Here is a 144,179-nt window from a genome sequence, read left to right as displayed (position 1 = left end):
CATTTTCAACATTGTGACTATTTTTGCGTTTAAGCAAGTCAGCAATGGTTTCTTTATCATCTTCATTTTCTTCCTCAACTATCTTCTTTCCTTTATCCTTCACACCCGAACCCGAAGTTTGACCAGTCGGAGGTGGTTCGGTTGTGTGAGCAGCTTTTGAGGAAGGAGGTGGGTTCGATCCGGACTTCACTTCTCCCCCTTGTTTCGGAGTGGACATGAAACTAGGTAGCCCTTCTATTTTGCTGAGGAGGTCTAGGGCAGGAGCAACTTTTTTAGCAAGGGTTCGCCTCACCGAATGATTGAGAATCGGATCGTGTGCTTCCAGGATGTTGGATAGGGCAGAGTGTACATCCGAAACACATGTTTTGATAACCTCCCGTTCGGATCGAAGAGCGTCAATCTGTTGCTAAGAGTTTGAAAGCTAAGCGCTCTTGACCTTGAGGGTGGTGGTTTTATTAGCAAGAACGTCCATTAACGAGTTTTCGGCAGCGAGATCCTCTTGAAGTTTAGCGAGGCGCTCGTCAATGGAGGCACGAAGGGCCGAGTTGTCATCGCTGATGGATTGGCGAAGGGTAGCGAACGACTGCAACTCCGTTGAGACGAACTTGGCCAATTGTTGAACGATTGGTTCCAAAGTTGTCTTTGTAGCATCAGCGCTCTCCTGTAAGGACTTCAACAGGGAAGAGGCTTCAGAGAATAGTTTATCGACTTTTGCGGTCGCTGCCTCACATGCTTTTGTGGAGGTGTCTATTGCTGCAGTGGCAGAGGCGACGGAATCATGCTGAGCCCTGGAGAAGGCATCAACAATCTTCTGAAGAGCGGCTTCAGAGAGAGAGGAATGAGTGTTGGAGGATGAAGCAAGAAGCAAGTCAACCTTCTCGTTTAGCTCCTTAATATGCTTCTTTGTTACTGGAGCATCGTCCTCGTCGTCGCTTTGAACTTGAAACGGACTAAAGTAGACCGAATCGAAGGTCATATTTTCCCCTCCAAGAAAAGGGTTATCCCCATCAGAGGCATGACCAGGAGATGGGGGTGGTGGTGAAGCTGGTGGTGGTTCGGTTGTATGGGTGGGTTCTGGATGGGTTGTTTCGGGTGTAGGTGAAGGTTCGGTTGGTTGTTGAGTATGGGTAGTTTCGGTTTGAGGTGGTGGTTCGGTTGCATCGGTATGAACCCCCGTATCAGATACGTTGGTTGTAACCTTTGCGGTGGCTGTTGTAGTTGTATCAGTGAAAATGGGTGGTGGTATAGGGAAAGAGGTTGGAGGAATGGTGGTAGTGGGGGTTATGGTGGGAATGGAAGTAGGGATTGTTTGAGTGGGTGAAGGAATGGGTGAGATATGGATTTCCATGTCTGGGGTAGGAGATCGGGGTGGGGTGTTGCCTCTTGGAGGGGTTTCGCCTCGTTGAGAGCCGTCCGAATCCGAACTCTCGCCTTCTGAGTCACTCGAAGAAGAAGGGATGACAAGCTTTCGCTTCGGTTGAGTCTTCCGTCTCTTCGGCTGCGGGGATTGTGCAGCTTTGGTTGGTTTCCTCTTCCTGGGAGAAGGACCTTTAGCAGCTTTGGTCACTTGCTTCCCTTTATCTGCCTTTTTGCCCCTATTAACAGGCTTGTCAGCATCGTGTATAGACTTGAGCATTTCCTGTGTGAGCTCCCTTGGTCCAGACTGCTTGAACTCCTTGATAGTCCGGATGATCCTGCTGTCAGATGGAACATCGCCATACATGGTCTCCGGAATAGAGCCAATGAATGAGAACTTTGATGCATCGGAGACAATAATCTTCGTGGTATGAAAAGTACCGATCGAAGACATCGATGCACCGGCAACAGTGGGGACATCGAACTTATCCATCGCCCACTTTGTGATGAGAGTCCAGAACCGGGCATACGACACCTCAGAATGTTGTGAAGAAGAAGAGAGGCTCTGGATGAGTTGTTGCCAGAGAACAAACCCATAGTCAAGATTGACTCCGTTGTAGACGCCATTCATAATCGACAAGAACAGTCGACTGGAACCATCGGATCCTGAGCTCCGTTCAGATAAGCCTTTGAAGAGGACTGTGAACATGCCGTTCCACTGTGGCGGCAAGCAGGATTTTTTAAACTTCGCGATGGAGGTGAGCACCTCCATGTACCCCATATTGTAAAACATGTTGTAAAGATGCCCAATCGGAATCGTCTCCGGATTAATCCTTGAAGGGTCAGCAGCAAACCCTAGCAGTGTACCAAATCGTTGCTTTGAAATCGAGGTCTTGTGATCAGAAACCTCGAAGAACACCCTATCGACTGCTTTATCGTAATGTGCAGTCGTATACACCTGCGAGAGGAGCTCCATGGGCACAGACTCAACCCTAGAAAGTGCAGGAGCGATTTGTGAGTACTTCAGGCACTCAATGATCGGAAACATGTAAGAATCATACGCCTGAGGGGTTAGGTCAATCACCAAACACTGTTGAGGGCGAATGGGAAGGATGTGTGAGGTGGCATGGACTGAGGATGATTCTGCCATTGTTGAAGGTAGGAAGAAGAAGATGAACAGGAAAGCCTTAGGGAATTTTTTTGCTCTCTTGGGAATTCGGATGCAGTAAAGAGGTAGATGGGAGTGGAGACTGCCTTTTATAGTAGATGTAAGAAGAGAGAAAAATCTGTTCAAATCTTCTATGGAAATACGAAAAGGTTTCCCGGAATGACAGATGCGTGACAGTTAAGGCATGCGATGATCACGTAGGAGAGAGAGTGTCAGATTCCTAGGAACACGCCGCCCAACAAGCGCCGTTTCAGAAGAAACCGTTTCAAATCCTCACGCGCCTTTAAGTGCCAGAGAGGAACTGCTTGAGATTCGCACACGCGTCCATTATGTCAGTAAAAGAATGGGCGTTTCAAATTCGCTCGCGTCCCTTTTTAACCGTCGTTTGAAATTTAATCCTTTGATCTCCCGCCTGAGTCAGCAACCCTTAATCTTATCTTTTAAATGGCATCTTTTGAATTAATTTCCCACGTGGATGATTTTTGACCACGACTTGTAAATAACCTCCAATTCAGTAAAACAGTCTGTAATTATTAGTACCAGATTTTTGGAAAATCAAAGATTTTCGTGCTAAGAGTGTAAAAAGAAAAGAAATAAAGCAACTCTTTTTAGGAATAAATGTGATGTCAATAATGACACGAAACAAATGATCCCGGGCACGAATCTCTTCCTTCAAGGTCAAGAGAGACCTTAAAGTGTTAATTTGGTTTCCCGTTGAATGACGATCAAACACTTATTAAGAAATGTTGAAAGGCTTCTTTTAATTAGGCTACATAAGGTGGCTTTATCTTTGATTCAACTGTCCGAATCTTGAAATAAGATAGAAAGTGAACAAAGTACTTGTGAGACCGGTGTAGTCTGTTGAACAAGTAGGTAGGAATTAATTTTAAATTGGCTTGGAAAATATAAAATCTCAACAAAAAAATTAAAAACTGGATCCCAAGGGAAGAAATGTTATGGTGTTTAACAATTTCATAGGAATCACACAAAATAAAAATTTGAGATTTCATCAAGATACATCCGTCAATTCTTTGGTGAAAACTTGAGCAAATTAATTGTTCACCGTCAATTCAGATTTGGCGTTGAATTTTGGGTTTCACTCAGCTCGTAGTGGCATGAAACTAAGATCATAAACACAGTTGTTGTGTAACCATAAACCTCAGTGGTAATTTCTGAGAGTCTCAAGGGTTACGTTGATGAAACGAATGTAATGGAGAAATGTAATGGAGAGGGTGTAAGAAATTAAAGTACCTCTGCTGCGAAAATAAGGACCAAGCAGAAAACTCTTATCTCATTTGAGAAGAGAGTGAGGTAGTTCACGATTAGAATAAATGTGATAGCCTAATTGGGAAGACAATGTTTGTTTATACCAAGTCATTAAGGCTATTATTCAGAATCTTATGAGGCTTGGGACACATACAGCAGCATGCTTCTAGGGACACTTAACTAATCCAGCAATTTTTATCCCCATAGACGAACGAACACACAAATAAAATAAAAAAATATTTTTGCAGTTTTTGATATATATAAAAAAATTAAAAGAAAATAAAATAATAATAAAAAAATTAAGCATGAAAAAAAAAACTTAGAAAAAGTAAAAAAAAAACTTTGGAAAAAATTGGTAACCGAACCCGAACGTTCGGTTGGTTTCGGTTGAGAAAAGTTTTGAAAAACCGAACCCGAGCGTTCGGTTGGTTTCGGTTTTGGAAAATTTTGAAAAACCGAACCCGAGCGTTCGGTTGGTTTCGGTTTAAGAAAATTTTTAAAAACCGAACCCGAGCGTTCGGTTGGTTTCGGTTAAAGAAAATTTTGAAAAACCGAACCCGAACCTTCGGTAGGTTTCGGTTTTGGAAAATTTTGAGAAACCGAACCCGAACCTTCGGTAGGTTTCGGTTTTGGAAAATTTTAGAAAACCAAGGAATTTAGGCTTGCAATAAGAAAATACTTTTGACAATAAGATAAACAACTTTAAACATGAAATGTACAACAAAGAAAATTACCTTTGTGGTGATGAGCGAGTCAGATTATGTAACCGAACCTGAACGTTCGGTCAATTTCACTGCTTACGTTTGTGGTTGAGAGGTAGTTTGAGGTACTGACTCTGATTCCATCATACCTAGCCCTTGTAAAATTTTGTTGAAGGATGCTTCAGGAAGAGCTTTGGTAAAGACGTCAGCCAGTTGATCAGTGGTTCGAACAAAGTGTACTTCAACGTTTCCATCTTCCACATGATCTTTGATGAAGTGATACCTCAGTGCTATGTGTTTGGTTTTAGAGTGTTGCACTGGGTTATGACAGATCCTAATTGCACTTTCAGAGTCACAATATAGTGGGATCTTCTTCATATTGAGTCCATAGTCAAGAAGTTGACTCTGGATCCTAATCACTTGGGAGGTGCAGGATGCAGCGGCTATGTATTCAGCTTCGGCAGTAGACAACGACACACACGTTTGTTTCTTTGATTGCCAGCTAACCAACTTCCCATCAAGGAATTGACAGCTGCTAGTGGTGCTTTTTCTGTCGAGTCCACATCCTCCAAGGTCTACATCTGAGTAGGCTTGAACGAAAAAGCCTGAGTTGGAAGGATACCATAGACCTAAGGAGGCAGTTCGTTTGAGATATCGTAGAATGTTCTTCACTGCAAGCATGTGAGGTTCGCGTGGGTTTGCCTGAAATCTAGCACAGTAACACACAGAAAACATGATGTCAGGCCTGCTAGCAGTAAGATACATCAGTGAGCCTATCATTTGACGATAGAGCGTGATATCAACAGCCGGTTTGTCCAGGGATGGGGTTAGCTTGGTGCCGAATGCCATTGGGACTTTGACTTTGGAATCTCCCATCATACCAAACTTTGCTAGAAGAGTCTTCGTGTAAGCTTCCTGATTGATAAAGATGCCTTCGGGTCCCTTTCTAATATTTAAGCCAAGGAAAAAGTTAATAGGACCCATTGAGCTCATTTCAAATTTAGCCTCCATCAGCTTTCTGAATTCAGCTGTTAGGCTGGGATTCGTTGAGCCAAAGATAATATCATCGACGTAAATTTGAACGATCATAAGGTGGTTACCTTCCTTTTTGCGAAAGAAGGTTGGGTCAACCGAACCTTGTTTGAATTTGGACATCTTTAAGAATTTAGTTAGCGTTTCATACCAGGCTCTCGGAGCTTGTTTGAGTCCATACACAGCTTTATCCAGAATGTAGCAATGATTGGGATACTTTTCGTTCACGAATCCAGGAGGTTGCTCCACATACACTGTTTCTTCGAGTTCTCCATTAAGGAAGGCACACTTGATGTCCATTTGGAAAACATCAAATTTTTGTGGGCAGCATAAGCAAGAAATATTCTTACAGATTCCAGCCTAGCTACAGGAGCGAAAGTCTCTTCATAATCAATCCCTTCCTCCTGACAATATCCTTTTACGACCAGACGAGCTTTGTTCCTTATAACGTTTCCTTCCTTGTCCATTTTATTCCTAAAGACCCATTTGAGACCAACAACCGAGGTATCCGGAGGAGTTGGAATGAGGCGCCAGACTTTGTTCCTTTCAAATTCGTTCAGTTCGTCTTGCATCGCTTGAACCCAATCGGAGTGATCAAGAGCAGTGTTAACTGTCTTCGGTTCAACTTTTGATACGAATGAGTTATACAAGCAAAATTCAACTTTGGAAAATAAGGATGTCTGTTTTGCCTTGAGTTGTGATCGGGTTAGAACCTTTTCAGAGACATCACCAACAACTTGAGAGATAGGATGATCTGTGGTCCATTTGGTGAGAGGAGGGTAGTTTGGATCAAAGGTTGGGTCCAGTTCAGCATTGATCATTTCTTCTGGCTCGGATTGGCTTTCGTAGTCGAATGACATATCAGCTTGCTCCCCCTCGATGGATGAGCTTTCAGGAATACTTTGAGAATCTTGAGCTTCATAGGTTCCTTGTCGTGCTAGTCTTTCAGGCGTTGATGCACCTTCGGATGGTGAAGCACTCTCGGTTTGAGAAGTACTTTCGGTAGCAGTTGGAGAGCTTGGCTCCCCCTCAATATGTGAGGTCGGCTGAGTTGATGACGGTTGTTCCTCCCCCTCGACTGAAGCATCGTTTGATGGAGGTTCGTCAGAATTCGATCCTCCTTCGTTCATTCTCCTGGCAGCTTCTTCGACAATTTGCTTCATATGGTCTACCTTGTCGTCTGATGCGCCTGCTTCTGAGAGAGTTGCTTTCTCTGGTTCGTCAAATGGCTCCATAAACTTTTCGAATAGATTAGCGATCGAGACTGTGACTTGGCCAGTTTGAGGAAAGATTTCCTCAGCTGTGTCGTCTTTGGCCTGTAGCGTTTTGACATAGCTATCGTCGAAAGTCACGTAATAAGTCTCTTCGATTTTTCTCGAACGCTTGTTTAGAACTCTGTATGCTTTGGAAGTGAGAGAGTAGCCCAGAAAGATTCTGTCGTCGGCTTTGACATCAAACTTGTTGCGGTGTTCTTTAGAGTTAAAGATGAAACACCGTGAGCCGAATACGTGGAAAAATTTCACATTGGGCTTCCTGTTGTTGAGAATCTCATAAGGTGTGAGCGTGAATCGCTTGTTGAGATATGACCTGTTCTGTGTAAAACAAGCAGCAGAAATAGCATCAGCCCAAAAATAAAGAGGTAAGGAAGCGAAACTTGGCATGGTTCGTGCAGCTTCACACAAAGATCGGTTTCGTCTTTCGACAATCCCATTTTGTTGAGGTGTGTAGGGAGCTGAGAAGTTGTGACTTATTCCCTTTTCTGCCAGAAATTCTTCAAATTCTCTGTTTCTGAATTTCAGACCATTGTCGCTCCTGATGTTGCGAACGACCTTCTTGAGCTGTACTTCAATCTGCTTGATGAACACTCTCAGCTTATGAGTCGCTTCAGATTTGAGCTTTAGAAAGAACACCCATGTAAACCGCGAAAAGTCATCAACAATAACAAGAATATACTTGCTACCACCGATGCTTTCGATAGATGATGGACCACATAAATCAATATGAAGTAATTCGAGTGGTTCAACAACTTTCGTGTTAATTATAGATGGATGACTTTGACGACACTGCTTCCCCATTTCGCATGCAGCACACAAATGATCACTGTCGAACTTGAGCAATGGAAGACCTTGAACATGACCTCCAGTGACAAGTTTGTTGATATCTTTAAAGTTGAGATGAGAGAGTCTTCGGTGCCACAACCATCTTTCGTCAGATTGTGCTTTTGATAACAGGCATATAGCTGGGTTTCCTTTGATGGGTTTGAGGTTTAGAGGAAACATTTCACCCTTACGCTCTGATTTGAGAATTACTTTCTTCGTCTTCTTCTCAATAATTTCAGAACCTTCATCGTCGAATGAGACTTTGAGACCTGTACCTCCAACAAGCTGAGATACACTGATGAGGTTGTGTTGTAGTCCTTCCACGTATGCCACCTTCCTTATAGTGAAATCTCCATTGGTAATCATTCCGTATCCCTTTATGGTGCCGAAGGAGTTATTTCCAAACTTGACGTTGCCACCATTTGTAAGAGACCTATATTCTCTGAGCTCTTCTTTCCTCCCTGTCATGTGACGCGAGCAGCCACTATCAATGTAAAATTCTTCGTCAAACTGCTCGTCACTTATAACCTGCAAAAATTAAGCAGATTTAGGAACCCAAAGTTTCTTGGGTCCACGTGAGCCTTTTACAGGTACAGGAATAGTAAGAGAGATGTCAACAAGATATGTTCGTTTTATTAGTGTTGTTTCATCTTTCTTTTTGATGGTAAAAACTTTGATTTTATTAGGATTAGGTGCGTTCGGTTTAGATTCCGGTTTGGATGCAGAAACCTTCTGTTTGCCTTTTTGTTCAGCTGACGAATGAGATTTTTGAGAACGAACAGAATGAACTTTAGAGCGAGATGGAGATGAATTGGAAGAATTAGAAGAATTAGATGAGTGAGATTGAGATGACTTCTTGACTGGAGACTCTAGGTGACCCTTTTGCTTTTGATCATTGGTGGGATTGTCCTTAGAGTTTTGATCTCTTTTGATTTCTAAACCGAACCCTTGCTTTCGGTTGGAGTCATCCTCTGAACCGAGCCTTTGCTTTCGGTTGGTATTCTTTTCCGAACCGAACCTTGGCTTTCGGTTGTTGTGGCTCTCGTTCCTTTTAACAGGATTATTCTCAAACTTCAGATTCTTGTCTTGATGTGAGAAATATGCATTCTGGGATTGCCAGAATTGTTTCCTTTCAGAGAGATTCTTCCTGTATCTCTGGTTCCTTTGACGTTTCTGATTCCTCATCTGCTTCGGTTGATGATGGATATTGTCTTTCATTTTCGGTTTCTCTTTGGCGGGTTCACTTTGAACTGTGGAAGTTTCACTTTGAACTGAGGAACTAGAGGGAATGTCTTCTTTTTCCGAACTTCCATTTTCTTGAGGAATGTCTTTCGTACCATTGGTACTTGGCACATCGAAATTATCTAGCTTGTTCAAGGGTTCTGGTATGTATCTACCTTTACTTATCCATGAGGTCCTTTCTGATAAGCCTACCGTTTCATCTGCATTATCGATTGGAGCTGACCAGAAGAACTCATCACAGCCATCAGCATTGTCTTCGTTTACAATTGCTGTGAGTTCAGCAGTCTGATGTTCGGTTACTCCTGTGACCTTGTACACTTGATTTGGAGTGGTCCTGACCTTTTGATATACAACCGCTTTCTCTGCTAAGATCGGGGACTTTTGTTGGGATAATCGAGCGAACTCCACTGAATTTTCTGAAATTAGATTCTTGTGGTTTTCAGGTTCGCTTTTCACAAATTCTGAGCAGTCAACCGTGTCCTCTACAGAAATTTCACTCATATTGTCATCCTCATTAAGCTCAGATGCATTTTCAACATCAATTTTGTTTTCTAAGCTCAAGTTGGCGTTTAAAGAGTCAAATTTTTGTATGGTTTCGGTTCTCAGTTTAAGTTTATCATTTTCATCCAAAAGGTTTTTAAGCATGTCCTTATGGTCCTTGGATTTAATGAAAGATTCTATTTTGTCCAGTCCATACATATAGGTCGGATTGACGTCATCAGATGATATCACACTCTCACTATTATAAGCTTCAGCATCGATTTCATCCTCCTTAAACTCAAGGAAGGGCAAAATCATGCGATGAATCTTTTGTCCTATTTCACAGTCCAAGTGAAGTTGAGTAATATTAGTGTAAACACGTTTTGCAATCAAACAAAAAACATTTCGCTGTTTTAACAGCTTTAAATTGTCTCTTTGTAAATAAATGTTTTCATCTTTTATTTTAACTAATTCTGACTCCTTCAGCTCGATCCACATGCGTCGTTCCTCACTCTTCGAAGACACCCTGCTTAATTGATCAGTTAGGTTAGAATTGGTGACTCGAGTTTGAGTTAAACTAATATCTAGATGAGAGATTAGAGAATTAACACTTTTTAGTTCTTTTTCATATGAGCATTGTGGTACTTTAAATGTAACAAAAACCGATTGTACCTTCTTGATCAATTCATCGAGTTCGTTGAACTGCACGCTGAGCGGTTTGGCTGTAAAGCACATATCCTGCTGCTCCTTCGGTTCATTGCTTCCAACATCAGTGTTGTATCCCCTCATCTGAGATACTTCGGACAACATCAAGCACCTTCCTCCACTGCTCTCCTCTCTTGCCACACAAGCCTTTCCATGAGAAGGCTTCCTCACTTCATCGTCTTCAGAGTCGGTTGACCAAACTTCCACGCCACCGAACTCGTCATCAGCAACCGAACCCTGCACAATTAGAGCATTCATGGAAGGGTTAGCGGTAGATTTCTTCTTCCTCATCTCATCAAGCTTTTTCTGCAGCAAAGCTTCCTCATCCTTTTCAGCCATGTTTTTGAGGACACAATCCTTAGCATTGTGGTTTTTCCCTCCATAGTAGTAACAGCTTACTCCAGAATCACCCTCTGCCTTTGGTTCCTTCTTAGACTCATCAACCTTCGGTTCATCTTTAACCTTTTCTGAACTATAACTCCCCTGCCAGTTTCGGTTTTTGTTGCTGGGGAATCTCTTCTTAATGAACCTCTTGGGGTTAGACACCATCATAGCATAATCCTCAGCCGTGAGGTCATACTCCTCCAAGTTGAGGTCTTCGTCCTCCATCATAGCTTTACTTTTTGACAGGAGGGCCAACGAACCTAGGCTTGAGACAACATTCTTTTCCTGCAGCACAATTTTCTCCTGAGACTTGAGAATACCCACCAGTTTCGCCAAAGAATATGATTTAAACTGCTCATGGGCTTTAACTGTAGGCACCACTGCTCTCCACTCTGATCTTAGACCATTTAAAAACGTAACCTTCTGCTCGATAAGCTTCCTTTCGATGTCATGTTTGATCATCTTGCTGAGAAGATGATTGAAGCGATCGAACGTTTGGGTCACAGTTTCTTCGGCTCCTTGCCTGAATTCTCCAAACTCAGATAAGAGTAAGGTTTGGATAGAGTGTTCAAGATCCTCGTCTGTAGAGTACAGTTCACGAAGTCTATCCCAAACTTCCTTTGCCGTCGTGCATGAACTTACTAACCTGAAAGTGTCGGACTGAAGGGCGAATCTGATCAATCTTAATGCCTTGATATTGCACTGGAATTTATCCTTTTCATCTTGCGCAATATCTTTAACATCCTTCAGTAGATCATTATACTCCTTTTGAGTTTTAATAATCCTTGACGTTGCAGAATGAGAAAACGGTCCATTAATAATTGCTTCCCAGATGAGGTATCCATTATCCTCAGATCCTATAACATAGTCTTCAAAGTGATGCGCCCAGACTTCATAATCATGGGTGTACAGGATGGGAATCTTCGTGGTAGATCCAATGTTGTTCGAAATATTGATGGGATTCGATTGCGACACGTCCATAATGATCGAATAACCTGTTTAAAGATCAGACTTGTAATAAATCAGATTAGGGCAAAACAATAAATATCAAGATACGTCAATAATGAGATGACAGCTCAATAAATATCAGTAATTGCGGAAAAACCCTAATTGAAACCTTTTCACAGAAAAGAAGTGTATCGATTACACAGCCTCCTGCTCTGATACCAATTGATGAGATTAAAACTTAATCTTGAAGATCGATTAGATCTTAAACAGGTAAAATAAAGATTAAACAGCAAGAACACGAAAGCAATAAACAACTCAAGAATGAATCAAACGTGTCGAATGATTATAAAACAACCCTCAGAAGAGCTCGATCAAGAACATCAACTGTAGAGGGTTAGAAGGTTTACAGGAACGATGAAGAAAATTAAAGCTATCGTAATTCTCTATCTTGTATTCTAGATCGTTTTTCTAATATACATGCAAGCATATTGTTATATAATAAACCTAACAGGCTCACGGTTGGACAGGCCCAAACCGGAGTACAAAATAATTGGACAAATAGTCGAGCCCAATGACGCAATACTTAAACGAATCTGCAACCCAACAATATAGGTTGGAGAAATAGATCTGACCTCAGAAGGTCATTTGAGTGGTACCATGGAGGGAACTCGCCGAGTCCATAAGGGGACTCGATGAGTCGAGACGGGTTGCCGCGCGATTCGCGACCCGTGGTAAGCCGTCGAGTGAAGATTTAACTCAACGAGTCGATTGAGGCCATAGGAGGATTCATAGGACATGTATGGACTCGCCAAGTCACCCAGGTGCACTCGACGAGTCTGGTCAAAGTTGCACCATTGACTAGAGTTGACTTTTAGTTGACCTTGGGGTTTTAGTCAAGCTTATTCAAGAGAGGTCAGAGAGGGGTAGAATGGTCTTCTACCCATTATTAGAAATGAGGAGATGAGAGAGTATTGATTAGAGATGTTATCACTTTGATAGGAGGAGGCTAGGACAAGATATCAAGCACGAGAGTTTATCCGACTACATACGAGGTGAGTTTTCTCACTATACTTTACCTAGAGTGGTAATTAGAGTTATGTGACAGAGTAATTTATATGCTATTTATATGATGTGATTTATATGTGATTTGTGCCATGTATGATTCAGAGTTTACAGAGTTAGGACCGAAAGGTCCACAGAGTTAGGACCGGAAGGTGCACAGAGTTAGGACCAGAGGGTCCACAGAGTTAGGACCAGAGGGTCCGCAGAGTTAGGACCAGAGGGTCAACAGAGTTATGGGACTGGAGGGTCCCACTGAGACACATTGACCAGAGGGTCAAACAAAGTTATAGCCTCGAGTGGCTAATATGTGTTGTATGTGGTATTTTGGGGAAACTCACTAAGTATTTATGCTTACCGTGTTATGTGATATGTGTTTCAGGTATTTACGAGGATCACAGAAAGGCGTCGGCATGATTTGTACACACTGGTAGGAGATTATGTTTTTGAGATTCTGGGATATGTTTTATTATGATGACATCTGATAAACACGTGATTTTGAGAATGTAATATGAGTTTTATTGTGTTTGAAAATTGAAAAATTGTTTTTAAAATTTACGTCGTTACAAAAACGCTTTATTTTGAACAAAAAAAATTGTTTGACACTATAAACTTTTAGCATTTACTTTAAACAAAATGTTTAAAATCTGAAAGTTATCTCACGTAATGTTTAACAAACAACTATCTACTAGTTTTACCGAACACACCTTATAAAACGATTATAAGGCTTAAGGGAGTGGAGTGCGGTTTAGGCCACACTCAATGCCACATAGGCAGGGTCAGCATCCCCTTTGTGCAATTTGGTCACTCCTCTCCCAAAAACTGTCGCACCCTCTTTCTTCTCTCTCTTTATTTTTGTAACACTGTAATTTTTCAAAACTAAAATTTTCATTTAAAATCGCTAAATTCTTAAACACTTTCGTAAAAATCTCATTTCGTTTATGTAATAAAGCAAAACTCCATATTCAATTACATAACTCTTCCTCTGGTATGTACAATCGAGTCGGTGCCGTCCCATGATCCTGAGAGAAACCTGAAACATATAACACATAACACGGTAAGCACAAAGCTTAGTGTGTTTCCCCAAAATACCACACATATCACATACTAGCCACTCTAGGTGCGAACCTTCTGGTTCTAACTCTTATATACCCTAATATGCACAGAACATAAATCACATAGAAATAATTCAGTGCAACACATCACATAAATAGCATACAATAACTCTGTCACATAACTCTAATTACCACTCAAGGTAAAGTATAGTGAGAAGACTCACCTCGGATACTCGGTAAACCTCGTACTCTGAAATACTGCGCTAGCCTCCGCCTAACCACATAAATAATTTCTCTAATTAATACAACTTCTAAAGGCTAGGCTAATCCTCCTCTATAAGTCCTCTAAGAAGGGTAAAATACCATTCTACCCCTCTAATGGCTCATAAGACCAAATCATTGACCGAACCCTAAAAGTCAATGAAGTCAACTCTAGTCAACGGTCAAACTTTGACCAAACTCGTCGAGTGCACACTAGTTACTCGGCGAGTCCTCGATGGTTCTCTGAATCCCTTTTGAACTTCTCAGGCACGACGAGTTCCCTATCTACTCTTCGAGTTACTCAGCAACGAATCGCGGGGCAACCTCGACTCGACTCGTCTGACCTTCTGAGGTCATATCCGTTCCTCTAATCCATAGATCTGACTTCCTTATGACCAATAACCACGTAAAGGTCGAATCTTGGTAGACATGCAAGGCTCTCTATGCTTATTTTGGTGAAATCCTTCATATCATGACAACCCTAGCTCATAACTCCAAGGAAAAGGCATAAAGCAGAATGGAAGGGACTCTCTGGACTTCTTAAGGTCCAGATCTAGGAATCATTTCACCGTAGGACCTCTCATACTCTAGATTCAAGCTAAATAAAGCATGAAGAAACCCTAGATCATGAAATCTACTAAACAAACGAAAATCGACATGAATCCTTACCTCTCACAGCAGCTGTGAACAAAATAATGGAAGATTTGAGTCCCACAAGACAGCCCAACTCGAAATCCTTCCTTCCCTTTTCTAAGACAGTCCAAAGGATGATGAATTAGCCCTCCTCTTGCACTACAAGCTTCCTCTCTACTCTCTATGGGTTTTCTCAGGGTGTAGTGGCCGCAAATGAAGGCCATAAGGACCTTTAAATAGGTCCCAAACCCGAGAAATTAGGTTTTCTCTGCCCAGCACCAACTCGGCGAATCCCTCCTCTGACTCGTCGAGTCCACTCATTAAATCCGCGCGAGAAACCCAACTCGACTCGACAAGTTGGATCCTCAACTCGTCGAGTCTCTCCTTTAATCAGAAGATTAACCTACACAATAATAACCCTGAAAATCCGGATGTTACAATTCTCCCCCACTTGAATTAGATTTCTCCCTCGAAATCATTCCCGAACCACACATAGATTAAATCATTAAGCTGAAAGGCACTACCGAAATGATCTTCATACCACACTAATATCTTTCTCTATGGACACCCGAAACCACATAGGACCTCCAAAACCAGAGTTTAAACCAACTCTTTCGCCGCTAAAATACTCCTTCCCAATAACCGGAAAATCTAGTGGCCTGGCCCGCCGCCAGAACGCCTACTTGAGCGATCATCATGATATTTGCTCCTCGAATATCAACCCAGTTTACTCACTGGCCCTCTGATTCTCATAAGACCACGTCCAACAATCGGCTATCTTTCCTCCAAGCCGATCATGCTAAATCATACGAATCACGCCCCACGAATAAAAGGTTTCACACTCCACCGGGACACATCTACTAGACTGTTATCAGAAACCATCCGAAAAAAGAATCCCCAACACTCTGCCCTTAGACCCAAAAGCATTACCATGCTCACTCAGATGTGTCCTCAAACATCACATTCATAAGCCTCAACTCCAAATTCCATGTCTCTTTTAACACCACACGCGGTCTGACCTCAACCCTATAGTTGAACCTCCATGGTTACCCATAACATGATCCAAAATGTCTCACCGACTTCCTCTTTGAATCAACTATCTCGGGCCTGTGACACACAAGTCACAAAATTCTCAAATGAAAACTACAATCCAACCGAAGATCGACTTAGCCCCGACCTTTGATGTCTACTGCACATATCTCCGCGCATCTTGCAGTATCTCCCGCACCCGAGTACTGAACTATACAGGTTAGGACATCCAATGACAACGATACCCCTCATCCAAAAATTCACCTCAGAATTCCAGAATTTCATCTCGTTTACCCACGCACCATCAATGCCAAACTCAACTCGAGAGTTTGGTCCAACCCAAAGTTGGAACCTCGCTTCCCAATGAGACACTCATCTCATGACTCGACCTGCGCCCCGTGTGAATACCACTTTTCCAATTCCCTCATGTTGCGATAATCACAACTCAAAAAATATATAATGATTCCCGACAGAGTCAGAGATCCCAGTCTCGCCCCTGGTTCAATCACCAGGCTCCAAAAACTCAATACTAGGGCTACTCAAGCCTAAAACTATTATGCATCATACACTGATCGGAGAACACTCCATCATCACACTCTCTTGCCGTCTAGTGAGTACTATAACTCGCCGCAACATCACGATAACCTCTCGATGACTAGTGAATACTACGGCTCTCTGTAGTATCACAACACCCTCTGACTAGTGAATACTACAGCTCCTCGTAGTATCACAACACCCTCTGACTAATGAATACTACGGCTTCCCGTAGTATCACAACATCCTCTAACTAGTGAATACTACGGCTTCCGTAGTATCACAACACCCTTTCTCTTACTTGTGAGCACTACGACTCCCTGTAGCATCACAACACCACACTACGTCCACTAACTCATGTTCTGCAGACTATCATATATAACTACACATACTTGACCTAAATATGCATCACAGACTCTGGCGGCAACTGTCATAACAAAATACCTACCTCTGCGGAGATCCTCTTTCTTAAATAATCCTTCTTGATGTCAATACTAGAAGGGCTCCCACTGGAACCGTAGATACATGATACACCACTAGTCGTCTCAAACTCAAGATTCTAAATAACTCAGAAATCAGGACATTATACCCGGGTACCACGGAACACCATTACAGAACATCACAATGTCCTACCTCAACCACTGATCTCCTACTCCCAGCATCATACAGATACAACAATACATTCCCTTTGAACCCCATAATTAATTCTTCATTTTACCCAATGTGCAACTTCGGTATATCCAAACACTCAATTGGAATACAGAGAAAGCGGTAACGCTTCAAAATAAGCTGAAGATCCTCCAAAACCCTTTCCTCTACAGCTCAAGATCCAAGCAAGAATACACATACTGGCCCGGGAGTTGGCTGCTTGATCTTCTTCTATCTACCTCAAAAGGGGCATATACAATCCATACTTCGACTCAGAAGTTCTCAACTGCCCATACCATCCTTACAAGCCTTCCACTTGAAACGGTCCTGACCACCACCAGGTTCCTGACCATTGACCACCTGTCGTGGAGACACTCGTCCTTTCTCAGACACGTACCACATGCATTATCTTGCTCTGCACCTTTCCTCGATCACCAATAACTCTGGTCTCATGAACTCATACCGCAGGTATCTATATCCCACTTTATAACCACTCTTGAACAAATCTCTGCTTCCTTCAATACGATACCCGGTTCTCCCCTACTTAGGGTTCGAACCATCACCAATTGACGCACTAACAATCTATCCCACATACTGTTTCCACCAGTAACATCGCACCTACTCTTGGAAGGTGCTACACAACGCCCAATGATCTCCCCACATAGAGATCAAGCACCCCTAGTTACCCTGAATCTCCAATGAAATCCTCAGGAACTTCTCATCACGACTGCCTCTAGTCCTTCCAAAATCTCATACCGTCCCACTACCAGACATTTCCACTGTCCAGTAATAACCCTGACTATTAGAATGAAAATATTGAATCATCATGCTCCTCATCCTCGACTTCTCAACCAACGTTCCAACATGTGAATCATCAAAAGAACAGGGACCCCGTTCCCATACTAAAAACCCATCATAGACAGAAGAGCCACCGCCCCGAAATACTGTAACACCGAAATTTTCAAAACAAAATTTTCATTTAAAATTGCTTATCTCTTTAATACTAGAAATCCCATTTTGTTTAAATTACAATACATGACTCTTTTGTTCAATCAATTGATAAACTAGGATCCTCAAAACAAGCACTTCCTCTGGTGTGTACAATCGAGCCGGTGTCGTCCCGTGAACCTGAGAAACCTGAAACACATAACACAAAACACTGTAAGCACGAAGCTTAGTGAGTTCCCCAAAATACCACATACAACACATATGCCACTCGAGGCTATAATACGACCCCTGGTCGATGTGTCTCAGCGGGACCCTCCAGTCCCGTAGCTCGTTGGACCCTCCGGCCCGGTCATAGCTCGTTGGACCCTCCGGCCCGGTCTGTATCGTTGGACCTTCCGGTCCGGTCTATAACATCATACCACATACATATAACACATAGCACATGTCACACCCCCAAACCAAGGATGGCGGAAACGTCCGGGGGTGGAGGACTTCATGTAGAGTATCACAACAACGAGTATAATAGTGCTCAAAGTAAATACAACCATCATAAATATAATTGAAAAAGTTACACCAAAGTATATGTTTACATGATTCGAATCGATTACATTATGATACAAAATGAACTGTTTGACGAATTATCGTCCCATCCTCAAAACGTGGTTGATTTCCTGTTTCACTGAATTCCTGAGAATACAAGTAGTTTTGAAAAGTGTCAACACAAAGGTTGGTGAGTTCATAAGATTTTGACAGTAAGAGTTTGAAAATCAATCTTTGTAAAGAGGTGTATGTTACCAGGAAAATCCAATATTTTCCTTACAAAAGTTACGTAGTCCTAAATACCAGGACCGAAAATGAACAAACATTTTTCATACTTAAAAATATAAAAGTGGCTTTAAATTGGCATAAAACCCTTTCTGATGTGAGAAAAATTCCGTAACGAATGATGTGTAGTCTTAAATACCAAGACCAAAAGTATACATTAAAGTATGTAATTGTTGGTGTAAAAAGTGATTTTAAATCGACATAAAACCCTTTTTGTTTGATATGAAGGCGTACAAGTATTTTTCCATACTTCAAGTAATTTCAGTGAGCTAAATAGACCTAACTTGCTAATTTAAGGTTAGAACCCGTAAATCTTATGATTGTTAATACCACATGTGAGCTATCATAACCATACTATGACCTAGATGGCCTGAAAACGACGTTCTTCAGGCGTCGTAGAACTGAAATGACACTTGTCACCACAGACCTGCCGGTCTAGCTGTAGCGAGCAGCTCTGGTGTGGGTTTGTCAAACCCAATATAGATCTATATACAACTATCACGCTCTCCCTCCAGGAGACTCTGGTTACAATACAGGACTTATGAATTTGTTACTTTGGAAGTAACCCGAAGGGAATGACTCACAAATTTATTCATTAACAGATTTACGTGAACTAAACGGAAAACCTTTGGTAAATAAGTTTGAGAAGTAAATGATACATAAACTATACCTATTATAGTTTATCCAAAACGTTTGTAATGTATAAGAATTCTTTTATGAATGCTTTAATGCTATGAATCCATAAACTATGCTCATTATAGCTTAATATACGTGTTCTAAATAAATGAATAATCTTATTATGAATGACTATATTTCAGTTTATGATGATAAACTAACATGGAAACACAATCAATATTTGGAACTTATCGTTATACACTTTGCTCAACATAATACAAAGTGTTATGAAAGTTATAAGCTGTTAACAAATTTTCAACCTTTCTACACTGTTTTTGAAAATTCATAGAAAAATCATACGAAGCTGAAAACTAAATCCGTAAATTCTGAGAGTTCCCAAAATGTGTCTAGTTTACTCATAATTTTTATCATGATTTTTAATTACCTCCAACTTGTGTGAAAAAGTCCATAATCACAGACTGGTCCGGATTGGTGTTTGAATTGATAGGCAGTTTTGTAAAAATCACCATAAATTGTAGAAAAATCGTATGGAGATGTGCAAGTAGTCATTTTAAAGCTAAGAACTGGAACTACTTACACCTAAAACAGTTTTGAAAACTAAAATGTTTAAGTGGTCCAAAACAGTCCGTGAATGGAATTGAACTTTTCTGATGAAGGCTGTTAGAAAAGTGTAGTTATGTTCTTGGTGATTTGACTTGTATTCCCCCCCCCCCCCCCCCCTAAAAACTTGAGAAAACATGAAAATATGGGGGTATGAACTCACCTTGTGTGATTTCAGTAGATAAGTGTTGAAGAAGAGAAGTGTTCAACCCAAGAACACTTGAAGAATCCCTTGAAGATTCGAAGCTCTAACACAAATATAATGGAGTTTGTGTAAGATATCCATGATTTGAGTGGAAATAATTGATATAATCATAAAGGAAATGGATTATGCTTACCAAATGTGGAGGAAAAACTCAAGATCAGCCCTTGAATCTCGAATTTCTAGAGAGAGAAAGTGAGAGAGAAAAGAGTTTGATCTTCTTGTGAAATGAGAGCAAATTAGAGAAAATGAGGAGAGAGGATGAATATCCAGCTCTCAAAAACGTGGGAAGGAGTGATGATTGAGTGGAAAGGACATTGATGTGACCTAGGTAAGGTGGGGAGGTATGGCTGGTCATAGAGTGGGTGTGGGAGTGGTTGCTTGTGTCATAAAGTAAAGCAAAGTCAACACTCCTCCTATTTGTACTTTTACCCACTTGCTTTTATTATTTAAATAGAGATTTTTATGAATTTATGATTAAATTGTGAATATTTAGGGTTTATTATGTTAAAATATGATTTTGGGTGAAAACCCCGCGTTAAAATAATTAAAAACGGGCCTTAAACGCAAAACTACGCGAAAACCGGGAGAAAAATGAGCTTCCCAGCGAGACCTCTCGGTCCTAGGCCGAGGTTCGGTCCCTAGGCCGAGGTTCGGTCAGGAGGGTGCATGGTTCGGAAGCGAAGGCGCGAGCCAGAAGAAGGAGCGAAGGCGAGGGTTCGTCCGAAGGCTCGGTCCGAAGAGGAGTCAGAAGCGAAAGTCAGAAGGTTCGGTCCGAAGAGAAGCCAGAACCGAAGGCACTGTAGTGAACAGTAATGAACAGTACCTTTGGGTTCGGTTCTTCCTTCTATGCGAGGTTCGGCTAGGATGAACAGTACTCTCGGTTCGGTTCATAAGTCAGCACCTTCGGTTCCTAAGGTCCGTTTTTCGCGTGGACTTCCGTTTTTGGGCTGTTTTCGCCAAATTCGAGGGTCGGGATGCCCCGAGTGATTATAGAAAGTTGGGAGAGATTTCGAGAGAGATTTGAGAGAGATTCCACATACTCAGAGAGATTTGGGAGAGATTTGACATACTTGGAGAGATTTCACATACAAAGAGATATGTGGGAGAGATTTCACATACTTAGAGAGATTTGGGAGAGATTTGACATACTCAGAGAGATTTGGGAGAGATTTGACATTCTTGGAGAGATTTCACATACGAAGAGATATTTGGGAGAGATTTCACATACTTAGAGAGATTTGGGAGAGATTTGACATACTTGGAGAGATTTCACATACAAAGAGATATTTGGGAGAGATTTCACATACTTAGAGAGATTTGGGAGAGATTTGACATACTTGGAGAGATTTCACATACGAAGAGATATTTGGGAGAGATTTCACATACTCAGAGAGATTTGGGAGAGATTTGACATACTTGGAGAGATTTCACATACAAAGAGATATGTGGGAGAGATTTCACATACTTAGAGAGATTTGGGAGAGATTTGACATACTCAGAGAGATTTGGGAGAGATTTGACATTCTTGGAGAGATTTCACATACGAAAAGATATTTGGGAGAGATTTCACATACTTAGAGAGATTTGGGAGAGATTTGACATACTTGGAGAGATTTCACATACAAAGAGATATTTGGGAGAGATTTCACATACTTAGAGAGATTTGGGAGAGATTTGACATACTTGGAGAGATTTCACATACGAAGAGATATTTGGGAGAGATTTCACATACTTAGAGAGATTTGGGAGAGATTTGACATTCTTGGAGAGATTTCACATATGAAGAGATATTTGGGAGAGATTTTACATACTTAGAGAGATTTGGGAGAGATTTCTCGTAGAGAGAGATAAAGTGAAAACGATTGAGAGGGGTTTCATTGGTGACCTTTTTGAGTGTTCGGCTTCGCAATGCAGGGTCCGTAAACCCCGTTAAGCCTTGTTTAAGGATCTTGTGTACTCCCGATGAGTATGTAACATTGTTTTATCGGTTTGGCTCTCCACGTACCACCGTTTTAGGTTAAGGAGATCTAGATGTACGCACTTTTCTATTTATGATCTCTCATTAGAATAAAGAGTTGTTTAGAAGTTACATAACGTAAACTCCAGTACTCACGGCAAATTGAGTTGACCGGTTTGACTTGTTGACCTTAGTTGACTTTGACTTGACCGAAAATTGACGGTTGTCACAGCACATAATCTCATACATAACACATAAGACCCTCTGGTCATCGCATAATACCACTCTAGGTAACGTATAGTGAGAAGACTCACCTGCTACTGCCGACTAAAGAATCAAGATCACGCTGCTCCGACCAGCGTCATGAACTCCACCATTGAATCACCGAAACCAATAAATACCAACAACAACCAAAATACCCCTGGAAGTCTACTGGTCAACTCTTGGTCAAAGTCAAAGTTCTCAGTCCAAGTCAACTCTCCTGACTGACTCTACTCGCCGAGTCAACCCGCTGACTCGCCAAGTCCCCATGCTCTGAAACTCCTATAACACGACTCAACTCGCCGAGTTCCCCCAAGACTCGCCGAGTCCCACAACTCTGAGTCGAACCGTACTCAACTCACTGAGTCATCCCTTGATTCACCGATTCACAGCTTAACCAGAGAAGATTAGGACTTCACGACACGAATCGTCGAGTCCAAGAACAGACTCGCCGAGTCCAACACAACATTCAACATACTCGCCGAGTTGTTCTTCCAACTCGTCGAGTCCCTGCCTATCTTCATCCTACTCGCCGAGTATACCCATGTGACTTGCCGAGTACCTCTAGTTCTTAACCCATACAGTGGCCTTCTAAGCCATGCAGGGGCTCCAATCCATAGATCTACCCTTGTACAACCCACCCATCACGTAAAGTAGCAAACTTTATGTGAATCCAAAGAGATCTAAGCACAAAACACTCTTGGGCTAAGGTTTGGGACAAAAGAACTTTACCAACAACTCTTGGGCATAGACTTTAAGGCTTTCTGGATCATTAACAACCCAGATCTGAGGTAGCAACCTCAGATCTTACACCAAACTCGAGATGGTCCTCATTTATGCCCCAAAAACCCCACAATTGATAGATCTAGATGCACAAAAGCTCAAGAACAGATTATTACCTCAAATGCAAGCTCCCACGGAAGTAGACTTTGGATCTATACCACTCCCTTGCTAAAATCCCTTATCCTTCAAGTTCCCTATTCAAGGTTTCCTTTCCCAAAGCTCCAATTTCACTATCAATGGAGTTCCACTTGATTTCTAGGTTTTGAAAGCTCTCAAGGGTGGTAAGGAGGCTGAAGAAAGGTTGTTATGTTCTTTATATAGGGCACAACCCCTGGAATTAGGGTTTTTCTCCATACAGCACCAACTCGCCGAGTCCACTCATGCGACTCGCCGAGTTGGTCACTTAACACGTGACCCGAATGCGACTCGACTCGCCGAGTCCATCCATCGACTCGCCGAGTCGGCCTTCTTATTTACACTTTTAGCCCTTTCACCTATACTTCTGAATTTCCGGGATGTTACACATACTCTCCTTGTTCATTCGTCGCTTCAGCTAACACATGCCCTACTATACTCAAGTAGAATGTATCCTGGTCCTTGTCCATCCCAGTTCTCGGCAGACATACTACCAGATACTCCGGTGAAAGATCGTCATTAATGCTAACCCGTCGGGTTTACTCGTAAACCCAAAACCGAAGTCTCACACCTCTTATGTTCCCCACAGGAAACGGAAATAGCACCACTTAGGTCACAGAAGGTGACATCTCTTCCATCAGCTGATTGCTCATCTCAGGCCGTAATTCTCCATGAAATCCATCTCTACTCATCTTTGAGTCTTGCGACTCTATTAGACATCTCACCAAATATACCTTGGAATTTATCTTGACCTCCCTCTCATGGGATGCTTCTTTGAACTCATTCATCATGGCCTTCTGGCCTCATACTCTATCGTATCTAATCTCTACCAAATCAATCATGACTGGATAACCGAAGAAACCCCAACATCCGAGTCATAGTACTCGTTCCAATACATCACCTCTTAATCTGCTACAATGCATGGTACCCGAACCATGACATCGCTCCTCAATCTACTACACTGCATGATGCTCGAACCATGACATCACTCCTCAACTTGCTTCAATGCATGGTACTCGAACCATGACATCACTCCTCAATCTGCTACGATGCATGGTACCCGAACCATGGCATCACTCCTCAATCTGCTATGATGCATGGTACCCAAACCATGGCATCACTTACTCAATCTACTACGATGCATGGTACTCAAACCATGACATCACTTCTCAATTTTCTACGACGCATGGTACCTGAACCATGGCATCACTCCTCAATCTGCTACGATGCATGGTAATCGAACCATGACATCACTCCTCAATCCGCTATGATGCATGGTACCCGAACCATGGCATCACTACTCAATCTGCTACGATGCATGGTACTCGAACCATGACATCACTCCTCAATCTGCTACTTAGATCCCCCGGTCTACTCCCTGTTTCGAGTATGGATCCTCTGCTTTCAGTAGTACGGGCCCATACTACCTGCCACATCTACCCATACTTTCCACCCGGACCATCCCAGAGCTCCTAAGTAGCAGCTTAACCTTCTCACTCACCAATTCATGCCACACATGCTTACTCCTCAACGAAATACTCTACTCTGCCAGCGTACTCATCTGACTAGGGTCACTCCCTAGGCTCTTCCCAGGTTCCCACACTTCTCCGCCATCAACTGCTGAAGAACTCCTAACGATGACAGCCATCTACCTCCTGAATATCGTCATATTCACTTAGTAGCTGTCTCCCATCATCGAGAGTTCCACAAAGAACGAAGCAAGCAGCATTCAAGCATCAAAGTACCTCCTCCATCACGTAAAACCTCTTTAGGTTATTGTCCACTCGCTCTCCTCATACTCGGAGGATATCACTGAACTCAAACAATTTCACCCCACGTGGGCATCTGGCTACCCTCTCGACATGCTCCTCAAATGCTCATATAGATACTTCCTCTAGATTTCTCCTCTACTTGAATCCCCTAAAAGGATTCTTGTTGGACACTCTTACTCATCACATACTCAAAGCACATCACCAATAATAGCAACTCCTAGGCTAAAGCATCACAAATCAGGCTACTCTAGTCCTAAAATATGAATTACCTAGCCTGTCTCTAGCATGCATAATATCTCATAAAATGTCTTATAAATATCTCATAACACAAAAGTAAGGGTATTTTGGGAATCATCGTTCGGGCTCTGGCTGATTGTACACACTGCTCCTCATTTTCTCTTTGAACTCTTATTCGCTTTAGAAAAATTATTTCTTTGAAAATGTTCTCAATTCCTTAGTTTGAGTCCAGATTTACCCGAAGGTGCATCAAAATCCCTCAAACCAAGGCTCTGGTACCAACTCGTAACACCGTAATTTTTCAAAACTAAAATTTTCATTTAAAATCGCTAAATTCTTGAACACTTTTCGTAAAAATCTCATTTCGTTTATGTAATAAAGCAAAACTCCATATTCAATTAAATAATACCCCTGGATCCTCAACACATAACTCTTCCTCTAGTGTGTACAATCGAGTCGGTGCCGTCCCGTGATCCTGAGAGAAACCTGAAACATATAACACATAACACGGTAAGCACAAAGCTTAGTGAGTTTCCCCAAATTACCACACATAACACATACTAGCCATTCGAGGCTATAACTCTGTGGGCCCTTGGGCCCTAACTCTGTGGACCTTCTGGTCCTAACTCTGCGAACCTTCTGGTTCTAACTCTGATATACCCTGATATGCACACAACATAAATCACATAGAAATAATTTAGTGCAACACATCACATAAATAGCATACAATAACTCTGTCACATAACTCTAATTACCACTCAAGGTAAATTATAGTGAGAAGACTCACCTCGGATACTCGGTAAACCTCGTACTCTAAAATACCGCGCTAGCCTCCGCCTAATCACATAAATAATTTCTCTAATTAATACAACTACTAAAGGCTAGGCTAATCCTCCTCTATAAGTCCTCTAAGAAGGGTAAAAGACCATTCTACCCCTGTAATGGCTCATAAGACCAAATCATTGACAGAACCCTAAAAGTCAACGAAGTCAACTGTCAAACTTTGACCAAACTCGTCGAGTGCACACGGGTGACTCGGCGAGTCCATGCTGGTTCTCTGAATCCCTTTTGAACCTCTCAGGCACGACGAGTTCCCTATCTACTCGTCGAGTTACTCATCAAAGAATCACAGGGCAACCCCGACTCGACTTGTCGAGTCTGCCTATGGACTCAGCGAGTTGCTCCTATGACAAAACTCATCTTCTAAGGTCATATCCGTTCCTCTAATTCATATATCTGACTTCCCTATGATCAATAACCACGTAAAGGTCGAATCTTGGTACACATGCAAGGCTCTCTATGCTTATTTTGGTGAAATCCTTCATATAATGATAACCCTACCTCATAACTCCAAGGAAAAGGCATAAAGCAAAATGGAATGGGCTCTCTGGACCTCTTAAGGTCCAGATCTAGGAATCATTTCACCATGGGACCTCTCATACTCTAGATTCAAGCTAAATAAAGCATGAAGAAACCCTAGATCATGAAATCTACTAAACAAACAAAAATGGACATGAATCCTTACCTCTTACAGCAGCTTTGAACGAAATTATGGAAGATTTGAGTCCCACAAGACAGCCCAACTCAAAATCCTTCCTTCCCTTTACTAAGACACTCCAAAGGATGATGAATTAGCCCTCCCCTTGCACTACAAGCTTCCTCTCTACTCTCTATGGGTTTTCTCAGGGTGTAGTGGCCGCAAATGAAGGCCATAAGGAACTTTAAATAGGTCCCAAACCCGAGAAATTAGGGTTTCTCTGCCCAACACCTACTCGGCGAGTCCCTCTCTGACTCGTCGAGTCCACTCATTAAATCCGTGCGAGAAACCCAAATCAACTCGGCGAGTTGGATCCTCAACTCGTCGAGTCTCTCCTTTAATCAAAAGATTAACCTACACAATAATAACCCTGAAAATCCGGATGTTACAATTTTTGTGTCTTTGTCTCTCTTCTCCTTTCTCTCTCCTCTCTCTTTCTCTACCATGGTTTCCACTCCCTGTTTATGCTAAAGAACCACACTTTGTGTGGAAAAAATGATGTGGCTCTTATGTGTCAAAGGAGGGAGTGCAGTTCCTGTGGCACCACTCCCTCCAGCCTTACTGAATTATAACTGAAGTTGATATTATTGACTGACCTTTGATTGTAGCCAAATTCAAAGGGGCCTGATATTTCCACTGAAGTTTTCTTATACATCCACTGACAAAATAATGAATAGACAAATATAACTTCATTAATTCATTATTCCTGTCATTTTCCTCCGCTCTTCTTATTATTCCTCCCCCTCCTCGGCCTGTTTTCAGTTTTGGAGAACTGCATTACTTCCAATTTCAAATAAGAAATGTCTCACTTTGGTATTAGATCAAATCTATATAATCAATAATTTATATATAGCTCAAATTTTGCTTGTTACAACACTTATTGAAGTTTATCATAAAACACAATTGAGTTTATGGTTTCAAATCCGAGGAGAATCAAACATTAAGCTACATGTGATTTCAACCAATAGACAATAGATGTTGGATAGAATCACTTTCATTTAGAACATAGCTTGTTGTTTTTCCCTCAAGATGTTTACAATTGTATACAAATATGTAATTCCTGGAAATATGAACAATAACTTTTAGCATACAAAAAGGTGGAAGAGTTGAGGAACAGTGAGTTTAATTGTTTGTAATGAAATTGGTAGATTATTTTAAATCCAAAGAGTTTAGGAACAAAGGATTCCCACATAAAATCCACCATCTCCTTCCTCTATACACCACCATCTCCCTCTCCCCACCTGCCATCCGCTTCCTCATCTCCCTCTTCCCTGAAATCCTCATAGTCCCACTCCATCCATCATCTCCACCATAACCTTCCTCCTTCGGAAAGCCCACGTCCAGAGCCTCCACCTTCGACGAGGCATCTACTGTCGCCCAAGGCTCCTCGCCTCTGATGTCAAACTCACCTCAGCTCCACCCTCTACTTCCTTCAATGCACAATCTATATTTCAGATTTTAACAAACACACCCACCCGCCATAAATCGAATACTTCCATGAAAACATCGGTATTTCATGTTCTGACACAATGCAACGACAGCTGGATAACGTCGTTGAAGGCGGAAGAAGGGTTTGTTTTTTTCTGCGTCATATGTGAGTCTTGTGTCCTCTGTAAACTAAAAATAAGAATGGGGGTATATTCTTCATTCACTATTTTGTTCAGTGGATGGATAAAAAGATACCGTGGCAAAATCACTACCCAAATTCAAATGATTTGCAACCTTCTGCTACTCACTTTTAAATTCCACCACCCACTTCAATCAATGCATTTAATGTTAAAACCTTTATGTCCTCTCGTTTCATTTGAGTGTTTCTTATCATCCTCTTATTTAAACAGAAAATTTTGTAGCTACTTGTAACTTCCCACATTGTTCGTTTAATAAATATAAGCATTAAAAAGAGATGGCTCAATTTGCTCTGTCTTTTTATCATTTTCCCTTTCTTTTTGTACTGAATTAATTTTTTTTATTGAATTAATGAATATGCTTCACTTCAATTTCACTTACATTACTTATGTTGATGTATATTCATTTACTAGTTGTGAGACCCATATAGTACATGGGATAATCTAAAAAAACAGATTAAATATGAAAGTCCAAATATTTGAGAACTTTGAATTTATAAGAAAATAAGAAAAAAAAATGAATTATTATTATTGAAATTTTTTTATTTTTTAAATTTAAACAAATAAATTAAATAAATAAACAAAAGAAACTAATGACCTATAATTTGAGAATTTTGAAATTAAAAGGTAACTTGATTAATGAAATTGATATCCATTTATTACTATATTTATTGTAATTATTGAAATTAAATATTATATGAAATTTAATAAAATAAAAACTCATAAAATGACATGTGTAAAAAAATTAATTCAAAATAACACAAAATGATATTTGACAAATTGAATAAGAGTATGATATGTGGCAAAAAAATAAATAAATAAAAAATAAAATAAAAAACATTCATTTATTAGAGTTGATAAGCACTCTCATTTTCTTACATACTAAATTATTATTTTTGTGATCTATTAATCTAATAAGATACAATATTTATGTTAACAAATATTATTAATAATAATCTTCCAGTAGAAAGTTTAATAGTTGTAATTATATAAACATGAATCAATGAAAATTAGTTAAATTTTCTTATAATAAAGGTTATTCTAATAAATATGGTTTGGCATTCTAAAAAACATATAATTACAGTCTTTAGCTAGAGAATTGTAAAATCCTGTTTCAAGAAGTGTTTTATTTCAGGATTGTGGACAATAAATGGATCAAGCAAGACCCTTGGGCTTCAATGAAATGGGGTTAGACCTTATTGGATGATAATATTGTTAGATAAGTGATAAAAGCCTTCGATTTGTGCTTGGAAGAAAAATGGTAAATGGGAAAAGTCATCGTTGAGGTTCGAAATTTGTGAGTTGTCGAAATTATCTTTGTTTGTATGTAATGTCGAAAGTCTGCTTGTATTTTATTTTAAGGACTTCTTTAGTATCGAAGCTTAAATGTCGAATGTCCTTATACTTTTTGTGCTTTCAGTTTTCCCTACAAATATGGGAAGGATACTTTTAGAGGTTAAGAACGTTTTCACTGATTGTAATCACTCTCTTTTTCCTTCTTGTATTCAACCAATCAAGCAATACAACGTGTCAAATAGATTCTATTTAGATTATGTGTTCTAAATCATTTCATACTCTAATTTTGTTTCAATACTCGATTAAATTGACACTACACTTCCTTCTAGTGTTAGGTAGGTTCCCTAGGCTTTAGGGGGGTTTAGGGATGCTAAAGAAAGTAGAGAGAGAAAGAAATGACGAAAGGTGTGAGTTTGAAGGCTGCCCTCGCACCCTTTTAATAGGCCGAGGCTGCTGACTACATTGCACGTTCTTCGCTGGTACGTTGTGCGTACATTGGTACGCAGGGCGTACGAGGGTACACAGCACGTTCGTACAGATATGTGTCAAGATTCACATGGTGAAATTGTGGCTTCTTCAAGACCGAAGAATGAAAGACCGCAGGGCGTTCATTCTTTGTACGTAGCTGGTACTCGTCGAGTAGACTCGACTTTTGATCGGGGGGTTAAGTGACCTACTCAACGAGTCGGGATACCGACTCGACGAGTAGGATTGTCTGGATGAAACCCTAATATTTGGGTTTTCACCCTATTTAAACAACTTATAACACCACAAACCAGCCTCCATTGCCCCTCCCAACCCATAGAAAACCCTAACTCGAAACCCTAGTCATTACTGTGTGTTCTTGAGCTTGTTGGTACCTTTTGTGTGTTTTTGAAGGTGGAAAGGAGGAAGGAAGCTTGGGAGTTCAAGTAGAAGCAAGAAGATCTAGAAGTTTTACTCCATTCTCAACTCATTCAATGTAAAAAGTTGGAACCTTGATCATCTATCTCTAAGATTTTTATTTGGGGCTATTTCTACCCTTTCTATGGGCATAGTGAAGCCATAATCGGATTTTGTATGTGTGCTTGGTGTTGCACTTCAGATCTGGAACTATTAGGGGGGTCCATATAGCATAAAGGTGCCAACTTTGTTGTCATAAGCACCCCATGCATATTGTAGACTTCTTTTATGGTCTTTGAGTCAAAAACCCCCCATGCATGGACGTCAAGATTGGGACTTTACGTATGAAATGGACCTTAGGAGGTCAGATCTATGGTTTTGATGCATTAAGACCTGTTATAATTGACTGGATAGTTTTGATCATAGAGGTACTCTACGAGTCTCTTGGATGACTCGGCGAGTCGGGTCTCTTTTCCCCCCAAAGTCTTCTGGAAGTGGTTTTTGGTTGAGGGGAGGGGACACTCAACCTGTTAGGGGGGTTGTGTTGGACTTGAAGACCAAAGGACTCGACAAGTTCAAGAATGAACTCGGTGAGTTCAAGATAACGTCCGAACTACATGAAGATGGACTAGACGAGTTCAAGGAGAACTCGGTGAGTCATAGACTGAACAGCTTCATATGGATGAAGATGAACTCGATGAGTTCAAAGAAGAACACGGTGAGTCGGTTGAAGATAGTCCGATGTGTTGTTGAAGGCGAACTCGTCGAGCTCTTGCTAGGCTCGAAGAGTAGGGACGGGATTATGGCATATTGTGGATATGGAGACTCGGCGAGTTGGTGGACAAAATTGGCGAGTCGAGTTAACCAAATGTCGACTTTGACCAGATGATTGACCATTAACCAAGGTGTTGACCTTGACTTTGTCTTGGACTAGAGTTGACCCTTGTAAGGGTTACGAGTATGAATTGATAAGTTAGAGAAGTTGTTGTGCAGGGATTGAGGATTCGAGGAGAGTTGGTTTTCATACCGAGATCGGTGTAGGCACTACACAAATTTGAGGTGAGTTTTCTCCTAGTAGGAGTGGATCTACGGCCACAATGTCGGCCCACAAGTAAGAGTATTGGATATATGATTGTCTTTGTGATAATTATCTAGTGTTGATATGAGATATGATTATTGTGCTTGATATGTTTACTGTGCTTGATATGTGTTAGTAGTAGTAGGGGGTGGTCCCCGGTTACCGGTTGGAAGATACCAAAGGGGAGGGTAGCTCCCAGTTACCGATTGAAAGATACCGAAGGGGAGGTTAGTTCCCGGTTACCTTTTGAAAGATACCGAGGAGGAGCCCAACTCCTGGCTATGCCTGGCAGTTACCGGTTGAAAGATACCGAAGATTATGCATTACTTGGTATTGGTATGATGGAGGAACTCACTAAGCTTTGTGCTAATGGTTTTTAGTTTTGGTTTTAGGTACCTCTTCATCTAAGGAGAATGATCCGACGGGGTAGCGGCGCATCACACATTCACACATGATATTCCACATTTTAGAAACCTAGGATTGTACTATGATATTATACTATTTACTAATATGGTTTTGAGACTTGTAATTTATGAGTTTATGTTTGAAAGGATTTCAATGTTGTTTTTCCATTAACTATTTTTACAAGTAATATACTTTAAAACAAAAAAATTTGGGTCTCGATTTTGGGATGTTACAACCTTCTTACAGGTCAAGAACCTCTCGATATAACAGGCTACATCCCACTCCATGCAGGGCCACTAGTAATCAGGACGAAGATCTCTATACATCTTTGTCGCCCCGGGATGGATCGAAAATATGGATTTGTGCGCCTCCTCCATCAGAATTTGGTGCACACCGCCTGAGTATGGAACCCAAACACTACGATGGGGTGTCAATAGCCCGCGACTATCATAGTTGAAGGAGGAAATCTAACCCACTATACGCTCACTCTTCCAGTTCTCCTCCTTCATAGCATCCTGCTGAGCCTCCCGAATCCGCTCCAAAAGCGGAGTCACTACTGTCATCCTCAGGCAGATGTCTCTGATCTGGACCGCAAATGCCTTGCGGCTATGTGCATCGGCCACTACATTGGCCTTCCCTGGGTGGTAGAGGATCTCACAGTCGTAATCCTTTACCACATCAAACCAACGTCTATGCCTCATGTTCAGATTTGGCTGATCCATCAGGTACCTCAAGCTCTTGTGATCCGTGTAAATGGTGAAACGAACCCCATTTAGGTAGTGTCGCCAAATCTTGAGGGCAAAAAGAAATGCACCCAACTCTAGGTCATGTGTCGGCTAGTTCACCTCATAAGGCTTTTTCTGTCTTGAGGCGTAAGCGATAACGTGCCCTCTCTGCATCAACACTGCGCCCAAACTCGAGATAGACGTGTCACAGTACACTACAAAATCCTCAACACCCTGCTGCCTCAAAGTCTCGAAATCTACCTGCTGCTCAGGCCCCTAGTGGAATGTCACTGACTTCTTGGTCAGTCGGGTCACTAGAACAACAATCTCGAAAGTTGCCTTTAACCCGTTTGACAAAGAAGAATGTGACCTTTCGGTGGGGGTCTGATCACCAGTTGGCTTTTGAGAATCTGAGGCAGATATTGTGTTAGGCCCCGATTCTTGTGCTCCCCGAGGGTTTGGATGATTTCATGGTTTATTGCGACGCTTCTATTTCATGTTTGGGAGTGATTCTTGCTCAGGGGGGTCACATGATTGCTTACGCTTTGAGGCAGATGAAGCCTCATGAGGCGAACTACCTTATGTATGATAGTGGTTTTTCCCTCATGATTTAGAGAAACTATTTGTATGGGGTTCGATGTACTATCTACACTGGCCACAAAAGTTTGTGGTATTTGACGGACCAGTCAAATTTGAATATGAAACAGCGGAGATGGTTGGATATGGTACAGGATTATGATTGCGAGATCCTGTACCACTGTGGGAAGGCCAGTGTGGTGGCCGGTACTTTGAGCCACAAGACCGTGATTTCATCTATCTAGGATATCTGCTTGAGGATGATTTGTTGGATTAGTGTCTAAGTCCATAACTATTTTGATATGTACTTGACCCGATGATGCATGGTCCTTTTGGGTTGCCTTCACCAAAGCAACTTGATAGGATGAATTATGGAGAGAAAGGATTAAATATGATTTATTAATATATTATGAGAATAATATATTAAAGGAGAAATCATATTGTTTAATTAATATTAGTCAAGAATTAATAAGAATTAAGTTTCTGGCTAAAAGATATTAATTAAACTTAAGGGACTAAAACTGTCAATTGTATGATAGTTGAATATTGGGCTAATGGACTCCATATTAGAGGAGTGGACGAATTCTATGGGGGAAACCCATTAGAAATCATCCAAGGCTTTTAAGAAAGGAGTCCATGGGTTGCTTAAGGCCTAAGCATCCAAATTAGGGTTTCCTTGTTAGATAACCCTAATAGTCTCACTATTTAAGGACCCCTTGGGCACCAAAAACGTGGGCAACTGAATCCTTAGGGTTTCTACATGTTTTTAGGTGTCTCCTCTCTCCTTATTATCCATCCTCTTGCTCTTGGTGTTTGTGAACCATTAGAGGAGTGACATTTGTGACTCTAAGCTTTCTAAAGTCATTACAAGGAGGATTTGAGATTGTTATTGCTACATAACAATCAAGGTAATATCTTAAACTCATTATTATGTTAATATTGATTATCATATGCTAGATTTAGGGTTTAAAATCTTGGATAAATAGCATGTACAATAGAGAAACCTAGATCCAAGCATTAGGGTTTGTATGAGAACATAGGATGTTCTTATGGCTAAAACCCATCAGTGGTATCAGAGCCTTGATTGGTTTCTATTGTATTGATGCCTTGTATGTTTGTTCAAGTTGCAAAATCGATTTTTAGCCCATCTGCTTGATGAACTCGGCGAGTACCACAGTGTACTCGGCGAGTAGGCCTCAACTCGGCGAGTCCGAGCGTCAGAAAGAGGGGATTTCAGGATTTCTTGCTATTTTACTCATGGATACTTGCCTTATCTGTTTTAGATCATTAAAATCCGATTTTATACATATTTATGAGTATATCCTTGATTAAACAAAAGATAATTACCAATTGATTAGATAATAACTTCCTTATATGATAAAGTTTGATTATTTGTATTAATTGGGTAACTTACTTTGCAAGAAATTGAAATTAGGTCAAATATAGATAATGATGAAATTAATTATATTGTTTAATTTGTATTATTTGTTATTTGATCCTTGTGTTATGAAAAGTTTCAAATTTTCCCCTTTAGGTTTTATAGTTTAAATTTGAACTCAAAAGTTTTGTTTTCAAATTTAAATAGTTGAAACCCTAATATTTTGAAAAAGGTTTCAAAACTTGCCCTCAAGTATTGGAATTTAAATTTTGATTAAAAAGTTTGATTTTGAAATATTTAAATTCTAAACCCTAATGTTTTGAAATGTTTCAAAACTTGCCCTCAAGTTTTGGAATTTAAAAGTTGATTAAAAGTTTAATTTAGGAATGTTAAATTCTAAAACCCTAGTATTGTTTTGAAAAGTTCAAATCACACCCTTATGGTTTTATTAATTAATTAAAGTGTATAATTAAAAGAGATTTAGTAAATCCATAAAGTTTTGGTGTACAATTTAATTAAATTAAAAGTATAATTATTAAATTAGACCACCTAGTATTTTAAAAGTGTAAAATACATCCTATACTATATATAACATTAAAAGTCTAACATTATATATATATATATATATATATATATATATATATATATATATATAAGTAAAAGTCAGTCTTACCATTAGTAGGTCTCATTCACGAAGCTGGTCTATAAGGGGTGTTTAAGGAAATTGCCTATAAAATGGCGATTGAATGGGTATCCACTCTTACCCACCGCACTCTTGACTAGTGGAGGGTCGTTAGCCGAACGGGTAGGATAGGATAGAAACCTTCCATTATAAGTATAATGAAGTATAAAAGTAACTAAATGCTTTCATAAAATTCTCAATCTTAGTTACTTTAGGCAAAAGTTAATTGATGCAATTCCATGAAATTACACTTTGTGCCATTGCGAAGACGTTAGTGGAGCGTGTGTGGTTAACTGGCACACTAAATGGTTCTAAGCAAAGGTAGCAAAGGGTGACTCAATGTTTGTCATAGTTCGGTGGAGCGTGTGTGGTTAACCGACACATCGAATATGTGACTGTAACATGTGGGGGCACCATGTAAGTTTGCATGGTTATTCACACCTGCTTTGTGATCCTCAGTATCCCAGTCACAAACTAGAGGGGCATATCGAGATTTAAACGTGCCATTGAAAAGTTCAATGAATCTCAAAGGATCTAGGAGTTTTCAAAGCACTTAAAACTTAATCTGTTTTCGTTTTTTTTATGGTGGAAAATTAGTGAATCGTCATTCACTTACCTTCAAATGTTCTGCAATTTGGGTTACGACATCCCTTTCCCAGGCTGTGGAATATTGTGTTGGGTCCTAGCCTTAATATCTCAGTTGGGTGATTTATTAAGGACTCAATCAATCAACTAACTTGAATTTATTTTCTCCCGTTTTGTAGATGTCAAAGTACGACAACTATGGTCTTCCCAAATCCCATGGAACAAGCATTCCACATAAAGATGATATTCCACGATTCGATCGAGGAACAAGAAATCATGCTTCACTTCCTCCACCTCCTCAAATTATTCTCCCTAACCCACAAGATCGAAGAATTGAAAGGTTCAATGTCACTAAAGCCCTATTGGAAATGAAACATGAAGATGGTAAACCCGTGTGTGCCCACATTCTAGGAATGAAATCACACATCGATAGGTTGATAATGTTGGGTGCGTTATTCCCTGATAAGTTGGCTGTGAACTGGGTTCTGCATTCACTTCCTGAATCATATAATGAGTTCAAAAGAAAGTATTATATGATGGATCATGACAAAAGCCTCATTGACCTAACTTACATGCTCATTGCTGCTGAATCAGAAATGATTTTGCAAAGCAATGGAGCGTATTTGTTGGGAAAGTCAACCAACCATGCTTTCGAGGACGTTCTAGGAGAACCGACCTGCGTTTACTGCCAAGAGAAAGGGCGTTGGATACAAGTCTGCCCTAAGAGCCTGAAGAGTCCAGAAGATGGGAGAGTCAAAGAGTATGACTGTACTTCAGGTATAATCCACTATCTAACTTCATTAAGTTCCTATTCATTGATTTTTAATACATGATGTGATAAGATTGCATTTGAATGTTTTGCAGGATCAGTGAAAAGAGAGGAAGCTTGATGGAAAAGCAAGATAAGTCTAATCACAAAGAAATGGATCTCGATCGCATGGACTTAAAGATTAGATTTTGAGCTTAGAAAGTTATGATAGAGTTGTTAGGAATATTTGATTACATAGTTTTTCAGTTGATTTTGCATTGTAAGGACAAATGTTTTCCGCTGCTTTTATAAATAAAATAAATTTTGGTTTGACTCATTTATTTATTTATTTCCTTGCAATAAAATCGTTACAAAAAAAATATTGATGTTTACATATTTCTACAACGAATGGATGTGATTCTTATTATGATAATTGTGGAAATGTCGAGAATTTACCAAATAAGGAGAGTTTCTCATCGCCCAAGTTTCAGTTGGACAGAAATTTGGAATCACGCAACTTGGTTGCATGATGAATGAGAAATTTCATATTTGGAAATTAGACTAATTCGTTGACAAAGTGTCAAGTGAAGGACTAGGAGATCGAGTACACAAAGTTGTGTGTTGATCAAGTCCACCACAAGAGTAACAAAGATATTCGTCATGATTTACTAAAGGTTTAGTAAATATGATTATACTTATAAGATTAAGTGTGATTCTGAATTGATTGAAAGAGTTTAAATCAATAGGAGAACGAATAAGAAGAATCAAGTATGTAGAAAGATAAAAGTTTCTCTATTCTAAGAAGAAGGGAGAGTACCTTTTATTATGTTTTATGAGAAGTCTTAATGATTAAGATCCATATCTCAATTGATCCTCTAAGTAAATCTTAGTACAATTGTATGTCTAAGAAAAGGAATTAAGAATTGAAGAAATGGTTAAATCAAGAAGTCAATCATACTTCGTTCCAAAACAAGTCTTAGAGTTTAGATTCTGACATTAAGTGACAAGTCTTAAGAAGGTTTATAACATTCATCAAATGTAGAATTTGGAAAAAGGTTTTCTTATTCTTGCACATTTGAAATTGGAAAGTTGTGATGTCTTGGATAAGACAAAAACCAACTAGGGCCAATTTATGAAGTGTTTTGTCTTGATAAAAGCTACACCAACTCTTGAATATTTGTTTGTCAAGAAATGCTTATTAACAAGAGAACCTTATATGTCAAGGAGTCAGTGGGAGTCTTAATGGTCTTGAAAGGTTTCAAGAATAAATGAAAATAAACCTTATCGATCATCACTAGCACACGAGTAGAGGTTTATAACCTATCGTGTTGACATTATCTTGTTTCTGTGTCGTTCCAATCGAGTTAATTATGCATATGAGTCCTATGAGTTCTCATTGAATAAAAGGCAAGGACCTTGATCAATGAAAAGTACATTGATAGGAAAGGGTGATCTGCTTAACTACTTGGAAGACATGGTGGGCAGCCGTGTTACCATAAGGCAAGGAATCAAGATTGAGAAAGTTCGGTCCATATGAGATTGAATTTGTCGTAAACTTTGGTTTTGACAAATTCACATGAATAGGAACACATACACCATTAAAATCTAAGTGCCATAAGATTCCCTCCTTCATGAAAATGACTGTGAGGAAATGCTTTCACTAATAGAGATTTTAAAAGGATAGTGATTGTGAAATTGTATTCTCGAATTCAATTAGGGTTACGGTATCCCTTTCCATGATTCGAATTGTGAGATTTGGCAATTAGTTTTACTTGTTTAGACACACATAAGAGCTATCTAAAGGAAAGGTGTATAAGCTTAGATAAAGGATTATCAAAGTATTAGGTATTAGAGACATGAACTTAAGAAATTCAATAAGTATTGTTTTTCTGGAAGTTAAGCAGGTTTCTGAATACATGTCAAAGCTAGTGGGAGCATAAGTGTTATGTTTATAATAATCATCATGATAATGGGAGCATAAATGTTATGATTGTATGATTATTAAGGCAAGTATTGCAAGTTAGCAATATTAATTATAGAAAACAAGATTCATACTTTGCAAAGTTGTAAGGATGTAAAGTTGTTTTGCTATAATTAAGGGAGAGAATATTATGCTTCATTTCAAATCTAAAAGCTTAGGTTGTGGAATGTTAATAAATTTAGTCAAGGATACATAGTGTGTTCTTAAATTTCAATTATGATTACGGCATTCCTCTTCATATTTCGATTCATAAGAACGTGACACATAAAATATTATGGCAGAAGATTGATAAAGTATCAAATGTTTATGTAAGGCATTATGCATCGTGTCCCATACGCTTCGGGTATAGGATAGATTGCAAATGCTATGATATTTGACCATTCTAAAATTTTCCAAATGTCTAGCGCATTTAGAGGGAAAAAGGACTAGAATCGGTTTTGACTAAGATAATTAAACAACTATCAAAGGATGATCCAAAGCTTGCTAAGGATTGGTCGCTTGTAAGTAGTTGGAAGTATGATATTGGATGGAACATATCGACATTATTATGAATAGATAAGATTCTATTAAGAATGAATTGTCATATGGAATATATGGAAATGTTTCCATATTGGGAGTTGGATATTGAGAATCAATGTCTAGATTAGAAACTTTTATGCAAAAGGATGTTCAAAGGAATGTACTTTGAGTGAGAGAAATCACATCTATGGAATTGTCTTGTAACAATCTTCGATAGAGGATTTTGTAATTTCGTTGGCAATAGTCATTGTGACTTTTGTGCTATGACATTACGAAAGGATCATTGCATAAAATGTTAGAATCTAGCATATTCTATAAGTGGCAAGAATTTGATATTCTTTCACTTGTGGAAAGGATTAGGAGTTGTGAAATGAGTATGATTGGAAATGTGTTCATTTGATCTATTTCACAAAGCAAGCACTGTATGTAAACATTGTGTGCATGCTAAGAGCATGGGACAAGTGTGGTAAGTAATTCAAGTAAGAAGTTGATTGCCCGAAACGACAAATAATGAGTAATTGATATGGTGATAAATAAAAGGTGTTTTATTTATACTCAAAGGTTGAGGCCATATGGGATTAGTATTATTCTTGTGTTTCACTTTGCATGTTTTGACTTCCTGAATAATTTAATTGGTTAAGAACAGTCAAATTATTCGAACGGGCCACAGTCGTTTATATGTTGGAAGTAGGTGTGAATGAAGATTATCGTGAATTGGTGTGTAGATTGTCTAAAGAGCATTAGACATAATCAAATGTTTGCTGCAACGTTCATGAGTGCTTATGAATATGATTTGAGCATTGGATTAAACCCACGCTCACTTGGATCACTTCATGGATTTTATCACGAGTGATTGGTGAGACGATAATATCTTATATTCTTGAAACCGAGATGTGTGAGTTGTATCTTGTGAGTCAGTTGCACATTGATAATATGTAAAAGCACCAGTAACTTGGTGTTATAAAACATATTGTTGTGTGTGATTTGGTGAGTGAGTGCAAGCGAGCATTGAGTCAAAGTTTATCCGTTCCTTTTATCCAAAGTAGGATAAAAGCGATATCTATGGGCCCCTCGATGATTTAGTGATGGCACCTAAGCGCTTGGCCAAGCCGGGACTAAATTGATGTGTTCAATTGTAGTCTGTTGTCAGTCGTCATAAATCTGAATTCGGGAAACAGCACATAGACAGAGAGAATGATTTAGATCCATGTCTCAGTCTATACGATATCTAGAATGGAGGAATATATGATCCCTTATCTAAAGGACACGCATATGTGATAAGATCAGAGTTGACAGCGGCTTTGGAAAGCTACGATTGCAGATCAGGATCTGAAGTCATACGCATAATAGTTATTAGACTTATCCAAGTGGGAGATTGTTGGATTAGTGCCTAAGTCCATAACTATTTTGGTATGTACTTGACCCGATGGTGCATGGTCCTTTTGGGTTGCCTTCACCAAAGCAACTTGATAGGATGAATTATGGAGAGAAAGGATTAAATATGATTTATTAATATATTATGAGAATAATATATTAAAGGAGAAATCATATTGTTTAATTAATATTAGTCAAGAATTAATAAGAATTAAGTTTCTGGCTAAAAGACATTAATTAAACTTAAGGGACTAAAGCTGTCAATTGTATGATAGTTGAATATTGGGCTAATGGACTCCATATTAGAGGAGTGGACGAATTCTATGGGGGAAACCCATTAGAAATCGTCCAAGGCTTTTAAGAAAGGAGTCCATGGGTTGCTTAAGGCGTAAGCATCCAAATTAGGGTTTCCTTGTTAGATAACCCTAATAGTCTCACTATTTAAGGACCCCTTAGGCACCAAAAACGTGGGAAACTGAATCCTTAGGGTTTCTACACGTTTTTGGGTGTCTCCTCTCTCCTTATTCTTCATCCTCTTGCTCTTGGTGTTTGTGAACCATTAGAGGAGTGACATTTGTGACTCTAAGCTTTTTAAAGTCATTACAAGGAGGATTTGAGATTGTTATTGCTACATAACAATCAAGGTAATATCTTAAACTCATTATTATGTTAATATTGATTATCATATGCTAGATTTAGGGTTTAAAGTCTTGGATGAATAGCATGTACAATAGAGAAACCTAGATCCAAGCATTAGGGTTTGTATGAGCACATAGGATGTTCTTATGGCTAAAACCCATCATGATTGTCATGTCGCCTTTGATGGAATTGATCAAGAAGGCTTAGGAAGAAGGATTGAAAAAGGAAAACTGGAAGACTGAGCTGATTAGAGGACATGATCCCTTTTTTTTTCAGAGACAACCGGGTGTTGTTGACTCAGTATGGTAGAGTCTAAGTTTTGGAATCAGGTGAGTGAGACAGACGGTTTTAGAGGATGCGCATAAGTCAAACTTTTTTATACATCCATGGGCCACGAAGATGTACATGGATTTGAGGTTGACTTATTGGTGGCCCTGTATGAAAAGGGAAATATCTTGGTTTGTGGAGTGGTGCTTGACTTGAAGAAAAGTTAAGGCCAAGCATCAGAGGCCCCACGATAAGATGCAGCCCTTACCTATTCCTATGTGGAAGTAGGAACAGATTACCATGGATTTCATCACAAAATTGCCAAGGACGGCACATGGTGTTGACTTTATCTGGCTCATTGTTGATAGATTGACCAAGAGTGCGCATTTCATACCGATTACCAAGAGTATATCCGCAGAGAAGCTAACGGACATCTATGTCCAGGAGGTAGTAGTTTGGCATAGAGTGCCAGTTTTTGTGGTTTCGGACCGGGATGTTCATTTCACCTCCAGATTTTTGAGGACGTTTCATGAGGAGTTGGGTACTTAGTTTCAATTTCGTACAACATACCACCCTCAGATCGATGGCCAGAGCGAGCGGATGATTCAGATGCTCGAGGATATACTCCGAGCTTGTGTGTTATATTTTGGAGGGAGTTGGGATACTTACCTTCCACTTGTTGAGTTCTCCTACAACAATATTTACCATGCCAGTAATGACTGACCACCATTTGAGATGTTGTATGGAAGAAGATGCAGGACCCCGATTTGTTGGGGAGAGGTTGGACATCGAGTCATGGGTAGTATAGAGGTTGTACTCAAGACTACTAAGTTGATTCTACAAGTGCACAACAAGTTGCGGTTCATTCAAAGCCGGAAGAATATTTATGTAGATCGACGACATTCAAATCTCGAGTTTTAGGTGGGAGAGTTGGTGCTTTTGAAGGTGTAACCTTGGAAAGATGCCATCCGATTTCGGAAGTGGAGCAAGCTAGGTGCCAGATTCATCAGAAATTTCAGGATTTCGGTCCGAGTGGGCAAGGTTACATATCGGCTGGATTTTCCCGATGAGCTCAGCCAGATCCATAACACCATCCATGTGTCTCAGCTTCGGAAGTATGTGGCCGATGAGTCTACAGTTGTTCCTTTAGATCGATGATATTTAGGTTGACGATCGCCTGAATTATGTAGAAAGACCGATAGCGATCTCAGATCGGAAGATGAAGGCTCTACGCAGCAAAGAAGTGTCACTGGTCAAGTCTCGGAAGGGCTCCAAATGGATGTGGGAGAGTGAGGCGGATACGAGAGCACTACTTAGATTTATTCACGGCAGTAGACTTCTAGGATGAAGTCCGGTTCAAGTGGGGGAGAGTTATAACATCTATTATTCATGTATTTGTTTTAACCTGTGAGTTGTACTTTTTTGCAAGATTAGTTCCTGTAGCAATTTAGTAATTTCGGAGTCAGCTTACATGCACGGGACGTACACCTTCGTACGCAGGGCGTACCCAGGTTCACATTAGTACGATCCACGTATGCTGGTACGTAGGGCGTACACAGCCAGGGTGTAAACCCTAAATTTTAGCGTTTGGAGTCTATTTAAACACATTTATGGCCACATACACCTTTTTATCTTAAACATCCTTCCTCATTTTGAAACCCTAAAGATTGTAGGTGCATTGTGAAGTTTGTAGAGCCATTTTTGGTTCCATTTGGAGCTTTTGGAGTAGAAGGAAGAGCATTGGGGTTGTGGTGTTTCACTCAATGCTTTAGGTCTAACAGCTTGTTCCCCTTGTGCACCTTGTGGAATTAAAAAGCTTCAACCTTTTTGTACCTAGAAATCTTATGGATCTAGTTTTAGCTCAAAGTTGTTCCCTTTTTGTCCCAAACTTGGTCCTTTTGAGTAGAAGGTACTCCAAGGCATTTTAGTTGTCCTTCCAAAGGTTTTGAGAGGTGTTAAGTCATAAAATTGGGTTTTTTATCATTAGTTTCTCTCCATGCAAGTGCTAGAGTGTCTTAATGGGTTAAGAGACTAGGCTTTTGGATTTAAGGTCTTAATAGTCATGCTAAACCATAAAGTTGGAAACTTTAGGGTTAAGAACATCTTTTCTTGCCTAGATCCGAAATTTGGATGTAAGTGCTTAAGAGATCAAGCACTTATTGACGAAGTCAACCCGGTTGACTCGGTTGACTATGACCTAGATTTTGAATAGGGTTTGACCTAAAGGTATTTTAGGTATTTGAATGGTAGTCTGAGTTTTGGTTACTGTTATTCATAAAGGTGACCGGCAGTGTGGGTTTTAGAGCAGCGTTTCATTTACTTTTTTCGTCTGTCTATGAGGTGAGTCTTCTTACCACCTTAAGTGGGTCGAAGGCACCAAGGCCAACCCACTAGATTGTATGAGTAAAATTGTATGTTGTTGTATGATTTTGTATGATGTGATCGTATGATTTATCTATTGAGACAGTCTAGGCTCGGAGTCATTATTGATTTGGGGTTGATACGAACTTGGGGGTTGATTCGGACCGACACAGCTACTTGTTATTTTGGGTGGATACGGACCTGCGGGTTGATACAGACCTAACACAACCACGTGTTGTTATATTATATCTATGTTGTATGTAGTATTTTGGGAAGCTCACTAAGCTTTATGCTTAAAGTTTATGTTTATGGTTTCAGGTACTTCTACTTCAAAAAGGAAGGGTCTAATGTGATGCCACAGCATCCTCCCCATATGATTTCCACACTTGATATATTTGTACTATGATGTTTTGAAATATTGTAATGATTAATGGTTTTTGGTACAATCAATTAATGAAATTATTAGTTTTTAAATGAAATTTTTTACTACTGTTTTTGGGTTGTTACACTCGCATCCTCTATTTATCTATCTATCTATCTTTCTCTCTCTCTCTCTCTCTCTCTCTCTCTCTCTCTCTCTTTCTCTCCCTCGCGTCGACTCCACAACATCCCATCTTCTTGTTTCCTTTCGTGTCAAGCAAAGCAACCTAAAAACCTCTAAAGGGATTACCACTGTTCTCCTGTGTCTTCTACCCTAAACACATCGCCGAAGTGGGTGTTTTCCTGGAGCAAACTTAAGAGGCAACAACCTCTTCTTCCTCTTCTTGTTTCCCCATCAACACCACATCCAAACACCTCCACCCCCACCTTCTATATTGTTCATGTTCATCCTTCCCTTCGTGTTTAGCAGCCGGCGATTGTAGGACATCAGCCAAGGGAAGCCGCCATAACAGCCTCCTTTGCCACAACAGACGACAACAACATCCTTGTTACCTCCGTTCCCCTTTTCTTTCTCGAGCAAGTGGATACCAGAGACCCCTTTTCCTTCATTTCCTATACTGTTGGCGACGAGGTAGGAACCTAATTCTAATTAGGGTTTATGATATGTTATTCAGTACGGGGAGTTTCAGTCTGGTCAGCTCGGGTGTATGATTTGTTTGTCTGACATCATATTGAGGTGTGTCTTCTCACTGTACTCATGGGTCGAAGGAATTAATGTTGGCTTATTGGATTGTGCTAGTTGTCTTTGTGGCCCTTGCATATTTTTGTTGGGATGGGCCCATTTGTCATCTTCTCTAACCTAGTCAAATAAAGATCGAGATTCGATAATTTCCTTGGAATCGATGAAGTTATGCGGAGTTCATAATTACATAAAATGAGTCAAAGTAAAGTAGTGGCTGCGGCGCGTTGAGGCACTTCTTTGACGGTTCTCATGTGCATGGCTGAGGTCTTTAGTATTTTAACGCTCTGACACCAACTTATAACGTCCCAAAAATACCGAGTAAAATTTTCATTTTTAAATAAGTCAAACCATTCATTCGTTATTCCAAAAGACAATGAGAGTCAAAGTATATTCAAAACATCATAGTAAAATCATAAACAATCAATGCGGAAATAAATTGCTAGGGGATGCACTGCGTTAGATCGGACCCTTCCTTTTGAAACCAGAAGTACTTGAAAACAGTTTGAAGGTAACTATAAGCACAAAGCTTAGTGAGTTCCCCAAATACCACATACAACAAATATAACAACACGTAGTTATATTAGGTCTGTAACAACCCCGAGTCCGTATCAAACCCAAGTCCATAATGACTCCGAGCCCAGATTAGCTCCATGCATACAATATAATCATACCAACAATAGTCAAAGAGAAATTGGTGCCTTCGACCCACGAGTAAGATGAGAAGACTCACCTCAATCGATCAACGAATAGATCTCACACACGATTCGTTGGTGCTAAAGTCTCTCCCACTCAACATATCCAAAACCAAACCTTAATTAGCAATTAAGGTAAATACTTGAACTTAGCCATTCCAAATACCATGGTAAATCCTCATTTAGGAAAAAGAACATTTTTCCCTTCTAAGTCCTCAACCCCTCACAGTTGACCAAAAGTCAAACTAGTCAAAAAGTCAACGGTCAACCTTTCGTTCACTTATGTGTGGCGTACATCTTACTCTATGCAGGGTGTAGAATTTTATTAAGAAAACGGGCAAGAATCAGGCTACGCTGGGCGTAGCCTAGATTACGCCCCACGTACGGTGTCCCTTGCCAAATTTTACTTTAAGCACTTAATACATTAAGAACTTTCACTCAAAGCTCAAATCTAGTTCCTAATAGCTCCATAATGGATAAAGTTTCTAACTTTATCCATTAGAATAGTCCAAACAGCCAAGATCTAGCCTTTAAGTCTCAAAGGGACCAAAAATACATCTTTCTCAACTTAATCCGTTAAGTCCAAGTCTTCAACCTTCAAATATGAATCAATATGATGTTTAGATGGATAAAGTTTCCAACTTTATCCATAACAAGGTCACAAATATTTAAGATCTTAACTATATGCCCTAAAATGACCCAAAAATGCTATCACAACTTGTGTGACTTAATAAAGAAGTTCTAAAGCACAACTTTCCAAGTCCAATAAGTCCCAAGATTGATCCATATAGCTTAAAATGTGATTGAGTTGCCTCAACTCCAAAAACACAAGCTCAAAGAACCAAAAAGTAACAAATATGATGATTAACAAAATCTATGAAAAACCAATAAGCGCGTTTCAAGCTTTTTACTTACAATGGTCCAGGAATGAAGTAACCTTGTTGGATATATACTTAAACCCTTCTTCAATACACTTTGTCATAACCTTGTTCTTTAAGATTCCACATTCTAAAGAAGAAATAAGCTCATTGATGCAAGGCTCAAAACAAGTGAGAGGAGGCTAGGTTTTCTCAAGGAATGATCTTAGGTGATGGAGGCTGGTCATGAGAGGGTTTCCTATAAGTTAGAACCTTTAAATGGGGCTCAAAGCCGGAGAGTTAGGGTTTTGATCTGCCATGATTACGCCTTGCATAACCTAACATGCTTAGCCCATTAGAAACACGATCCACACTTAGCAAGTTATGCCCTGTATATGACAAAATCCCAAATTTTCTCTTCAACTTCAAACAGTAATAACTTCTTCATTTCAACTTCGTTTTCGGCATTTTTTATATACACGGAAAGGTATTGAAGAGCCCCACAATTGTATCTAATTACTTTCGACTTAAAACATACCGAACTAAAATCCTTAATTCAAAAAAGAAGTCTAAAACATCACTTTTCTCATTTTACCTTTGACTCCAAAACACAAACCAAGGGCTTGAATCACATAACGAATATTATCAACATCCAATAGGGTGTAAACCATATTTCCTTGAAGCACAAAGCATTTACTTGATCCATTTATTGTCCAAAATCCCGAAATAAGAACTTTTCGAAGCAGGATGTTAGAACTTTCCCCCACTTAAACTGGATTTTATCCTCAAAAATCTGTTTTGGTTAGAATCTCTAAAACAATACCAATATATTCCATAAGCCCCTCTAACCATTTCGAAATCAAGGCATCTTATAATGAAAACTTGAGAGGCCACTTGGAAACCCACAGTTGCTAACAAACAACCCAATAACTTGGAAATACTCAACCACAACAACTATCTTTCTCTCCCTAACTGCAACAACTTGGTATACTTCAACTACTTTTTAACAATGAAAATGGAACAAATGCCCTAAGGTATATTTGTCATTCAAAGAAACATACAACTTCATAAGACATGAAAACTACCGATAAAGTTACAACAAATCAGTGGCGTGATCACGTGCACGGCTTAGCCGCTTCTTTCTATATCTCCATGCCACCTGAATGGTTGATGCCGCCACACCTTGCCAGTATGGAGATTTGTTCCTGAAGTTTCCAAAATGTAATAATATTTAAAACCAATTTCACATTCATTCAACTTTCATTTTTTTTCCATTCCTATGAATTTCGCAATTGCGTTTTACAAATAATCTTTATTTAAGTGATGAATAGATAACTGTGCTTAAGATTTATTTTTGTCGTTTGTGAGAATATTATCACTTTTTTAAATGTAATATTATTATAAGCTATAAATTAACAATATTTTCTTACAAATTTTGAAAATAGAACTACATGACTCATTAAAATATTTAATATTATTTGCACTAAGTTTTTTCATCATTACCGATGCATTATTTGATTAAAAACCTAATTTATTTATCTCTTCAACATTTTCAGACAATAAAGAAAAATAAAGGAAATTAGATTTTTAGTCCATGAGTGTAACCGCTGATATTTGCAATTTTGGTTCCAATTTCCAAAAATTTCTCTTGTAATTTTAGTCCTTATTTGAGGTTCATGTGACAATTTTGGTTTGTGTTCCAAGTAAAAATGACAACTTTTGGTCCCCGATCAATTTTAATCCCATTAATAGAGTTTTTTTATTTGAAACATGAAAAAATATATAACTTTACAAAAACCACAAATTATGACACAATTTTCAAGAGAAATCTTTTTGGGAAAGAAATAAAAAAAAAAAAAAAAAAAAATACACAATAAAAGCATCTACAAAGCACGTACAAGCTAAAATCCAAAATTTATAAATAAAAAAATTGAAAACTATATATAATCATTATTTCTTATAAAATAGAATAACTGTTTGAGGTACGTGAGTGGAAGAACCGTTAAGCTTGGCTACTATTTAGTGAGATTATCCCAAAAGGTAAAAATTAATTACCCAATTTATTTTCATAAAAATAGTACAAAATTGTAATGATATGTGGTTAAATAATATGTAAAAGATGAATTATTACCCAATAGCAAACTGAACACGAACATTCTTCAAAAATCCATCAAAAAGTGTGATTACTTCTTCAAGATCTTCAGCCCGAAGAACAAATGCCTCCACATTTTTTAAGCATTTCACTGTCCTTTTGCTAAGCAATCTGTTTCCTTGTTTTCTTTGGTTTCTTTTATCTAGAAGAAACATTTTAAATTAAAAAAAAAAAAAAAAAAAAAAAAAAAAAAAAAAAAGAAAAAAGAAGAAGTGGGTTGCTATTTCTTGATATTTTGGCATCCATTCCTTAACTAGTTTATATTTATTTATACCTTCAAGGCACCATTTGAGAAGTTCTTCACCACATACATCACCTTCCAACAATGAAACTTTATTATTCCCATTTTTTTCAATGCTTTCCATTTTTCCTCTTACAATAAAAGTCATCTTTGTTACAAACCCTCCTTCATATAAAATTGTGCCTCCTTTGATGTAAGTCTTTTGCCTTAGCCTTTCACATATTGCATCTAAGATTGGTTCATCCAGAAGTGCGAAAATTTTCACCTACAAATATCCGTAAAGTTTAGATGTATTATTTTAGAGAATAATGAGATTTTTCTACATAAAACCCATTGTAATTTATAGCATCTTACTTATGTTTTTTCCTATTAAAGTATTTATCTACCCTAATATAGCAATGATTTGGTTGGGTTTTACAAAGTACAATATCTTAATATCAAAAAGTTTAAAAGTACAATTGCCATAAAACGGATAGAGATGTTTTAAATTAAAATACTATAATTGATTATCTTGCTATTTCAAAGTGGAGATATAGTTTTAAGGGTTAAATGCAAGAAATAGCAAAATACTTTCATTCATTTGTTTTTATCTATCCAATTATAGCAATGTCATCGAAAAGCTTACAAAGCAATTTTCACTTGCTATAAATGGGTAGATTTTTTCAAAGAGCAATATCTTAATATGAAAAATACAGAAAAGTAAAATGCTATAATCAAGTAATCATGATCAAAAGGAAAGTGGGATCTTACTTTCTTGACAAACTTAAAAAGGTGGCGACGTATATCTCTTTGCAAGTCTTCAGGCAGATTCTCCATCAGTGTTTCTTCATCAACCCCTCGGGTAGCTGCCCAATGGTAACGCTCCGACTCTCGAACTTTTCTACACATAAAAAAATGGTCAAAGTCAACCTTTGACCAAATAGACAACAAAACTACACTTAGACTATGTTCGGCGTACTAGCTAAAAAGCTAGCTGATAGGTGAAAAGCTAGTTATTATATGAAAAGCTAGCTGCTAGCTGATTAAAATTGATGTTTGGTAAAACTAGCCGATAAGCTAGCTGAAATATATAAAAGAGTAAATTACATAAATGATCCCTATGGTTTGGGGTAATTTGCATGTTTGGTCCCTAACTTATTTTATTAATTCAGAAGGTCCCTAATGGTTGTTTTTGTTGCGTGCTTGGTCCTTGGCTTACCTAAAAAGACTATTTTGCCCTTGATTTTTTAATTTATTTAAATAAACACACCCCCAACCCCACTTCCACCTCACCTTACCTTACCTACCCTACCTTATTTAAATAACCATTAGGGACCTTGCGAGTTAAAAAAATAAGTTAGGGACCAAACGTGCAAATTACCCCAAACCATAGGGACCATTCGTGTAATTCACTCTATATAAAAGAACATAAACAAACATTTAAAAGAATATGTTTTTATACTCGATTAAGGGTATATTTGGAAAATTTTTAAAAAGCTCCTGAAAAGCTAGTTTAAGTAGTTTTTTAAAAAGTTAGCTTATGAGCTACTTTTTGGCTTGTCAAACATGACAACTTAAAAAAGCTTGAAACATAAGCTAACTTATCAGCTAGCTGTGGCGTGCCAAACACAGCCTTAGTAAAACTAGTTGATAAGCTAGTAAAATAGAGTGTGTAAAATGACATAAAAGGTCATGGAGAATAAGAATGTTTTGATACCTTCGTATCATTTCTGGGAGACGTCGGTGACTCATCCACTCCTCAACATCACGTCTTCTAAGTGACTTTTCAAGTCGTCTAATAAAATAATATTAAAACAAAGCAAAGTAATGATATTTGATATGATGAAAGAATGAGGGGTTAAAAGTAGCATAAGTGTGATAATAAGAGGGGTACCTTCGTCCAAGACCTTGAAGAAAGTTTTGCATGTTTCCAATAAGAAGGGCAAAAAGTAGAAGGCCAAGTCCAATGATGCCCATCGTAAAAAGGACTTCCCCAACAAAGTAACTTGGAGTTTGATTCCCACCTAACGTGCTGATTTGCTTGTAACAATCATCAACAAATGAAAAAAAAAAAAGAATTAATATTATTTAACTTCATGTATATATGCAAGAAATAAAGACCCAATCATGGTATTTTGTCATTTTACTATTATGCAGACACCATTTCCATAATTTATACATTTTCTGCCATTACACAGGGACCATTTCTGTAACTCTACTATTACACAGGGGCCATTTCTGTAAATTTACTATTAAATAGGGACCATATCTGTAATTTTCATTCCCTGCTTATCACACAGGGACATTTTCTGTAATTTTATTATTTCACATGGACCGTTTCTGTAATTCTGAAAGTTTTTTAATAAGAAAACATTGTTGTTGTGATGTGACCTTAGGAATAAGTAGAAAACAATTTAGGTAAATGTTAATGTATATATAATATGGTATAAAAAACCCACAATCCCCTGATTTATATTGTCAATAACATTTCATATAGGAAACAAGTAAGGAGAAAGAATTTAATACCTGAAGCCCCCAAAAAGAGGAGTAGACATATCTTGTGATGAAACTACTTTCAGTAGTGAGATTGACAGCTGTCATGTAAATCCCATAGTTGAAACCATCTTCACTAAAACAAGCACTCGAATTTCCATCTTCTTTCCACTCATTCCATATTTCAAGATTACCTTCAAAACCCCTATAAACATAATCATTCCCACGCCCACAATCTATAAACCTCTTACAATCCATGATTCTAGAATCATGACAGCTGTCTCGAAGGCATCTGTTCACCCTCTTCAAAGGAATTATTTAAAAAAAAAACAATTAGAAAAAAAGTGTTACAAACTTTTAGAAAAGATTATATGATCTGAGTTAAAGGAATTCATCATAATGATGATGTCACCCACCAGTAACCCTAACATATACCAGCATGAACCAATGACATGACCAGCCAAGACAAAAGTCAAAAGATTGATGACAAAATTTGCCCATGTTGACTCAAATATGAATCTACTTGAAGAATGTCCACCAAGAAGAGGCAGAAATCGGTATAATCTTGGAATGTATTGAATAAGAATAACTGTTTGGAGAAGAAACTTTGCATAACTAGCTCCTGGTGATGAAACCCCATTTGGTTGCACAAATAATACAATCATCTGTTGCAATAGATAATTTATTATCTTATATGAGGAACAAATAATGCACAAAATGATTTTATGGTTGAAAAAGAGAATCTTGCCTGAGGAATTGGGAGTACAATAAGTAAGTCAAGGAAGAAAAATCCAGAAAGATAATGTAATGCGATTTTTGTATGATGTTTAACCAAGTCTCCAGCTCCTACAACTCTTGATTCAGGTGAAATGAATGCTAACTTGAACTGAAAAAGATGTATTCTCAAGTCTAAACAACCATTTGTATATTGAAGGAATGTAAAAAGAGGTGATTATATAAGCAGTGGTACGTTTACCTCCATAAGAATGCGCATCAAGTATATAAAGTCTGTTATGCTTCTGGAAACCACAAGGATTATTGCCATTGGCCAATTAATTACTACACACTTGTAGTCCTGCTTCCAAAAAAGATGATAATCAAAAGATATTATGCCAATTCACAAGCAAAGATACAAAAACATTCACCTTGACATCATACTCTGGGACATGTTAATGTTCAGTGGGAGATAATACGAATCAATTGGCAAACTTTAGATGAGATGGAACTAGTTCTCATGCTAATCAGTGTTTAAATGAGTGTTTTGAGGTAGAAATAAGAAAAATGGCTTTAAGTTGTGTTATTTAAGTGAAGAAAGAGTATTTTTCTTAACTCAGACAAGTAAAAGAGTTGGCTTTTACCAAGAAGTTGACCTTTTTTGTCTGTCAAATATGTCCATGTAATAGATATAAACAAGTAATATTTCCAAAATAACTTCAAATCAAGATTGAGTTTTACCTTCTTCACTGACAACAAGTAAAAGAATAAGGGGTCTATGAAAATGGCGAATAAGCAAGAAATGAGAAAGAATTTGTTCAGCTGCTCAACATATTTGTCATGTGGATTCATGACACCAAATGCAAATTTTTTTAGTAAAGATAACGTTTCTTGTGCCCACCCATGTACAAGTAGAACACCATCATTCTGCAAAAGAACACAACAAAATGATTGTTATGATGAACAAAATAGTTTTTCAATTCAATGCAAATGAACACTAGCTATAAGAACATGAGGTCAAGAGTTTTACTTCATTATTAGAATCTCCCGATTGGTTGCTATGATTTCTAGTATACAAGGGGCTTGTAGAGGAAACATGACTTATTTCACCAGAATTTACTTCATTGGAGCTCACTGGGATCGATATTGAAACACTTTTGCTCCTGTTTGAAAATTTTCCATTTCGACTGTAGTCTTCTACATCATCTTTTCCAACTGTGTCCATCAATCAAATCTCAAGTACAACAGCTTCCTGAAATAATATAGTATCAAGCAGATAGGATAGAAGCGAGAGAAATTGAACAACAAAACTAATAACACTCTCTCAAAAGTAATGTTAGGCAACACATTCAGTCTACTCGACCACATTTCAGAAGCACTCAATCACCATGTTCTTACATTCTTCAAGTGAAATTGAACTTAGTTCACGATCAAAAGTGAAGCATATTCAGCAATTTAATTACAGAAAAAGAGAAAATCGTCAGAAGCCAGAGGAAATTAAGGGCATACCTGTTTAATGCCTCTGATTAACCTCTATCAAACGAAGAATGGGGGAAGTTACAAGTAGCTATAAAAATGTGTGTTTAAATAAGAGGATGATAAGAAACAGCCAAATGAAAGGAGGAGACCAAGATTTGAGAAGGAAATGCATTGATTGCACGTAGATTTAGGGCATCTGTATGAGGCTCGCAAGTTGTAATTGATCAGATCAAGTGGACGATGGAGTTTTGGAAATGAGTAGGAGAATGCAATTGCGACGAAAGCATTCGAAGTTGACTATACGATCCACTAAGCATACTCTAATCAGCTAAAACCATCGTCCTGTAACCATATATACCCACCGTTTCTCTTTGAGAACGTGACCATGAAAGGTCAGTCAACGCTCAACACAATCTACTTCAAATTTTATTGATTTATAGTAAATTACACAAATGGTCCCTGTGTTAAAGGGTATTTGTCACACCCTGGCCGGGCGCCGAAATCGTCCATTTGCGTGACGTTTGATAGGTGCCAGAGACATTGAATACATCGAGCAACACAAGCATTATTTTTATGAATAGTATATATTACATTGTCTTATTGTAATACTAGCATAGCAAAAACAAACTACATTTTAAACATCGACAACCAAATAACACTGCAAATCAATCCTTTGTGTGAATCTCGGATGACTTTGCCACTTCGGACTCTCATTTCCCTGAGAATACATGCGATTTAAAATGTCAACTAAATGTTGGTGAGTTTATAGTTATCTATGATTTGAAAATACTTTTACACGTTGTGTATATTTTTCATAAGTATTTTGTTATTTGTTAAGATGCTTTTTTTCGGAATTTTGTTAAATTTATTGTTTCTTTACTTTCCTTTTATGTATATTCTTTACTATATGCGTACTATTACTACTTCAATGCTTCCCCTGCGTGGGGCGTTTGACGTGCACACATATGAGCCCCATTTTCGGCGTTCTATTGTAACATCCAAAAAATACAGATAATTTTTTTTAAATCATTCAAATCATATGGTACTAATATCAAGTCATTCAAAAGTGTATCATAGAACCATATTATCATAGTACAAATTCCCAAAATTTCAGAATGCGAAAATCACAGGGTGATGCGATGTGATCTGGTCGGGCCCTTCCCCTTCGAACTGGAAGTACCTGAAACATAAACTAAAAACCGTAAGCACAAAGCTTAATGAGTTCTCCTAAAATGCCTCATACCATACCTTGGTTTATCATCATTTGAAGGTATCAAGTCATCACCTTGAGCTTCTCCTAGCTAGGTCCCTTTTATATTGAGTTTTGGGACCATTTTGGGCATTTGGTGTTGCATTTCGAGTGAGGAACCAAGATATGAAGTTGCAACTTCAGATCTAGGCTCATATTGGCTCTCATCATCATAAAGTATTAGTCTTTAGCATGTTGGTGAAGCTGTTTTTCCTAGAACCACTTCTTTAGCTTGATTTAAGTCATTAGCACCTTGCATGCACGTAAAGTTCGCAACTTTACGTGATAAACATGCCCTAGGGGATTTGATCTGCAGTATGGAGCCTTAGCATGGCATAAATAGCATCTGTATGGATGATGGACTGAAGGGACTCGACGAGTGGCATAAACGACTCAGCGAGTCCGATGAAGATTTTCATAGACTCGGTGATTCGTATGAATGACTCGGCGAGTACGATGAAGATTGCCTTGGGCTCGGCGTGTCAAGCGAGTGACTCGGCGAGTGGGCAAGTTATGCAAGGAACTCGACGAGTAGTTGAGGGTACTCGACGAGTTGAGGTCAACATGGACTATTGACCTTGACAGTTGACTTTGACTTTGACCAGGGTTGACCAGTTGACTTCTGAGGGAATTTGGTAAATGGGATTTTGATAACAAAGGACATTGGTGAATATAGGTGTTGGATTTGGAGCAACACTTGGAGGGGTTTGACACTACCTTTCAAGCTACTTATGAGGTGAGTTATCCTCACTATATCAACAGGGTCTAAGGCACCAAGGCCGGCCCTTTATGGATTGTATTCAAATTATTACATGTTATGCTTATTGATTTACATCCTTGTAGTTAGGATAGTGATACACTATGATTTAGTGACCCAGTTGGGTCAGTGTCCTGATATATAGGATGATGCTATGCTAGTGACATGTTAGGAGGATATCCTGGTTATAAGATTGATTGATATACTGAAAGGTCTTATATTTATGGTTTCATATGTATAGGTCTTATTAGGTTATGATTATGTTTTGTTGATTAATTACAGTGTTTACGGTTAGGCTTGTGTGTACGGTCGTAAACGAGTTTATGGCCATAAACCCGTTTACGACCAAATATTCCCTATATATAGGGCTTGTCAGAGTTTGTCAGAGGTTGTTGACGAATCAGGAAGAGTCTCTTAGTGTTTACGGTCCAGTGTGTGTATCCAAGGTGTATTTGACGTTTTTATAATATAAACGTGTGCATGCCTAGTTAATCTTTCTACTACTCCATTCTTATCCTGTTTGATTGCTATTTGTTTGATCACTGGTTTGGATCCTAAGATTTTAGGACCTTACAATTGGTATCAGATACATCCGATGTCAAAACAGATTTCAGTCGTGTTCACGGTTGAAGGATATTCGGTTTCTTCATTGTTCGAGGCTTAATTCTGTCTTTTCATAGCTCAGCAGATCAAAACTGCTAGAAAAACTTGTGTTTTCATCACTTCTGGAAGTTTGCGGTTGAAATTGTTGAAGAGAGTATGACCGTAAAGTCCTTTCTCAGCCGTAATCTATTGATCTTCAGAGACCGTAAACTGCACATCTTCAAAAGTCGTAAACCTCGGATATTCAAGGACCAGAAACTCGTGTACGGCCGTAAACAAGCTTACGGCTGTAAACACCTCAAGCTGTAAACTGATTACGGCCGTAAACCTTGGCTGTAAACAATATCTTTGATTTAACCTTTGTGTTTACCTCCTAGTTCTTTCAATTTAAAAAAAAATAGAAAATTAAAAAAATGGACTCTCAAAATTCTCATCATGAACTCGATTCAGTTATGGGCACTACCACTCGCATACCCCGTTTGTTATTGGCTGAGGAGTTTCCAGAATGGAAGTATGGTATGGAGAAATACATCTAGATGAAAGATTTCAAAATTTGGAGATGTATTTTGAAGGGTCCTATCAGAATCACCACAACACTTCCAGAATTTGATAAGATTGAACAGCAAGAAAGAACACTTGCTACCCTTACTGTGGCTCTTTCTGCTGAAATTGCCCAAGGTTTTCGGGAATATAAATCTGCAAAAGCTCTATGGGAAGCTTTGATTGAAGTGTACGAAGGAAATGAGGACATGAAACAAAGCCGTCAAGACTCGCTGAGATAGAATTTCAATATGTTTAATCATGTTCTTGGAGAAACCTTGGAAGCTCAACTTCAACGCTTTATCACACTCACCACTGAGATGAGTTCAGTTGGTGTCTCAGTGCCAAGATTAGAAGTCAACAAGAAGTTGTTTAACTCTCTCCCAAAGACATGGGATATGAATGTTGCTATCATCAAGAAAACAAAAGATCTTAATCGACTTAGTTTGGCTGAAATCATGGCCATCATTAAAGCTTGTGATCTGGATGACAAACAATGAGAGATAAATCACATTAACGTATATTCTGAGATCGTCGAGATGATCAACATCCTAATATGAGCGTCGTTAGAAACCCATATAGGATAATTAGGGTTTGGTTGGGATGTGTGACAGGCTCTTTGTCTGATGAAGAGGTTTGTTCAACCAATGGTGATGGACATGGAATGGTACCATCAACATATCCAATCAGATTGTTTGTAACAAGGAATAGATGAATCATTGTTTTCCAAAACCATAGTTGGTTAGGGAGAGAGTAAATTCGAATTTGTGAGAGTTGTGAGAAGTTTTCTCAACAGTGGTGAATGCAGCAATCAAAGCCACTATTCAGCCGAATAGAATCAGGAAAAAAAACGAGGGTTGATGAAAAGAAAGAGTAACAGAACCTATGTGTTGGATTATTGATTGTTGTTGAAGGATCAGAAGACTTGTGATTGTCGTCGTTGAAGATTCAGAAGGCTTGAGATTGTTGATTATTGTTTGGTCGACAGTAAGAGATGTTAGGTGCCAATTAGGTTTAGGAATTGACAAGCTCTGATACCATAATAATCTTGGTAAAATATTGTATTGTCTATTATGACCGATAGATTACATAGGATATATATAAACTACATAATTTCACTTTGTATCCTTCTAATTCTAGTCTCTATCATAACTGTCTATTACTTATCGACTAGAAATACAACTTCCTCTCCATGATCTATAATAGAATAAGGTCATCGAGTTCTTGATGATATTTAATTAAACAACACAACAAAACCATGGTAAATGATCAATTAGGGTTCATAATAAGCAACCACAAAAAACTTGAACGCAAATTTGTTGAAAGAAGTAGATATTTTACTCTGAAAAACCACTTCTTTGGTTATAAAAAAAGGAAAGTGTGTGTGAAATATTACCTGAGTTAGAGCGGTAGTATCAAAGAGGATAATGAGGGGTCCCAATGTTGAGTAAGGAAATCAGTATGTGATGGTGGCTGCAGACAGATAACACACCATGAGAAGAGGGTCTTATGTCGATTGTAACAAATTTGATTATGAATAAAGAGGGTAATACGGAGGAGGGAACCACATGATTAGGATACAAAGTAGGTTTGAGTGGGAGGAGGAGTTTTGGAAAATAGAGGGAACTAGAAAAATTGGCCAATTAGGATTTAGGGGAATAGGGTTTCGATTTTGAAGAGGGAAAGCAAGTGAGAGGAGGAACTTTTCACAATGTGGAGGGAACGCTGAAATAATCTTTGCAAGTGAAAGAATTTGGGAAACGAAATAATTGGAGGGAATGAATATCAATAAGTTTGTAGGGAATGATGCCATGCTTGCTATAGTCCACTAGGCGCCACATAGGATTTGTCATGTTGCTACAAAACTGTCATGTAAAATTTACAGGAAATGAGTTGTCATCCTTTCCATGCTATTTGTAAAATTAATTTATAATAAAATAAATTAATTAAAAAATATTTTAAAACTAATAAATTTGAACGGAAAAACAACAAATAAAAAAGCATAAAATTAAAAAAAACAAAAACCTAGATATTAAAAAACGAAATATAGATAGATGTAAAGGCATCTTCATCGAAAAATCAGTCGTCTAAATCATCGACCGTTCTGCGTTATGATCGATGTGGTCAACGGTCTAAATATGTTATGTTAGATCTCTACGAAGAAGATGATGGGCCTCAATATCATTATTTATTGATCTTCTCATCAAGTATTTGTCGCTTCCAACCGCAAATGTTTGTGTTGGTGGAACGATCTCGTTTTCATTAAACTCACATATTGCACTTCCTTCATCTTTGAGAATCATATTACGCAATATGATACAAATATACATAACCTCATCCATTTTCTCCTCGTCAACAAAAATCTCAGGGTATTTAAGTATATGCCAACATTTTTTAAGAGCGTCAAACGCTCGTTCAACAGCCTTCCTTTCCTTCTCTTGAGCTTGAAACTTCAACATTTTTCGATCATTAGGACAAGACAATGACTTTACAAAACAAGAACACTCCGGATAAATCTCGTTCACAAGATAATACCTGTACCTATATGATATTCCATGTACATCAAACAAAGAATTTGGTGTAGTCTCGTTATACATGTCGTCGAATAATGAATACATATTAAGAACATTAACGTCATTGAAGGGACCGGCAGAACCAAAAAATGTGTGCCATAGCACAAATCCGATGAGGCCACCACTTCCAGTATGATAATTGGATAACCATGATCACCTCAGGTGTATTAACCTTGATGTGCATTTGGGAAACTGCCCCATTCCTAGTGGAGGCAATCTAGGCTTCCTAACATTCCATGGAAGTCGTTCACATTTGAATGATGAGCATATAATTATTGGATGTTACTGCATGTACGTTTGCGCAAATATCGTGGACCATACAATCAAATGATATACCCAAATTTTTTGAAGTCTTTGTCATGCAGTACGTCCAAACATCTTAAGATTCTCATCTAGTGCATCGAGGGAAGTTACATATGCTAGTTGGTGAAGTGTGCTGGTGCATTTTTGTAAAACAGTAAAACCAGATAAACCTCTAGCATCTGCACTTTATTTGAAATATAGACATGTTGGTGTAATGTCGTTAACGATACACTAAAATAGATGTTCGTGCATACAGAACCGCCTACGAAAATAATATCCTTGAAAAGTTACATGTTCTTCAAAATTATCTTGCATGAGGCGTTAGCGAGCTGCTTCACGAATTCTTTGTATGAACCTTCTTTTTTTAAGCAAGAATTTTCGGCATTTTGTTAATGTAGCTCTTTTATCTTCTGTTTAGCCTCTTCAATGACCTCTATGGTCGATTCAAGCAACACATCAAAAAAATCCAACAATGAAGAAGATGAAGATGACATTTTTAGAGAGAGTGTAGAAGATTGTTTTGATGTGGTATATGAAGGGGTTAGGATTGAATTTAAAACATGAGTCGTTGCTCATTGGTTGAAGTGTGGGATTTATACTCGGTATAAACTCACTGAATACAGACGTCGAGTAGAGCTTACCGAGGTGGCAGCGCGGTGTTTGCCGAGTCCACCTCGGATTCGCCGAGCTTAAGCAAAGCCCACTCTGTGCGGTCTAAGCGACCCGAGGCTATAAAAATAGAGAAAGGGGCGGCTATCTAGCGGGAGTCATTTTGGTTGTATGCCACGAGGTCCTTATGGACAAAAGGGGATGATCAGATTTGATTACGTAGGAAGGAACTCAGAAGACCGGTCTGAAAGAAAGGCCTATTCCATCGATGGTTATGTTAGTAATTCCTTTCGAAGCTGTCGCAAATTTGTTGAGAAATAATTAAAGTTTGGAAATATCGTTGCCTCGCTAATCCCTCGTAAATCCTTCGTAGACCAGGAGGAATTTTTACCCTCGCTGAAACCTAATTCCGTTGTAAATTAGTGAGGGATCACCACTTTTGTTTTCACCGCACAAACATTTTAACTCATATCATGTTTATTTTTAGAAGACCGCAAACCTAAAATGATTTGTACGCCCTCTTTTTTAAGACATTCAATAACAACTTCTCACATATTTTAAAAATAAACATTTTTTTTCTTGCTTTACATTGAATAGTAAACTACGGTATTTTTTAACTCATTAATCATTGCTCATAATTAATATCTTATTGGGATTCACAACAATTTTTTTTTTACGTTATAATGGGTTTGTTATGTATTTTTTCTTATTGCATATCCATATTAAATAGTAGTTTATAACCCGTGAGAATTACAATTATAAAATTAATTAAACTTTCATACTAAAAACTCAAAATTATTCATAAGTTATTTTAAATAAATTATTAATAAATATATATTTTTTAGTTATAAAATTATAATCGTTAATTTAGATAAATTAAATACGTGACCTTATAATATGTATTAATTTATTTTATTTTTTACTCTAATGTTATTAGTTTAATGTAATTAGAGTAGGAAATTTAAAATTTGAACCTTAATATGGAGAATCAATAGGTTGACAATGACATGACATTAATTAGAAAACATAATAGGATGATACATGACAAAAGAATAATAAACATATTTTTTATTAGAATAGGGATTGAATTTTTAAAATCATTTTCAAAATAAAGACGATTTATAAAACGGGACTAACATATGATAGATATCAGTTAAATGTTTTAATGTATTAGATATTTATCCTTTTTGTTTTATAATTTAAAGTCATTCTTATTTTTTTTAAATGTGTAATTAGTTTAACTTTTCACGATAATGCCATTTAACATTTAGGCAGATTTGGTGTGTAGATAGAAGACCTTTTATCTCTTTAAAAACAAACATCAGCTTAATACTTAATTTGTAAAAACCTTATGCCAAAGGAAAACATGCAAACATGACTTGAAAAGCTTTGAGACGCCAACGGCATAAGTGTCTAGCTACGCAGAACTGATATTAATTATATACATCTCATAATAATGACTTCATAATCCACAAACACAATGAAGGAATGTCAACACACACCTTAGAGGCATTTGGCACCAATATCACCAAATTCCAGCCATTCCTGTGGAATGTATGTCTCACTCATATTAATACAAGCTCTTAAACCAAGAAAACCATTTAGAGCATTAAAGTGGTTGCAGTATAGTACGACCACGTGAGGTTTTTGCACGGTTTTGGCGCTTCTTATAGTGTCTCCATGCCACCTGGATAGTGGTTGCCGCCATGCTTCGCCAGTATAGGGATTTGTTCCTGAAGGTAGCAAAACATGTAAACCATGTAATTATAAAAACTGAATTTATTTTAATTGCTATCAGGAACAGAAACCATAATCTGACATATAGCTTATGTATACTAAACAATTGGACAATTATTATAAAGTAAATGTGAACAATGCTGGTGTTTCCCATTTGGAAGTGAAACTACTAGAACCTGTCCCCACATGCGTGTCCTAGAACTATCGGCTTTGATCCAAAACATTCAGATACATTTTCATTTTTTAAGCATAAACTGAAACAACTTAGTGATGATCACATGCTTATATTAAAAGGTATCACATTAATTTGACATGTAGCAATTAATTATTTCAGGTTTATTGGAACAGTGACAATATTAATCAAAAAGTAGTTTAAGTACGCGACTTCATTCAATTTCCTTTTACAAATTTCAACATTAAAATAACGCATCTGATACTCAACAGTAAAAAGAACATTATGGATTGGCCTTCATAAAATTCTTATATTACGTGTAATATTACTTTTAATATCCCTATTCACGTATAAATATTTTACAAATCCCTCCCTCCCTCTAATCTTTCACTTATATCAACTAACAAACAGTGCATCAAATATTGTGTAGAAGATGTATTACCTTATGGCATGCTGAACACGAGGATTCCTGAAGTATTCAGAAAAAAGGTTGGTTACTTCTTCAAGTTCTGCAGCCCAAATAACATATGCCTCCACATTCGATAAGCATTTCACCGTTCTGTTGCTAATCAATCTTTTTCCTGTTGGTTTAATCCAGAGGGTAATTAGTTTTCTTGAAAGTGTAATATAAACAATTGCTGTTTTGATGGGTGTTCAAAGAGTGATTGCGGGCCTGATTTCCAACATTTCCTTGTTTTCTATGGTTTCTTGTATCTAAAGGTAACAATTTATAGTGGAAAAAAACACATCAAAATCTTTAAAAAAAAGCAAAGGGTGTAACACTTTATATGCATGTGTAGTGAATGGAAAAATGGTTATTAAACCCAACATGGAAAATCACAATAGTTAACGACACATATTCACTTCATTTCTAATTTTGTGGCCAGACTTTAAAAATTGTTTCCAAAACCGTCCAATTTCTGACAACTGTTATTAAATCCATTCGCCCATGTCTGCATTTTACAGTTTTTGGTCAAAGTTACCTAAAAAGTCAATTTTGGGTGGTACAATGGTGTTACTAACTAAGGACATCCACAATGCATTGAACTCCATAGAGTTCAATGGATTGTCACATCATCATTCTACAAACCATACAACTCTATTATTTTTTTCTCTACAATGCATTGAACTCTACAAAGTTCAATAGAATGTTACAAAATGTAATTTATAGTAAGTATTTAAGAATTAAAACTTTCCTTTTTCCCATTGAAGAGTTCAATGACCATTAAACTCCAAATCCATTGAATGTCAATGTGGCATCTCACAATGGTAGAGTTTCATACATTGAATGACACATGGACTTGCCACCTCATTCAACTCTCCCATTAAACTCACCATTGTGGATGCTCTAAGTTTATTATATTCCAAAGACCAATTAGAAATCAAGTAAGAGTACAATCCACTATATCGTGATCTCCCCATCCAAACTACTTTATACCTCCATTAACACAGAAATGTTCGAAGTACGATATGAGAAGTTCTTCACCGCATACATCGCCTTCTGACAACGGAACTTTATTCCCATTTTCTACTATACTCTCCAACTTCCCTCTTGCAATAAAAACCATTTTCGTCACAACCCCACCTATATATAAAACTTTGCCTCCTTTAATATATGTCTTTTTCCTTAACCTTTCATATATTGCATCTAAAAGTGGTTCATCCATATACGCAAAAATCCGGACCTACAGATTATTTAAAAGGTTGAGATGCAGCTTTAATGATCAGTGATCATGTAACCTTCACCTAACAGGAACATAGAAATGGTTTAATCGATCTTACTTTCTTGAAGAACTTAAAGAGGTGATGGCGAACATCTCTTTGCAAGTCTTCAGGTAAATTCTGCACTAGTGTTTCTCCATCAATCCCTTGGGTAGCAGCCCCAATAAAATACTCCGACTCTCGAACTTTTCTGCATATCAAGACCTTAAATAGTCAAGTTTTGACCAAGTAGACATCAAAACTACCTGATGCAAATCACAATGGAAAAGAAAGAATCTTATGACAGGAAAGGACATAACTAAAACACCCAAAACGTGGAACAAGGTTAGAATAGCCCTAGAAAGCTTCTGGAGTCCAGTCCGGAGTAATAACTACAGCCTAAAGCTTCATGCTAAATTTGAACTTTTACTAAGAAAGGAAATTGCGCTTTAATGATTAATTACTGTGATTGATGAAAATAATGAGGCATGAGATTTGTACCTTCGTAGGTTTTCTGGTAAGTTCTCGTGTCTCATCCACTCTTCAACATCACGTCGTCTAACTAATGTTTCCATTTCTCTACGATAATTAATATTAAATGTCCATGGATCATTCATATTGAAGAACTACTAATATCATAAATCAGTGAGGGTTATAAGCAGCATAAGTTTCCTACTAATTGGTGTACCTACGACCGAGACCTTGAAGAAAGTTCTGCATGCTTCCGATCAGAAAGGAAAATAGTAGAAGTCCAACACCAATGATAAACATGGTAAAAAGGATTTCCCAGAAAAAATAACTTGGAGTTTGATTGCCAGCCAATGTACTGATTTGCTGTGGCACAATCATCAGCAAATGAAAAGGATTAGAAGGAACTCTCTTATTAAGTTTGATGCGAGTAAAAAATACAAATTCATGGGAGGTGGATGAAAAATAAGTAAGCTTATTCTTTCAGAATTTAGTAAAACCATGGTAACTAATATTCTATGTAAGGTCATGTATTCGCATTTGATTGTAAATAATGGATTACAAGAGGTATATATGTATGTAATATTGGGATGGATATTACATCTAATTACCCTCTAGACTAAGATAATTAAACATGTGTAATATATAGTCTAATATGCCCTCATAGCCTACGGACGGGGAAGACCATGAGGAAAATTCAAAAATTTTAATGGGGTTGAGACAAGATATCGACCCCTTTGTGAAAAGGATTGATCGTAGGTGGCAAATGCAACCCCATAGGTCCCTTCATGTGGGATACCATCTTCATCCAAGGTCTGACTTTTGTTCATGAGATTGAAATTACATATTAATTTACTTTATATATAGTAAACTAATATCTTACCATAATTTTCAAAAATAGCCTTCACTTCAATGAGAACTTTTGGGCCCATTATGAAGTCACACTTGGATTGTACTACGTTATTGAGAAGATGTATGACAGACCAACAAACACAAATATTCAAGAACAACTTGATAAGTTCAATGACAGAATAGGAATGTTTGGTTTAATTATCCGCAACCATTTCAATAAGAAAGAAGATCCAACCAACATGGTCGTGGAGACACTATGGAGATGAGTGTCTAAAACTTCAGCATCTAGCCATTCATATGTTCAATCTCACATGTAGTGTCATAGGATGTGAGAGGAATTGGGGCACATTTCATTATGTACTCCTCTTTTTGAAGAAACAGAGGTTAAATGTTTTAGTCTTTGTGAAATACAACATTAACCCTAATAAAAGGCATCAAAAGAGACAAAAACCAGGAGAAACTTACGAGGATGCATGTCTCCCTAAAGATATCCCGTTGATGGATGTTCACTAATGCTTTAAAGAGGATGGGGACTAGTAACAAAAAAACAAAATAGAGGTAAATACTTTGATATACAAAGCATATATATTATATTACCTTAGTTTATAAAATAGTTAAACATAAAGATACTTTTAATTGTTTTAGGACTGAGGAATGTAAAAAAGGTGTCGGTTATAAATGACAAAAGAACAACAATTATTGTGAGTAATACAAAAGATGAGTTGAAGTTGAGTATGATGAGGATGGAGATGAAGATAGTAAGGGTTTTTCCATTTGCTTTATTAATAGCTCACAAGTTGTATTATTTTGTGGATACGATATATTATTTTGTATGATTTTTGCACATGCCACATGTATATGGTGGCAAACTGTGAGTCAGACTCATAAATAGTGAAGCTGTAATATTTTGGTGAGCATGCATTAATATTGAACCAATATTATGTCTTTCATGTGTGTTATACTCCATGTATATACACACTTCATAAAATCATCTGCTTTGTTATCTTTCAATTTGTTTGAGCTATTCCTTTTTCCTTGTTCTACAACACGTCATTCATGTAAGAATATCCTACAACACGATCCTCTCATATTTTGAACTACTATCACATACACACTTCATAAAATCATCTGCTTTGTTATCTTTCAATTTGTTTGAGCTATTCCTTTTTCCTTGTTCTACAACATGTACACATTATGTATTGCTCTTTCTTTTTGCAACATTTGCATGATTTGAACTTGCCTCTTGATTTTGATTGGCCTCTTTATCTCGAGATCCATTATTTGATTTGTTCTCATTGATCGCCATGAACACACAAGCAATCGGCTTGTAAACTACTTAAGCCATTAGTAGCCACCATTTTACTTTGCCTGCTCTTTGAATCTTGGGCCTCAAAAATGTCATATAGAATAAGGAACAGGAGCTTGGCAGAAAATGTAACATCATTAAAACCATATCTTCCTCTCCATACTTGACTTCCATCGGAGCTAGGTCGGCAATGATTTCTTTAAATTCGAAATATGGTTCGACAGGCATCCTCCATTGTGCATTTTTGTTTAAAAAACTTCTATTTGAAATGAATTTTACCAGTGAGATCTTTTGTTATGCATAATGGAGTTGGTTTAATTAAGTTAGAGTTGTATGGCCTTTCTTTTTCTCTTCATATATCTAACGCATCTTCATAGTCAGATTGTGCTAATAACGCTTGCTTCTTGACGGAAGATCATACTCCATGGATACCATTAACGTCAAATAGACCTTTGCTAGGATAATGAATGTGATTCTGATACCACTTCTTTTAATCACCAATATAAGAAACAAGTAGAAGTAAAGAGAAACGACACAATGGTTTGTGTGCAAACCGTTGCAGGTAAAAACCCCAAGGCTCATGAAAGATTTTATTATAATCAATGAAGGGAGAAGGGAGTTCAAAATGTATGAATAATTATTATATAATGAATTGATACTAGACTATAAGGCTATTTATAGAGAAGAAAACTAATAAACTACTCATCTAATACTTATTCCGATAACTATGAAATCTTATTAGATGCATATCTTATAATAATAGGTAACTTGCCTAATTCTAAGGAGAGGAAAGGGGAAACAACCTATAGAGAATTCCAAATCACATATTACCAATAGTATGTTGTTGCTTTACCAATGGAATCAAGGATTGTTTTTTTAATATTTTGAATTCGCAAGCCCTCATACCATGTTAAAGAGGATGAAAAAAATACTTTGTCACAAAAAGAGAATATATAGAGTGCCAAAAACCCGAAAAAGTAAACCGTTAAGAACATAACATGGATTATTGACATGCTAGCTATACATCAAATAACAAGGAATGCACATGTGAAATAGCTTAAATCCCATCTTTAATTAGAAAAATGTAAGAAGGTGTTGAGACGAATAAAAAGGGTCTGATAAAAGAAAAAGGGAAGACAAAGTCAATTAAAGATAAAATACCTGTAACCCCCAAAACATAGAGTACGCACATCTTGTGATCATACTATTGTCTACAATAAGATTCACAGCCTTCACATAAATTCCATATGGGAAACCATCTTCGGTAAAACATGCACTCGAATTTTTATCTTGTTTCCATTTATTCCATATTTGATCACCATCAAAGGCCCAAGACTCCTTCCCTTTCCCACAATCTATAAACTTCATACAATGCATGATTGTAGAATTATGGCAAGCGTCTTGAAGGCATTGATTCACCCTCTTGAAAGAATTAAAGAAAAACAGTTAGAATAGCCTACAAACTTTTATGAACTAATGCAATAATAACATGGATGAATTCAATTAACAAATATATTTTTTCAACAGTATTCATGTCTTGATTCGCTAATTCGACTTTAGCAATCAATGACTAATCTTTTTTTTTTTTTGTCTTGCAGTAAATGATAGTGTGACTAAATTTATATATATATATATATATATATATATATATATATATATATATATATATATATATATATATATATATATAAAAGAACTCAGTGTCATAAAAATGATAGTGTGATTAAGATATAGGAGCTTTTTTTTTGTTTTTTTAGATTTATTATGCAATGAAATCATGCATAAAACATGAAAAACTCCTACTCCCACCCACCTGTAAACCTAACAAATACCAACATGACCCTACAAAATGACCAGCCGAGACGAAAATCTGAAGATTGGATATAACCAGCGAGTATCCTGACCGAGGAATGTAACCACTTGCACCCATGCCATCAATAAGCTTGGAAATTCGGAATAACCTTGGAATGTATTGAACAAGAACAGCTGCTCGCAAAAGATCCTTTTCATAATTTGTTCCCAATGATGCAATGGAATTTGGTAGGATAAATACTACGATTATCTACATGGACGAGTAATTAACTTTTTGAGGAATGTACAAATGATGATGTTAAGTGATGATATATATGCTTGAAAGAGAATCTTACCTGAGGAATTGGTAGTACAATAAATAGGTCAAGGAAAAAATACCCAGAAAGATAATGTAACACCGTTTTTCTAGGATGATCAACCAATTCTGGAGCACCTAGAACTCTTGATTCAGGTGAAAAGAATGCTAACCTGAACTGTAAAAAGATATTAACAATTATTCAGTACCAGAGAATCATTGTAATACTATAATAACGAACTAAGATTATTGGATATGCAAGCAAGAGTTCTATACATCATAAAAAACAAAAATCATCTATCACAATATAAATTCATCGTAGATTATTGGATATGCAAGCAAATAGTCACCAACACTTGATTTCCTATAACATTATTCACGAACTTGTTATGATCAAGGACTTCGACAAACACAAACATGATAATTAAGAAGGTACTAAATCGACAATAAGAACATAAGGATTTAACTTGGTTCGGTATATCAGAGTAATCAAGATAGAGAGTGATTTTATTGATAAATAATAATACACCCTTTCAACATTAGGGTTACAATCATACAAGCACATCTATTTACATTAAACATTTGACCTAATTTCTCTCATGGCTCTGTACCGTGGCTCATGGTTCTATGACACCACCAACATAACCTGCGCTTCGAAGTTTAGAGTTTGGACCTTCTTTTGATCACTAAAGGTCGAAGCAATGTATGCACCGATGACCAAAATTGCATTTCTGTGCTTAGTTTTGCTTCTAAATGGACAATAATAACACACGGATTTAACTTTGTTCACTTGATCAGAGTAATCAAGCTACATTTGCAGGCAAACTAGAGAACGATTGTATTGATGGTCAATAATACACACTTTCAACATTCGGGTTACAAGCATATATATCGTCAACATTAGCTAATTCATGGTTGCTTTTGACCTTGTCCATAGTCTTCAGTTTCACTCTTACAACTTTGCCAAGCGTCACGCCCTAAGCTTTGCACTAACAACTTCCCCCGAAGCCTTTATTATGCAATACGAACTACTCCAAGAACTCAAAAAAACTCTAGAATTGTATAATGGTAGTTCAAATGGAACACGTAAACTCGCTCTTGATGCTCACACAAATGCAATCACATTTAGGGATTCTAACATTGTTTGGTATCTTAGCTAATGTTTATCATTAAGAAAAAATGATGTTGACATGGATAAGGCTTCGACTCCACATGGTAGAATTAAGTCATTTATAATTTTAAGTCTTTCTTCACATATAAAGGAGTTCTATAAAGGCTCCACTTTCTGAGAAGACGCTCTTCCTCACCGCTGGTTACAGCCACATTACTCACCATTGTCGCACCCTTGCTCTACTAACACCATCAACATGTTACCCTTTTTATTTATGTTTCACTATTTTCCTTGAGAATTTGATTTATAGAACCTTATATATGTCTGATAATCTATCCGGGTTTTTTTCTATACTCTATTTTGATCTGGTATCTTTTCATAATCTGCAAATTTCCAACCAGGGAATCTCTTTAAGATGATAGAAAACCCTCATCAGGGAAAATACAATGGTTGCTTAGGTTCTTTTTTTTTGAAAGAGTGGTTGTTTAGGTTCTTGAAGATTAGACAAAACATCATTGGTGTAATGGAACAAGAACATGCTGATTTCCTTACGAAAATTCGGAGAAATGTATTTGAATCAAAATTCATTTTTTGTCTTCTTAAATGTCTTCGATAAAAAACATAATTATACAAGGAACCAAGGAACCAATCAATACCATACTCTTGTGAATGCCCGTTTGCAACAAGTCTAGCCTTATATTGTTCAACGTACCCATCAGAATTGGTTTTAATCTTGAATACCTAACGACAACCTAAAGAGGTAATTGCATAAACTCGCAAACTTTATTGTTGAAGAAAACTATCTCAAAAACTCCAATTCCACTATTACAGGATCCTATCAGGCATCTATATATACCGAACAAAACACATCAGTATAAGCCTAGGAAACTGAAAGTAAACATCTAATACTTTCCATATAAAATAGTCCTTATTACTCAAGGAACCTATGAAACCTTGAACAACACTCCAAGGTACTTGGACAACACTCCAAGTTATCGCCATCTGGGTCAGAACACGTAATGCTCCCATATCTGACTCAGATATTCGCCAACAATCACCCCCTGAATTTCTGAGTCGAGGATAATTCTTGCACGCCAAGCAATGCTCTCATCTCTACGAACCTTATTCGAGCTAAGGCCTTTGTAAGTGGATCTGCTCGTTGCTTATCTCCTGAAACATGCTCAACAATCACTTGCTCATTTTCAACACGTTCTCGAATGAAGTGGAATCGAGTGTGAATGTGCTTGCTTCTTCCATGAAAGACAGGATTCTTTGACAATGTTATTGCTGATTTGTTGTCTATGCGAATCAGCACCTTCTGTTTCTTCATTCCTGTCAGCTCAGCCAATAACTCCCTTAACCAAACCGCCTGACACGCAGCTGCAGTAGCTGCCATGAACTCTGCTTCACATGATGACAATGCTACTGTATCTTGCTTTTGGGAGCACCAAGTGATAGGTGAGTCACAAAGGTAGAAGACATGCCCTGTTCTACTTCTGCCATCATCAATATCCACATTGTGACTACTATCACTGTAACCTATCAAGCTCATATTTTTACTTCGTTTGTATACAATCCCAAAAGATGGAGTACCACGCAAGTAACGAAGAATTTGCTTAATAGCGCGTGCATGAGATTCTCTTGGGCTTTGCATATAACGACTAACTACTCCAACCGAATATGCTAAATCTGGACGCGTGTGTAAGAGATATCGTAAGCAACCTACTATTTTTCGATAATAGGTAGCTTCAACTTCTGGTTCATCTTCAGCTTTTGACAACTTTAGTCCTGGCTCCATCGGACATTGAGTTGCATTACACTCTTGCATGCCTGCCTCTTTTAGAATCTTCATAGCATAACTCTCTTGCTTCACCTTTACACAACCATTTTCTTGCAATACTTCAATACCCAAGTAGCAAGTTAGTTCACCAAGGTCTGACATTTCAAACTGTAATGCCATTAGTCTCTTGAATTGGTTTATAAACTCTAATCTTGTTCCCGTTACGAACAAATCATCTACATAAACCGTAACTATTATGTACTCTCCATTTGCAACCTTTCTATAAACTGCATTTTCTTGCATGCACCGTTTAAAACCCATATTTTTCAACGTGTTATTAAGCTTCAAATTCCATGCTCTTGGAGATTGTCGGAGACCGTACAACGCTTATACCAATTTGTATACTTTTGTTTCTTCACCTTGCTTCACGAAACCTTCCGGTTGGCAAATGTACACTTCTTCCTTTAAATCTCCATTTAAAAATGCAGTTTTTACATCTAAGTGATGAATCTTCCATCCGTTCCCGGCTGCGAGAGCAATCAATAATCTTATTGTCTCAAGTCGAGCTACTGGCGCGAATACTTCATCAAAATCAATGCCTTGCTCTTGTACATAGCCTTTTGCTACTAGACGTGCTTTGTACCTTGTAATCACACCATTTGTATTTCTTTTAATTTTATACAACCATCTTAACCCGATAGGCTTAATATCTTTAGGCGGAGGAACTAATTTCCAAGTATTATTTTTCTCGATGGAGTCAATTTCGGCCTTCATTGCATCGAGCCAATTCTTGTTCACTTTGGCTTCCTTAAAGTTCTTCGGTTCTTCATCGAATGACAACATTAAATGATCCACATCTAGCTCGTAGTCATTTAATCTTCTTGGCAACACTGAAGTTCGAGTGGACCGCCGAAGTGGGACAAAACTTGCATCATTATTTTGATCATCAACAGGTTGTGATGGGCTGCCATCATCACTATAAGTGTCATTGGTTTGAGCGGTTTGTGCCGAATCAGTGAACTGTTCGGTTTCTGTTGCAGTTGGGCTCAAACCACCATTATCTTGGGTTGCTTGACCATTACTCCACAAGACCGTAAATGTACCCGGTCCATTTCCATCTTGATTATTGGGTTCATTATTCCATTGCCATGTCTTATTTTCATCACACATTACATGGGCACTAATAATAATTTTATTTTCTCGCGGGTTATATAACCGAAATCCTCCCGAATTGGGTTCCTTTCCAAAATATACCAACGGTCGTGACCTATCATCAAGCTTCTTCAAGTGTTTAGAGACTACTCTTTCATATGCAACACAACCAAATACTTTCAAGTCTTCAAGATTTGGTTTTTCACCATAAAATTTCTCGAATGGTGTAGCACCTATCAATGCTCGAGTAGGTGTACGATTTATGATAAACGTTGCATGTCGTACCGCTTCGCCCCAAAAGTGGTTTGGAATATCTTTTGCTTTCATTAGGCACCGTGTCATCTCGAGTAGCGTCCGATTTCTCCGTTCGACTATACCGTTTTGTTGAGGTGCATAAGGAGCCGTCAACATACGTGAAATCCCTTCTTCATCACAAAAACGATTCAATTCGGTTGATGTGAATTCTCCACCTCTATCCGTATGGAAAGTCTTGATCTCTTTACTGGTTCGTGTTTCAATTGATATCTTGAATCTTTTAATAATCCCGGATGCATCACTTTTGTGCTTCAAAAGAAAAGACCACATATATCTAGAATAATCATCAATAAGAACTAGAATATAAATATTACCCGCTTGGGTAGGGGGATCAACCGGTCCACAAATATCTCCATGCACCATCTCGAGAATATCTGTAGCTCTATAATTAGTTTTCTTTGCAAACGACTGCTTTGTTTGTTTTCCAAACATGCAAGATTCACAAAGTTTGTCTTGATGTTGGATTGCCGGTATCCCTTTAGCTAGCTTGTGCATCAAGTTTATCGCGCCAAAATTAATGTGGCCAAGTCGCGCGTGCCATAACCAAGCTTCATCATTAAACTTGGCTTGTAAGCAATGTGGTTTTCCAACTTTTAACTTTATTTTATAGAGTCGGTTTGCACTTCTCGGGACTTTCATAAGTAATCTTCCGTCTCCATCTCTCATGGTTAGGAAATCACCTCGCATCCGAATATCACAACCGGCTATTGTAGATTGCCCGAGGCTAATAACATTGCTACGAAGTGATGGGATATAATAAATATCTTTCATTAATTTTTGCTCACCACTTTTCCCTTCGAACAAAATTGACCCTTTTCCTTTAATGCTAACACACGATCCATCTCCAAATCTCACTCTACCCGTTATGTTTTTATTTAATTCAGAAAAATAAGAGTAGTTTCTGGTCATGTGGTTACTCGCACCATTATCTAAGTACCAAATTCCGTCTTCATCGGCATTTGCTTCAACTTTTGGAGGGATATATTTGTCTTCATTCAAGAACACCGTTTCTTGAATTGTATTCATCATAAAGAACGTTCCTTCTTCATGATTTGTATTTCCTTCGTGTGTCTGATTAAGGTTAGCCTCATGATTTTTTATTCGGTCCGGGCATCTTGAAGCAAAGTGACCATACTTGTCACACCGGTAACATTGAATATTTGAGAGATCTCTTTGCTCGCGTTGTTTTCCTTTTTGCTTTTGATCTTCACGATTTTTAGAGGATTCCGAGTGACCGTGATTTTGGGTATTACCCCGACCACGTCCACCGCCACGTCCACCACCTCGTCCACTTCCTCGGTTATTTGAACCCCGACCTCTACCTCTTGATGAATCAGTGTTTCTGTTGGATGATTCGGTTTTGGAATAAAGTAATTTATTTTGAGTCTCGATTACTTTATCTTCACCCTTGATTCTTTCTTCATAAGCTTTTAAGCGACCAACCACGTCTTCAAAGCCAATCGTTTTAAGGTCCAAAACTTGTTCAAGGGCTGCAACTATGTGGACAAACCGCCTAGGGAGGCTCGTAAGAAACTTCTTCGCAAGCTTTTGTTCGGTCATGACCTCTCCTAGTGAAGCGGATTTTGAAGCAATCCCAAATAATTTAGCAACGAACTCGTCTATCGTACTAGTATCACTCATCTTTAAATTTTCGAATTCTGTGATTAGAGTTTGGAGTCGGGCTTCCTTCACACGATCAGCTCCTAGGTTACGAGTTTTAATCGCTTCCCACATCTCTTTTCCGGTTTTCAAATTACCGATTTGAAGGATTAAATCCTCCGGAATCGATTGAAACAACAATCCTTTCACGATGTTGTTTTTCTTCACATCATCTAGTCCGGGATCAATTACATCCCAAACGCCATGAATCCCGAGTAGTACCTCCATGCGCATCCTCCAAATTGTGTAGTTCGTCGATGTCAAAATCGGACATTGGAACGTGAACGACATATGTTCCTTAGCCGGGGGTTGGGACGATTCTCCTCTCGACATCTCGGTTCAATTTCTGATTACTCCACACAAATAAAAAAAATTGATTTGTTTTTTTTCGAAAAATAAATTCTCACGTGAATTGAATTAATGTAATTGCTCCTTTAATTCAAGGTTGGACAAATTTGGGCCAATTAGAATAAGCCAAACACGAATGAGAATAAGGCCCAAAGTCAAACAAAAAAAAACACGTTCTTTAGGGCAAAAGACGCCTTCTTCACCGATCTGTTGCAGGTTCTCGATCTCTACAAGCAGGACCACACCACACGAGGCAGATGCACGTAGACGATTTCACAGCAAGAACACCGAGTAGCGGTCGATCACTCTTTGCGAACAGGAACCAACAATTCACTGTTCCGAACAGGTTTACTGCTTTATGTCTCCACACGGGGTCTCTCTCCACAGCAGGTATACAATAGAAGAACCAGAGTTCTAAAGGTTCTGCACACGAACTCCTTCTCTGAAATCAGATTCTCTTCTCCTGATGTTACCTTGTCTGTCACAGGCTTAGGCTCACGAAAACAGCAAAGCTTTTACACTGGTAACTCTCCACACGAACAAAACTGCTTCAAACTCAAGCAGAAAAATTCGTAGATGGTGTTCACCACAGCAGAAATTCACAACACAGGTTCCTTCTATCCCTTTGCTTTGATACCAAATAAAGAGGTAATTGCATAAACTCGCAAACTTTATTGTTGAAGAAAACTATCTCAAAAACTCCAATTCCACTATTACAGGATCCTATCAGGCATCTATATATACCGAACAAAACACATCAGTATAAGCCTAGGAAACTGAAAGTAAACATCTAATACTTTCCATATAAAATAGTCCTTATTACTCAAGGAACCTATGAAACCTTGAACAACACTCCAAGGTACTTGGACAGCACTCCAAGTTATCGCCATCTGGGTCAGAACACGTAATGCTCCCATATCTGACTCAGATATTCGCCAACACAACCAATTGTATGTTTTTTGAGTTGGAGAGGAACCGGGTCTCATGTATGAGTCAGATAAATGGTTGTAAGTTCTTTAGCCACAACATTTTTCCAAAAAGGAGAAGAGACTTCCTATTTCTTGGAATTAGGATCAATGAGACGGTGTATATCAGCTATAAATGATGCAAATGCTAGCGAGTGAGAATATTAAAATATTGAAAGCTTTGTGACTTAGGAGTTCCAATAGTCCTTCTTGGAGATAGAGGATTTAGAGTCGCAACAGGTGTAGGAACAATATGAGTGTTGTATGTGGAAGTACAAGAACTAGGGCATCTGATGTGGTATCATGAACTGGAGAAGCAGATGGAGTGTCATTATTAATAGAAAAATCATCAAAAACTTAAAGATTTGATCGTATCATTTTATGAGATTAAGCAGAAATCGAGTAGAACGAAACATGCTCCAAAAGAGTGACATGTCGAGAAACATAAATTTTTTGACTTACCGGATGAAAACAATGATATCCTTTTTCACAAATACCATATCCTTTTTGACCAATACCATATCCCAAAAAAACACATAAGATTGATCGTGGAGATTAGCTTATTCCACTCAACATGTGGGCGGAGAACAAAACAAGTGCACCCAAAAGCTCGTAATGAAGAGTAATCAGGTAAGTGACCATATAGCTTCTCAAATGGAGACATACCAAAGTTATATGAAGTAGGGATTCGATTGATCATGTAGATAATAATTAGTACAGTTTCTCCCAAAAAAAACACTATGAACCCTAGATGATAGTAAAGAATGAGCAAGTAGCTTTAACAAGATGTCTCTGTCTTCTCTCTGCAACACAATTTTGTTAAGGAGTATCTATACATGACCACTGGTTTATGGTGTTATCAAAAGAAAGAAGTGTGAAATCATTAGAGGTATACTCACCCCCAAGTCACACCGCAAACATTTATATAAATTAACTGTTGTGACTTGATAAGAGCTCTAAAACTCTTGTAAATTGTAAGGAAATCACACATGTGCTTAATGAGAAACCTAAGTATAACGAATATAATAATCAATACACAAAACAGAGTAGATGGATCCTCCCTTTGAACACAAGATCAAAAGATGCAAATAGAGCAATAGAGACTTCTAGTAAATGGAAACGAAGAAAATTTGGCTAACTTACAACAACTACGATTAGAGATATCATAACTATTCAAATGACCCAAAACATTTGTAGAGACTAGAAATTTTAAAGGGGATGCTGACACATGTCCCAAACGAGAATGCCAAAAATAGAAAAATAGGAGAAGAATTGCTCAAACGAAAAGAAGATAAATCAACACCAATGGTAGCGATATCAGAAACTTCGCATTGATCAAAGATATATAAAGAACGTCGAAAACGAAGATCGTATGAAGAAGTTATAGAATTTACAAAATTTGTGTTTTGCGAAACGCACGGCACGCACGAGGTGCTTCTAAAAGGTGGGACGCGGATCACCAGAATTGTGACACGTATCACAAAGCTGAAGAAACAACGTAGTTGGAGCGTGTGGCATGCATGTTCAAAAATCTGTTATAAATAGAGAATCACCCCTCATTTACCCCCCACACCATGCAAAACAATTCTCTCTGAAAACTTCTTCCTTGAGTCTGAAATCTCTTTAGTATTTAGTCGTTTTAGTAGAATTCTGATTCGTCAGAGATTTCAACAAATAGAAGTGTTTGGGTTGGAGTTCTGCTAGTCTAATTTCCGAACTTCTGCTAGTCTGGTTACTTTCATCTTACATATATATTTAGACAATAGAATGTTATATGTGTTTATGTGTATAGATGTTCCATGTTAGATGAAATTTTATATAAATAAATTTATATGATTTATATTGTATATGTATTTTTATGAATATAATACATTAGGTAATGAAGAGTAATAAAAGGTAAAAATGATAAGATTTCATAGTACGATGAATGATGAAAATGATGATAGAATGCCATGACTTGAACCGGTACTATTGTACTAACGTTGTAGGAACTGATACTATTATATTAACGATGTAGGAACTAGTACTACTATACTAACGATGTAGTCGTCTAATAAAATATAGATGACAACCACAATAATTACAAACGATGTCCCTTAAGATAGGTCTCTATAGATGAATAAAAAAGATAATGGGAATGGGTAATTAGGTTAATTGTTTAATAAGAAATAGATAATTAAAAAAATAAACTATATTATTGTGGGTTGAAAACCTATGTACTCACAAGGTTTCCCAACCTGACCCACTCATTTTCTTTGTATTTCTTTATATCACAGGATGTACTACAAGGATAACGATGTTCGACCCTAATGAGAGATTCGAGGAAATGTAGGCCATAATATAAAAGTTATTGTAAGGTTTGTAATGACTACGTTTATGCTTATGTTTCTTGTATCAGTTATAGCACCCCAAATATTAATAAATCAGTAAAAAAAACTTTTTTTCGTGAATACTTTCATGGGACCAATTCCACAAAATAGAGAATACATTGTTTTAAAATAACCATAAATAAAAAATTATTTTCTGGAAGTGAAAATGAGGATGTCACAATTCGCAACTAAGTTTGGTACTTGCCTATTGTTGGGTTATTAAAGGTGTTCATACTATTTTAGAGTTCTTAATTTTGTGGTGTTGTCGCTCTTCCGATAATGCTACTTCAGAAAACCATGATCTTCTAGTCACCCAATTTCCATATTTTCACCTTGAGGACAAGGCATTTTACTGGGAGGGAAGTAAGGGTACATCCCCGCTACACGTCTACTCACAAAGGAAGAACCGAGTCAAAGCATTAGCTGAAAAGAACCAATTTAATTCACTTTTAGAATATTTATATTTGACTCATTCCCTGGAGGGAAAACAGAAGTAGTGAACTTGCAAGTTTTGAGCTACTTTTTAGGATCAACTATTTAACTGTATTTAGCTATCTAGTTCTGCATGCCTTGTAGTTTGTTTTTCATTCATTCTGTTTTTATAATTCTCAAATTTAGTTTTGTAATCGGATACTCAACGCCTCGCGAATCGGGCCTTATCTTTTTCAATTCAAGTCTTAATTGCCTGCTAATTCTTTAGATTCTATCACATGGCAGAAAATTTTGGTATGCCATTTTCTTTTACATTTTGCTAATTCTTTTTGAAACGTTAGTTTGTTTACTTTTTGGAGATGAGGTATGATATAGACTCCATTTGTTGAGGATGGGTGATGATGTCACAACTAAATGCAGAAACTCTTAGTCCTGGTGTAACACCCGTTTCCAAAAAGGATCAGTTGAAGAATTAAAGAGGTCAAAGATAAGGTTTTGGAGAAAATATTATGTCACGACATGGTGTGTTGATAACCACTACGTGGCATAACATTTAAATGAAAAACATGTCCCGATGAACACCACAACATGGCAAGAGGGAGGTCATGACGTAATGGCTGCTTCAGCCGAAGCCCATGATTTTTAGGGTTTTTTCTATATTTAATGAACTTAACTCTTGGTTTAGGTCATTTCCTTCAACCTCCAGCTCCCCATTTCGAGACCTTAGCCTCCCTTCCATGTTTGTGAGCTTAATGGCTTGGTTTTGAGTTTATCTATTTGATTTTGTGAATCTTGTGGAGGAATCAACTTCTTGGTGCAAGGAAGCAAAGAACAAGCCTAGATCCATCATCTTCAAGTTTTTGAGTCATTTGAGGTATAAAGCTTGCACCTTCACCTTGTTCTTTTGAGATCCATGTTTATGCTCTTTTTGTTTTGTTTTGGTCTCATTCATGGATGCTCTTGGAGTTTAAGGAACTCTAGAGCTTATTATGACACTCTTGTGGCCATGAACTTTATTAAGTGAGAAAAAGGTCATTGCTTGGGTGCTCTTGATCCCATACACAAGATTTAGACTTGAAATAGCTTATTTGGAATTAGGGTTTAAGATCTTGCTTCGTGGTGAGGTTTTAAAAGATAAAGTTGGAAAATTTATCCGTTAAGTTAACGAGAACAGCCATATCTAAAGTTTTGAGCTTTTGATCTGTAAGGATTAAGCTGTTAATGAGAAAATAGCTCCCTGGCAACAACCACAACATTTCCAAGGAGGGCCCACAATGTGGCTGTATCCTGTTTATCGACATCCTACGACATGGCCAAGAGGTCTCTACGTCGTGTGGTCGTTGGCTTGGTTGACCGTTGACCGTTTTTTTTGACCAGTCTGAGCTTGGGTCAAATTTGAAGGATTTGAGTTATTGATTGAGGTTTATCCTTTGTTGGTGTTAGTTGATTTGCAATATTGATCAATACAATGAGGTATTGTTAGAGGATGTGCATCCTAGTTGACTAGTATAACTCCTTGCTATGTATGTATAGAGTAGGAGAATTGGTGTCATGGTATGCTAGACTTGTAGGAGCTTGCATGTGGACTGTATGATATTGTTAGGCTAGAGGGAGTGGTGCCACAAGAACCGCACTCCCTATTCTGACATGTAGGAACCACATAGGTGTCACATCATTTATACCACAAAAAGTGTGGTTCTTTACCACACCTAGGGTGTGGGAAACTATGGTAGAGAAAGAGAGGTGAGAGAGAAAGAGAAGAAGATAGAGAAAGACACATAAATGATAAGAGAGAGAGAGAAGGGAGTGTGGAATATTTTGGGAAAGGTGCGGCCAAACGACACCCAAGATCGCATATAGAGGGCGGTGTTCCCCTGCCAATGTGGCACTGAGAGCAGCCAAACCGCGGTCCACTCCCTTGAGCCTTAGATGTCATGAGTGGTTATGTACTTAGGTTAATGTCGGTATTGATTGTTTGTTCAGCGGTTGTATGTGGTCAAGTTTGATAGTCTGAGAACTCTAGGTCCAAAAAACTTATTGCATGGTTCTTGTTTGATTTATTGCTCTCGGGCGGGACCATCGGTTCGACTGTCTATTTGATCCCTAACTACATATGACTATGTATTCTCTGGAAGACTAGGATTTGGTCCCTAACAATTACAGAGAAGACTAGGATTTGGCCCCTAGAAATTGAGTTTGGGTTGGGCCGGTTGTACTCCTTGGATGGGGCCCATTATGTATGTTTGGGTGGGGTCCATTATAAAAGTTTCAATTGGGCCCGTTATACTCCTTGGGTGGGACCTGTTATGTATGTCTTATATATGTCTGGGCAAGCCTGTTATGTGAGTGAGGGTTGCACCCATTATGTATGATATATGTATGTGGACAGGAGATGAGTGAGGGTTGCACCCGTTATGTATGATATATGTATGTGAATAGGAGATGTGGTTGTTCAGCGCTAGAGTCAGTATTTTGCTTGTATGCATTGTATATATAGTGGAATATGTGGTATACTAGGAAACTCACTAAGCTTTATGTTTACAGTTATAGATAAAATATTTTGCAAGTTGTTCGTGAGAAGTGATCGGCGGGACTATACACACACATCCAAGATTTTGGTTTCCGATGTTTTGTAAATTCATCTCTTATAACACTATGGTTTCAAACAAAGGAATGTCAGTTATTGATTTTATGTAAAAAGATTTTAATTGATTAATCTATTTTAAAATGAAAAATCTATTTGTAATTTTTAGGACGTTCCACCCAGCTTTGCATAGATACCAACAATTTCACTTATAACTATACTGATTTGGATTTCATTCATGTTGTTTGTCCTTGTTTTCATTGATATCGATCAATATATAGAAGTAATTTTATTTAAAAAAAATTCAATCGGTTCCAATACTTTTCTATATACTTTTTTGGTACTTTTCTGGAAAGCTGCTTTTATTTGAATGAATATAATGTTTAAAAAAATGGCGTTGGCTTCATAACAAGCTTCACTTATCAAGGTCAACACAAAACTAAAAAAGAGAGTCTTCATAGTTTTCTTTTACTTTATAAAAACCATTTTTTTCATCTTCTTTCATTAAATTATAACTTACGATTTAACACATCGTTACACTGGATCCCAAAAAGTTTTAGTAACACTTACATTGGATCCCAAAAAGTTTTAGAGCATTTAAAACATTTTTAAATAACATTGGGGTGAATATTAACGAGTTTTTCTATTTATTTTAAATGAGAGATGAAGTAGTTTTCAAGATATGAAGTGGTTGTTTCTATGGCTAAAACACTCAAATGCAAGAAATCACTAAAATGTATAGACCAAAAATGGATTTGTTGAATGATATTTGTATTACTTAAAATAACTGCTTATTCCTCATTTTAGTCAAGTCCTATTAAAATATCATTTAAAAAAAATCATTAATTTTTGCTTTCTATTTAATTTTTTTAATCAACCCATGTAATACTCGAGTAACTAACCTAAGTGTGTCTCTCTCTCTCTCTCTCTCTCTCTCTCTCTCTATATATATATATATATATATAGAGAGAGAGAGAGAGAGAGAGAGAGAGGGAGAGCTGAAAAAGCTATATAGTGGTTTACCTGAACAAGCATGTGCATGAGGAATATAAGGTCCATCATGCTTCTAAAAACCACAATGGGTGTTGTCATTCCTGAATCAATCCCTATGCACTTAAAGCCCTGCTTCCAAAAAAAGATAATAATATACTAGATTAGTCAGAGATTAAACAATTAAAAAAAAGTGTACATATTATGCCAATTCACAACCACGGTTACAAGAACATTTAACTCACCATCATAGTTTGGAAATAACACGAATAAAATGTCAAAATTTAGATGAGATGCCAGCGGTTTTCATATATACTTATCAGTGTTTAAATGCGTGCTTAAGGGTTGTACCTTATTCACTGACAACAAGTAACAGAATAAGGGGTCTATGACAGTGGCGAATGAGCAAGAAGTGATAACTAATTGAGTCCACCCTCTAACAACTTTGGCATGTGGATTGATGACCCCAAACATAAAATGTTTTAGTAACGATAACTTTTCTCGTTTCCATGCCTTTACACCTCGACATTGATCATAATCATTCTGCAAAAGAACAAAAAAATACAACTGCATGAACAGAAGTAAGCAATTCATTATGACAAGAGTTCATGGAGTAATTTAAAAATACAACAATCTTACGTCCAGTGAGTGTAAATATGCCATATAAACTAATGATATAGGCAATTAAGAAAGCACCACAACAGCAATCATGTAAGTTTAGAACCAATATGTTCTAAAAGGGAAAATTGAAATCAAGTATGTTTAGTATTTTCCAAAGAGAAGAGTAATACATAGTGATCAAACCGCTGTGAAACTCTGAAGGTAAGTGGTCTTTCATAATAGCAAGATATCGGGCATGATGTACAATAAGAAGCATTGCACATCCCCAATTGTCCTGATCTCAATAAGTGCTTATTTTTTTCTTCATCATTAACTCCCAATTGATGGTTATCATTTCTAATCTCTTTCTCTTCCACAGCTTCCCTCTCTTGTCTCTGTACATCAAGACATTTTTTTTATTTAGCAAGGCAACATGACTTGTTGCGATGGAGTTCAATTCAATGGAACTCACAGGAATGGATATTGAAACACTTCTGGTTGTTTGTGAAAATCTTTGATTTAGATTATTCTCGTGTCTATGGGATGGCCAATCTGTAGCATTTAAAGATCGTACATCATCTTTTCCTTCAACGTCCATCTATAAACCCTCAAGTGCAAAAACCTGCATTAGAGACATGAAAACAAGTCAAACAAATATGCTTGATGAGAGAAAAAGAAAAGAAAGAGTTACCTATTGATGTAGAACATAAATAAAGAACAATAAGTAATCAAAAAGTCCCAAAGGTGGGAAATTTATTGGGTCCAACCCATAGAAGCTTTCCGTCCATATAAAGTGGGTCTACGGATCAAAAGTTATACACATTTGGAGTTATTTTCCACCCATTTCGGCCTTTTCTCATTTATCCATGAATGTGTCACACCTAGGTCCTCCATATGCTATTTTTTAATGAATAATTAGAATCCTTGTAGTAGATAGTGTTTGGACATCCTTTTCCTGTTTGAAGTTGTTAATAATCAGTTTTGATGGATAGAACCTACTGAATAAGGGTTTATAGTAATTTTAGCTAGTAGCAAACTAATTATTGGAAACTTATTATCTGGTTGTTTGACCCTTAAATGAATCACACAACTTCAGTTTCAGGTTTTGCTTCTTACACTTCTACAACAAATGCTGAGTTGAAAATGAGCTCAGGGGAAGCAAGTTAGGCCTAATTATATAATACAATAATAGTTTTAATTATGTATAAAATAGTGGTGTATAAGTAACTTTACTCTACCATATATACTGTATGATTATTTACCCTAATTAAATAAGCATATAGCAATAGATAACCACTTGAAGTAGCAATAATCGAATAACCACTTTCAAAAACCTTTAACAAACACTTCCTGGTATAAAAATAGCCTTAAAAAGTTAATATCATAACTAAAACCACTCTGAAACAGAAAAAAGCAGTGAATATGCAATAAAGTAAATTTAATTTTATGGTAATTGTTTGGAGCAACACATTCAATTGTGCTCAACCACATGTTGAGAAGCAATCAATAACGATTTTTGTACATTCTTCAAGAAAAATTGAAGTTAACTCATGATCAAAGTGAATCATATTCGGTAGAAAAAAGAAAAATAGAAAATCTGAATGAGCCAGCGGAATTCGAGACATACCTTTTTAAGAAGCCTAAATTAATCTCCAAAAAACGAACAATGAAGAAGCATAAGTAGCTATAAGATTGTTTATTCGAATTATGAATAGCAAAATGAAAAGGGGTGGTAGTTTCGACGCGATTAAGAGAAACCAGCGTGACAAAAAGAAGTCGAATTACCACAACTCAAGAACGTCTTATCAGCATAAAACCATCGCAGTATATAAACTTATTTTCAATGAAATTTTGCGAGGGATCATTATTTGCTGTAGACGTTCGAGATCTAAATGAAGGAATCTGTCGAATTAAATAGAAAACCTAAAATCTAAGAAAAGAGACCTAATCTTATCTTCTATCTTCATGTGTCACCTTTATAAGCCTGTATTAGGCACGTGTCATGTGGTACATCTATTTTTTCCCTCTCAAATTCTAATTTATGTTACACAAAATTACGCTACAAGGAAAACGATCATTAGCGGCGACAAAAGTCGTCGGTAATACTAATAGCGGCGACGCGTCGCCTGTAATAAGTCGTCGCTACTGCTTCGACACTATTGACCATACTTTTGCCGCTATTAATAGAGGTCGCCGCTAATGACCATGTCGCCGGTAATAAGGTGTGTCGCCGGTAATAACAATTTTCATTTTTTTTATTTTTTTTAATTAACGATTTTGGTTGTCGGTAATAATGTTGTCGATAATTACATAACAATATTCGATTAAATATCAAAAATAATAGTGTCAACATTAATTATAAATCAAACATCCGATTATAATTAATTAAATATCAAAAGTCATAATATCCGATTAAATATAAAAAGTAATAATGTCGTCTGGTAATTACATAACATCCGATTAAATATAAAAAATAATAATGTCGCCCGGTATTAGTGTCGCCGGTAATTACAAAAAACAACCAAAGTTTTACAATCTACCAAGTAACAAAGCGTGACAATGTATGCAAATAAAACTCATCCCTACGTAACATCATCTTCGTTCTCATCGTTTCCTCAATTATTTTAGGATTGAAAAAACAAATAAAGCTCATCCCTACATGCCGGGTCGTTGAGCATTGCACGAATACTTTCCAACTACATAATTAATAACAACATATATAAACTTATAAGTTAAATTATCAAACATAAACAAAAACTATCAAAATACATTGTTATTTTTAAACTAAGACAAAAAATCAAAGTACGTTGTTATTTTTTGCGCTTGGGACAAAAACGTAATTACCAAAGTTTTTAACAAATATTCATCACAAAACCAAAATTACCAAATCAACATGCATTTTACGATGCTAAAGTAGATTGCTATTTTCAAACTAAGATAAAAAACAAAGTACGTTGTTATATTTTGCACTTGGGACAAAAACCTAATTACCAAAGTTTTTAGCAAATAATCATCACAAAACCAAAATTACCAAATCAACATGCATTTTACGATGCTAAAGTAGATTGTTATTCTTAAAGTAAGACAAAAAACCAAAGTACGTCGTTATTTTTTGCACTTGGGACAAAAACATAATCATCAAAGTTTTTTGCAAATAATCACCACAAAACCAAAATTACCAAATCAACATGCATTTTACAATGCTAAATTAGATTGCTATTTTTAAACTAAGACAAAAAACCAAAGTACGTTGTTATTTTTTGCACTTGGGACAAAAACGTAATTACCAAAGTTTTTAGCAAATAATCACCACAAAACCAAAGTAGATTGTTTTACCTGTGATGGTTGTGATGCTTGTGGTGACAGTTGCGAAGGCTGTGGAATCAGCGGGTGAGCAGAAGATTTACGGTCAATGCCTCTAATATGGCCACGTCGCTCTCCTAATTCTTTCTCAAACGCAGCTCTTTCTTTAGCGGGTGTTAACTGACTTTCACCTTGAGTTTGTTCTAACAGCTCTTCAGCTAACCGATTATGTAACTCCCAAATGTGAGTAACAATTAAGTATAAATAAACATTTAATTATATGATAAAATTATAATTAAATACTTACATATTGTTGTTCCGCCTCAGCAGTAACAAACATACCATTCTTATCGGTATGAGCTTTGTGAAACGTTTCCACTCTCTTAAGGTTATGTTTAACTTTAAAAATTAGATTATATTTTAAATAAATATTTACATGTATCGTACGTTACCTTCTTATAGCAAGTATTGCTATACGAGCTCGACCCCCGACGATTCATATTTGTTTGCATTTCACGATTTTTTTGTTCCGTTCTGAAACAATTATGTGTTCGTCTGTTTGGAAATACTCAACTGCTTTCTTCCGGTTATCAACTTCCATACCCTCTGGAGGGTTGGCTAATACTCCCGGGATATCTTCATACCCTCCAACTAACATAATATATTCATTTGCGTCAGCTTTACATTCTCGATAACCTTTTAACAAAGCTGTTTGAAAACTCTCTGTCAACATATTAGCTTGTACATCTTAGTACATCTGATCCAAATCAAATTTTGTCTACAAAAAAAAAATTAACCAAGTAAAAAACAATTATAGTTAACCATATAAAATATATTTAAATAAATAATTACCGCTAAATGTTGTAATACGGTATCCTATATTGCAGGGGAAACTTTTTTCCAAGTCCATTTATCAAAACCGACATCTGCCACATTGTTTTTCCAACTTCTCGGGAAAACATGTCTTCCGGCTCTCCTACGGGATCAAATGTGATATCCCTGTCATATTCCATGCTAATCGGTAGGGGGTGGCAATTAATGACATGACACGACAAAATACACGACACGAAATGAAATTGGCACGAAACTAAAATTTGAATTCGTGTTCGTTTCGTGTTCGTGTTCGCTATAAAAAACACAATGTCGTGTCGTGTCGTGTTTGTGTTCAAAATTCAACACAAAATTGACACGATTTCGTAGTTCTTTATCATGTTTTTCGTCTTTGTCGTGTTATATGTGATAAAATATTCACTAAATAAACTCATTTTTAGTATATGTTATATTTGTTGTGTCGTGTCGTGTTTGTCGTTTTTTAATTCGTTCGTTTTCGTGTTAGTTAAAAAAACACGACATCGTGTCGTGTCGTGTTCGTGTTACAAAAAACATTGTCGTGTCGTGTCGTGTAGACAGAAACACGAAACGATAACACGATTTGTCACCCCTAGTAATCGGTTTGCCCCGGTTCCGTATGATCGCTTTTTCAAGTTTTATATTTTTCGCTTTGCCTCGTTTCCTTCGTGCATGTTGCTTAACTACAAATGTAATTAAAAATTATTAGAAACGGTATTTAATTTATAATAACTGAAAAAATAGTAAATAAAAACTATTACAAATGTAATTAAAATTACCATCCTGCTCATGATGACCAACACTTCTACCACCTGGGAGAGGTGGGTCCTCAGCTCCATCACCTTCGTGTCCACGGCCCATATTAGCAACCATGGTATACATAAACAAAAGCCATATTGTCATCATTTCCTGATAAATTATAATATATACAAATATAATTTTTATTACAAATACACATTATATAGAAATAAACATTTATATAGGAATAAACATTTCTATTTAAAATAGAAATCCAAATAAAGTTCATATTACAACCACGTATTACATAAGAACTATTCTAATCAGAATCTTTCTCATATCCTTCGGTGTCTTCTTCGGTATCATAATCAGAATCGGTCTCATCGTAATCAGTCTCGCAATCAGAAACATCATTGACTCTACCAGTTGGTGGAGGAACTTCAGTTGCACTTTCAACATCAACAATGACTCTAGGAATGTTTTGAAAGTACATGCTGAAATCAATAAGTTCATCTTCCCTCGCTCCACATCCCTACTTCCTTTTAGTCCCTGCAAGCTAGAACAAATGTGAAAACCACATCCTGTATCAAGGACCCAAGAATTAGCATGTGATGAGTTACTAGACAAAATAGTATAAATACATGAAAAGGTGAGCTTGATCTTCCCATTCTTTATGTCCTGTAATTATTTGGGGCAGCTTCGTCTCCAATACCCTTTTTCATGGAAATGGAAGGACTCGGCTTCCTTTGGATTGGAAGAGGGGGTGACAGAACCAACTTTGGTCCCACCAGAAGAGGATCCAACATGGGACTTTCCCTTGTGACTCTTGGAAGGAGTCTTCCTCTTCTTTCCCTTTCCATGTCCAATCTCCAAGACAGGGGCAGTAGCAGTAGTAGTAGGAACAACATATTTTCCTTTAAGACTACTTTCAGCAGTCCTCAAAAAGCCTTGAAGTTTTCTTAGAGTGACCTCCTCCTTGTTCATATGATAGGTCATACAAAACTTATCATAAAAAGGAGGCAAAGAGTGTAGAATGATATTTATTGCCAACTCTTCATCGAAGTTGACGTTCAACTTCAGCAAATGGTCCACAAACCTTTGCATCTTTTGCAAGTGGGCCGTGATGGACTCCCCATCCTTCACTTTAGTAGTGATCATGGAGGCTATGATTTCATACCTTTCCTACCTTGCACTTTGATGGTACCTTTCCATCAAGTCTTGGTATATTTCATAAGGCCAAAAGTCCTCATAGGACTTCTGAAGCTCAGCAGTCATGGTAGCAATCATAATACACGACACTTTGGTCACATCCCTCTCATGGGCCTTGTATTCAACAATTTGTTCGAGAGTAGCGATAGATTCATCAATTTGCTTAAGCTCTTTATCAAGGATATATTCTTTGTCCTCGTAACGAATAACCATTCTGATGTTTCGAATCCAATCATTGAAATTCGATCCGTTGAAGATGACCCTCCCACATAAGTTCATGAGGGAGAAAGAGCCGGAAGGGATTGGGTTTGAAGCAGTGTTGGAAGACATCTGAAAAGAAAGACAAAGTTTAGATTGGATAATTATCCTCAATATATCACCCAAATGAAATATTAAGGCTAGGACCCAACACAATATTTTACAATTCATAAAAGGAATGGCGTAATCCAATTGCAAAATATTTGAAGGTAGGTAAATGACGATTTACCAATTTCCACCATCAAAAATAATATTGATTATTAAGTTTTAATTGGCTTGAAATTTCTAGATTCCTTTTAAATTTATTGAAATTTTCAATGGCATGTTTAAATCTCGATTATGCCCTTCAGGTTTGTGACTGGGATGCCTAGGATCACAAAAAAGGTGTGAATAACCATGCAAATTAGTTTGGTACACTTAATGTTACAAATCATCCAATCAATGTGTCAGTTAACCACACACACTCCATGGATCCATGATTAACATCAAGCTACCGTTTGCCACACATTGTCAGTCCCATATTAGTGTGTCGGTTAACAATACACGCTTCACTAACGACTTAACAAGGTGTAAAGTGCAATTTCATGGGATACCACCATTTTCACATTTTTTTAAAGTAACTAAGATTGGAGATTTATAAAAGTTTAGTTACTTTAATAATTTTCATTATACTTATTAATGAGAATTAATGTCCTATCCTACCCATCCGGCTAACGACCCTCCACCGGTCATGGAAGCGGTAAATAAGAGTGGACACCCATTAAACCATCGTTTTATAGGTACTAACCTGATACCCCCCTTATAGATCGACTTCGATGAGGCTTACTAATGGTAAGACTGACTTGTATTATATATATATATATATATATATATATATATATATATATATATATATATATATATATATATATATATATATTAGACTTTGATATTATAATAGTATAAGAGTTGAATTTTAAACTTTTAAATTTCTGAGGTTTGGAATTAAAGTTTCATAAATGAGACTCTTCAAGTTCCTAAACTTGAGGGCAAGTTTTGAAACTTGTCAAAACTTTTGATTTCCATAACTTATATATTTTAAAGTTCCATGAATGAGACCTTTCAAATTCCATACTTGTGTACAAGTTATGAAACCTTTCAACACTCTTTGAATTCTATAACGAACATTAGTTAATGGTTTCATAAATAAAGTCTTTTCATATTCCATAACTTGAGGACAAGTTATGGAACTTTTCAAGAACACATATGGATCAAATTAACTAGTCCAATTATGATATGATGATCATTTACCAATTTGACCTAATTTAATTCATATTCAAGATAGTTTCAAATTTTACAAATAACTAGTATGTCACAAAAATCAAGTAGTTATCTTAGAACTTGACAAACTTCATATTTTTCCATGGGGATAAACATTACCATATCATTAAAATCAAATTTTATGAATCAAAACAGTATGTGGTAATGTTCCTAATCTAAAACAAGCCAAAAACTCGAAGATTCTGCCATCAAATACACCAACTCGTTAAGTGCCATAATGGACTCATCGAGTTCAAGGCAAACATCATCCAAATCATCAAGTTCAAAGATGGACTCAATGAGTTGGCCCTTGCAGAATCCCGGAATGCAGTTTTCTTGCTTTTGAAAATTACACAATTGCATCAATTCAATCGAAAACACCGATGACTCTGATATCAATGTTGGGTTTTATGTACTCTGACATTCCTATGGTGCACGTACAACCCTAATATTTTGGATCTAAGTTTTCTCTAATTATACATGCCATAAACATTTTCCAGATCATGAAGCCTAAACTAGCATGCAAGGTAACATTTAAATCATAAAAATTGTTAGAAGAGTACCTTGTGTAGTAGCTTGCTTGTCTTTGACCTTTAGGAGCCTATCACCCCAAGTGTGATGCCTCAAATGTTTTATAACAAACCAAGAACAAGAGAATGGACTTGAGAGAGAGGTTGGGATATCAAAATCGGCTAGCAACAACTAGTTTGCATATGGGTGCCGATTTTAGGTGTTAGGGTCTTCTTATATAGCTTAGGATTACAACCATGCAAACCCTAATGACTCTTCATATTTCTTAGTCTTTTGGGCTAAACCTTTATGGACTTTCACATAGGTTTAACCCAACTTTAATCAACATGAGTCATGAGCCCAATAAGAAGTATTACTGATTTACTTAATCAGTCCCTGTAACTTTAATTAGTTTATTTTGATCACTAAATTAATTCTTGATCAATACTAATTAAATAATATGATCCCCCAATTAATATATTATGCTTATAATATATTAATAAATCACAATAACCTATTTCTCAAGTATCCATCCTATCACATTGTTCTAGAGTGTTACAACCCAAATGGACCATGCTATCAGCTAGTCAAGTACATACCAATTATAGTTATGGGCATAGAAACCTAATCTAGATAATTCCTCATGTGATTTCTGCCAAAAACTGGAGGCGAACTAAACATCACCGTCTGAAACAATGGAGACCAAAACCCCATGGCCAACAATGATCTCGCGAACATATACATCGGCCAACGACTCAGTTGAAGAACTTTCTCGAATCGCCAGGAAGTGGGAGCTCTTGGTTAATCGATCCATGATGATCCAAATAGCATCAAACCCCTTATCGTCTTAAGCAACTTGGTGATGAAATACATTGAAATCTACTTTTATTTCAACATGGGAACCTCCAGAGGCTGATGCTTGCCATGCGGCTTCCGATGCTCAGCCTTAGCCACCTTGCTGGTCATGCACCTCTCCACATACCAAGCTACCTCCCTCTTCATACATGGCCACCAATAGATCAACCTAATATTCTGATACATCTTGGTGGCCGCCGGATGGATAGAAAAACAAGACTTATGAGCCTCCTCCAATACAGTCTGCCTAACCCCTCCATACATCGGAACCCAGACCCTACCACATCGGGTCAACAACGTATGACTATCCGTAACAAATCTGAACATCTCACGCTTGATCCTCTCTTTCTTCCAATTCTCTTCTCAAACACCCTCAGCCTGTGTGGCAACCCAATATTTTTCAAGTCAATATAACGATCTAAAGTTAAGTATTGTAACCTTTTTTTTGAAATAATAAGAATAGCGTCAAAAATGAAATGTTCAAAAATATCAATTGGGTTATATAAAGTGATAGATATTGTAGCAAGGTTTTCATAAACATAAAGAACACTAAAATTCGAGTTATAACGAAGAAGTTATGACCAATCGAAGATTCGCAACAAAACCAGTAAAAAGCTGTTAAACATAAAACGCGAAATTTCAATAAAATACTCTTTAGCCTTAGGTATGTAAATGAAAGTCATAGATATCATTAAACCGTAAATGTGTATAAAAAGAATTTCCAAATCTGACTTCGTATGAAGAAGTTATGATTTTTCTTAATTTCGGATATAGTAGTAGGCAACTAAAAACTGAAAATTGAGATTGAGCGACTTTTAGCCGGCACAACCTAAACGAGAATCGAAGATCTCGACAATGGTAGTTCAATGGTAAAAGGATAGACGAAAACAGACGTCAGATAAAGAATTTTTGAATTTTTAACGGACTTTTCCAGTCCTGGCCTGTTAAAAATATAATATTAAAATAAAAGTCAAAACTAGCCAACGGAGTTTAAACGAAAGTTGTAGAGCATAAAATCACCTATGCGTGGATATAAAGAACGTCAAAATCGGAACTCGCATGCAAGAGATATGAATCTCTGAAGTTCGGGACACGAATTCCCACCCTGTTAGAGGACTCACGACGTGAGCTTGAAGTTCACGATGTAAGCCAGTAATGGATAGGTCCCATGGTCGAGCTGTCAGAAGTCAAGTCAGCAGATGGATAGGATCGAGCTCACGACGTGAGCCACTCCATGCTCACGACGTCAGATCCAAAATTACTCCCTATAAATAGAAACCCAAGGTCTCGGGTTTAGGCTGCTCAACTCTACTTCCCTTTCTACTTTTACTCTGCGTTAAGCAACCCGAGACTACCCCGACACCCAGGTCACATGTTGAAGCCCTAACAGAAGCCCGAAGTCCCGAAGTTCCCATGATTTCCAAGAAATCGACGTCTTTCCAGTCGAAGTGTTGCCCGAGCAAAGTGTCGTTTTCATCAAATCGTCACTTCCACCAAGTGAGTTTATAACCCTAATTTATCTTTTTATGATTTAAAATGCTTTTATGTGGGGAATACAAGTAGAAAACGTTATAGTTGTATAATCAATCACATGTGATTTATAACTATCAAATCAAGTGGATCTTTTATACTTCAAAGTATGTTATCAAACACTTATAGACATTTACAACAAATGTTTTGGGTGTCTTTCAAACTGTCACATATCTCTGTATTAAATCAAGTGGATCTCTTATATTTTGGGTGTCTTTCAGACTGTCACATATCTCTGTACCACACTAGGTAAAGTATAGTGAGAAGACTCACCTCAGATGTCTCGGTAAATCTCTGACTCGGTAGAAATACGATCTAGCCTCCACCTAATCACATAAAGTAAATATTCTCATAAATATAACTCTCGGGACTAGACTCAACCCTCTCTTGGCACCCTCATAAGGCAAAAGACCATTTTACCCCTCTTATGGCTCAAAGGCCACATTGTTGACCAGATTCTAAAGTCAACAGAAGTCAATGGTCAAACTTTGACCCGACTCGTCGAGTGCACTTGGGCAACTCGGCGAGTCTACACGTGTCCACTAACTCTCTAGTCTCGATTGGCATGTCGAGTCCTTCCCCTTGCTCGACGTGTCACACCTGGCATGAATCGCGGGGCCACCCCGACTCAACTCGCCGAGTCTCAAGATCAACTCGGCGAGTTCTTTTGAACTCCAGTCCTCTAATCCCCCTCTGACTCACTGAGTTATGCCCCCAACTCGGAAAGTCCACTCACTGAGTGATTACGGGAAACCCTAACCTTGCCGAGTCTGCCCTTGGACTCGGCGAGTTCATGCCATGCACTAACTCAAATGGCCTCCTGAGGTCAGATCTGTTCCTCTGATCCATAGATCTGACCTTCCCAATCCTGATAAACACGTAAAGTTAGAATCTTGACACTCATGGGACGTCTAGGAGGCTTCACTTGGTGATTTAGCCCCAAAAGTAATATCCTTAGCTTAACACCTCCACAGCTCAACATAAAGCAAGCTGAGATAAGCTCTTTAGACCACTATGGGTCCAGATCTAAAGTCTCGAAGTGAATAGGGGCCATATCCTCACAATTTTCTTCCAATAAAGGTCATAAAACTCTACATCTATGGATTCCTTCAACAAAACAGATAAAGGGGCGATATAATACCTCAAAGATGAAGTATCTTACTCGAAATCCACAAATACACAACCTCCTTGGTCTCTCCTAAGTTGGAATCACCTTCTTCTTGCAAGAATCAACCACAAAGTTCAAGAAATGGCTCCTTTCCTCTCACAAACGCTCTAACTCCTTTAGAGTTTCTCTCTGGGGTTTGGTAGCCGCAAATGACGGCCCTAAGGGCCTTTAAATAGGTCCCAAACCTAGGAAATTATGGTTTCATTAAACAGCGTGGATTCGCCGACTCCACTCATGAACTCGTCGAGTCCAGTCATGAACCCGGATAAGAAGCCACGACCATACTCGGCGAGTCTAAGCACCAACTCGCCGAGTCCCTTCACAACCTCCAAAAATAAAAGAATAAAATAATATACCTGGGAATCCGGATGTTACAAATGGGCTAACTGAACATGGGTCGTAAATGGGTTTACGGCCGTAAACACTTATACGACCGTAAACACCATGTTGTTTACGGTCCAAGACACAAAAATACATTTCCTAGAAAAGTAAAGTATAAACCATATTTTTGACCCAACAATCTCCCCCGTGGTTTATAACTTTGTTTTCTAAATGACCCAACAAGCTCCCCCTAAAAAGTAGCTAGCTTTTCTTGTTAATCTTCAATGGGAGCTTTGGCTTCAGCTTTAATCTTCGATGAATTCACAGCTTCAAGATGAACTTGATGAATCTTCAATGAATGACTTTATCTTGAGCACTTGAGCTTTTCTTCATGATTTGACTCTGAATGCACATAGGGTAAGGAGGCTTGACGTACTGATTCTTGAAAGATAGCGCTTTCAGCTTAATAATCTTCAGAGAGAACTTTAGAGAGAACAAATATTCTGGATCACTTCAACAGGTACAACGATAGCAGCAGACTGATTGAGGAGGCTTCAATGCAATCCGTCACATAATCTTCAATTTCTGCTTCACCTTGCTTCTGGGGTTGAAGGATTGAATGTTGGAAGAATAATCTTCATTTCTCGCTCCTTCGAATGAAAATTCTTCGATGCTCACGGATGAAGCCTTAGCTCATAAATCTTCGACACAAACTCCATGAGTCTCATCTACACCTGAATTCACTTTTCAAGACAAAACAAAACTAAAAGAAAACTTAGCACACAAATTAAAACAGAAACAAAAATATTTTTGGATTTTTTATTTTTCTGAACAAGAAATAAATCAGAAATAACATTATTTTTGGATTTTTAATTTTTCTGATTTTTCTTTGATTTTTGAATTTTTCTGTTTTATTTTTTATTTTTAGTTTCATTATTTTTTTAATTCTCCCCTTTATATTCAAATTAGAAGAACACTATAAAAAAATTTAACAAAAATAAAATATCTAACTTTAAGAATGATTTGGGATCAAAGTTTTTAGACAGCCTTTATCCACTTGTCGTTACCTTCTATCTTCACGTCTTTGTCTGGTCGATCGCTGGTATTGTTGTCCACTTAAACACGAAAAATTGTGACAAAATTAGGACATACTATAAGTGACAAGACAATGTGATCCTAAGTTCCTAGATAATATTCCTTAAGGACCATTCAGCTGACGATGACCAAGGATATTGTTATCCACCTAAATTGAGCAATGAGATCTATAGACAATCTTTGAGTCTTCTATTTTAATTGTACTGGAACATGTCTCCCACTTCCTGATATGTCGCAGCCATCAAGGACTTCCAGAGTACTCCTTCAATCGGGTGAGTAGACAATCATTAAGAGAGAAGATATATTTAGAATGCATATGCTATGCACCCAGGTCGGATCTCTTCCAATCACGCAAAGGGTGGAACATATGACTAACTAAAGTTTTAGAGGGATTGAGAAAAATAATAGTGCATATACTGTGTACCAGGTCGGATTGTGAGTCACGCAAAGGAGACAATATATGGCTAACAGATAGAAAGAATTGCATAGATAGAAGATGCAGAGAAATAGAGTTGCATATGTTACAGTCCAGGTCGGATTTTGAGTCACGCAGAGGAGGTAACATATGATTAACATACAGATAGAGAAAGAAAACAATTTTCTACAGACCTAATTTATCGGAATTTACCAGTTGCCCCATCAATACCGGAATTAAGGACATAATCCGCACATCGAGGAAAAGTTAATCCATGGTTCCAGATACGGGTTCATTTAATATGACGAGTAGATTACCATATATATCTCCTTGCTCAATCTATCCAAGCATCGTATTGTCGGGCTAAACAGATCTAACTATGTCAAGATTTGTCAAGTCTATAAATTCCATAAGTTCAACTCTGCCTAGTCATGTCCATTTAGAATCTTTCGTGCCTACCAGCGCATCAAACATAGAGCCTAGACAATTCAGATTCAGTCCCTTACATAGATTCAGATTGCCTGTTATCACATGATTATATCACTTCCCAAAACATCTCCCTCAAGCACATTTCATAACCAACATATTTTTTTGATTTTATGATTTTCTAATGTTTTTGGATTTTTTAAAATTTTAAAATTTTTGTTTTGTTTTTATTTCTCCCCCTAAATTTGTGCGTAGGAGAGAAACGAAAGTAAATGCGCAAATTTAAACTATCTTAAAACAAAAATTAGTCTTTAAAGCGAATCAGCTTAAGAAAAACTCAGGAGTATAGAGAAGAAAACACAAACCGTAAGTCACCAATTGAATTTGCATCCAGAAGGTCTGAGAACAGCACGCATAAACTCAGAACAGATCTAAAAATTCTTCATGTCATTAAGCACTAACCCCATGAGTGATCCCTTCCTTTCTTCCCTTCCCGTAAAGGAAACATACTCTCAAATAATGTTCTGAGTTTTGTACAGTTGAGAGATGCCTCCTATCATGTGCCTGGAAAAGCTACTACCAACAAACCGAAGTCTGATGATATGCGTCCATAGCTACTCTGACACAGAGCGGGATCAGTTGGTCTTTGGAACCCAGTTCATTTTGAAACTGGGTCGACCTTTTTCATCAATGCAGGGTACTCTCTCCCATGACATATCCTACTTATCACAAACAGAAGACGATGAAATATTAGAGTCATTAGAAGATTTGGGAGTTTTCACCTTTGGTACCCATCTATATTCGGGTTTAACCCATTTCTTGTTCGATCTGATGGGTGCCTCAGCACTTGATTTGGAACATGAAGCCGGCTGCCGAGATGACTTTGACCTAACCGGTCCTGGCTTCACAGGAGCATCTCTTGAACTAGACTTCTGGGCTAGCATTCCCTTCTTGTTCTTGGGAGTTGGATGCTTGGCCTTGGGAGTTGAATTCTTGTCCTTCATGGCAATCCAGTCGGCATTGTCTGAACATGACCTTGAGGGGTTTCTTTTGAAAAATCTCCCTCTTTGCGCTTTCTTCCAGACTTGTTCATAGTAGGGAACGTATGCGCGATTAGGATAATTTCTGGCAATGTTTCCAGGTGTTCCACAGTGAAAACAAGTCTTTTTCTTCACTGTGAAGTTATCTCTTCCTGCCCCTAGTGGCGTATCCATGCCTTGTCTCTTATTGATCCCACATGCACACTTGCAACAAGCACTCTGTTGTGCTGGAATTGGACGCCTGTATTTCTCAACGACAGGTTTGTTAGGAGTAACATAATTCAAAGCAACAGATTCTGAGTTCAAAGAGTAATTGGTTTGTTCAGTAGTGCTCTCCTTGTTCTCATCTTCTGCTACTTTACCTACACATGAAGTAGAAACATTAGTATTTTCAACATTAATAACTTCTCCTGACACAAACCCAGCTCGTTTGCCATATTGAAGATGTGCCTTCTTGGCAATTTCTCCCAGTGTCATAGGGATGGATGTGTAGTTATGATTGAAAGGTGGAGGAACACTATCATACCCTAGACCCTTGTTTTGATTATCTTTGAATTTTAATTGGGTTTCAAATAATGACTCGACTGTCTGACTTGACGTAGTATAATTTTTGAAACTAACGTCTGTTTTTCCACACTTAATTTTCAAAGTGTCAAGCTCTTCAGTTAAAGCAGCACATTGTCTCTTAATATAGTCATAATTTTCACACTTGTTGCTATACTCTTCCTGAATTTTCCTAAAGTCTTTGGTTTTTGCTTCTTATTCATCCTTCAGGGGTTTCTGTCCTTTCCTGAGTTGATATTCTTCATATCTCAGGTCCTCAACTTCTCTTTTTAATAAATCAATTTGTTCCCAAAGAAATTTAATCATAGTTTCACAAGCTGGAGTACATGTAACTTCAGTGACCGGAATGTTTTCAAAACTCATTGTTTTTCTACACTTCAAAGCATCAAGTTCTTCAATTACATCAGCAAGACTAAGATGATTGAGATCTTTTGTCTTCTTGATGATAGCCACGTTCATATCCCACGATTTCAGAAGTGAATTTAGTAGCTTTTTGTTTATCTCAAACTTAGACAAGAAGATCCCAGCTATATTCATTTCAGTAGTAAGTGTAGTAAATCGCTGCAACTGAGTTTCGAGGGTTTCTCTAGAGATATAATCGAAAATGTCGAAATTTTGTCTTAACATATCCTGACGACTCTCTTTCATATTTTCAACTCCCTCGTAGACCTTAAAATCAATTAAAAAGCACAACTAGAAGCCAAAATCAAACTTAAAAGTCAAACCCGTTGATTATAAACCTCAAAAGTCAACCTTAAAAGTCAAATTTAAAAAGTTAAACTCAAAAGTCAAACTTGAAAGGTCAAACCGAAAAGCTAAATTTGAAATTTTAAAAGTTAAACGAAAAAGTCAAAGTTTAAAGTCAAAGGTCAAACTTGGAAGTCGAAGTCAAAATTTAAGGTCAAAAGTTAAAAAATAAAAGTCAAAAATTAAAATATAATTTTATTTATTAATTTTAATTTAATTATTTTTTATTTATTTATTATTATTATTTTTATTTATTTTTAATTTTGGATGAAAAAGGAATTTAAAATTAAAAAGAATTGAATTTTGGGTTAAAAGTGTGAAATTTTGAAAGTTGAAACCGAGAATAACAGGTTTTAGTTTAAATTTCGAAAGATTTTAACAAGTGATCAGATAGCCGAGTTGGTAAGGAGCGAGTGTTCTTGATCTGGAGGTCGCGGGTTTGATCCCTAACACCTCCAAAATTCGCTTCCTTTTTACTGATGCGAGGCTGCTGAGTGCGAGGCTTGCTGAACGAGCGAGGTGCGAAGCGTAAACCACCGAGGCTGTAAACTCCGAGCCGAGGCCGCAAACGTCGGGCCGCAAACTCCGGACCGTGTACTCCGCCACACCCTCGTAGGTTTCGACCAAAAACACCGATTTTTCGACTTTGAAGCTCCAAAACTCGATCAAAAACCGTTTTTTATGAAAAATATGAAGAACAAACCCCCTTATTTTTCAGAGATCTATCCAAAAACGCAAGAATATTTTGAAAATAAGATTAAATAATGCTCCAAATCTGACAAAATTGACTGATACAACCAAGCTCTGATACCAATTGTAAGTCCCTAATTTGCATGTGTATCAATCAGATCTGTTTGATGGTGCGGAATCCCAATCAAACGGATGATGTCAAATAAAATAGAAGAGAAGAAGAAGAGGAATATGATGAATCTATGTATGAATTGATTAGAATGAAGATCCAGATACAAGATTCACACACACTCATATTTCTCTCTCTAGGCCGTAAACTCTCTTCTGTTCATCAATCCCTACTCCTCACCCTAACACCTATATATATACAAGGGAGAATGGGCTAACTGAACATGGTTCGTAAATGGGTTTACGGCCGTAAACCTGTTTACGACCGTAAACACAGCCGTAAACACGTATACGACCGTAAACACCAAGTTGTTTATGGTCCAAGACACAAAAATACATTTTCCTAAAAAAGTAAAGTATAAACCATATTTTTGACCCAACAACTTATGAACTCACCAACATTAATGTTGATCCTCTCTTTCAAAATAACTTGTATTCTCAGGTCATTAGTAGACAAGTACATCTGGACCAGGCTTTTGAGAAGATGGAGCGTGTTCAAGACTCATCTTTTATTTTGATTCATATTTTGGGTGTCTTTCAAACTATACAGAAAACACTTGTATTAAATTATTCTATTAATGCAATGGATGATGTTGTTTCTTGTTTACTATTATGCATTGATATGATACTGTACATGACGTCCTCCGCCCCTGAACGTTTCTGCCGTTCTGGATTGCAGGTGTGACAGATTGGTATCAGAGCTTTGTTTATAGTGAATTGAGTATATCAACCCATAAAAGATATACAACTATAAACACATCGGGATTAATGTATGCTGACCAAGAGTTTATACTTTTAAATATCAAAATATTTAACCAAAGTATACATACCTACATTCATACTAAAATCAGTGTCATACTAGGATAGAACAAAAGTATTGCGATTGTTGGACAACACAAGCAGGCTTGGGGATATATAATCAGATCTGGGAATGATATAGCCTGATCAAATATATCTTTCCGAGAAGTGATTAGCATGTGCCGAGGAATGGTTGTGATGTTGTATCAAGTCTAAAAACTTACCAACACTACTACAATGAAAACGTTAGAATAGAACATAAACCTAAAATACTATAGGAGTATTTTGTGTTACTATAATTACTTAATTAAGAACTAACAAGGTCTTTACTACTAGGTCAATAGTTGTTGAGTGGATACAGAAAGGTTATATGTGACTAAGGTGTCATAGACTTAGAATCTATGATCTTTGCTTTACTTCCTGTTCCTTGTTTGGTTGTGGATTTAGATTTAGTGTCACTTATTCGAAGGGCTATCCTGTTTTGGTTACATATAACTAGTATGCACTACGTAAGGTAACATGGTTGGATTCTATCCCTCTGGCGACCCGTACGTTCCTAACCAAGGCAATGGTGGATGGCTCGACTCAGAGTCAGAAGAGAATCATCAAATTCCTTTGGATGATGACTTCGCTGAGAACTTCCCAGAGGATTCTGACTCCAAGCCAGAAGTTAATAACCTACCCCCGGTGGCTCCCATTCCAAATCCTAACCCTCAACCAGGATTTAAAGGCTCCACCCCTCTGTGGGCAACAAACTTGAACAGATGGAGTCACGAGCCGGGTCAACCTTACCTTACAATGGAGACCAAAGCTTTTACAATTTGAGCGAGGGAGGCTCAGCAGATAGATTCCTCAATGTTATGGTCTGTAGAATTGCTCGCAATGAGGAACAGGGAAGGGCGGCCATTGACCGCTTCATGGAGGTCGATGTCGATGCAGGAGTCAACACTGTTCGCATCCGCCATCTGGAGTCTGCTCAGGAAGGACCATAAACCAGAATGCGGCCCTGCAGAGAGAACTTACTGCAACCCAAGCCAATGTCAAAGAATTTCGAGCTCGTCAGGCAACATTTGAAAGGCGCATGCGAGACATGGAGCGTCGTCTGGCAGAATCAAGGACTCGCTCGAGCGGTTCCCGTAGCCATTAGAGCCTACTCTACTTTGTCTTTTGGATATATTTAGGTCTATGCTTAGACCCTAGTAGTAATTTCCCTCGTATGTTAAGAACTTTAAACATTCAGTCTGTTAGTTTTCTACGCTGTCAAAATTTTCTTTTTATGGTTTTATGTAAGACCTACTTCTAGGTCATTTTTACCGAACTTATTACATCATTAATGCCAATATTATTGACAGACATCTAATCTTAGGGGAAATCTTTATCCAAATGCTTTCGTCATTCTATTGTTATATCTCTATTTCAAACATACTATCATCTGTTTTTTTGGGCTATGGCGATTTAGTCCATGGACCACTCTCATTATACTCTCAATTGATTCTTACTATCATTGTTATCTTTGTAAACTTTCATACAAGAAATGCCTCCACGAAGAGTGACAAGGCGTAATCCTCCGATAACTCCAACTCAACCACCACCTCCTCCACAACACAATCCAACAGCTATCCAAGCTGCAGTGGTTGCGGCTGTTTCGACAGCTTTAGCTCAATTCAGTGCTAGTGGTACTAGCAGGAGTGGAAAGACTGTGCACTCCACTCAAGCTGAGGCTCCAGTGCGCTCTAGAGAGTGCTCGTATAAGGATTTCACCAACTGCAAGCCCAGGTCCTTTAACGGGACTGGCGGAATCATTTCCCTCTCGTAATGGTTTGATAAAACGGAGTCGATCTTCGAGATCTGCTCCTGTCCCGGCCTGTTAAAAATATAATATTAAAAAATTTAAAATTAGCCGACGGAGTCTAAATGAAAGTTGTAGAGCATAAAATCACCTACGCGTGAATATAAAGAACGTCAAAATTGGAACTCGTATGCGAGAGATATGAAATTCCGAAGTTAGGGACACGAATTCCCACCCTGTCAGAGGACTCACGACGTGAGCTAGTAATGGATATGTCCCATGGTCGATCTGCCAGAAGTCGAGTCAGCGGATGGATAGGATTGAGCTCACGACGTGAGCCAATCCATGCTCACGACGTGAGATCCAAAATTACTCCGTATAAATAGAGACCGAAGCTCTCGGGTTTAGGCTGCTCAACTCTACTTCCCTTTCTACTTTTACTCTACGTTAAGCATCCCAAGACTACCCCAAAATATTTCAAGGTAGGTAAATGAAGATTTACCAATTTCCATCATCAAAAACGATATTGATTATTAAGTTTTTAATTGGCTTGAGATTTCTAGATTCCTTTGAAATTCATTGAAATTTTCAATGGCATGTTTAAATCTCGATTATGCTCTTCAGGTTTTCGACTGGGATGTCGATGATCACAAACAAGGGGTGAATAACCATGCAAATTAGTTTGGTTCACTTAATGTTACAAATCATCCAATCAATGTGTTGGTTAACCACACACACTCCATTGATCCATGATTAACATCAAGCTACCATTTGCCACACATTGTTAGTCCCAGATTAGTGTGTCAGTTAACCACACATGCTTTACTAATGACTTAACAAGGTGCAAAGTGCAATTTCATGGGATATCACCATTTTCACATTTTTTAAAGTAACTAAGATTGGAAATTTATAAAATTTTAGTTACATTAATAATTTTCATTATACTTATTAATGAGAATTAATGTCCTATCCTACCCATCCGGCTAACGACCCCCATCCACCGGTCAAGGAAGCGGTGGATGAGAGTGGACACCCATTAAACCATCATTTTATAGGCAGTAACCTTATACCACCTTATAGACCGGCTTCGTGAATGAGGCCTACTAACGGTAAGACTGAATTGTCTTATATATATATATATATATATATATATATATATATATATATATATATATATATATATATATATATATATATAAGAGTTGAATTTTAAACTTTTAAAATTCTAGGATTTGAAATTAAAGTTTCATAAATGAGACTCTTCAAGTTCCAAAACTTGAGGGCAAGTTTTGTAACTTGTCAAAACTTTCGATTTCCATAACTTATATATTTTAAAGTTCCATGAATGAGACCTTTCAAATTCCATACTTGTGTACAAGTTATGAAACCTTTCAAGACTCTTTGAATTCTATAACTAACATTAGTTAATGGTTTCATTAATAAAGACTTTTCATATTCCATAACTTGAGGACAAGTTATGGAACTTTTCAAGAACACATATGGATCAAATTAACTAGTCCAATTATGATATGATGATCATTTACCAATTTGACCTAATTTGATTCATATTCAAGATAGTTTCAAATTTGACTAGTATTTCGCAAAAATCAAGTAGTTATCTTAGAACTTGACAAACTTCATATTTTTCCATGGGGATAAACATTACCATATCATTAAAATCAAATTTTATGAACCGAAACAGTTTGTGGTAATGTTCCTAATCCAAAACAAGCCAAAAACTCCAAGATTCTACCATCAGATACACCAACTCGTCAAGTGCCATAATGGACTCTTCGAGTTTAAGGCAAACATCATCCAACTCGTCAAGTTCAAAGATGGACTCAGCGAGTTGGCCCTGGCAGAATCCCGGAATGCAGTTTTCCTGCTTTTGAAAATTACACAATTGCATCAATTCAATAGAAAACACCCATGACTCTGATACCAATGTTGGGTTTTATGTACTCTAACATTCCTATGGTGCACATACAACCCTAATGTTTTGGATCTAAGTTTTCTCTAATTATACATGCAATAAACATTTTTGAGGAGAATAAAACTCTAGATCGATTAGATCTTTCACAGGTAAGAATATGAAAATGAATCAAGACAAACACAGCAAGAGAATGAACATAGAATAGAATCAAATATGTGCTTATGATTCAATAAAGTCATGCCTTAGCAGAGTTCGACAAAGAACTTCCACTGTAGAGGCGAGCTAGGGTTTACAATACTTGTGAGAGAAAAATAATGCAAGTGTTAACACCTAAGACTGCATGCATGCAACTTATATACTAAACCCTAGAAGAAAAATATGCACGGTTGGACAGGCCCAATACCGGCAATCAAAACTGGGCTAAGGACCGAGCCCATGACGCAACATAATAATCCCAACAATCTCCCCCTTTGCGTCAAATGAGGCGAGAGATTATTTCTTCTGTGTTGGCTTCACTGTCTTTATTACTTTGAACAGCCGAGGAATTATTACAAGAAGTGTCTGCCGAAACTGGATATACCACCTCAGCATGTCAGTGAACAACTTCTTGTCAGCTGGACTGTTCTGATCATACCTTTGAATGATCTCCAAGATATGCTCCAAGCAAGAAGTTGAGAGGAGATGTTTGTCAACGAGAGCGAACAGACATTTCTGACCTTCGCCCCTGATGAACATAATAGTGTGGTACTTCGAATCAATATTCCCCTTGACCATTGTATTGACATTGCCTGCTTTGCCCATAGTCTTGATCGTGGTTCGCTTGTGAATGGAAGAAGCAATCTCTTGGTCCATCTTCACTACCTCGTGAATGTAGCACACAGGCATTCGCTTGACATGGTTCATTATTGGGTGGTACTCCCGTGGATTTGACAGAAGAATATTGTTGAGGAGTATCCAGTCGTGGGGATTTAGGTTCGGTAGATCAGCAAGGGTGAAGTTGTGAACTGACCCTTCGGTGCCTCAAGTAACTTTAAATTTAATGTTAATAAACTTCCCCGCTGAGTAGGGCTTCAAAACCTTGACAGTAGTAATCTTCTTCGAACTCCAGGTCAAGTACTGGGGTTGAGCAAACTCTAAGTAGAACTCCAGCAGATCCCTATCTACCTTCGGGCCTGGAGAAGGAATGGCAGCAGTTGAATTAAAGCAGTGAAAGATGAATGCCTTTCACGTGATCGGCATGTCAAACTGTGCATCCTTGGAGTTCTCGAGCCCAAATGACATCACAGGCTCAAGCCAAAGTATACTAGGCTCATCAATGGCACACCTTTAAAGCGAATCTATAATCCAGACAGGAAACATGGACTTCTTCTTTTCTAGGAGCTCCGTCTCCTTTCGCTTTTTCTCGAGCTCAGCCTGTTGTTTCTTGTATTTTTCTTCCAGCTATTTCTCAGAGGGCTTTGCCTTCTAAAAAGGCTTTTTAGGATTCTCAACGTAGACATCATCTTCATTGTCTGTGTCATCCTCCCCAATCTTCTTCTTCTTTTACTCCTTGTTATTGACCGAAGCTTCATTACCCTTCGGTTCAGCAGATGGTTTCGGTCCAGGAGGAGGTTGAGTTGTTGCCTTCTCTCCCCCTTCTTTCGGCTGGACACCAGTCACCGGAACACCCTCAGTACGACTAAGGATGTCCAATACTAGCCTGAGCTTGTGTGGCAACCTGAAATTTATCCCATCATTGTAACCTCTTATTCCGTTAATAAAATTCGTTCTTATAAAATTTTCCATTAATATTTGGATTAGGTTATTTAAATTGAAAAGTTTTTAGTTATGAATACGTCGAGTTACGACCATTTAATCGGGTACGACCATAAGCCCCGTTTAACGTCAGTATCGGGTAGATTTTCACCGGGGCACAAACTCAAACCCCTATATAAGAGTGAGGGAACCTCATTTGCACCCTTTCCACCCTCTCTCTACTCTCTCTTTCTCTTTAAAGCCGATTTCGATCCAAAAACGCCCCTTTCAATCTCCAAACTAGTAAGTGATCTATCCTAACTTGTTGTTTAGCTCATTTAGCATGCAAATTTGTGTTTAAATCATCCAAGAGCCTCAAAATCATGTGTTGACGGCCCAATAATACTCTTGGACTGCAAACACCCATAAATGGGGTTTTGAAGCCCCAAAACCCTTCCAAATCACTTCTAGTGCTTAGCTATGACTTAGGGACTTGCATGTATGAGCTTAGAACACCAAAAAACTTGTCATTAGAGGAGTAAACATGAGTTTACGGCCCAAGAATATTCTTGGACCGTAAACCCCTCTTCATGAGCGGTGAACACCATTTAAGGTGTTAAATTGCCCCTTAAACATCTGCTATGGCTTGGGTAAGTGTCTAGAATCAACCACCAATGAAGTAGGGGCATTAAACATCAAGGAAACTATAGACTTAGGAGTTTACGTCCGTAAACCCCCCAAGGATTGGTCCATTGGCCGTAAACTCCCTTAAGGAGGCAAAATGATGCCCTAACTTCCTCCTATGGCTTGGAATAATGCATGGAACCTTGTATTCTTTCATATAAGACCTTAAATCATGAATTGAAGGGCCAAGTGAGAGTTTACGGCCGTAAACTCTATGTTTACAGCCGTGAACTACCTTAAATGGCTCATTTGAAACCTTAGCTACTTCTTATGCCCTAGAATTGTACCTAGCTTAATTCCACAAGTGTTATAAGACCTTTAAGCAACCAAGAACACACCACCCATGAGTTTACGACCGTAAACTCATGGGGATATGGTAATTGGGCCTAAATCTCCTCTAAGAGTTTACTCTTGAAGAGTAAACTCCCTAACTAGGCCATACACTTCCTTATTGCAACCCAATAGCCTCCTAGCACTTGACCAAAGTGTTTTCCGCACATTAGGATGCTTATACGTGTTTAATTAGTATTATAATCACTAATCGTATGTAAACATATGTATTCATATGTTACTAGGTCATTAAGTGTGTTCAAGTCTTCACTTGACACCGAACATCCAACCGACACCTCCATCCGATCCACCCGCAGCAGGTGAGTTCATACCCCTGAAATAACCTTTTAATTGATTTTAACTGCTTTTATAGGGGGGAATACAAGTTGAACTATACAGTTATTAGATAAATCACATGTGATTAATAACTGTATAGCAAATAGATTTTTGCATAATAACTGTTTATCCAGCTTAAGATGTTCCAATCTCGCTTTCAACTCTTGTTAAAGTATGAATTTCCCTTTTAGATTATCATAAGTATTCGAAAGGTTTTCCGAAGGTTTTTCAAAGGTTCTCCAAAGGTTTTTCAAGCTTGGTTACTAAGGAGACATCAAGTCGTAATTTCTTGTTAAATGTTATCCAAAGGTTTTCTTCACTTAATTTGTTTTATAAAAATCATTTTCAAAGCTGTTTATGAAAGGTTTTCCAAAAGGTTCCAAAGGTTTTCAAAACTTGTTTTACAAACTGACATCAAGTCGTAAATTTCTTATGTGTAAAGGTTTTCCAAAGTTTTCGTCAAAGTTTTCTTCTATGCTTTTATTTCGTTAAATGCATGCCTGTATTTGTATAGTTATATAATTAATGTTTAAAAGACTTAGTGTAACAACCCGTCATTTCAGGTCCTTGAAATTCGAGTCTTGTAACCTCTTTGAAAAAGTAATTAGAATATCATCGAAAAATGAAGTATTCAAAGGCTCTGTTTGGAGTACGCTATGTAATAGATATCGTCTTAAGGTTTCCAAGCATATAAAGAACACTAAAATCCGAGTTATAACGAAGAAGTTATGACCATTCTAAGTTTTCCGACAAAAACCGGCAATACGAAGTTACGTGAAAACTCGAATCGGAGATCGAGCGACTTTTGGCCGGAATGACCTAAACGAGAATTGAAGGTCTCGACAATGGTATTTCAGCGGTAAAAAGTTTGGCAAAAACCGACGTCAGATAAAGAAGTTATGAATTTTTAAAGAAATTCCTTAATCACGTCATTTTAATAAATAAATAATAAAAATAATTTCATAATTTGCCAACGGAATCTAAACGAAAGTTGTAGATCTTAGTCTCACCTACGCGTGGATATAAAGAATGTCGAAAACGGAGTTCGTATGAAGGATATATGAATTTTAGAAGTTTATTTAAAATAAATATAAATTTAAATATAAACTCTTGGTATTATTCGAAGAGGAGTCAGCAGATAGGATCGGAGTACGCCCTGCGTACCCTCGTACGCCCCGCGTACTCAAATCAAGGGCCTCGGTTCGTCCACGTCGCTTCGATGTTTCTTCCGAGGATGCGGTAAGCGATGACGCCCCAGTACGCGCTGCGTACCCTCGTATGCCCAGCGTACCGAGGCGGTTCAGCACCCCTATAAAAGGAGTGCGAGGGTTCCGGGGAAAATTGCTCATTTCTTCTCGTTTCTCTTGCGTTTTGCCTCGTTTTCCATGCCCGTTCAAACCCGAAGCCCTGGTCATTTTGCTCAAGTCCCGAAGGTCGATTTTACTCCCGAGATTCCCGAGAAAAATCCATTTCCCGAGACGAAACTCTGCCCAGTTTTCCATCTCACTATCTTCAAACTTTCAAGTGAGTTCATACCCCTGCAAACACACTTTAAATACGTTTTTAAATGCATTTTATACTCTTTTAGGGGGGGGGGGGGAATACAAGTAAACACACAACTATAATCGTGTGAAACATCGATCTTTTACTATACTTTTCATACTGTTGTTTTAACTATCTTATGAAGTCATTATCATGCAAAACACCTCACAACACAACTTTACCCTCTTGGGATACAATATGTTTTATAAATAGAAATATGTTTTATTTATACATTTACATACAAATACATCATATCAAGGGTAACCATCGTTACTAAACCATTTTATACATTCAAAGAACTTTTGATTTATGCTTTGTCAAACATTGTGAAAAGGATAAACTTTGCATACAAAACTATTACAAGCTGCAGTAGCAACTGCTGTGACAACCTTCCTTACACACATCAAATTAGGCAACATAAGCAAGCCCTAAAGGAGCGCAAGAGATCCCAAAGACTTGCCATGCCACAACAAGTGGCAACTCCTGCAGAACGCCTTAGGAAGCAATTTCCAAGGTGGGGTATTGAGGAAGGCACTCGTGTCCACATAACACTGGCTAAACATCTCACTCCCACCACTAAGGCTAGCACTAGCCGGTCATGCCACCAACGCGAGGAGACGAGGGCACCTCAAGAAGGATTGCTGGAGGATTTCGATTCGGAGGAATTTGATAGTATGTATTTAGGCATGAAAGGCGGTGGACTTGACCGGAAGAAAAACGGCCTAGCAACAGCACCGCCATTGGATGTTGAACGATTGCCCTATCACAAAGAATTCTGGCATAGACGGTAGGATTCTCAGGACCACAGTTGCAGGAGAACCTACTCCGAACCCACATTAATGTAATTTAGACGTTTCGTTGTAACAGACTTATAAACCATCCAAAACTAGTGCAACCAGAGCCTTGTCTTTTGCGGGATCCCGTCAGTATAGGGATACTCATGCTGCGTATACTTGCCTTTGTAGTATACCTTATTTGCAGCAATAGTCTTGTAGTAGTCTAAAGTACTGTAACTCTGTTGATGGTTGCACGGTTGTGTTTTGTCGGTAAACGTCTTATGTTCAAATCTAATGTCTTTAAGTTTCCTTATGATTCTGACATTATCATACGACTTGATTCAATTTGATTCTCACAAAAAACAGTTTCACATGTACATCTCTTTCTTCGAAATCGCCTTTCCAGCGAAACCGTCATATCAGAACACCAATTACTCATGAATGGAGTACCTCATAATTCTTTCCCTCTCCGAAGAAATCCCTGAAGTGCCACTCGTACAGTACGTCAAGTTCAAATCCAAAGATCCATACGGTTGATCTGTAACTCATGAATGTATACGTAGGGGTGATATATAATCAAGGTTCTACAGGTTTAGAATTGACGATTCCACTTTAACTTCTTTTTCCTCGATGGGATGTGAGCTTAAAGAAGAATCAGTTATTCGACTACCTTTTCAATCTTAATTATATACAACTCATATACACGAGATTATGATCGTTGAACCATGTATGAATTTCTAATATGAACTTCAGGACGGAGACTGCATAAGACTACGAGTGATCGTGCTGCCATACAAATAAACTTAGAAGCGCAAGACATACCCCTTTCTGTCGATTGGTACAAGAGAGAGACAGATAGAACAAAAATACCCATCATGTTTCCTTAATTCGGGAGTAATCATATTTTCTTTTAGATCTTCATGACATCTAATCCACTTCCAAGATTTTGACATCATAATCAGTATGAATTGGTTGTGTTCTCATGCAAAAGGAAAGGTCACTGCCTATACCCCAAGACAACTCAAGACACAGGAAGTTAACTATACAACACATGATCTTGAGTCAGGAGCATCAGTAATTACTTCGAAGATCTGGAGACACTACTCGTAGGGTACAAGATGTACTACTCTCACAGTCCACAAAAACATTCAACATACGTTCGACCAAGAAGGGTTATCATGCCAGTGAAGTCAAACGAAGGAAGCAAAGTCGTATCCCGATAGTGAAAGGTTCGTTGGAATGCCAAGCAAGGAACCGAGTTCAATTGAGAACATGAGGAGCAAATAAAACTTCTATCCGTAGCATGAACTCTAATTTCGGGACGAAATTCCCTCTAACGGGGGGATGATGTAACAACCCGTCATTTCAGGTCCTTGAAATTCGAGTCTTGTAACCCCTTTGAAAAAGTAATTAGAATATCATCGAAAAATGAAGTATTCAAAGGCTCTGTTTGGAGTACGCTATGTAATTGATATCGTCTTAAGGTTTCCAAGCATATAAAGAACACTAAAATCCGAGTTATAACGAAGAAGTTATGACCATTCTAAGTTTTCCGACAAAAACCGGCAATACGAAGTTACGTGAAAACTCGAATCGGAGATCGAGCGACTTTTGGCCGGAATGACCTAAACGAGAATCAAAGGTCTCGACAATGGTATTTCAGTGGTAAAAAGTCTGGCAAAAACCGACGTCAGATAAAGAAGTTATGAATTTTTAAAAAAATTCCTTAATCACGTCATTTTAATAAATAAATAATAAAAATAATTTCATAATTTGCCATCGGAGTGTAAACGAAAGTTGTAGATCTTAGTCTCACCTATGCGGGGATTTAAAGAACGTCGAAAATGGAGTTCGTATGAAGGAGATATGAATTTTAGAAGTTTATTTAAAATAAATATAAATTTAAATATAAACCCTTAGTAATATCCGAAGAGGAGTCAGTAGATAGGACCGAGGTACGCCCTGCGTACCCTCGTACGCCCCGCATACTCAAATCAAGGGCTCCGGACTGTCCACGTCACTCCGATGTTTCTTCCGAGGATGCGGTAAGCCATGACGTCTCGTACGCCCTGCGTACGAGCGTACGCCCCGCGTACACGAGGCTTCCAGACCCTATAAAAGGGATGCGAGGGTGCCGGCCAAATTTGCTAATTTCCTTCCTTTCTTGCGCCGAAGCTCTGCCCTCGGAGTCGTCCCAAAGGCCCGGTTTTCATATCCAAGGTGGGAAGAAAGTTTTACACTCCCGAGATTCCCGAGAATCCTTAGAAAAATCCGTTTCCCGAGACGAAACTCTGCCCGGTTTTCTGCTCGCTTTCTTCAAAATTTCAAGTGAGTTCATACCCCTACAAACACACTTTAAATACGTTTTTAAATGCTTTTTATACTCTTTTAGGGGGGGAATACAAGTAAACACATGACTAAAATCGTGTGAAACATCGATCTTTTGATATACTTTTCATACTGTTGTTTTAACTATCTTATGAAGTCATTATCATGCAAAACACCTCACAACACAACCTTACCCTCTTGGGATACAATATGTTTTATAAATAGAGATATGTTTTATTTATACATTTACATACAAATACATCATATCAAGGGTAACCATCGTTACTAAACCGTTTTATACATTCAAAGAACTTATGATTTATGCTTTGTCAAACATTGTGAAAAGGATAAACTTTGCATACAAAACTATTACTTTAATACAGACTTAGTTGAGAATCCGTGAGACATGTACATCTTCAAATACTGCCTTTTTGCTAAAAGGTACCGCTTCAAGTCCTGTCTATAACCAGAGTCTCCCGTTCGGAGAACGTGTCAAATGTGTATAGATCTATACGGGAAGTCATGATCCCGCGCCCTGACTGTTAGCTATAGTCCTTCCTTTGGGGTGACAGTTTGTCATAACGCTACGACGCCTGAAGAACGTCGCTACAGGCATATTATGTTTAGTATGGTTATAAAACTCATCGGATATACAATTATTATGGTGTTATGTTTTTATGAACGAGTAGCTATTAAATCTATTCTTCATCTAACAAGTGCGATCTTCATATAGCTTTATTATATAAAACTATGCCACAACTTTTAAGCACGTTGGTTGCTTTCGATTTTTGGTCTTAGAGGCTGCCAGTTATGTTAGGAAAATAAGGGTTTTTCCTGGATACAAACCAAACAACTAATAGGAAAATAAGGGATTTTCCTGGTGCAATTACTTACAACTTATAACACGAACATTCATATGCATTTCATACTTTTATAAGAAAATAAGGGTTTTTCTTGGAAAACACAGCAAGTCTTATCTCAACTATTAGGGAAAATATGGAATTTTCTGGATCTAATACATCCATTTTCAACAAAACGAATCATAACTCTTTTCATTTGAAAATACCACGTTGTATAGTATAAGATCGATGTTTCACACGATTATAGTTGTGTGTTTACTTGTATTCCCCCCCCCCTAAAAGAGTATAAAAAGCATTTAAAAACGTATTTAAAGTGCGTTTGCAGGGGTATGAACTCACTTGAAAGTTTGAAGATAGCGAGATGGAAAACCGGGCAGAGTTTTGTCTTGGGAAACGGATTTTTCTCGGGATTCTCGGGAATCTAGAGAGTAAAATCGACCTTCGGGACTTGATCAAAATGACCAAGGCTTCGGGTTTGAACGGGCACGGAAAACGAGGCAAAACACAAGAGAAACGAGAAGAAATGAGCAATTTTCCCCGGAACCCTCGCACTCCTTTTATAGGGGTGCTGAACCGCCTCGGTACGCTGGGCGTACGAGGGTAACATTCTTTACTAAACCGTTTTATACATTCAAAGAACTTATGATTTATGCTTTGTCAAACATTGTGAAAAAGGATAAACTTTGCATACAAAACTACTACTTTAATACAGACTTAGTTGAGAATTTGTAAGACGTGTACGTCTTCAAATACTGCCTTTTTGCTAAAAGGTACCGCTTTAAGTCTTGTCTATAACCAGAGTCTCCCGTTTGGAGAACGTGTCAAATGTGTATAGATCTATACGGGAAGTCATGATCCCGCGCCCTGACTGTTAGCTACAGTCCATCCTTTGGGGTGACAGTTTGTCATAACGCTACGACGCCTGAAGAACGTCGCTACGGGCATATTATGTTTAGTATGGTTATAAAACTCATCGGATATACAATTATTATGGTATTATTCTTTTATGAACGAGTAGCTATTAAATCTATTCTTCATCTAACAAGTGCGATCTTCGTATAGCTTTATTATATAAAACTATGCCACAACTTTTAAGCACGTCGGTTGCTTGCGATTTTCGGTCTTAGAGGCTGCTAGTTATGTTAGGAAAATAAGGGTTTTTCCTGGATACAAACCAAACAACTAATAGGAAAATAAGGGATTTTCCTGGTGCAATTACTTGCAACTTATAACACGAACATTCATATGCATTTTATACTTTTATAAAAAAAATAAGGGTTTTTCTTGGAAAACACAACAATTCATATCTCAACCATTAAGGAAAATATGGGATTTTCTGGATCTAATACATTCATGTTCAACACAACAAATCATAACTCTTTACATTTGAAACACTGCGTTTTCTGGAAAACATACACGAACTTTCGAATGGCGTACATTTTCTCAAAACACTATTTATGAACTCACCAACTTAATTGTTGACACTTTTTCCTTGAAATAACTTGTATTCTCAGGGAACCGCTAAGCAGGTTTGGAAATCAACTTTTGGGGATTAACGTGCTGACGTTAATTACTTCTTTTGAAAGATGTTTATGTATTTATCTTTTGATCATGTAACGAATACAACTATGCATTTATCTTTTGATCATGTAACCAAGAACGGCGGAAACGTTCTGGGGCGGAGGACGTCATGTATAGTATCACAACACAGTAAATGTAAATAAGCAAACAACATCATCCATTGCATTAAATATAGAATTTTAATACAAGTGTGTTCTGTACGGTTATAGACACCAAAATAATGTAAGTCAAAATAATAAGGTGAGTCTTGAATACGCTCCATCTTCTCAAAAGCTGGCCTCGGTACCTGTCTACTGATGACCTGAGAATACAAGTTATTTTGAAAGAGTTTATCAGCATTAGGCTGGTGAGTTCATAAGTATTTTAGTGTCAATGTTTGTTGTCAAAAACGTTTGAACCTGTCTCAATGTATATGTTTGTAAAAATGTAAGTAAGTGTTTGAAAGTGTTTGTAAAAGTTTGAATCTCTCAGAAAAACCTATATTTTCTATTAAAGTAACCTTCTACCAAGGCTTAACTATTTTGTATACTCGTTTGTTGTAAAAGTGTGTAATTTCCCAAGTGTAACTATCATTTAATAAAATATAGTTTGTACATTAATGCTTAAGTGAGGTTATCACTAAAATATGTAATGGGTAAATCATTGTAGTACTGTAGTTTTGTATAATAGGAACTACTGTTGTACTAACTACCTTAAACCGGAATTATATTAAGGTAAAATGTGATAAATTGCACCATGCTATCGACTGGTAACAACGACATACGAATGGTCGTAATAACGGAATGACGTTTGGCACCCGCAGACCTGCAGGTCCGACTGTAGCTAGCAGCAAGGTGTAGGATAGTCAATCCAGTATAGATCTATACGCAAACTCACGCTCTCCCTCCAAGAGAATTCTGGCTACAACTCGGGCCATGACATTTAAGGCATGCTCCGACACAGTGGATCACAATTGTTAACGTGTTCATGTATATGTAATGTTTCTCGTTCTAGTATAGTTGTATATGTTCTCCTTCTAGTATAGTTGTATATGTTCTCCTTCTAGTATAGTTGTATATGTCCTGTTTCTAGTATAGATGTATATGTTCATGTTTCTAGTATAGCTGTATACGTTCATGTTTCTAGTATAGTTGTATATGTTCATGTTTCTAGTATAGCTGTATATGTTCCTGTGTTACCCCGATGGTAACTAACTATTGATGTGCTGGTAAGTATGAATATAGAAGTACTTTTATGTCTATACATGTATATATATGATATATAACTAATATTGAAACGACCTTCGGATGGTCACCCGAAATCCCACCAGACCACATCCAAATCGAGAAAAAGGAAATAGGGAGGATGGCCTTCCTAAGCCCTTTAAACATTGCTTATATATCTATACATACATGGGCATGCAATTTATAAGGAATAAACTAAAGTTTAATAAAAACATTTGATAAGTAAAAGAGTTTGTAAAACATTTGAAGTGAAACAATTTGATAAACAGTTTGAACAGTGAATAAATCATTGGTTTTCTAGTTATAAATCACATGTGATTAATGCAATCACATGTGATTGATGCAATAACTATAAGTATTTAACTTGTATTCCCCCCCATAAAATATTTAAAACATTTAAAATCATTTCAAAGGTTGATTGAAGGGGTATGAACTCACTTGTGGTGAGTAGATTGGACTGTAGTATCGGATACCGTGCTAGGTGGCAAACGGAGACTTGTTTACACGCATGAGCCTAGTTATCATATAATAAGCATATATATAACTAATTAGCCAAATAATAACTTAATAAAATAAGTTAGAACACTTAGGAACATGTAAACACTTTGCATAAGTGTTAAAGGCCCTAATGGTTGCATCTAAGTTTCTACGGGACAAGGCAAAAGGGTTTGAAGTTTCCAAAGGCCTTGTATAAGAGTTCACCACCCAAAAAACCCCACCTTTGGAGTTTACGGCCGTAAACCCATGAGTTTATGGCCGTGAACTCCTCACTTGGTGGTTTTGGGTGTTTTAAGGTGCTATATTAATCCTAGAATAAGCCTACCACTTGTAGAATAATTCTTGAAGTAGTTTAAGGCCCTAGAATGCTCCATAGAGGAGTTTACGGCCTAATGACCATATCCCTAGAGTTTACGGCCGTAAACTCCTATGGGGTGTTGGTTTTAATTCATTAAAGGCACTTGCACATGTAGGATAACTTCCATGTTTTTGCTTAAGGCTAAAGGGGACAATAGGCACACATTTGTGCCTTCACTTGGAGTTTACGGCCCAAGAGGTGTTCCTTGGCCATAAACTCCCTTTAAGGGATGGTTTTGATGTCATTTACTCCCCATTCAAGTTACAAGTATCAAAGGGTAATAGTCTAAAGGCCTTAGGGGTGTTTAGGGTACATTTTGCCCTTGAAAAAGGGGTTTACGGCCCAAGAGCATATCCTTGGCCGTAAACTCCTAAAACCCTATGATTTTGAAGTGTTTTGGTGTCCAAATTAGCTACAAGCATTAGAGGGTAAATGTCTTTAAGCTTTAGGGGTGATTGAGGGCACTTATAGCCCTTAAAAAGGGGTTTACGGCCCAAGAGATATCCTTGGCCGTAAACTCCTATAACTAATGGTTCTTGATTGATTTCTAGCCTCTAATGTTTATACATTAAGTCCTTAACTAGTTTTCTAACAAGGAAATGGGACTAGGTAGCCTTAAAGCTCCATTTTGGAGTTTATTCCCCAAGAACGTTCTTGGGCGGTAAACTCTCGGATCTTGCATTTTAGACATGTAATCAATGTTATAAAGCATAAAACAAGTAATAAAACACATCTAGGAAAGTAGACTCACAATCTGGGATGAAAACCCGAAGATCCGTGAGAGAGAAAATGGCTTTTCTCTAGTTGGAAATGTGAATAATGAATTAATTTAATTCAGTAATCTATTTATAGTCCTGAAATATTTTGGCAGAAAATATTTTTATTCCGGATATTGGACTATGACATTATGAAACCTGGAATGCTCAAATTTCACAAACCCAGGAGCATCCACTCTCCTGATATCACCTTAAACGTAAACCCTAATGTACACAAACTTGTTCGGAAAAGTATGAAAATCACTGAAACTGGACTAGCTTCTATTGAATAGATAATGTTCGTACAAATGGAAATTTCGGGTTGTCACATCATCCCCCCGTTAGAAGGAATTTCGTCCCGAAATTAGAATTTAAGCAAATAAGGAGTTACAAATAATTAAGCGAAAAGATGAGGGTATTTCAGCTTCATCTGATCCTCGCGTTCCCAAGTGAATTCCGGTCCTCGCTTGGCGTTCTAGCGAACCTTCACGATAGGGATACGACTTTGCTTCGTCTGCTTGACCTCACGGTCCATGATCTCTACTGGTTCTTCCATGAAGTTGAGGCTCTCGTTGATCTCGATCTCGTCGAGTGGGATTACAAGAGTCTCGTCGGACAGACACTTTTTCAAGTTAGATACGTGGAATATAGAATGTACGTTACGAAGTGTGTCGGGTAGGTTGAGTTTGTAAGCTACGGGGCCGACTCTGGCAAGAATCTCGAAAGGCCCTATGTACCTCGGATTAAGCTTCCCACGCTTGCCGAAGCGTATCGAGCCTTTCCAGGGTGAGACTTTGAGAAGGACTCGGTCTCCCACCTGAAATTCCAAAGGTTTTCTTCGTTTATCGGCGTAGCTCTTCTGTCGGTCTCTAGAGGCTTTCAATCGTTCACGGATCTGAACGATTTTCTCTGTCGTTTCCCGAATGATTTCCGGACCGGTGAGAGTACTTTCGGAAGCTTGCCCCCTGGCTAATTGGGTATTGCCCACCTCAGCCCAGCACAGAGGGGATCTGCACTTTCGGCCGTAGAGAGCTTCGAATGGAGCAGCCTTGATGCTCGTGTGATAACTGTTATTATAGGAAAATTCGACAAGGGGTAAATGAGTATCCCATGCTTTCCCAAAATCAATCACACAGGCTCGCAACATATCTTCCAGTGTTTGGATGGTCCTCTCACTCTGTCCGTCGGTCTGTGGATGGTAGGCTGTGCTCATGTCCAGCCTTGTTCCCAAGGAATGTTGTAGTGATTGCCAAAATCTTGAGGTGAACCTACTATCTCTATCGGAGATAATGGACATAGGTACACCATGTAGTCGTACGATTACCCTAATGTATGTTCTCGTAAGTTTCTCCATCTTGTCGGTTTCTTTGATAGGCAAGAAGTGTGCAGACTTGGTCAATCTATCCACGATGACCCATATGGTGTCAAGTCCACCCGTTGTCTTGGGCAACTTGGTTATGAAATCCATAGTGATCCGCTCCCACTTCCATTCTGGAATCTCTTGTTGTTGCAGTAAACCAGAGGGCTTCTGGTACTCGACCTTAACCCTTGCGCAAGTAAGGCATTTACTTACGAAGGTAGCAATCTCTGCTTTCATATTAGGCCACCAGTATAGCTTTTTAAGATCCAGATACATCTTATCTGAACCTGGGTGGACAGAATACCGAGTGTTGTGCGCCTCGGTCATGACCAAGTCTCGGAAACCACCGTGTTTCGGTGTACAGATCCGGTTCATGAAATATAATGCTCCGTCACCCTTGGCTTCTAAATTCTTTCCCATTCCCCTAAGGGATTCACTCGTCACATTTTCAGGTTTCATGGCTTCAAGTTGAGCCGCCTGAATTTGCTTAGACAAATGTGAATGGATGGTTATTGACAATGACTTGACTTTGCGACCAGAATATTCCTTCCGACTTAGGGAGTCTGCTACTACGTTGGCTTTACCCGGATGATAACGAATATCGCATTCGTAATCACTGAGTAGCTCGACCCACCGTCGTTGTCTCATGTTGAGCTCCTTCTGATCGAAAATATGTTGTAAATTCTTGTGGTCAGTAAAGATAGTGCTCTTCTTTCCATACAAGTAATGTCTCCAGATCTTCAGAGCAACCACTACTGCTCCTAGTTCAAGATCGTGGGTCGTGTAGTTAACTTCGTCTGTCTTCAACTGTCTCGAGGCGTAGGCGATGACCTTACCTCGCTGCAACAGAACACATCCGAGTCCTTGATTTGATGCATCGCAATAGAATACGAAGTCTTCTATTCCTTCGGGAAGGGATAGTATTGGCGCGGTGCACAAGGCTCGTTTGTGCATTTGGAACGCTCTTTCTTGTTTCTCTTCCCAGTCAAAGGCCACGCCTTTCTGGGTCAGGGTCGTAAGAGGTTTCGCTATTCGGGAGAAGTTCTGAATGAATCTGCGGTAGTAGCCAGCGAGACCTAGAAATTGACGAATTTCAGTAGGCGTCTTAGGTGCTGACCAGTTCTCAATGGCTTTAATTTTGGATGGGTCCACGTGGATTCCCTCTTCGCTTACCATGTGTCCTAAGAATTTGACTCTTCGGATCCAAAATTCACATTTCGAGAACTTCGCATAAAGTTTCTCTTTTCGTAAGGTCTCTAGAACTTGTCGCAAATGATCGCCATGCTCTTTCTTACTTCGGGAGTAGATTAGGATGTCGTCAATGAAAACGATGACGAACTGATCCAAGTAAGGTCGGCATACTCTATTCATCAGATCCATGAAGACTGCGGGCGCATTGGTCAATCCGAATGGCATCACCACGAACTCATAGTGTCCGTAACGAGTTCGTAAGGCTGTCTTCGGCACATCCTCCTCTAGCACTCGTAACTGGTGATATCCGGATCTCAGATCAATCTTGGAAAAATAGTTCGCCCCTTGCAGTTGGTCGAATAGATCATCTATGCGTGGCAGAGGGTAACGATTCTTGATCGTCAATTTGTTGAGTTCTCTGTAGTCGATACACATACGGAATGTTCCGTCTTTCTTCTTAACGAACAAGACCGGTGCTCCCCAAGGTGAGAAACTTGGTCTTATAAAGCCCTTGCTGAGCAGTTCGTTAAGTTGACCAGAGAGTTCCTGCATCTCAGCTGGTGCTAAACGGTAGGGCGACTTGGCTACTGGGGTAGCTCCTGGGACTAAGTCGATTCTGAACTCGACCTGTCGTTGCGGAGGTAACCCGGGTAGTTCTTCTGGGAAAATGTCGGGGAAGTCGCTCACTACTGGGATGTTCTTTAGTTCTTTCGTTTCTAGGTTCGTGTCGACGACGTGAGCAAGGAATGCGTGGTATTCTTTGCGCAAATATTTCTATGCTTGAATACTTGATATAATGCGAAGACTCGCACCAGGATTGTCGCCGTAGACTATAAGAGTTTCATTAGATGGGAGGTTTAGACGGACTGCTTTCTCGTAGCACATGATGTCGACGCGATGAAGACTTAACCAATCCATACCGATAATAACGTCGAAGCTTTTTATTGAGACCGGCATAAGGTCGATTGGGAATGAATGGTTATCTAAAGTTAGGGTACAACCTAAGTATATGCTATTTGTACTTTCAGTTTTCCCATTGGCCATTTCTACTGTGAATTGTTCATTAAGTGCGTGTGGTTGTTGCTTAAGCATGCGAGCAAATTTGTGGTTTACGAAGCTTCGCTCCGCTCCACTATCGAACAGAATGCATGCATAGGATTTATCAAGGAGGAACGTACCAGTCACCACTGTCGGGTCAGCAACCGCTTCCCCGTGGCCTATAGCTAGTACCCTCCCTGCTCCTCCAACATTCCTCGCTTTGGGGCAGTCCCTTTTAAAGTGGCCTGCTTCGCCACATCCATAGCAAGTTGGGCTCGCGCCTGAGCCAGGGACTTGGGAGATCGGTTGTGCCGGGAATTTACAGAAACGGACGGTGTGTCCTTTCCTGTTGCAGTTAGAACACTGCATTTCACGGCAGGAGCCATTGTGGTGGAAGTTGCATTTGTTGCACTTCGGCAAACTTCCAGCATACTGCTTCATCGGAGCAGTAACAGCAGCAGGGGTTACTGCGGCATGTACTGCCACGATTTGCTGTCTTTTGGCAGCTCGCTGTTTCTTCTTCTCATCCCAGAATTTCCGCTTAGTGTCAGCGGGTTTGGAGGGTTCCGAGATGGCTAGGTTGGTTGTTGTTGCAGGGGTTTTGACTCCATAGTCAATGAATCTTTGTGCCAAACGCTTGGCACTGTCGAAGGTAGCGGGGTTTGATGCTAGGACATTCCCCTGGTATGGAGGCACTAGCCCCCATATGTTTCTCGTTCTAGTATAGTTGTATATGTTCTCCTTCTAGTATAGTTGTATATGTTCTCCTTCTAGTATAGTTGTATATGTCCTGTTTCTAGTATAGATGTATATGTTCATGTTTCTAGTATAGCTGTATACGTTCATGTTTCTAGTATAGCTGTATATGTTCCTGTGTTACCCCGATGGTAACTAACTATTGATGTGCTTGTAAGTATGAATATATAAGTACTTTTATGTCTATACATGTATATATGATATATAACTAATATTGAAACGACCTTCGGATGGTCGCCCGAAATCCCACCAGACCACATCCAAATCGAGAAAAAGGAAATAGGGCGGATGGCCTTCCTAAGCCCTTTAAACATTGCTTATATATCTATACATATATGGGCATGCAATTTATAAGGAATAAACTAAAGTTTAATAAAAACATTTGATAAGTAAAAGAGTTTGTAAAACATTTGAAGTGAAACAATTTGATAAACAGTTTGAACAGTGAATAAATCATTGGTTTTCTAGTTATAAATCACATGTGATTAATGCAATCACATGTGATTGATGCAATAACTATAAGTATTTAGCTTGTATCCCCCCCATAAAGTTTTTAAAACATTTAAAATCATTTCAAAGGTTGATTGAAGGGGTATGAACTCACTTGTGATGAGTAGATTGGACTGTAGTATCGGATACCGTGCTAGGTGGCAAACGGAGACTTGTTTACACGCATGAGCCTAGTTATCATATAATAAGCATATATATAACTAATTAGCCAAATAATAACTTAATAAAATAAGTTAGAACACTTAGGAACATGTAAACACTTTGCATAAGTGTTAAAGGCCCTAATGGTTGCATCTAAGTTTCTACGGGACAAGGCAAAAGGGTTTGAAGTTTCCAAAGGCCTTGTATAAGAGTTCACCACCCAACAAACCCCACCTTTGGAGTTTACGGCCGTAAACCCATGAGTTTATGGCCGTGAACTCCTCACTTGGTGGTTTTGGGTGTTTTAAGGTGCTATATTAATCCTAGAATAAGCCTACCCCTTGTAGAATAATTCTTGAAGTAGTTTAAGGCCCTAGAATGCTCCATAGAGGAGTTTACGGCCTAATGACCATATCCCTAGAGTTTACGGCCGTAAACTCCTATGGGGTGTTGGTTTTAATTCATTAAAGGCACTTGCACATGTAGGATAACTTCCATGTTTTTGCTTAAGGCTAAAGGGGACAATAGGCACACATTTGTGCCTTCACTTGGAGTTTACGGCCCAAGAGGTGTTCCTTGGCCGTAAAATCCCTTTAAGTGATGGTTTTGATGTCATTTACTCCCCATTCAAGTTACAAGTATCAAAGGGTAATAGTCTAAAGGCATTAGGGGTGTTTAGGGTACATTTTGCCCTTGAAAAAGGGGTTTACAGCCCAAGAGCATATCCTTGGCCGTAAACTCCTAAAACCATATGATTTTGAAGTGTTTTGGTGTCCAAATTAGCTACAAGCATTAGAGGGTAAATGTCTTTAAGCTTTAGGGGTGATTGAGGGCACTTATAGCCCTTAAAAAGGGGTTTACGGCCCAAGAGATATCCTTGGCCGTAAACTCCTATAACTAATGGTTCTTGATTGATTTCTAGCCTCTAATGTTTATACATTAAGTCCTTAACTAGTTTTCTAACAAGGAAATAGGACTAGGTAGCCTTAAAGCTCCATTTTGGAGTTTACTCCCCAAGAACGTTCTTGGGCGGTAAACTCCCGGATCTTGCATTTTAGACATGTAATCAATGTTATAACGCATAAAACAAGTAATAAAACACATCTAGGAAAGTAGACTCACAATTTGGGATGAAAACCCGAAGATCCGTGAGAGAGAAAATGGCTTTTCTCTAGTTGGAAATGTGAATAATGAATTAATTTAATTCAATAATCTATTTATAGTCCTGAAATATTTTGGCAGAAAATATTTTTATTCTGGATATTGGACTATGACATTATGAAACCTGGAATGCTCAAATTTCACAAACCCAGGAGCATCCACTCTCCTGATATCACCTTAAACGTAAACCCTAATGTACACAAACTTGTTCGGAAAAGGATGAAAATCACTGAAACTGGACTAGCTTCTATTGAATAGATAATGTTCGTACAAATGGAAATTTCGGGTTGTCACAGGTGACCCCCTGGGAAGTCCTCATGCTGAGTGGCCCAAAGCGGACAATATTGTGATACGTGCCAGAGGGGGAAGTTACAAATGGTATCAGAGCTAGGGCACGGGTGGATGTGTTCGACGGGGACGTCGAACCCTATAATGGGGGGTGAAAGTGGGTTAGATGTGATCCTACATCGGCTTGGAAGGAGAACGAAACATTTCCTTATAAAGGGGTGTGGAGACCTTCCTTGTCACAACGCGTTTTAAAGCCGTGAGAGAAGCAGATCCCATAAGAACTCTGCAGTTAAGCGTGCTCGGGCGGGAGTAGTACCAGGATGGGTGACCCCCTGGGAAGTCCTCGTGCTGAGTGGCCCAAAGCGGACAATATTGTGATACGTGCCAGAGGGGGATGTTACACTTAGGAAGGCTAGTTTTCCTTTTCCTCATTGGGATCTGGTCTGGTAGGTATTGGTTTTCCGTCCGAAGGTCGTTTAAACATTAGTTATATATCATGTATACATGTATAGACATAAAGGTTTCCATCGACCAGTTCATTTCCCTTGGGTAGCAAGGGCATCCTTCCGTTCATCATTCATAGACCTGAAACGTTAGTAACTATTATAGGAATAGTTAGGAGATTCTATTTACTCTTTCCAGTATAAAAATTCCAAAGGAGTCAGTTCATTCGTGAGTCTATATCATTATTCCAATACTTATAATAGAATTCGAAATTTCGAGATGCATCCTCTGGACACGGATTTCCCCATTGATAAGTTGGTAACCAGAGTCTCCGAGAGGGAGAGCGGGCATTATGTGTATAGATCTATACGGGACTGACACTCCCACACCCTGACTGCTAGCTACAGTCCCCGGCCTACCAAGCCAAGGGGTGACAAATGTCACATTCATTCCGACGCTTGCAGGGCGTCAAGTAATCTATTGTCAATCAGTATGGTTACGAGTATGTCCATGTTTACCTTATAATTCATGGCCTTAAGGTAACAAGAATTATCACTGTATTTCCTTATTTTAGACTTTGCTAGCTGTATCGTTCATTCGATACTGTCTGGAGTCTGTAGTTTCTTATTTTAGACTTTGCAAGTTGTATCGTTCATTCGATACTTTCTGGAGTCTGTGTTTCCTTGTGTTAGACTGATCCAGGCGTATTATTCATACGATACTTTCCTGGAGTCTACGTTATCTTTTGTTTTAGTCAGCAATATTACTGCTGAGGTATATATTATTTTCCACTGGTATTTTTACTTGTGATTTCTCATAATTCCTTTAACGTCAATACTGTATTCTGATAATGATAGTATTTTTGGGGAAAATTACTCCTTAAAACGTAAATCCGTCGGGTCTTGGTAGAAGACTTCTTTTATTTAGAAAATATAGGATTTTCGGGAAAGAATGATAATACACCGTAGATTCAAGATTGTTATCTTTCATAAAGTCATTTTGAATAAAATGTGTATTTATACTAATGACCCTAAATACTTATGAACTCACCAGCATTATAAAAATACTGATAGTCGCTTTCAAAATAACTTGTATTCTCAGGTCATCGATAGACAGGTACATCCCGGGAGCTTTTTGCAGAGACAGCCTAGTACCAAGCTGCATCTATATTATTCCTTGTATTACTTTGATGTTACTATGAAATGTAACCTATGTAAAATTATTACTATTAATGCAATGGTTGTTGTACTTTGATTACTATAATGCATATGTTGTGATACTTGACATGACGTCATCCACCCCAGAACATTTCCGCCGTTCCGGTTTTGGGGTGTGACAGATTGGTATCTGAGCATTGTTTATAGTGAGCTCAGTATATCAATTCATAAAAGATATACAACCTATAAATACATAGGGATAAACACTCTGACCAAGAATTATACTTTAAAATATAACCATATTTTACAAAAGTATAAGAACATCCATAATCTAAACACCCAAACAAAGTATCACAAGAAGAAGAAGAATAAAAGTCTTCGGATGTTGAGCATTAATGTCAAACCTGGGCAGTTATGTAATCGTAAGCTGGAATAAATGTAACCTGATCAACTACATTTATTCGAGATGCAACGAACGTGTGCTTGGGAGTGTTAGTGGTGTTGCAACAGGTCTGAAACTTACCAAATAGGATTGCTAGAGCCAAACATAAAGTTTAAAATACTATGGGAGTATTTTGGGATACTAAAAGACTCACATTAATCCCGAAATCATATTCAGAAGTTATGAATCAAACAAGAAATTAAAATACCATAGGGGTATTTTAGGATCCATAGATAACCTTGTGTGAAAAACTAGAAAGATCCTTATTGATATACCTATGATTACAAAGGGTATACTTCCAAGGTTATATATGATAAGGATCCCATAGACTAAGAATGTGTGGTTTCGCTCTACTTCCTTTTCCTTGTTTGGATGTGGATATAGAGTAGTATCACATATTCGAAGGCCTATCGGATCTAAGTTATATATAATTTGTGTACCCTATGAAATTGTAGCAGGACTCGATATGGATCACCCAGTGAAATGTTAATAATCTCTTAGGATTCTCTAGACATTTCCATTCTCACACGAACCCTGTATAAAACCTTATCCACTTCAGTGTTCGACAGGAGAGTTGATTTAGACCCAGAAGAGGTTCATTGAGAAAATTTCCAGCTCGGAAATAAATGAAATAGGACGAGACTATTGAACCCACCAAGTGTCACACCCCGAAAACCAAAGGCGGAAACATTTCCGGGCTTGACTCCACGTTGAATATCAAATCCAATACACATAGTAAAACAGTAAACACAAAACATTACATTACATAATATTGTTTACATATGTTTGAAAGAAAGGTTATACAAGTGTTATATACATATATCATATGGACAAAAGCAAAGACGAGTCTTCGGAACGCTCCATCTTCTCCAAAAGGTGGCAGTGTACATGTCTAACGTTGACCTGAGAATACAAGCAGCCTGAAAATCAGCATAAAGCTGGTGAGTTCATAAGTGGTTTAGTTTTGAAAAGAACGAGTTTCCTTTGCTTTCTAAAAAAAATTGTTGTTCAAGAAAATCCCATATTTTCTTATGAATACAATTTAGTTATCTTTTGTTGCAAATTCGAAAACGGTTTGTTATGTAATTCAAGGAAAATCCCATATTTTCCTAATAGTTTAGTTATTCGTTTGTTACTTCATTCGTATATGAGTGGTTATGCTACCCAAGGAAAATCCCATATTTTCCTATGTTTTGAGTTGTCTACTCGTTTCTAATTCCGTTACTAGTTGTCTACATTCGAATGTCTATTATCTACTAACTTAGTTGTATTTTCGAATATTTGGATTCACCAGAAACGTACATTACACTATTTTCGATTATTCTGATGATTTCCAAAAGAGTACATTAGTTGTATTTTCATATCTCTGGCGACATTCTAAGGCGAATGTATTCGAAACTTAGTAGAGGTCCAGAGGCATACTTTTGTATTAAATTCGAAACTCTGGTGACATTCAAGGCGTACACTAACTGTATATTCGAAGTCTTGGTGTCATCCAAAGGCGTTATTTCGCATTCGTAGTCCTATTTCTATTCGTATTCATATTCGTTCTATCCTATTAGTTCTATTCGTATTCGCATTCGTTCTATCTTATTTGTTATATTCGTATTCGCATTCGTTCTATCCTATTTGTTATATTCGTATTCGTATTCGTATTCATATTGTCCTATTGGTTATATTCGTATTCGTATTCATATTTGTATTCGTATTCATAGTATCCTATTGGTTATATTCGTATTCGTATTTGTATCCGTACTATCCTAATGGTTAAATTCGTATTCGTATTTGTATAGTATTAATCTTAGTTATGATATCTTTTACAAAAAGTAATATAGTTTAAAACACTTTTTAGAGAAATCTAACTTTAGAGTAACAGTTTACCCTGCAAATCAAAACATTAGTTATCACGATTTTTGATATTAGAAACATACATAACATAAAACATTTGATCTGAAAATACGTTTAAGTACAAGATTTCCTTGTACTTTTGCTTGTATTCCCCCCTTGAAAACATTTGAAAAACATTGAAAAATATTTGAAAAAGGGTAGGGGTATGAACTCACCGGTTGAGAAACGCGTTAGATTGGATCCTAAACGTCAGTTCTGGGTCCATGAACGCACAAGATTCCTATGGATTATGAATTGATACATATTTGTATTTAATTAGGGCATGATTAATTTATTGGTTAAGGACATACACTTCTAGTTGCGGAAACACGCCATTTCAAGTGTTTGGAAGGACCCGGGTGGCATTTAAGGACTTGTATGACTAGGGAATGGAGTTTACTCTTCAAGAGTAAACTCCTTAAGGAGTTTACTGCCCTAATTACCACATCCGCATGAGTTCACGGCCGTGAACTCATGGAGGGTGCCTTTGGATGCAAAATGGCTTCAAAATACAAGGATAATTTAGCTAGGATTTTATCTAGGGCATTAGGATGAATTTAGGCTCACTTAAAGACCATTTATTGGGGTTTATGGCCGTAAACATGGATTTTACGGCCGTAAACTCCCCCTCACATCCAATCCTTAATGTTTTGGTCCTTAAACAATCACATGTGATTCCAATGATTTTTCGCAAGCCTTGTATGGATTTTTAGGGGACTTTTGGCATGTTTTAGGAGTTTACGGCCCATGAACCCCCTCGTGGCCTTGAACTCCTTAGATGGGTGCTTTATTATGTTTTAAGGTCCAATTCTTGTTTGTGGTCACTTCTAGAATTTATCCCAAGGCTTAAGGTGTGTTTAAGTGGCATCTTAACACATTTAGAGAAGTTTACTCCCCAAGAATATGAGTTTACGGCCCACACATGCTCTTGGGCAGTAAACTCAAGTTTACTCCTCTAAATTGATGTTCAAGGTGTTCCAAGGCCAATTCCATAATTCTACAAGTCGTATCCAAGCCTTATTGGTGTTTTAGAAGAGTTTAAGGGCATAAAAACCCCATTTATATGTGTTTACAGCCCAAGCATGCTCCAGGGCCGTAAACACATGAACAAGGCTCTAAATCATGGTTTAATGCATTCTAAGTCCATTCCATAAAGTCATCTAGCCATATCTAAGGTCTAATTGTGGTTTGGAAGGGTTTTGTTGCTCCAAAACTCATGATAATGGTCCTAATCCATGGTTTAAACTCGAATTTGAAGGCTAGAGGGGTTGCATAACAAGTTAGGGAAGGTACCTTGGTGATTAGAAGCCTTAAATTTGAGATTTGGACCCTTAAACTTGAATTTAGGAGAGAGGTTAGAGAGAGAGAGAGAGAGTAGAGAGATGAAGAAAAAGCTTCAAATGAAAGCTTGGACACGTTTAAATAGGTCCTAAAACTTGGACACGGAGTAATTCTACCCGATACCGGCATTAAACGGGGCTTTTGGTCGCACCCGATTAAGTTTCCGTAATTCGACATAATAGATTTTAGAAATTTCAAATTAATGATTTTGGGCCATTTTCATGAGTTTTAAATGGATTTGAACACTTACGAGATTAAAATAAACTTATAGTTTATATATCTTAGCCCAAAAACGAAAACAGGACGAATCGATAAAGGCGGATTTTTACGCGCGTAACGGATTTCGGCGATGGACAACTTCGGGTTGTTACATTATCCCCCTGTTAGAGGGAATTTCGTCCCGAAATTCAAAGGTTACGATACAGCTCATGAAATGAAAAGAGATGCGGGTGGATCAGCTGCTCCGGGTTTTCACGCTCCCAAGTGGCATCGGGTCTCCGCTTAACGTTCCAGCGAACCCTCACTATCGGGACGCGTTTTGGATTTGGTTGGTAGATACTTCTTAAAGACCGAGACGTCAAGTACCATATGGATGTTACTAAGTTCCGAGGGTAATCGAAGTTTGAAGGTTACGGAATCATTCCTACGAGGATCGCGAAGGGTCTAAAGTTACTAAGTTACAGGTTTCTATAGGTATCTCTGGTGCCGACTAATTCCCTATTGTCTTAGCTTTTGGAAGGTCCACGGGTATAATAGCCTTGCTTATCTACTTAACCAGGGAAGATGGTTGACCGAAGGGCACCACTACGAACTCGTGGTGATCATGCCAGGTCCTAGTCGCTGTATTGGACACATCATCCTCCCGGAGGTTCGGCTACTAGGTAGTTCCAGGAATTAGGTCGATACTAGACTTGACTAGACGTTCGGAAGGAATTCTCGAGAATTTTCGGGAAAGGCATCGGGGAAAGAGTTGCAAACTTCTCGTTTCCCAAATATCACACGGACGAGGAATGCATGGGAAACTTTCTAAGATTTGATACACGAAGATGCGAAGGTTGGATTTAGGTTTGATGCCGAGAATCATGAGAGTCGGGTCAGAAAAAAGATTTGGACGGACGACCCTTTCGAAAACAAGAATAACAGCATGAATGAGACTCAGGCATTACATGCCAATGATCGCATCAAAGCTTTTCACGAAAAGTTTACCATTATATCGAATGGAAAGGAATAATCATCCGAATTGAGGATAAGATCTAAGGGTATGACATTAACGTTCTCTTTCTCACTGGTTGGTCATCTCGACGGTACACGTTTCGATTACTAACGAAGGATTTAGTTTAGAAAGATATTTGAATGAATGGTTAGCAAATTCTCCCGACATTAGAATCAAAAGGATCACATGCATAAGATTCATCGAGAAACAATATACTTGTGGCAACAGTGGGGTCGGCGGATGTCCTTTCTTGTCCCATAGTTAAGACTCTCCCGGTGTTGCCAGATATTACTGCCTTAGGACAGTTTCGTCTATAATGCCCGACCTCTCCACAACTGTAGCAGGTTTGACCGATACCAGCTCCAGAAGCTTGACTAGTTGGTTGGGTTGGGGTTTTGCAGCTTCGCGCGAGGTGACCTTCCTGGCCACAGCTTTTACAAAACTTTGCACGAAAAGGGCCAGGGATGTGATGGTGGTAGCTACATCGGTTACAGAATGGGAGGATACCGGCATATCCGGTGATAGGTGCTTGGGCCGAGGAACCTACAACAGATACAACAACAGGGGTAGTGGCAACATGGACTGCCACTATCTACTGTTTCTTCGAGGGTTCCGGGGAAGACTGACTCTTCTTCTTCTTTTTCCAAAACTTTCTTTTCTCGCCACTCTTTTCTGTTGGCTCGGGAGTGGTGTCTACTTCTTCTTGGTCATCATTGTGATCGATCAGGGTTTGCGCTAGACATTTGGCGCTGTTATAGGTATCCGGCTTCGCAGCTAAAACGTTCCTTTTCGTTGGTTGGGTTAATCCCCAGATGAACCTTTCTACCTTTTTGCTCTCCGGGGTAACCATCCCCATACAAAGAAGTGCCAAGTCGTCAAACCTTGAAGTGTAAGTGTAACAACCCGAAGTTTTCCATCGCCGAAAACCCATTCTACCCGTATAACTCGCCGTATATCGAAATGTTCCGATGTCGTTTTTGGGTTTAGTTAAATAAATTTATATGTTTATTATGATCCAATGAGTGTCCAAACCCTTTAGGAACTCATGAAACAAGCCCAAAAATATTATTTCATAGTTTTAGAAACGTCCCCGCCGGGTGACGGAAACTTAATCGGGTGCGACCTAAAGCCTCGTTTAAGGCCGGTATCGGGTAGAATTCCACCGTGTCCAAGTTTTAGGACCTATATAAACGTGTTTAAACATTCATTTGAAGCCTTTTCTTCCTCTCTCTACTCTCTCTCTAACCTCTCTCCTGAATCCAAAGTTTAAGGGTCCAAAACTCAATTTTAAGGCCTCAAATCCCTAAGGTACCTTCCTAACCTTAATGTATAGCATATTTGGCTTCCAAATTAGGGATTTAATCATGATTTAAGGCCTTGAATGTGAGTTTATGGCCATGGTTGAAGCTTAGGCCGTAAACACATAGTTAAGGGGTTTTTAAGCCCTAAAACCCTTCCTAAACACAATTGGACTTTAGATATGGCTAAATGACTTCATGGAATGGACTTAGAACATTTTAAACATGGATTTTGATGGATTTGAAGGAGTTTACGGCCAAGGCACATGCTTGGGCCGTAAACTCATATATATGGGGTTTTTGTGACCTTAAACCCTTCCAAAACACTAATAAGGCTTAGATATGAATTTTAGAATATTTGGTTTTAGCCTTGGGACACTTGAAACATAAATTTTGAGGGATTATTGTGAGTTTACGGCCAAGGCATGTGCTTGGGCCGTAAACTCCTTGAAACATGGTGTAAATTCATTTTAAGGTGTTAGAAAGCCACTTTAACACCCCTAAAGCCTTGGAATAATTTCTAGAAATGCATACAAACAAGTTTTTGGCCTTAAAACACAAGGAAACCCTCTCTAGGAGAGTTTACGGCCATGAAGGGGGTCTCATGGGCCGTAAAGTCCAAAAACTCCTCAAATGTCCCATAAAATTTCATGAAAGGCCTTGAAACAATTTTAGCAATCACATGTGATTTGTTTGGAATCCAAAAACACAATTTTTCATGGGTTTATAGGAGTTTACGGCCATGAGTCCTATACTAGGCCGTAAACTCCCTTAGATGTGTCTATTTGGTGTTTAAAAATTATTCCAAGCCCTTAAAACAAAGTCTAACAATTATCCCTAAGTGTTTCAAGCCAAATTGTGCCATAAATCACCCCACCATGAGTTTACGGCTGTAAACTCATGGGGAGGGGGTCATTGTGGCCGTAAACTCCCTAAGGAGTGTTCCTTTGAAGTCTCAATTCAATATCCTAACTATATGTGTCCCTAAATGTCACCAGGTCCCTCCAAACACTTGTATCAGGGTGTTTTCGCGACTAGAAGAAATTGTCCCTATCAAATAATCAATCTAAGTCCTAATTAGATACAAATGTGTATCTTTACATTATACTTAGGAACCTCGTGTGTTTGCAAGCCCCGGACCAACACTTAGCATCCAAATCGTCTCATTTCTCGTCCGGTGAGTTCATACCCCTACACCTTTTCCGTGTTTTTCAATGTTTTCAGGGGGGGGATACAAGCAAACTATAACAATTTTCGAATTATAACATAGATGTGTTTCAAATAATATATGGCAAACTTATAAACACTTTTACTCCTTATGTATTATGCTGAGCATAAGGAATGATTTATCAATTACAACTAAATGGATTTTAGTTAAGAAAATAACCAAACTAATCAAATTATTATGGGAATAATTTGGGGTTCTGTATTTCTCTTTATATCATGTACTGATATCTATATAAAGTTATTAGATAAACTATGTCTGATTCAGTTTATCTCCGTATCATTTGAATGTATTGCCAGATAATTTCATAGTATGTATCTATTTTCACTGTATTATGTTTCATAATCTTTGTATGTTTGATATCGTATGAGAATCCTGTGAATAGTTTATTACTAGTTTGTGAGTAGTCACTACCCTTTATGGATGATCAATAAATCCTCCCCGGAAGTGTAACCAGAGTCTCCTGGAGGGAGAGCGAGGAATTTGTGAATAGATCTATTCGGGACTGACAATCCCACACCTTAACTGCTGGCTACAGTTAGGCGGGCACGCCTGGGGTGACAAATTCTGGATATCGTCCGACGTCTGACAAACGTCAAGGAGGTCTCGTTGTCGTATCAGCATGGTTACCCGACTCACAATACGTATTAAAATAAGTTTATTCACAGCTTTGGTTTTAGAATCTATATCTATTTCGGGATAGTGATCCCATGGCTTTTATCAAACTATCATGTAACTAGTCCGGGATAGCAGTCCCATGGTTTTTGGTCTATCGAACTTGTATCTGCTACAGGATGTTATTCCCATGATTTTCAGTATGTATATATCTTATATCTAGTCCGGGATGATAGTCCCATGATTTCAATCTATATCTTGTATGGGATAGTAATCCCATGGTTTTGAAACTATATCTAGTACGGGATGATAATCCCATGACTTTATCGAACTATCTTATATCTAGTTCGGGATAGTAGTCCCATGGTTTTCAATCTATATTTCCTAATATATCAAACTATCTTGTAACTAGTTCGGGATGTTAGTCCCAAGGTTTTCAAACTACTTTCTATCTACAGTTCATATATATTTCAATATATAGTTTTGTGTATTAAACTATACTATGTGATATTCATAAATCTTGCATTTAGGAAAATATGGGATTTTCCTGGGGTTAACATATAAAGCGTAACTGAACTGTAATGAAAGACAACGAAACTTTACATAAGAAAATATGGGATTTTCTTGGATAACAAACCTTTTCGGAAAACTAAAGGAAACCGATACATTTTCATAAAACAAAACCGCTTATGAACTCACCAGCTTTATGCTGATTTTCAAACTGCTTGTATTCTCAGGTCCAAGTTAGACAGGTACCTGGCGATCTCTTTTGGTGAAGACAGAGTGCGAGGAAGACTCGTCTCGTTTTGTTCATATGATATATGTATAACTTTTGTACAATTTACTTTTGAACCAAATGTAAACTTTCATATATATGTAATGTAATGATTGTTTACTATGATTACTATGTACATTGGATTTGATACACAACTTGGAGTCAACTCCGGAAATGTTTCCGCCTTTGATTTTCGGGGTGTGACAGTAAGCGGCGATATCGGAACCTTTCATCTTCAGGTTCCAGAGTTCATGCTCCAGCTTCTTGATTTCACCCCGAGGGCAATACTCCGCATGCAGAAGTTCCTTCATAACTCCCCATCCCATAGCATTGGCTACAGGTAGGGTCAGGGATTTGACTCGGCCGTTCTACCAAGTCAAATCTTTATTGGTGAGCGTGCAGGTGGCGAATTTCACCTTGTCAGATTCCGAATAGGCATAGATCTCGACAATAGATTCGATTTTCTCTAACCATCGAGTTAGAACAATGACACCCCCTGTGCCATAGAAGAACGTGGGTTTTGCATTCATAAAATCTTTATAGGAACACTCCTTCCGGTGTCGCTGATTACCTTCCGGGTTTTGGGTTTGGGTACCACTCCTGAACCACTGGGGTTTAGTTGAGGTAGGATGGCTGATATTGTGGTAGTAATGGCTGCCTGAAGTGTTTCCAGATCGATTTGAAGAGGAGGTGGTGGCGGCGGAGGGTTGTTGGTGTTCTTCGAGCTGGGTCTTTTCCTCGGAGGCATCTTGATCTAAAAAGATCAGGAAAGGGAGGATCATAAGTCCTCTGAATTGAAATAAGAGATATGGATCAGGGGATATCTCATCAAGACATATATAATATTAAGCGATAAAACAGGAAGGAGTTATCAAAGCAAGTAATTTATCGCTAAAGGAATGATCAAGGAACAACGCTTGAATGAGAACTTCTACAACGGATCGGCTCTAGAAATACTCCCATAGTATTTCATGGTTCGCTGCAATGACGACTCGTTGTTTAGGATATCAGGTAAGTTTTAGGTATGCTGCGTACCACAGTCACTCCCAAGCACATGTTGGCCGTGTCTCGAAGGAATATAGTTGGCCAGGCTATATTGATCCTAGACACGACTACATAACAGCCCAGGTTTAACCGCAGCGTACAACACCCATTTACTTATATTTTGTTCTACTTGTAGTTACGGATTTCGACTGTCGGGTATACTTGTATAATTTAGAAAATACTTATATTTGTAGAGTATACTTTTAGTTCAGAGGGCTTAGGCCCCTTACTGTTTATAGTCTTATACCATGTAAGCTTTAGTATACTAGTTCACTATAAACAAGGGCTCTGATACCAATCTGTCACACCCCGAAAACCAAAGGCGGAAACATTTCCGGGGTTGACTCCACGTTGAGTATCAAATCCAATGCACATAGTAAAACAGTAAACACAAAACATTACATTACATAATATTGTTTGCATATGTTTGAAAGAAAGGTTATACAAGTGTTATATACATATATCATATGGACAAAAGCAAAGACGAGTCTTCGGAATGCTCCATCTTCTCCAAAAGGTGGCGGTGTACATGTCTAACGCTGACCTGAGAATACAAGCAGCTTGAAAATCAACATAAAGCTGGTGAGTTCATAAGCAGTTTAGTTTTGAAAAGAACGAGTTTCCTTTGCTTTCTAAAAATAATTGTTGTTCAAGAAAATCCCATATTTTCTTATGAATACAGTTTAGTTATCTTTTGTTGCCAATTCGAAAACGGTTTGTTATGTAATTCCTGGAAAATCCCATATTTTCCTAATAGTTTAGTTATTCGCTTGTTACTTTATTCGTATATGAGTGGTTATGCTACCCAAGGAAAATCCCATATTTTCCTATGTTTTGAGTTGTCTACTCGTTTGTAATTTCGTTACTAGTTGTTATGTTACTTCAGGAAAATCCCATATTTTCCTATGTATTGAGGTTGGTTCTTAAGTTTGATTTCGAAGTACTAATGATTACCATACTTGCAGTATTAGTTAAGTATTCTAAACTCTTAGTTATCCTACATTCGAATGTCTATTATCTACTAACTTAGTTGTATTTTCAAATATTTGGATTCACCAGAAACGTACATTACACTATTTTCGATTATTCTGATGATTTCCAAAGGAGTACATTAGTTGTATTTTCGTATCTCTGGCGACATTCTAAGGCGGACGTATTCGGAACTCAGTAGAGGTCCAGAGGCGTACTTTCGTATTAAATTCGAAACTCTGGTGACATTCAAGGCGTACACTAACTGTATATTCGAAGTCTTGGTGTCATCCAAAGGCGTTATTTCGCATTCGTAGTCCTATTTCTATTCGTATTCGTATTCGTTCTATCCTATTAGTTATATTCGTATTTGCATTTGTTCTATCCTATTTGTTATATTTGTATTCGCATTCGTTCTATCCTATTTGTTATATTCGTATTCGTATTCGTATTCATATTGTCCTATTGGTTATATTCGTATTCATATTCGTATTCGTATTCGTATTCATACTATCCTATTGGTTATATTCGTATTCGTATTCGTATTCTTACTATCCTATTGGTTATATTCGTATTCGTATTCGTATAGTATTAATCTTAGTTATGATACCTTTTACAAAAAGTAATATAGTTTAAAACACTTTTTAAAGAAATATAACTTTAGACTAATTGTTTACCCTGCAAATCAAAACATTAGTTATCACGATTTTTGATATTAGAAACATACATGACATAAAACATTTGATCTGAAAATACGTTTAAGTACAAGATTTCCTTGTACTTTTGCTTGTATTCCCCCCTGAAAACATTTGAAAAACATTGAAAAACATTTGAAAAAGGGTAGGGGTATGAACTCACCGGTTGAGAAATGCGTTAGATTGGATCCTAAACGTCAGTTCTGGGTCCGTGAACGCACAAGATTCCTATGGATTATGAAATGATACATATTTGTATTTAATTAGGACATGATTAATTTATTTGTTAAGGACATACACTTCTAGTTGCGGAAACACCCCATTTCAAGTGTTTGGAAGGACCCGGGTGGTATTTAAGGACTTGTATGACTAGGGAATGGAGTTAACTCTTTAAGAGTAAACTCCTTAAGGAGTTTACTGCCCTAATTACCACATCCGCATAAGTTCACGGCCATGAACTCATGGAGGGTGCTTTTGGATGCAAAATGGCTTCAAAATACAAGGATAATTTAGCTAGGATTTTATCTAGGGCATTAGGATGAATTTAGGCTCACTTAAAGACCATTTATTGGGGTTTACTGAAGTAAACATGGAGTTTATGGCCGTAAACTCCCCCTCACATCCAATCCTTAAAGTTATGGTCCTTAAACAATCACATGTGATTCCAATGATTTTTCGCAAGCCTTGTATGGATTTTTAGGGGACTTTTGGCATGTTTTTAGGAGTTTACGGCCCATGAACCCCCTCATGGCCGTGTACTCCTTAGATGGGTGTTTTATTATGTTTTAAGGTCCAATTCTTGTTTGTGGTCACTTCTAGAATTTATCCCAAGGCTTAAGGTGTCTTTAAGTGGCATCTTATCACATTTAGAGGAGTTTACTCCCCAAGAATATGAGTTTACGGCCCACACATGCTCTTGGGCAGTAAACTCAAGTTTACTCCTCTAAGTTGATGTTCAAGGTGTTCCAAGGCCAATTCCATAATTCTACAAGTCGTATCCAAGCCTTATTGGTGTTTTGGAAGAGTTTAAGGGCATAAAAACCCCATTTATATGTGTTTACGGCCCAAGCATGCTCCAGGGCCGTAAACATATGAACAAGACTCTAAATCATGGTTTAAGGCATTCTAAGTCCATTCCATAAAGTCATCTAGCCATATCTAAGGTCTAATTGTGGTTTGGAAGGGTTTTGTTGCTCCAAAAACCCCATTTATATGAGTTTATGGCCTAGGACTGTTCTAGGGCTGTAAACTCATGATAATGGTCCTAATCCATGGTTTAAACTCGAATTTGAAGGCTCGAGGGTTGTATAACGAGTGAGGGAAGGCACCTTGGTGATTAGAAGCCTTAAATTTGAGATTTGGACCCTTAGACTTGAATTTAGGAGAGAGGTTAGAGAGAGAGTAGAGAGATGAAGCAAAAGCTTCAAATGAAAGCTTGGACACGTTTAAATAGGTCCTAAAACTTGGACACGGAGGAATTCTACCCGATACCGCCATTAAACGGGGTTTTTGGTCGCAGCCGATTAAGTTTCCGTAATTCGACGTAATAGAATTTAGAAATTTCAAATTAATGATTTTGGGCCATTTTCATGAGTTTTAAATGGATTTGAACACTTGCGAGATTAAAATAAACTTATAGTTTATATATCTTAGCCCAAAAACGAAAAAGGGACGAATCGATAAAGGCGGATTTTTTCGTGCGTAACGGATTTCGGCGATGGACAACTTCGGGTTGTTACACCAAGTGCCTATACCTGTTAGGGACACCGGTGGGAAATTCGCCTGAACTTCCGAGATTTCCAGTCATCCATTATGAAGCGATGACACCCAGAGTCAGGATCGGAAGTAAGATGGAGTAGAAAATCAATATGTCTTCACGAGAAGAGAACCCTAGGTAACTACCCGAAGAAAACCAATACCGATCCTAGTCAAGGATAAGAGGTAGACTGAGGGAGCCAGTACATGGAACCCGAGAAGTGTCTTTCCTCGTATTTGTTGTGCTAATGCACCCATAAAATAATACAATTTAGTGAGTTAGTGATTACACTACTCACACTATGTGATAGGTAAACCGCCTTTTCCCGTCACAAGTAATACGATTAGATCGGATTTCAAAAACCCCAATTGAAAATGTTTAGCCATAAGTTTTCATGAGACCTTTTCTTCCGTGATCTTCGTTCCAAACCGCCCTCAGATCTTTCCAAAGCCGGAGAGCGAATCTCTTCAGCATAAAGATAACTTAGTAGGAACGACTCCCATCTTATGGCTTTCCGATACTCTTACTCCTACCTTGAATACCCGGACTACATCATAGGAATGTAGGTCGACACTCAGATAACCAATATCCTAGGCGCGGGAAAAATTATTTCCTATTATAGTAAGGATAGATATGCCCAGGGTTAACCATCATCCCTCACCAGCTTGTGTTTCTTTTCGTGTAGGAAAAACCATGCCTCCGAAGAAACGTAACCAACGCGCTGGCAAGAAACCGACTCTCCTATTTGATGAAGCTACGTTTCAAGCTGCAGTCTCAGCTGCCGTAGCAGCTGTCATGGCTCACCTGAATGCTAACAACGCAAAGGTTAGCAGGAGCCCTAACGAGATTTCCGAACCTAGCAATGGACAGCCGCAACCAACTTATGCATACCCAGCCACCCAAGAACCCCAACCAAACCCACTGAAGAGAAAGTTCAAGAACGAAGAGGGAAGTACCTCGTCTCAAGGACCTTCTGAGGGGCAACGAGCTGAGACAGTCAATACCCCTGCCAACCCTTCCATCCCGACACCTGGAAGACCATACATAGGAAGCCTCCCCCACTGCAACAGGTGTAGCTACCATCATCATGGTATCTGTCGAGAACTCTTGTGCGCTAGGTGCAACAGGAAGGGACATACCTCTCGTACCTGCAGAGCCCTGGTTGAGTTCATTACATCAACCACCAATGTGGGGGCCAGTCCAGTATGCCACCTATGTAGTGAAATTGGACACTTCAAGAGGGACTGCCCAACTGAAGGAAACGACAAGGGCACAGGAGGAGTCTAACTCTAATGCCTAAGGAGAAGCATTAAGGAACCCGATAGATTTTTGGTACGTCTCTCAATCCTAGATAACTAACTGAAAACATTAAATGATTAATTCTAATTGTAATTACTCTCCCGTTAAGGCGAAAGTCGCAACACTATTGTAAAATTTAAAATTTCATCAGGTAAAGCTATAATGGCTCAATATATACGTTAAAGTCATGTATAATTAAGATGGATAGACCTCGAGTGAGTGATGCTGCCTCATTTCCTATTCCTCGTTTGGTTGTGGATTTTGGGCGGAGTCACTCAGTCGACAGTCCTTCCCACCTTAATTATACATGACTAGTGTATACTAGGCGATTATAGAGAGGCCTCGTGAGAATCCATTCATGAGAAGTACATCATTCTGAAACCTCAGGATCCTCTATAGTTCCGCATCGAATCTATCAGTCTAAGTATCTGCGACAGTAATACACGGGACAAAATCCGAGACACCAAGAACTTGTGTGCCCGTTCAGCACATGGCCCTATCGACTCTCATTCTATATCATGTCGATGTATGCCAACTTCGACGCCTCTATCAATCATGGTTCAACTTAGTGCAACCATGTGTAAATTCCTAGTACTGTGTAAAAAGAACTTCCACCGTAGCCATTCCGGCAAATAAAAGTTCTTCCGAACTTAATAATAAAACCTAATGCAATCCGTAAGTCATCTCCCTCATCTAAAACCTTTCGAAATACCCCTGAGTAGGGTATCGTGAGCTGCTAACCAACCCTTCCTTAGAAAAATAGAACCCGAAGCGAAAGACACTACAGGTATTCCAGAAGACGATAACCACTCGAAACCTACTCCGTAGATTCCCCCAGAAAGACCCTTAGCACCTCACAATCAGGTTTGTGAATCAAGAGGAAAGAACTCATGGAATTGACTACTATTAACTGAGTATATGCATAAGAGTGGTATATAATTGAGATCAAAAAGATTTAAGATGTGTGCTTCCTCCCTACTCCCTGTTCCTCATTGGGTTGTGGGTATGGGGTGGAGTCGCACAAATGAACATCCTGGCGACCTCAATTATATACGGCTTGCATAGACCAAGTATTTGTGATTAAGCCAAGTATGAGCTCTACCACAAACGTCATAGTAAAACCCTTCATCCTACCCCATAGAATAGGAACTAGAGTCAAGTGAACCACTGTGGGTTGAGCTACTAATATGACCAAGAATCCGAAATTTTTGTCATCCCAGTTAAGCCAATATAGTAACCAACACCCTCAGTTGGTAAAGAAGTCTGAGTCGTAAGAGTCAAGGACATTGACTACGACCATCCATTCACGCTTAAATCCCACGAATTAAGCATCTCAGCAGATGTCCCGGAAACCTGGAAGCTGCTATAAGATAAGCTCTAAGAAGAGTGGATGAGAAAATTAGAAGTTCCGAGTGACGGAACCCTATACTTCTAGACTTAATCTAAATCAAGGAAACTCAGAACCACCAGAAGAGCAGTTGCAGAAGATGCTCGCACTACTCAGGCACTTCGTCCACTTCTTTACTGACGAGTAGTGCCTAGGACACTCCGCCTCCCCACGTGGAAGGAGTCACCGTCGCCCTGTAGACGATAGACTGCATTCTCCGAAGTGGATACTAGAATGCCAAGAACCACAGGATAACCTCCACAGCCAAGAATACTTGAATCAAGTACGAAAGTAGGTTGCATTAAGCCTTATAACCCAGATGCCGAAGAGATTATAGACTTGACACCAGTCTAGGTGTTAGTCGATGGGTTATACAAGCGCACGCGCTTTCTGCAACTGAAATAAACCGACGCCTTAGAGAATAGGGCATGTCTTGGAGATTCATTGGACTACTAGGTGTTCCAAGAATACTACCTCACACGGAAATAGTAGGACCACCTCCCCGAGATAGTCCAACACTGTAGAAAATCTCTAAGAACTAAGTTAGCCCTGAGCAGAGATTGCTATTCATGAAACAGCAAGGCAAGTAAGAGCATGGTTCTTTCCTGTTAGGAATCATATTATGAAAGCCCCAAGTAGATGATGATGAGAAGTCTCAAAACTTCCTAAAAACAATCGTCTGGTAAATCCCTATCTCACCAATCCTAAGAGTTTCCGTTAGAAACACCTTGAGGATCAGGAGTACAGATTCATTTTGCACATGGCTGAGATAGACCCCCTGCAGCAAATAGATACTAGTAGGTATCCAATTCGTTCGACGATTTGGAAAACCTCCGAGAGCCAACCAGCAGGAAACACGAATCCAAGGATGACTTGAGCCCTCTAAGAACCAACCCGAAGAACAACACCCCAATATGAGAGAACTTTTAGAACTTCAAAATGGCGATCACACCAGTGACGATCTCACCATAGAAGTACATTATGTTCTAAGTACTGAAAAGCTCTATCTTCCCAAGAGCGTAGGACCATCCGAGATTCGTTATAAGAATGGGTCCAACCCTCGTCAGACCACGACTACTTTCGGAATTCCATAAGTTTCACTCCGAATCAATCCATGTCTTAGACTTGAAAAGGTGCTTGCCCGACGTAATTCTCTAAAATCCCACTTGTCTTGATAGAAATCATTGGGAACCCTGACTTCGTAGACGAACCTGTAGGAATCGCAAACCGAACGAAACGAAATCCGCATCCTGTTAAGTGAAGGTTTGCTAGAACGCCAAGCAAAGGCCAGAGTTCACTTGGGAGCGCAAGAAACAAGCGAATAGGAAGTACCCTCATCTCTCTACCCGATTGTTCATGCTACTTCTTTGCCTAAACCCTAATTTCGGGACGAAATTCCCTCTATCGGGGGGATGATGTGGCAACCTAAAATTTATCCCGTCATTGTAACATCTTATTTCGTTAATAAAACTCGTTCTTATAAAATTTTCCGTTAATATTTGGATTAGGTTATTTAAATTGAAAAGTTTTTAGTTATGACCATGTCGAATTACGACCATTTAATCGGGTACGACCATAAGCCCCGTTTAACGTCAGTATCGGGTAGATTTCCACTGGGCCACAAACTCAAACCCCTATATAAGAGTGAGAGAACCTCATTTGCACCCTTTTCACCCTCTCTCTACTCTCTCTTTCTCTTCAAAGCCGGTTTCGATCCAAAAACGCCCCTTTCAAGCTCCAAACTGGTAAGTGATCTATCCTAACTTGTTGTTTAGCTCATTTAACATGCAAATTCGTGTTTAAATCATCCAAGAGCCTTAAAATCATGTTTTTACGGCCCAAGAACACTCTTGGACTGCAAACACCCATAAATGGGGTTTTGAAGCCCGAAAACCCTTCCAAATCACTTATAGTGCTTAGCTAAGACTTAGGGACTTGCATGTATGAGCTTAGAACACCAAAAAACTTGTCTTTAGTGGAGTAAACATGATTTTATAGCCCAAAAACATTCTTGGACCGTAAACCCCTCTTCATGAGCCGTGAACAGCATTTAAGGTGTTAAATTGCCCCTTAAACACCTCCTATGGCTTGGGTAAATGTCTAGAATCAATCACCAATGAAGTAGGGGCATTAAACATCAAGGAAACTATGGACTTGGGTGTTTACGTCCGTAAACCCCCCAAGGATTGGTCTATGGGCCGTAAACTCCCTTAAGGAGGCCAAATGATGCCCTAACTTCCTCCTATGGCTTGGAATAATGCATGCAACCTTGTATTCTTTCATATAAGACCTTAAATCATGAATTGAAGGGCTAAGTGAGAGTTTATAGCCATAAACTCTATGTTTACAGCCGTAAACTCCCTTAAATGGTTCATTTGAAACCTTAGCCACTTGCTATGCCTTAGAATTGAACCTAGCTTAATTCCACAAGTGTTATAAGACCTTTGAGTAACCAAGAACACACCAGCCATGAGTTTACGGCCGTAAACTCATGGGGATATGGTCATTGGGCCGAAATCTCCTCTAAGAGTTTAGTCTTGAATAGTAAACTCCCTAACTAGGCCATACACTTCCTTATTGCAACCCAATAGCCTCCTAGCACTTGACCAAAGTGTTTTCCGCACATTAGGATGCTTATACGTGTTTAATTAGTATTATAATCACTAATCGTATGTAAACATATGTCTTCATATGTTACTAGGTCATTAAGTGTGTTCAAGTCTTCACTTGACACCGAACATCCAACCGACACCTCCATCCGATCCACCCGCAGCAGGTGAGTTCATACCCTTGAAATAACCTTTTAATTGATTTTAACTGCTTTTATAGGGGGGAATACAAGTTGAAC

The 144,179-nt window shown here is 38.2% G+C and overlaps 3 protein-coding genes across 6 annotated transcripts; all 3 read right to left on the bottom strand.

Moving 5' to 3' along the window:
* Positions 1 to 47,277: 47,277 nt before the first annotated feature.
* Positions 47,278 to 53,726, bottom strand: LOC111885430 (probable cyclic nucleotide-gated ion channel 20, chloroplastic). Its single transcript, XM_023881685.3, has 13 exons — positions 53,378 to 53,726; positions 52,899 to 53,120; positions 52,610 to 52,795; positions 52,131 to 52,229; positions 51,903 to 52,040; positions 51,571 to 51,819; positions 51,188 to 51,457; positions 50,556 to 50,701; positions 50,379 to 50,456; positions 49,433 to 49,562; positions 48,716 to 48,947; positions 48,421 to 48,583; positions 47,278 to 47,494 (listed from the first exon to the last, which is right to left on the bottom strand). Exons 2-13 carry the CDS (start codon positions 53,091 to 53,093, stop codon positions 47,383 to 47,385), a joined length of 1,998 nt encoding a protein of 665 aa, XP_023737453.1. The 5' UTR covers positions 53,094 to 53,120; positions 53,378 to 53,726; the 3' UTR covers positions 47,278 to 47,382.
* A 4,911-nt stretch (positions 53,727 to 58,637) lies between these two features.
* Positions 58,638 to 59,093, bottom strand: LOC111885431 (uncharacterized). Its single transcript, XM_023881686.1, has one exon. It carries the CDS (start codon positions 59,091 to 59,093, stop codon positions 58,638 to 58,640), a length of 456 nt encoding a protein of 151 aa, XP_023737454.1.
* A 2,306-nt stretch (positions 59,094 to 61,399) lies between these two features.
* Positions 61,400 to 84,577, bottom strand: LOC111885436 (probable cyclic nucleotide-gated ion channel 20, chloroplastic). Of its 4 annotated transcripts, XM_042899044.2 has the most exons (16): positions 84,257 to 84,577; positions 83,321 to 83,584; positions 83,102 to 83,251; positions 82,821 to 83,024; positions 82,381 to 82,572; positions 82,063 to 82,161; positions 68,365 to 68,502; positions 68,031 to 68,279; positions 67,379 to 67,639; positions 64,280 to 64,425; positions 64,093 to 64,170; positions 63,673 to 63,802; positions 63,329 to 63,575; positions 62,333 to 62,471; positions 61,617 to 61,714; positions 61,400 to 61,526 (listed from the first exon to the last, which is right to left on the bottom strand). In XM_042899044.2, the coding sequence occupies exons 3-16, from the start codon at positions 83,225 to 83,227 to the stop codon at positions 61,507 to 61,509; spliced, it is 2,127 nt and encodes a 708-aa protein (XP_042754978.1). In that variant the 5' UTR covers positions 83,228 to 83,251; positions 83,321 to 83,584; positions 84,257 to 84,577; the 3' UTR covers positions 61,400 to 61,506. The 4 variants fall into 4 exon arrangements, with proteins under 4 accessions (XP_042754978.1, XP_023737465.1, XP_042754977.1 ...); XM_023881697.3 differs by having other exon boundaries at positions 61,400 to 61,714; positions 84,257 to 84,576; XM_042899043.2 differs by lacking the exon at positions 83,321 to 83,584 and having other exon boundaries at positions 61,400 to 61,714; positions 84,257 to 84,576.
* Between the last annotated feature and the right edge of the window lie 59,602 nt (positions 84,578 to 144,179).

Source organism: Lactuca sativa, chromosome 2 (genome assembly GCF_002870075.4).
Source record: "Lactuca sativa cultivar Salinas chromosome 2, Lsat_Salinas_v11, whole genome shotgun sequence".
Taxonomy (NCBI): Eukaryota; Viridiplantae; Streptophyta; class Magnoliopsida; order Asterales; family Asteraceae; genus Lactuca; species Lactuca sativa.
The sequence above is the reverse complement of the archived record's forward strand: the minus strand, read 5'-3'. Positions and strand labels throughout refer to the sequence as shown.

Excerpts from the sequence above, each read along its gene's own strand:
- LOC111885430 (XM_023881685.3), bottom strand. The coding sequence starts at position 53,093 with ATGGACACAGTTGGAAAAGATGATGTAGAAGACTACAGTCGAAATGGA. Across the intron at positions 52,230-52,609 it reads ACTTGTTGTCAGTGAAGAAG|GACTACAAGTGTGTAGTAAT; the intron begins GTAAAACTCAAT and ends TTTTGGAAGCAG. Across the intron at positions 50,457-50,555 it reads CTTCAAGGTCTTGGACGAAG|ACGACTTGAAAAGTCACTTA; the intron begins GTACCCCTCTTA and ends TTATTTTATTAG.
- LOC111885431 (XM_023881686.1), bottom strand. The coding sequence starts at position 59,093 with ATGTATAACGAGACTACACCAAATTCTTTGTTTGATGTACATGGAATA.
- LOC111885436 (XM_023881697.3), bottom strand. The coding sequence starts at position 83,227 with ATGGACGTTGAAGGAAAAGATGATGTACGATCTTTAAATGCTACAGAT. Across the intron at positions 82,573-82,820 it reads CACAGCGGTTTGATCACTAT|AATGATTATGATCAATGTCG; the intron begins GTATTACTCTTC and ends GTTCTTTTGCAG. Across the intron at positions 62,472-63,328 it reads ACATTTCTGTGTTAATGGAG|GAAAAAGATTGATTAGCAAC; the intron begins GTATAAAGTAGT and ends TTAAACCAACAG.